At 39.6% G+C, this 144,179-nt stretch overlaps 1 protein-coding gene and 1 pseudogene across 8 annotated transcripts; one reads left to right on the top strand and one right to left on the bottom strand.

The window, feature by feature from the left end:
- The window catches only part of LOC121316548, a 5,325-nt pseudogene extending 5,075 nt beyond the window's left edge, over window positions 1–250 (top strand).
- Window positions 251–48,154: 47,904 nt separating this feature from the next.
- fbxo16 (F-box protein 16) lies at window positions 48,155–130,452 on the bottom strand. Of its 8 annotated transcripts, none has more exons than XR_005950482.1 (11): window positions 130,364–130,452; window positions 114,713–114,851; window positions 114,255–114,290; window positions 97,716–97,922; window positions 74,181–74,345; window positions 72,528–72,775; window positions 70,631–70,736; window positions 66,387–66,600; window positions 52,883–52,957; window positions 52,147–52,189; window positions 48,253–48,293 (listed from the first exon to the last, which is right to left on the bottom strand). XR_005950482.1 is itself a non-coding variant. In XM_041252794.1 (10 exons), the coding sequence occupies exons 2-9, from the start codon at window positions 114,803–114,805 to the stop codon at window positions 52,890–52,892; spliced, it is 1,137 nt and encodes a 378-aa protein (XP_041108728.1). In that variant the 5' UTR covers window positions 114,806–114,851; window positions 130,364–130,452; the 3' UTR covers window positions 48,207–48,293; window positions 52,858–52,889. The 8 variants fall into 8 exon arrangements, 5 of the variants coding, with proteins under 5 accessions (XP_041108730.1, XP_041108728.1, XP_041108729.1 ...); XR_005950483.1 differs by lacking the exon at window positions 130,364–130,452 and adding an exon at window positions 130,091–130,331; XM_041252794.1 differs by lacking the exon at window positions 52,147–52,189 and having other exon boundaries at window positions 48,207–48,293; window positions 52,858–52,957.
- Window positions 130,453–144,179: the final 13,727 nt, after the last annotated feature.

The following is a 144,179-nucleotide window of genomic DNA, read 5'->3' as shown; positions in this document are numbered from 1 at the left end:
TGAGCTGGATTTGTACTAAAGTTAGCACAGTGGTTTCAAAAAGCAATAGACATTTGGCCCCGATGGCTTGCTCTCTCAAGGATTCCTGTTTCCCAGGACTGTGCTCCGTGACTGTGCTCAATGATGTCTGTTGCACTGCCTGATAGGACATTTCCTCATTGCACTATGGACAGTTGCTTTATTGTATTTTACATGAATGAACTTGATTACTATATAAGCAGTCTGCACTGCCTGCAGTGTACGTTTCAGAATGTTCTGAGCCACAAGTACTGTCAAAATTGTGTGTTATTTTTTTTAAGCTGTAATTATTTTTGGGTTTTTTTTATGTGACACTATTTTATGATGTTTACTTTTTTATAATTTATTATTTTGTAAATATGTACAAATGCATTTCAGGTATATGTGACTTTATTTTTTTGTACATAAATGTATTTATGAATTGTTTTGCTAAATGTTATTTGAGTTCCTTGTTTTTGTTTGTTTAAGGTTTTTCTAAAATAAGTAATTTCAGGTTAACCATTACCAGTGCTGCTTTAAAGTTGGGAACAAAAAGAGTTCCTCTCTTAAGCTGGAACTTTGATTATCAAGTGACAATATTTAACTTCAGGAGTATAAACGGGATGCAAAATATTTTAGCTTCTTTAGCAGAAAATGTTTAATGTAAAATGTAGAATTAGAAGGTGTCAATCTAAGCTCAGTAATATCTGTGCCATGGCCCTTCAAGCGTAACGTGAATAATTAGCAACTGGTTTCCTGCTAGCTTCAGAGCTGTTATTGCCCAGGCCTTTCCACATGTGCTTACAGCTGCTGTATGGTGGATACTGGACTGATCTAAGACTATTCTAAGGAATCCTCACAATCCAAGTGCTTTTGAAAAGAGCTCCTGAAAAATAATGAAATGTTAAGTGACATTTTGTAAATGGATGAGTATGGCTATAGAGTTTCTAAATCTGGGGTTCCAGTCCTGTAAAAACCCATACTGAGCTGGTACCCTATAGTACACTCTCCTATGGTAATGCTAGGAATCCTGTACTTATCGTGCATATGTTTCCTATGTAATTGAATTCATGCTACAAACACTTACATGAGCTGACGTTACTCAATCCTGTACGAGTGTACTACAGTTTAGGAAGCTTAGCTTATCAAACTGAGCAAACACATGTATATTTATATAAAAATATATTTGCTAAAATCTAAGGGTGAATTCTTGGCCCTTTTACAATAGGTGTTGTCTATTGTCCTGTATTTTTTCAGTTTATTTCTGCATTTTAACATTTTTCAATTTAAATTCTATTACATTTTGTACTTGTTTACCATTTACAAAGTCAGTATATTGAAATGAAACATGTTTATAGGTTGAACTGTGTTATTTATTGTATTTTATTAATGTACACTATGCCAGTGAGTACAGTTTGACCATTATTATTCTTCAATTGTTGCATTTGTCTGCTTATCTGTTTATATTTGTGTTTATCTTTATATATCTATTTGGTGCAGTAATAGTGTTTGGAAATTGTAATCAGTAACCTTAAAAATTGATTTTCCAGACCATAAACAGCACACAATGGGAGCCACAGTTTAACAAGCTGATATATTTGTCAATATTCTGGCAACCAGCGTTGTTTGCTTTTTCTTTTTTCTTCTTCACAGAATATTTGACTATAGATGTTTAGCGCAAGTTTGTACATGTTCTGCTAAAGTATGTTGCCATTACTTATTGGTACATTATATTAAATGCACAAAAAAGTATAAAATATTTGCCATTAACTACTGTTATTTGTACACAATTTCCATTTGATAGTGTAATTTGCCAAAAATATAAGGATAAAATACTCCAATACAAAGATATGTTAACTTAAAACATCTTTAATTTGGCCATGTAAGTTTATCCTAAAAACCCAATTAAATGAGAACACTAATAAATTATGAATCTAAACATATGTCTAAAATGTTGATGTTATATTTAAATGTTGTTTTTTTGTATCTGGAACATGGACAAGTCAGAAAAAAATGAAAAAAATTGCATCCTGCTGTTAGAAACGCAACACAGTTCTATGGGACACTATACTTCCCCTTCAGTTCATTTCTTTGCAAAATCCATGTCTAATATTTTTCAACAGGCTTTGCCCTAGCGATCTGATCACATTCTTGGTGGGAGCAAAAAATGCCAGCTATACGGTTATGTAAATGGTATACTGAAATGCAAACCAAATGTAAAATGTAAAAATAAAGCAACAAGTGTTTACTGTTTTATAGGCCCAGCACTGAACTGTGCAGATGAAAACCAAACGGGGGGGGGGGGGGGGCTACTGTGCACTGAGCATGTTTAATGATGCATTAAAACCAGTGTGTGTGTGATGAGAATTACACTTGATTTCTAGGGGCAACTGTCACATGTACTTGCAAGTTTTTTTGTTTTTTTTTTACTTTGATTTGATAGGCTGATTCTGCCCTGTCACTACAATCTGGTTTATTAATACAACTTATAAACTCGCATTTAAGTTGAGTTGATACCATTAAAAAAAAGAAAAAAAAAATTCATGTACAAAAGGAACAAGTGTAAAAAAAAAAAAAAAAAAAAAATACAGACAGAGATAAGTTTAGGGCCCTGTTTTGAAACTAGTGCAAATTCAAAGGCAAACTGACTGAGGAATAAAACATTATCGTTTAAGACATATCGTCTTCCCAGCGACAGCGAGTGGAAGCGACAGCGAGTGGGAGAAGTACAGGCGTGGAAAAGTACAGAGCAGTTTCGAAGCAGAAAGGAGAAATTGCATCTTGAATTGCTTTAATCAGAAAACAGAGGACATTGGGGAAACACAGCAGCAGCTCAAAGTCAAACAGCCCCGTGTGTTTTTCTGATAACAAACAAGCTGAAACTCGGAGCAGCTGATTCAAATTCAGCGCCGTTTTGAGACACGGGCGAGGGGAGGAGCCAACAGCACAGCAGAACAACGCAGTTAAATGAGGCAGTTTTCCCAGCGACAGCGAGTGGGAGAAGTACAGGCGTGGAAAAGTACAGAGCAGTTTCGAAGCAGGTTGAAAGCAGGTTGACGGCTGCAGAAGAAACTAAACTTCAAAAAAAAAACCTCAACATGGTCTTCAAGCCAGTAATCTGTGACACCTGCTTGATGTGGGAAATCCGAGAAAACCCAGCGGAGCTAAACCAAGTGTGCGTAAAGTGCCGCGCGATCCAGGATTTGCATAAACTAGTAAGTATGCTAGAAATGGAGCTGGAAGAAGTGAGACAGCAACAGGATCTTGAGGAACTGGCACACCCACAATTCAGGGAAGTCTGCATCACCCCTAACAGACTGAAAGCCACCAGGGAGATAGAAGGTCAGAACAGCTGGGTTCAGGTAGGCAGAAGCAAGGAAAAAAAGAAACTTCGTCAAACACAACCACCAGAAATCAAAACAACCAACAAATTTGAGTCACTTCAGAATTTTGATGAGCAGAACCAACAACAAGAGAATGAAAGGAACAACATCCAGGACCCTATTGACAGTGGTGACCAGACAGCAAAAAGAAGGGAGGTCATGATTGTTGGGGACTCCATATTGAGAAACACAGCAAGTTCAATTTGCAGTTTGGACCCCCTTACTACAACAGTGTGCTGCCTTCCGGGAGCCTCGGTCAAGCACATCACTGAGAACGTGGACAGGCTCCTAGAACGAACAGGAGACGACCTGGTAGTAGTCGTCCACATCGGTACAAACAACATTGGAAGAGACAGACCAAAATCCCTGCAAAACAAATTCAGAGAGCTAGGAAGGAAATTAAAAGAGAAAACCAAAACTGTGGTATTTTCTGGTATACTACCCGCACCTTGCAAAGGACCATATGGACAGCTGGAAATAATTAATCAAAACGAATGGCTGAAGACGTGGTGCACACGGGAAGGCTTCACCTATCTTGATCATTGGACCACATTCTACAACGAGGACTATCTGTATAGACGGGATGGACTGCATTTAAATAACAAGGGAACTAGTCTACTCGGAGAAAAGATCCTCGAGCAGGTTCGGAAGCATTTAAACTAGAAAGGAAGGGGGGAGAAATCAACAAAAAAACAGAAGGGAGACCGCATCAAAACAAGAACAACAACTCAGGTAAGACAACCATTAAATGTATTTATCTAAATGCTAGAAGTATCAGAAACAAAATTCTAGAACTTGAAGCTACTGCACTAACAGGTAACTATGATGTGATAGGTGTTACAGAAACGTGGTTATCTGAGAGTGATGGGGACGAATATAATATTTGTGGGTATACACTGTATAGGAAAGACAGGCAGGACAGAAGAGGAGGAGGGGTAGCGCTATACATAAGAAACAGTCTTGAAGCCCAGGTGTTAAACCTGGACAAAGAAAATAAAACCGAATCAATATGGGTCAGAATAACAGACAAAAATTCAAAAGGCATAATAATAGGAGCATGCTATAGACCGCCAGATTCAGACGGTGAGCACAATAATCTGTTATACAATGACATTAGAAATGTGTGTAGCAAAGGAGAAGCCATACTAATGGGGGATTTCAACTTCCCCCAAATAAAATGGGAAAACCCGGTGGGTAGCGCGAAGGATGAAATAGAAATGGTGGAAATGACAAATGACTGCTTCCTAACACAATTTGTGAAGGCACCCACTAGAGGGGAGGCATGCCTTGATTTAGTCTTTTCAAATAACGAAGATAGAATAACTAAAACAGAGGTCAGAGAACCACTGGCAAACTCAGACCACAACATGGTCTCATTTGAAGTGTTTTTTAAATCCCCAAAAGTAAAGACTAAAGCTAAGGTTTACAATTTTAGAAAAGCAAACTATGAAGGTATGAAACAGAGACTAACAGAAGTAGATTGGAGTAAAATAGAGAAAACACCCACAGAAGAAGGATGGTTGTTCTTCAAAAATGTAGTACTAGAGGCGCAAAACAATTATATCCCTAAAGTAGACAAATCTAAATGTAAAACTAAATTGCCAAAATGGTTTAATAGATCAATTAAAAAAAATATTCAGCAAAAAAAGGCACTTTACAGAGCATTAAAAAAGGACCAAAAAGAAAGTACGCAGAAAGAGTACACAGAACTGCAAACGCAAGTCAAAAAGGAAGTTAGAAAGGCCAAGAGAGAAATAGAAATGAACATTGCTAAGGGAGTTAAAACCAATTCCAAAATGTTTTTCCAATATTACAACAGCAAGAGAACATTCAAAGAGGAGATTAAATGTTTAAGAGATACAAATGGCAAAATCGTAGAGGAAGAAAAAAAAATAGCAAATATGTTAAATGATTACTTTTCACAAGTTTTTACAAAGGAAGATACTGACAACATTCCCCACATGTCATCCAGTTCCTATCCAGTTTTAAATAACTTTAGCATAACTGAGGCAGAAGTGTTAAAGGGACTAGGAGCTCTTAAAATAAACAAATCCCCTGGGCCGGACGAGATCCTCCCAGTAGTACTCAAAGAAATGAAAGAAGTAATTTACAAACCGCTAACCAAGATCATGCAGCAGTCTCTTGACACAGGGGTGGTACCGACAGACTGGAAAATTGCAAACGTAATACCGATCCACAAAAAGGGAAACAAAACTGAACCAGGTAACTACAGACCAGTAAGCCTGACTTCTATTATATGCAAACTTATGGAAACTATAATAAGATCCAAAATGGAAAATTACCTATATGGTAACAGGGTACTGGGAGACAGTCAACATGGTTTTAGGAAAGGGAGATCGTGTCTAACTAACTTGCTTGATTTTTTTGAGGATGCAACATCGATAATGGATAATTGCAAAGCATATGACATGGTTTATTTAGATTTCCAGAAAGCTTTTGACAAAGTCCCGCACAAAAGATTAATTCTCAAACTGAACGCAGTTGGGATTCAAGGAAACACATGTACATGGATTAGGGAGTGGTTAACATGTAGAAAACAGAAAGTACTGATTAGAGGAAAAACCTCAGAATGGAGTGTGGTAACCAGCGGTGTACCACAGGGATCAGTATTAGGTCCTCTGCTATTCCTAATCTACATTAATGATTTAGATTCTGGTATAGTAAGCAAACTTGTTAAATTTGCAGACGACACAAAAGTAGGAGGAGTGGCAAACACTGTTGCAGCAGCAAAGGTCATTCAAAATGATCTAGACAAGATTCAGAACTGGGCAGACACATGGCAAATGACATTTAATAAAGAAAAGTGTAAGGTACTGCACGCAGGAAATAAAAATGTACATTATAAATATCATATGGGAGATATTGAAATTGGAGAAGGAATCTATGAAAAAGACCTAGGAGTTTTTGTTGACTCAGAAATGTCTTCATCTAGACAATGTGGGGAAGCTATAAAAAAGGCTAACAAGATACTCGGATACATTGTGAAAAGTGTTGAATTTAAATCAAGGGAAGTAATGTTAAAACTGTACAATGCACTAGTAAGACCTCATCTTGAATATTGTGTTCAGTTCTGGTCACCTCGCTATAAAAAAGATATTGCTGCTCTAGAAAGACTGCAAAGAAGAGCAACCAGAATTATTCCGGGCTTAAAAGGCATGTCATATGCAGAGAGGCTAAAATAATTGAATCTGTTCAGTCTTGAACAAAGAAGACTACGTGGCGACCTAATTCAAGCATTCAAAATTCTAAAAGGTATTGACAGTGTCGACCCAAGGGACTTTTTCAGCCTGAAAAAAGAAACAAGGACCAGGGGTCACAAATGGAGTTTAGAAAAAGGGGCATTCAGAACAGAAAATAGGAGACACTTTTTTACACAGAGAATTGTGAGGGTCTGGAATCAACTCCCCAGTAATGTTGTTGAAGCTGACACCCTGGGATCCTTCAAGAAGCTGCTTGATGAGATTTTGGGACCAATAAGCTACTAACAACCAAACGAGCAAGATGGGCCGAATGGCCTCCTCTCGTTTGTAAACTTTCTTATGTTCTTCTGTTCTTATTTAACAGTACAGAACTATAAAAAACAACGGCAATTTACAAGCAAAAACTGAAAAGCATGACAACAGATCTCTTCCGCTTTTATGGTCATGACAGTTCTGCTTCCACGTTTACATGAGAGTTTATTTTAGACAGAGCATTTAGTCATGCAAACGACCTCATTACTAATAACATAATGGGAAGGTTATTTAAATATCATCAAACGCGCTAAAAAGAGATGCTGCGCGATAAATGATATCGTTCAAATAATGCGTAGGGGGTTACAGGAGGTTTTACGCGCTAGGCAGAGACGAAGAGAAGGTTACCCCATCTGTCTAGAATGCAAAGGGCTTGCAGTTAAAACGGTTCATGTTGCCAAGAAGAAGAACATAATAAAATAGATTTCCGTGTTTTACAATTGCAGCATATTTTAGTTTAGAAAAGTAAATGATGGCTGGTGCAATTAATGGGGCTGGTATTTCACAGGACGTCTGGGAGGATGAGGATTCCAGCAAATGGTCCGATGCCACTGCCACTGGCCAGTCACCCATTAACCAGTGCATTTCCTCCAAGAACCGAAATTGGGACCTCGAGCTTTGACCGGAGGACTGTAGGCGTTGTCTCTCCTGTAGGTACAGATATTTCAGTTTCTTGAATTTATCTCGTACCTGCAGGAGCATTCGGTTTATATCAAGTTCATCCACTGCTGAAAATGGTGGCATTTCTTTGGCGAGGTCGATCCAGTTCATTCATAACCCCCACGTCCACAATAATTTGGAGGAGGGAACGAGTTTCCTCATCAGTCCAGCGAACCTGGTGTTGCGTGCTGTCAGAAGGGGTGGAAGCTTGAAACATCCTGCGGGAAAAAGCTACATTGTTTGTATTGTTATTATTGTTATGATAATGATGCGGGTAATAATGATCTAGTAGTTCTCATGCATCGTTCATAATTAGGGCTAGGAGTTTGCACGGAAAAGTTGGACGTAAATCACGGAGCATCACGGTCAATTCGTTCAAAATCACGGAGAAAATGACGGAGGGAGAATAAAGTCACGGTGATAAAAAATTAAATAAAATAACTGTCTTTAAAAAAAAAGCGACGTTGCGCACAGGTTCAGCAAAGGTCGAGACAAGCAAATGAAATTTTAATTTGTTGCTTTTTTATTTGATCTTCAACGGTGACTTCTAACGAACAGTAGTATTTATATGGTCTGAACTAAGCAGAGAATAAAGACGCAAACATGGGAAAGGGTGAGAAACGGCAAGCGTAACACACTGGGGGCGAGAAATACACACGAGGATCACACAAAGAGGGTGTGGGGCTGACAAGAGACATGAACATTAAATTAAGTGCAACCGTACAACAATTAAACAACAAGTGGAACAATAATTTCAGTTAAAAAGAGGAAACTGTTCAATGTATGTTCCGCAGCGAATGCTGACAGTTAGTATAGTGCACACACACACACACACACACACACACACACACACACACTCAGACACACACACACTCAGACACACACACACTGAAACACACACACACACACACACACACACACACACACACACACACACACACACACACACACACACACACACACTGAAACACACACACACACACACACACAAACAAACACACACACACACACACACACACACACACACACAACACACACACACACACACACACACACACACACACACACACACACACACACACACACACTGAAACACACACTGAATTTATGAACTGTTAACATAACTTTCAAGGAGTATTTGATCAAAGAGCTTCGTTTGATTCAGAATTTTTTTCTTCTGAAAAAAAAAAAAAAAATTAAAAAATTGAAAAAGGACAGCAAGTACAGCGTTGGAGCTAGTTCAAAATATGTAATTATTTATTAGAATAAATAAATTATAAATGCATTGTTTTTAAATGTGAAATTTAACGTTAATGAGAAACACTTTCGAATAAAATCACACACATCAGCAAAAACCACGGACACTAGCAAAAGACACGGAATCTGAGACGCCCGCAACCACAGTGACTAAATCCCAGCGCTAGTCATAATACACTGAAATGAATAAATAATATTATTAACTGCTGACATCATTACATTGGTATAAATCAACATCTATATATACAATTTATATATAATTTAACAGCGACCCTCACCAGGAGAAGCGTATTGACAATAATGGATGGATATTTAACTGATTTGTATTAGTAAGACTGGGATAAGAAAAATCTTACGCTATGGAGGAGGATAACAGGGTTCTCAGAGAAGAGCATTGTTTTATATAGGGGAAGTGGAGGAGGTGTCGTGGTATTTCATGAAAGTCTATCGTGAAGTAATTTACACGACTGTCGAGTTTGTTGCTATGAGACTAATTAGGCCAATTATCGCGCACTTTACCGTGCTTTACCAAAGTGTAATGACACTTAAGTCGCACACTTTTTTTTGCTGTGCATTTTTGGAACGAGCACAATTATGCGTCATATGTGCGTGACACGTCATGAATGCGCTATAGTGCATGTAAACCCCGCCATAGTAGCAGAATGACACAGTTAAATTATAGTAGAGAGAAGTTTTGCTATTTTTATGCAGTTCAAATTATTTTATATGTGTCCTATATGTTGCCCCTTGCACTTGCAAGAAAGCCCAATTAATTATATATTTATTAACAGGCATTGCAGCTCTGAAACAGTACCAGCAGTGAAAATGATTATATTTTTAACAGCTCTAATAGTTCGGATAGGAAACACTAATATGTGTCTGCCTATATAGCACAATAGTTGTACAGCTGTTTTCACATACTAGGCTTTAACTTAACCGTTTTCTTTCAGTTTCACAATGACTTTTCGCTGAGTTGGAAAATATCAGCAGACAGGCCTAAAGCACTTGTTTTGTTTCTTCATCCTGTGAACTCCAATTTTACTGCTCAGCATTTGAAACTAAAGATTTAATTTTTTTAGTTGAGTGTTTCACAAAGATGACTGACCAGTCCCAATATCACTTGAAATGTAAGGATACGGACTCGACCAGGTTCCGTGAGTGGTCCGATTCAAATTTTACAGTAAAAAATAGAAAAATAAAAAGATAAAAAAATAATACATCCAAAGCCAAATCATACAGAGGCTTTAGTGAGAAGTTATGACAGAGTACAACAGAAAAATAAACATATGTATTTTATATGTTGAAATGTAATAAACAGAGCCTGTGAACATGTCATATGATTGTTTAAATTTTCTTTCCAATGCAACATGGGGCAGTCTTAAACTTCAAACAATTATCTTTTCAAGTGATACAATATTTTAATTAGTTGTTCTCTGTCAAGGAATTGAACAGGATAGAATAACATTCAAAATAGCAGAATATTACAAAACAGAAACCCTGAGAGATTGGCCATGTCTCTTTTCCACATGAAAATGCAGAGGGTTAATGGCATCTGCAATTAAATGCAATTAAGGAATTGCCCCTTAACAGGTTCAATGAACTATTTTAGAACCTACTTGGAATGAAAACCTGGCTGGAACAGATCTCAAAGGCCAGATTTGACTATCACTGGACTAGAAGGAGGGAAGGAAAATTTTGTACTTTATTAGCAGAGTATAAGAGACCAATATATTTCAGTAAACCAAATGTTTGCTGTAGACAGTCAACATTTTATGGTATAGTCTTTTTTGTTTATTATTAATTCACTTTTCTGCTAGCGTCTGGAATTGCTGCTGAGACCCAGATAGCGCTTGGGGTGACCAGAAGTAAAGCCCCGATTACCTCTGGCCACGTTGGAAAAGAAGATTTTTCAGCTGTCGTTGTGTTTATTGTGTCCTTCTACGAACTTACCGTGGAAGCAAGGAACGGAACGATGTTGCTGGTCGTGAGTACTGCTTGCATTCAAAAAAACGTTTTTGAAAGTATAATTTTGTTGCTTATTTGACATAAATAAGTGAAGGGGCATTTTGTTTTTTTTATTATTGCCACTACATACCCAAGCGACGGTTCAGGCCTGCAACGTGATATTTCTTTTATATTAGTGCACTTATTCAGTACACATGAGTACAAGTGTGTGCATGTGTGTGTGGGCCCACTGTAGTGCAAGAGTCTAATTATTTTGTGTAGCAACGCATATTGTTTAAGAGTAAATATATTATTTCTAATATTGATTGTATGTTATTTATTTTAATACCTAGCCTTTGTTTATTGTGTGTTTATGTTATTGAAAATACCTTACTGTTGCGCATTTATTTGAGTAAATTGTTTACTTATTTCTATTGGTGTGTGTTGTGTGAGTGGATACTGGGGTTAGTATTTGATAATAATTCCTATTAAGGGGTGCACGTGTATTTAGATGTCCCTTATGTAGGTGGAGGCACCGCATTAAAGAAACAGTACACATATATTTCTAACAGAAAAATTATAATTTAATAAGTATTGGGAACCCAGGTCTTGTCACTTACAGTGAGTTAAGGGTTGTGTACTCCAGACACTAACAGGAGTGGGAGGGGAGTGAATGTCACTCAATTCCCAACACATGAGGAGGCTGTGATGATCCTACCCTCCCCCACTATATTATATATATATATATATATATATATATATATATATATATAATATATATATATATAATATATAATACTGTTTATATAGCACCTTTTATATAATAAAACATTCCTAGTTGCTTTAAAAAGTAATTACATCTATATTGTAGACCAGTGGAGCACAACTCTGGCCCTCAAAATCTGTTACTGTCCAGGTTTTTTCCAGTCAGGTTCTAATGTAGTTAATTTAAGCTGTTAAGAGTTATTTAACTAATTTAAGACCTGATTGGAATAAAGACCAGGATGGGAATCGAGCTCAAGAACCAGAGTTGAGTATCACTGCTGTAGACAGATAGAATAGCTTTACAACAGGGGTGCCAAACTCAGTTCCTTGAGGGCTGTTTTGTCTTCTGGCTTTTCTCAATTACTTCATTGGTCTAAATATTTGATTATTTGGACACATTTAACATTTCTCTCCCAGCCTGAAAATGTTTACTAGCTTGTGTACCTGAATCAAATGCATTTTGTAAAATAAATTTAAATATGTCCAAATTCACAAATAATTAGATCAGTTAAGTTAATTGAGAGCTTAAGTTTGAATGAAAACCAGAAGACCCTGCGGCCATCGTGGATTGGAGCTTGACACCCCTACTTTACAACAACAACAACAAAAATACAATGTAAACAATTTTGAATAGGGTACCTCCAACTCAAAACTGTGAAAAAGGCAATTGCAGATAAAAATGAAAAACTGTACTACAGTGAGTGACCAGGCCTGTTTCTTACCACATCATTTAAAACTATATTAAATACGTTATATGCATATTACAAAATCCGTTTTCAAAATGTAAATGTATTTTTGACACGAAGACGGCCGGAGTGGGTGGCGTCAGACCAGAAGCAGGAAATGAACAGAGAGGTGGAGTTTGGTTGAACTGAGCGAATGCTTTCGCTCAGCTTTAATAAATAAACAGAACAGAAAATAAATGGTAACAAACAAATGGACCCGGCACATTCGCCAAAATAAACAGACAAACAAAACGGACCAAACAAAACACGGTGAGCTTTTACTTTACGTTATTATTATTATTATACTTATTTCCTTCGTCTCCCATCCTGTTCTCCACTCACCGAACACCCAACTCGAACATGGAGAGCTGCAGGCTTTTTATACACGTGACCATCTTCCGATTAGCAATAAATTAATCACTTAATTAATTCGGGAGATGGCCACCTTCTGCACAGGTTTTAATTATTAATGTGGATGGGCTTCATCCACGCTGCAAAACAAAAACGCACGGCGGTTTGCATTCAAATACATTTTTAAAATAATAACACAAAAATGCATGGCTGTGCCGTAATACAAAATAATGAACAAATACAAAATAACAACACAGGGGTGGAGGGAGAGACCCCATTCTAAAAATAAACAAACAATATGATTCAACAGCAGGGCTTTCCTACCGCCCTGCTACAAGGTCTTATTAAGAAAGGTTTCTATTTCTGAAGAAGTGAAGTACTTGTCCACATTCGTCAACATTACTTCTTTAAAACACCTCATCACTTGGGAATCAGTGTTGGCCATTTGTAAAGCCTTGTGAATCATGACCGTGGAAGGACCCAGTAACATATGAAGCAGCACTGATCCATGTAGTAGTATCATAAAATGATTGCAGTCCCTTCTTTGAATTCTGGGAAGCATTTCTCGGACTGGGCAGCTGAGATTAATGCTCTCCGAAACACAACTTCACTGATTCCTCTGACACATAGACCATCATTAACTGCCAAGTTTAAGACATGCCCTGCACATGGTAGATGGAAAATCTTCAATATTTCAGCACAGCATTTAACATTGTTGCTTTCGTTGTCATATGTAATGGCCACTACCTTATCAAAAGGCAGTTCCCAAGAATCAAGTAGTTCTTGCACTTTGTTGGCAAGCTCCTCTGCACTGCAGACTCTGGATATGTATGACTTAAGAGACCCTGATGTCCTTATATCAAATGTTATCGAATAATATTCAATATAATTTTGAATTTGCTGCTATAGTTCTGCCTTTTTCTCACTGTAAATCCTGCAATATCTGCTTCCATCATTGTGTGTAAAGGCAAGATAAACCTGGGGTTCAGTGTAAATGAGTACTTCAGAAATCCAGGATCATTAACAATTGACACAGGCTGCAAATCTGAACTTAACATCTCTGCCAAAGCTCTTCTGCAATCTTGATACCTCACACTATCATTTTCATAGTACTCATTGCAGCCAAAGACACCAAGAAGAACTGCAGTGCCTTGAGACAAAGGAGTCTCACTATGTCTCTCTGTTCTAGTGGCAGTGGCACCACCAGCTTGTCCCAGTTGTGACTTGTAGTAGTCGAACAGTGACTTCCCCGTGTTCCCAGATTTTACCTGTAAAAAAAAATTGTTACAGTAAAGTTTTTTTGCAGCTAGATACCAACACAAGGGGATTTATAAAAAATGAATTGCATGTATCAAAGAATAAATGAACTATATGAACATTAACATATTACATTTTATGTTGCATAGAGCTTAATTAGTTTGAATAAACCTATTTTATACAGTATGCTTAATAAAATAAAATGACAATATAAATATGTGACTGTGACAGAGATAGAATGATTCTTAGCTCCCTCCTGACCTGTGGGGGTGCTGTATAAAGAGAACAGAGTACCCTGGACTAAATGGCATGACAGTTTATTCCCATGGGTAGGTGGAAGTCTGCCATCTATAAAAGGGGCAGAGATGTGGTACCCAGACTCAAGGACCCAGACTGGAAATGACATGGCATCCCTAGATTGGAGGAGCGGATGCGTTTGTTAATCAAGGGGTCATAAGGGAGGGTATAAATAAGAACATAAGAACATAAGAAAGTTTACAAACGAGAGGAGGCCATTCGGCCCATCTTGCTCGTTTGGTTGTTAGTAGCTTATTGATCCTAAAATCTCATCAAGCAGCTTCTTGAAGGATCCCAGGGTGTCAGCTTCAACAACATTACTGGGGAGTTGATTCCAGACCCTCACAATTCTCTGTGTAAAAAAGTGTCTCCTATTTTCTGTTCTGAATGCCCCTTTTTCTAAACTCCATTTGTGACCCCTGGTCCTTGTTTCTTTTTTCAGGCTGAAAAAGTCCCTTGGGTCGACACTGTCAATACCTTTTAGAATTTTGAATGCTTGAATTAGGTCGCCACGTAGTCTTCTTTGTTCAAGACTGAACAGATTCAATTCTTTTAGCCTGTCTGCATATGACATGCCTTTTAAGCCTGGAATAATTCTGGTCGCTCTTCTTTGCACTCTTTCTAGAGCAGCAATATCTTTTTTATAGTGAGGTGACCAGAACTGCACACAATATTCAAGATGAGGTCTTACAAGTGCATTGTACAGTTTTAACATTACTTCCCTTGATTTAAATTCAACACTTTTCACAATGTATCCGAGTATCTTGTTAGCCTTTTTTATAGCTTCCCCACATTGCCTAGATGAAGACATTTCTGAGTCAACAAAAACTCCTAGGTCTTTTTCATAGATTCCTTCTCCAATTTCAATATCTCCCATATGATATTTATAATGTACATTTTTATTTCCTGCGTGCAGTACCTTACACTTTTCTCTATTAAATGTCATTTGCCATGTGTCTGCCCAGTTCTGAATCTTGTCTAGATCATTTTGAATGACCTTTGCTGCTGCAACAGTGTTTGCCACTCCTCCTACTTTTGTGTCGTCTGCAAATTTAACAAGTTTGCTTACTATACCAGAATCTAAATCATTAATGTAGATTAGGAATAGCAGAGGACCTAATACTGATCCCTGTGGTACACCGCTGGTTACCACACTCCATTCTGAGGTTTTTCCTCTAATCAGTACTTTCTGTTTTCTACATGTTAACCACTCCCTAATCCATGTACATGTGTTTCCTTGAATCCCAACTGCGTTCAGTTTGAGAATTAATCTTTTGTGCGGGACTTTGTCAAAAGCTTTCTGGAAATCTAAATAAACCATGTCATATGCTTTGCAATTATCCATTATCGATGTTGCATCCTCAAAAAAATCAAGCAAGTTAGTTAGGCACGATCTCCCTTTCCTAAAACCATGTTGACTGTCTCCCAGTACCCTGTTACCATATAGGTAATTTTCCATTTTGGATCTTATTATAGTTTCCATAAGTTATATAGGGGTCGTAGTGAAAGTAATAGGGGTCGTAGTGAAAGTAATCATTTCCTTTGGTAAATGGTTAGAATCAAACCTAAAAAGGAAAAACGGTGATTACGTGAGTGTTGTGTTTTGTTCATTTGTCTTAGTAAACTGTTTGTTTTTTTTTCTAAAAACTACTGACACAATCCGGAGCTGTAGCTGTAGGCCAGCACCAAACCCGGAAACCAGCCCTTTTCACGGAGAACTGTTTTTGCACAACAGGCAGCATAAAACTGTTGTAGGACCTGTGTTGTGTTTGTGTTACATGTCGGTGTAAAAGAACAGGTCCTTTGGTTGCGGGTCAAACCCAGGGATTATCAGTAAAGTGATACACGCCTCTGTATCACTTTACAACATTTATTATTTACAGTTGTTTGCCGTCAGGCTCTGAACATTGTTAATTCAATAAACACCCTTGCACCTGGACATCATTGTCTGTCTGTTCCTTCCACACTCCTGCATTGCCTTTAACTGCACTCACTTACCCACTTTGCCACGTGTGGTTGTCAGAAGTGAGATTGACTACAGCATTGTCAGTGCTGCTGGAGCAGCTAGATAGCAGATGGAAGACTGAGTAAAGATGGTCAGAGGAGAGGTACACATCGCTGATTGAGAGGGTAGGGCTGGCGATACCTCCCACGGCATCAACAGCACCCATAGTGACTGCCCCAAAAGCAGGGATGCACAAAATGATGGCGGAGGGTGATCCAGAGGCTTATCTGGTTGCATTTGATCAGCTGGTTACCACCGCATCATGGCCCCAGCAGTTCTGGGTAAGCCAAATGGAACCTGATCAGGGGAAACACAGGCACCCTACCAGGCTATAGCTGATCAAAACACCGCTCAGTATGACCTGGTGAAGCTAGCCATTCTCAGTTGTCTTAACATTATAGAGGAAACCCACTGTGTAATGCTCCAGGAGTACAAGAGATCCCCGGATACACGCCCCAGGGTGGCTGCACAAAAGCTGTGTGACCAGACGGTACACTGGCTCAACACTGCCCAGAAAACCAGCCAGCAGATGCGATCGTGATTGAACAGTTTTGCCATATGCTCGGCACCGAGACCCAAACGTGGATACGGCGCCACAACCCTGCTACCCCGGACCAGGCAGTGAAACTTGCAGAGGACTTAGAGGACTCCCTGGTATTTACCCAGACCGGTCTACTCACCGCTCCAGTCCAACGGAGCAACCGAGTATCACCTCCTCTCTTTGCTCCCCCACCACCGGGACCGGGTCCATGACCTCCTAGACCATGGGCCCCAATGGGTAACCTTGCCTCCTCTCCATGGAGATCAAGGTTGACCCCCAGCTGGGGTAGAGGTGCTGCCCCCGCTCCGTTGCCATACTTGCAACGGGACAGATATGCAACCAATGTTACCTCCTTCCCCCCTAACTGTTCTAGAACATCAGGCCAAGTCTTGCCCATCTGCGATGGAGTGTGACGTGGCAGCATGCAATCTGGCATCATAAGTGGGTAAGGGAGAGGCCTTGTATTGTCAATGTAATTTTGGGAAATGTGAAAACCTATGCATTAGTGGACACAGGGTGTGGTCAGACCTTAATTAGAACATCTCTCTTGGGCGGTGTGTTGTGGCAGCCACAAGGTCAGATGGCTATCTCCTAAACCACATTTTCAACACTGGGGGAGGGTTGTTTCATTTTACAACCATGCAGATTTTTGCTTCATGGTGCGCCTGCTGCCTTTCAGAGACTGATGGACCAGGTTTTACATCCACATCGGGAATATGTGGCAGCATATATCAATGATGTGATTATTTACAGCTCCATCTGGCGAGATCATGGTCGTCCTTCAGTCTCAAGGGCTGACAGCTAACTTGAGAAAATGTGCATTCAAAGTAATTTATCAAAACAGAGACACAATATTTGGGGTTTATAATGGGGAATGGAAGGGTGAAACCCGTTATCACCAAGGTCCAGGCTTTGATGGACACGGTAATCCCCAAAACTAAGGCTCAGGTGAGGTCTCTACTGGGGTTAGCCAGTTATTACCGAAGGTTTATCCCCGAGTACGCCACAGTGGCCAATCTCTTAGTTCACCTCACCAGAAAGAGTGCTCCAAATTTAATTAATAGGTCAATAGAATGTCAGGGGGCATTTGATATTGTTAAGCAAAGACTGCCAGGCCCCCGCTCTCATCACTCCCGTTCATCTTCCACACCGATGCGTCGGATGTCGGTTTAGGTGCAGTCTTGTCCCAAATGGTAGACAGAGTAGAATATCCCGTCCTGTACATCTGGAGCACAACTACTCCATGGTCGGAAAGGAGTGTTTGGCTATTAAATGGGCCACTCACTCTTGTGCAGAACATGCTTGAAAAAAAGCAGCCAATGCCGTCAAGAAAGTGCCGTTATCAAATGACACGGTTTCTTGTAGAATTGAAGACATGTCTGAGAATATAGTCTCTCAAATTGTTGACAAACTTAAGAAGGTGAAAACATTTGCACTTCAACTTGATGAATGCACCTCATATTAGCGGAGAAGCTCTGCTAATTGCTTTCGCTCGATACCCTGAATCTGTACATCAGTGAGCACATATTGTTTTGCAAAAGTATGCAGACTAGCACAACAGGAGAAGAAATTTTCAAAGTAATTGATCATTTTCTTTCTCATCATGATTTGAGTTGGAATGTCTGCAAATATGAGTGCACTGATGGGGTTTCTGCAATGACAGGGAGAGTGAATGGCCTTGTTGCTAGAATTAGGAAAGAAAATCCTTCGGTGCAGTGGGTGCATGATATAATTCACAGAGAGGTGCTCGCTTCAGAAAAGATGAGGTGTGAGCTGAATGAGGTTTTAAATGAATCTGTTAAAGTTGTCAACTTAATCAAGACCAGGCCACGCAATCCTTGTCTGTTTCACGTTCTTTGTGAAGAGCTGGGGGCGGAACACCATCAACTCTTGCTACAAATGGCTTTCGAGAGGAAAAGTGCTACAGAGACTGTTTGAACTACACACAGAAGTTCACACGTTTCTCGTTGGTCGTTCGTCCACTCTTGCCTCTGTTTGACAGTCCCATGTGGTTAGCTCAACTTTCTTATCTCATAGATACATTTAGCAAGCTGAATGATCTGAATTTGTCCATGCACTGCCATGATACTAATATTCTGAATCTCTATGACAAAGTTAACGCTTTAAAAAAAAAAAAAAAAATATATATATATATATATATAATATATATATATATATATATATATATATATATATATATATATATATATATATATATATGCACCTCAAATGTGGAGACAAAGACTTTACCTGTTTTCCACTGTTTGACACGCAATAAAGTCTGCCCAGGGGGCATTGAGTAGAATAAAATGCAGGCAATAATAACAGACAATTTGTCCCACTTGTCATCTCAGTTCCACTCATACTACCCCAACATTCAAGAGCAGGCAAAACAGTATGACTGGATAGGAAGCCCATTTGTTCTGCCTGGTGTTAGCAGCTGTAACCTCTCTCTCAATCAACAAGAAAGTTTAATGACCGTACTCTAATGCAGTTCTGGTGCTTGGTGCAAAAGGAGTATACCGACCTTGGTAACTAAGATTTGGATGTCCTGTTTTCATTTTCTGCTATGACTGCCATCGAGTCAAAGGCCAGGAAGTGAATCTATATTTCACTTCTCCAACCGAATGTTGGTGAAGGCTGTAGCTAAGCACGCCCACTGTTCTCCCTTTCTCTTCTTGATAAACTAAATAATGTACATGGACATGTCTACATAAATTGTATGTAGGCCAATATACTCAAATATACTACTTTACCCAAAACACATGACCCCCACTGCACGATTAGTAGTCATCAATAAGTATGCAGATATGGTTTCAATTAATAAATCAACATATTAATGTATTTTATAGTGCAGAACTAGGTAGATATAACTATAAGCAGCTTTCCTAGAATACTGACAAAGTAACTCAACAGCACAAATATAATATAATGGAGGAAATAGAGTATTTTATTTCAAGGGAAATCAACAGTAAAAACAACACTGAAAAAAAAGATACTGGCACACTGTGAAAATGTGAAATAGTAAACAGTACCACTGTGAAATGTATCTTTTTATGACTTCTGTCCGGACACTTCATAACAATGCTCATTACGTGTTCTACTTCTGCAACTTTTCCAAATAATGCCTGTTGATACAGTGTAAGAAAACTGGTATTTCTTTCTTTTTTTCAGCACTGCTGGTCATTCAGACCCCATAGCTTCTTTAATTTCCAGTAAACTCAAAATACGTTCCTTTGTGCAGTGTGATGTTGTATGTTGAAATCTTACATAACTGCAACAGTTGCACAGATACATTGCCTTGCCGTCTGAATTATTCATTGAACAACTAATCATCTGGCTAAGGATTTTGGAATCTTCTGTGAACCTTTTTCTTTCGTGACATCTCCAGCTGCTTTTTGGCTTCTAATTTAAAATTGTATACAAGTAATATAAATAGCTTAAACAAGTCTGCTTCGCTATCCTAAACAAAATTATGTGTTCTGATCTGTTACACTGTGCGTGAGTAAACTGATCCTTTGTGCTATTTGATTGGCTATTGTACTACCTCTGTGAGCTGTGATTGGCTTAATGGGAATGTCACTCATGCAGTGCATACTACACATATTATACATATGTAATATTAAAGAGGCAGGTTGTTTTAAAGAAGAACTCCAAAATAATACAGTATATCAATGCAATTTTAGAAACTAATGGGTGGGCTGCCAAAAATGGTCCTACAGCCTGCTTAGAGTATTAACTGTTTATTTTAAACTATGCCATTCAGCTACATATTTAATAAAATGCAATTTACAACAACAATAAAAAAGACCTACTAAAGCTCATAGGGAAGTATATTAAATTCCACACAGAGGACAGGTTTACAAGATGTGTGCTATTGATTGTCCACACATAGTATTGTCATCCCGATCCATGGAGCCTGCTCTGCAGGGTGGCAATGCCGACAAGGAAGAGAATTAAGTCTACTGACCAAAAGATACGCCTGGTCATGGGTAAGTCTCTGACATTGTCGTGCACATTAAATTATCGCTCACAATACATGTAATGTGCACAGTATGGTATGTAACTGTGGAAATGATGCCCCGCCCCTATGTGTATTTCTCTGTTATATGTTGCGTGTGGTGTGTTAATGTTGGTGTATTGTAGTTGGTACACAGGATATAATATGGGTTATGCACACAAGTGTTTAAAATGTATATTTGTATTTAGGCACAAGGATTGCACAGCACTTCACGTGCAGGTAAAGTGTAATAATATGTGAGCACAGAGAATTGCACTAAGTAAATCCACGTGCAGTTGTACTGAGATTCCAATTCAATGATTGATTAGCAATCGAGTCTCGGTACAGCTGCATAAAAGCAGCATGTTTTCACTCACTCAGGGTTGTGAGTTTGAGTGGAGAACGGGTGTTGAGACGGAGAAAACAAAGAGAAGAAAAAGTAAATAATTAATTTAACTCACCGTGTTAGTCTGTTCGTCCGCTGTTTGTTAGTGTCTGTTTCGTTTAATGTTAATTCGTTTTGTTTGTCTGTTTATTTTGGCCTCAAGTGCCGTGTGCTGTTTTTATTTAAATATTTTGTTTGTTAAATAGCGCAACCAAGTGCTCAGCTTTACCAAACAATACGTCTCTGTCTGTTTGATTATTAAACTGCGCATCAGCGCCTTCACCATTTCAAAACCTGTGTTCTGTGTTGGTTGCTGTTTCTGGTCTAACGTCACCCACTACATACGTCTTTGTGACAATAACTTAGCCAAATACTTTTATTGTTTTTAGTATTTAGTATTTTAATGCGTTCTCTGTTAGTAAATGGGGCAGTACATTTAGATTTATTGCGCACAATAGACTCACTACTTTATGTGTGCACTAACTTTGCTAACTAACATTGAATGGGCACGAATGCAATTCAAGCCCACTAAATCAAGGAACATCTCTATAATTAAAGGTAAAGTAGTAGATAAAAGGTTCCACATTAACGGTGAGGCAATACCAACAGTGTCCGAGAAGCCAGTGAAAAGTCTAGGGTGATGGTACGACAGGGATGTAAAGGACACAGTTTGTGTGGGAGAAGTTAGACAATAAGCAGTGGAACGGTTGAAGATCATAGACAGCAGCACTTTACCGGGCAAACAAACTCTTTTGCTTTCAGTTTGGTCTCCTGCCAAGACTGACTGTGTACGAGATTTCCTTGACAACAGTTGAGAAGCTGGAAATGGTATGGTTGGGAGTTCCATCCTGCCTCAGCAGAGTGGGATTTTATGGTAAAGGAATACTGCAGCTACCAATCTCTGGTCTATAGTGTATGATCAATCGCCTTGTATATCAGATACTGGATGACAATAAGAAATAGTGAGGGCCAATAGCACAAAAAATATCTCACAATAGGTGTGGCAGGACAGAAGTAGCGTGTGGGGAAATGTAGGGTTGGCATGGATGGGTTAAATTGTCCATGCCAACAATCACAGGTGTGGCTATTATCCAATTAGGTAATTGAGTGCTAATTGTAGAATGGCCATCTGTATAAAAGGATGAGTGTGGAAGAAGGGAGTTTGAGCGTTTTGGACCTGTATTATGATATCTGTTTAGTTTAAGGTAGTAAAGGCAAATGACCAGCCTACTCATTCACGTTTTGTTTAAAGCTGTTATTTTGGCTGTTTATTTGTTTTCTGTTTGTTTAATAAATTTGTGCTTTAGCACTTGAACTGCAGCTTCTTGGCTCTGAGTCTCTTTCCTGCTAATAACATCTTGGGCCACAGAGTTATCCTACAATGGTTCAAACACATGCAGGTATATATCATTCTTACATCAATTTTACAAAACTTGAATTGCAAGTAAAATTGCCTATGTCGCTTATTTGAATGTTTATATGGTCCACAGAAGTTGACCATATAAGACAATAGCACTGTGTTGCAGTGCTATTGTCTGGTTGGCTGAAATAGATCAGCTCTAAAGCTTTCCTGAGTATCTAATCTGTACCAAAACTGACTTACATTAGGCAGAAATATAAAATATTGTAATGTCTTGAATTTAATTAGGATTGTCCTCAGAGCTCCAGATAAGGTTTTGGGTCATTAATGTACCCTCATTGGAAATGCCAACATAGTTATTGTATTATGGTCTCAGGTGAACTTCGTTGCCCATTATCCTCAGGACTTTGACTGGGCCACTGTAGGACATTCACCTTTTTGTTCTTGAGCCACTCCAATGTTGCTTTCGCCTTGTGCTTGAGATCAGTGTCCTGCTGAAAGGTAAATTTCCTCCCAAGCTTCAGCTTTTTAGCGGACTGATGCAGATTCCCTTGCAGAATTTTCTTGTATTTTGCTCCATCCATTCTTCCTTCAATTGTAACAAGATGCCCAGTCCCTGCTGATGAGAAGCATCCCCACAGCATGATGCTGCCACCAACATACTTCACTGTAGGTGCTATAGCGCTTTGAGTTTTGGCCAAAAAGCTCTAACTTGGCCTCATCTGACCACAAAACCTTTTCCCTCATCGCAGCTGGGTCACTCTCATGCTTTCTGGCAAACTCCAGACATGCTTTCAGATGGTACTTTTTGAGTAATGGCTTCTTTCTTGCCACCCTCCCATACAGGCCAGTGTTATGCAGAGCTCTTGATACGGTTGACTGTTGCACCATTACCCTAATCCCAGCCACTGAACTCTGTAGCTCCTTCAAAGTGATTGTCGGCCTCTCTGTGGCTTCTCTCACAAGTCTCCTTCTTGTTTGAGCGCTAAGTTTTGAGGGACGGCCTTTTCTTGGCAGTGCCTGGGTGGTGTGATGCACCTTCCACTTCCTGATTATTGATCCAACTGTGCTCACTGGGATATCCAAACACTTGGATATTATTTTGTACCCTTTCCCTAATCTATGCATTTGTATTACTTTATCTCTAACTTCTGTAGAATGCTCTTTGGTGTTCGTTTTCCTTTAGATTCACAGCCTTACCAATGATTCTTCAACAGTGGGGTTTTTATCCAGAAAATGTGACAGCAACTTTAATGGTTCACAGGTGGAGGCCAATGGTCAGGTAATTGTGTCCTCGTTAGGGCAATTTCTTTAATTGGTGAAAACTGGGAGCTTCCACAGCACAGGGGTTGAATACTTATGCAAGCAAGACATTTCAGTTTTTTTATTTTTCTTAAAAATATTTCCCAACATAAAAACAATGTCACCTTACAATAATTGATTCTGAGTTTCAGTGTTTAAAAATAAAATATCAAACAGAACAAAATTTCAATGTACCATTTGTAATTCGGTAATATGAGAGAATTGGTCAGGGGTCTGAATACTTTTGCAAGGCACTGTGTGTGTGTGTGTGTGTGTGTGTGTGTGTATATATATATATATATCCTTTGTAGTCATTTAACAGCAACCATTAAGGATTGGAATTTATTGCATACTCTGTCTTTGTTAATTTAAGAGCAAAAGTGGTTTCAATTGGATTTTCATATGTGCACCAACTGACGTCAAACACTTATTAACATAAAATGAAAATATATATTTTTTTTTTCATTTTGGGATATTGAAGTTGATATAAAGACATACTTAAATAAGAAAAAAAAAATGAAAAAATAGTGTTCACAACAATTGTCATGAAACCTGTATGTATATACTATTGAATGTGAGTACCAGATTGAAAGCAGAGTTTAAATTTGAAAATAGCATTTGAAGATTGATGCAAAAATATTGCAGAATTGTTTCAATTGGGTACATAGCTTAACTAAATTATAGGAAGGAGAAACTTACATGTAAATTGTTAGTCAGTTCACCATCATCCGCTAGGAACCCTGGATCTCCTGTTAGTGCTCATTTCTTGAGTGGTTGCTCAAAGTGTTAATCATCATTGGACACTGAACCACAGACATTTAACACTAGAAGCCCCGCAGCGGTAATTTTGGCGGTTTTTGGTTTTAAAATGTAATTTTCACCAGTCGTGTAACATATAAGGGGCTGAGCGATCATGTACCTTTCTGTCTGTATGTATTAAATATTCTCACAAAGCATGAAACACGGGAGTGCAGAAATAAAGGGGATATATTACATTATACCTAAAAGCCCGGGAGCAGTCACAGTGATGGCCACACAGAAAACAATTGTATTTTGATTATACAGAACAGTATTTTACTTTATTTGTATATATTTATTTGTTTTATTCTATTTATTTACCAGCCTGCAATGTATTTAGCTGTAATTAGATTAGTCTGTACTTTTATACCGAGTGAATAACTGACAGTCTATTGTTTTCAATCAGCATTTTGAAGGCTGGCACCTGCTTGCCAGCTACGCTGCTTTGGTAGTTGATTAGCATCAGGACTCGTGAAAATAAGAACATAAGAACAAATGAGGGGAGGCCATTCAGGCCCACATTGTCTAGATGAAGACATTTCTGAGTCAACATAAACCCCGAGGTCTTTTTCTTAGATTCCTTGTTTAATTTCAGTATCTCCCATTATGATATTTATAATGCACATTTTTATTTCCTGTGTGCAGTACATTACACTTTTCTCTATTAAATGTCATTTGCCATGTGTCTGCCCAGTTCTGAATCTTGTCTAGATCAGTTTGAATGACCTTTGCTGCTGCAACAGTGTTTGCCATGCCTCCTCTTTTTCTGTCGTCTGCGAATTTAACAAGTTTGCTTCTATACCAGAATCTAAATTATTAATGTAGATTAGGAATAGCAGAGGACCTAATACTGATCCCTGTGGTACTCCACTGGTTACCTTGCTCCATTTTGATGTTTCTCCTCTAATCAGTACTTTCTGTTTTCTACAAGTTAACCACTCCCCAATCCATGCACATGCGTTTCCTTGAATCCCAACTGCGTTCAGTTTGAGAATTAATCTTTTATGCGGGACTTTGTCAAAAGCTTTCTGGAAATCTAAATAAACCATGTCATATGCTTTGCAATTATCCTGTTGCATCCTCAAAAAAATCAAGCAAGTTAGTTAGGCACGATCTCCCTTTCCTAAAACCATGTTGACTGTCTCCCAGGATACTGTTACCGTATAGGTAATTTTCCATTTTGGATGTTATTATAGTTTCCATAAGTTTGCATGTAATAGAAGTCAGGCTTACTGGTCTGTAGTTACCTGGTTCAGTTTTGTTTCCCTTTTCGTGGATCGGTATTACGTTTGCAATTTTCCAGTCTGTCGGTACCAACCCTGTGTCAAGAGACTGCTGCATGATCTTGGTTAGCGGTTTGTAAATTACTTCTTTCATTTCTTTGAGTACTACTGGGAGGATCTCATCCGGCCCAGGGGATTTGTTTATTTTAAGCTCCTAGTCCCTTTAACACTTCTGCCTCAGTTATGCTAAAGTTATTTAAAACTGGATAGGAACCGGATGACATGTGGGGAATGTTGTCAGTATCTTCCTTTGTAAAAACTTGTGAAAAGTAATCATTTAATATATTTGCTATTTCAGGTTACTTCAGGTCTGCAAATCAGGTTTATTGTTTTCTGCATGTTAACCACTCCCTAATCCATGTAATCCCTACTGCATTCAGTTTGAGAATTAATCCTCAAAAAAATCAAGTTAGTTAGTTAGACACCATCTCCCTTTTCTAAAAATAAATACCAGGGCCCGTGGAGTTTTACTACACAACAAAATGTTTTGTTTATGTTCATGTTTTGGATCAGATGGCACGGTGATCTGTTCAGGTGTTTTACAGTGTCTTTTACAAAGAATGCACGGAGAAGAATTTACCAAGGAGAGAATATATTTTACAGTTAGCACAGGAACTTTACAAGAAGCATTTGGAACAGAAACTACAACGCGTTTACCCACAGCTGAAGTTGGCAACCCGGTTGAGAGCCGTAAGAGACACCAATGCAAGGTTGGCAAGTGCAATAAAAACAAAACTGCAGAAAGTTGGCGTGGAGAAGCGTGTTATTTGTGTTGATTGTGAACAGCCTTAGACTCAGGTAAAGGAATACCCTTTTGTCAAAAGGTTTTTTTTTTAACACTTATTGTGCTATGCGCTTCTGTAAAATGTTTTTTTTTTTCTAATTTATTTATCTACGTTATTCAGTTGCTTTTGCTCATCTGATAAAAACCAATTGCTGTTGAAAAGTAAAACAATGAACTGCTATCATTTCAGTTTTATAAATATGCACTGTATGTTGTAAACGGATGTCTGTTCACATGTTTATTTACATTTTCATGTTTTGATTTGTAAAATAAGTGTGTGTGTGTGGTGTGTGTGTGTGTGTATATATATATATATATATATATATATATATATAATCTGTGAAGACCAGAGTGCAAATAATAATTCGATTTTAATTTTCTTTCTTTTCTAAATACAATGAAAACAGTCCAAAACAAAACACAGGAGTCTTGGTGTATTCTTTGAATAACACAATCCTGATCCCATTCCAAGTTCAAATCCCTACTCCACGATCCATAGCTGTACAGTTCACCATTCTACCAGTGGGTGGTGTTCCACTGGAGAGCACGTGATGGCTGGTCCTCGCCTGTCGTCTGGATTGCAGTCCAGACAAACTCCAGTTTATCCAACAGATGGCGCTGTGCCATGTAAAGGAGTGAACTGTTCACGTCTATTGTGCCCTTGGTTGCCACCTGTTGTCTGATTACAGTTCTGCACTGGTGATTGTCCCAGAGAAAGCTTTGAAACAGAACAACCGCAACGTTGCTGCACAGGTAAATACTTTTATATAAACCAGTTAAATATCCTTCTTTATTTTTGTAATCCACACTCATTCCTTTGCCGTGTTAACAAACCTGTTGATTTCCACCTGGTTGCCTTCCTTGAGATTATGTGTATTTTTCACACAGGTCACAAACCTCTACGCATTCATATTTACACTTGCTGCAGCTGCTGTACTTCGTTGCCCTTTTATTCACAGTCTTGTACGTCATAAATTCCGTGAGCACAACTTTCCCCAAATGTATGTACTCAGTGTGGCCGAACAGTGCACCCAGCTGCGTTGCTTCAGTGGCAGTTCTTACTCGGGAGTCCGTCCCCCTGTGTGAGTTCCCTCCAAGCAGTCTTTCTCCGCACCCGTACACCCACTTTGTTGATTTATAATTCCACTCGAAAAACAGGCAAATAATTCCTCTTCATATTATAGTAACAGTAGTCTCCTTCGTTCTACTCGCTGCTAGTTTCAAATGTGTTTGTATATGCTCCACTCTATCACTGTGTCTTTCTCTGTCACTCCCCTCTCCGTCTCGGATTCTGGCAGCTTTTTAAAATCCCCGCTGGTGTTCAGCTGAGACTGATTATTTTTGGTAGTCTTTCTGGGAAATGTGGTCTTTTGTGGTTCATGCTTCCAACTTGTATGTTGTCGACTACAGATGAGGTGCGAGTCTATTTCTAAATTTGTTGATTTTATTCCTTCTATACCCTAGTTTGTATTAATACTCCCATTTCCACCAGCAGAGAAAGAATGCCTGTTGTCCCCATTTCCCCCAGCAGAGGAAGAATGCCTGTTGGTTTCGCCTCCAGCGCCAGAGGGCGAGGTCCCACCACTGTCTCTGGAGCGAGAGGGAGAAGCTCTGCTCTTCCCTGCAAATGAAGGAGAGCCGCACCAGTCCCCTGCAAGTGAGGGAGAGCAGCACCAGTCCCCTGTAACAAGGGTGGACTACACGCTGCTCCCATCTCCGTCACCAGGAGACTACTCCCAGCTCCCACCTCTGTCGCCAGGAGACTACATGCTGCTCCCACCTCCCTCGAACTGTGCAGGGGGCAGATGTATGTCCTCCCTCTATGTTGCGACAATGGTAGAGCTCTCCAGTTGTCCAGCTGAATTCCTCGTCGTTCAGAGGGTAATCCCGGTCCCACCTGATGTACCACAGGGTACGAGGCTGCTGTCCTCTACTGAGGGTACGGGACCCGTCCGCCTGCACGGGAGGGTGGAGCCACGGTAGCGAAGGGTGTCCCACCTGCTCCCGTCTCATCGTCCCTCCGATGTAGACGGAATGCTTGTGGATATGGCCGTACCTCGCCTCTCGTGTCGTCCTCCACGGAGACGGAGGCGGTAACTGAGTGGTTCCGTCTCACACCCTGAGGTCGACCCGATGGGCACCGTCGGTCCCCAACTTTAAGGACATCACCAGGCATAGGGTGGAATCTGCTCGTCTCCCAACTTAGGAGAGGTGAATGCCTGCTGGGTCCCTTTCCACCAGCAGAGGGTGAATGCCTGCTGGGTCCCTTTCCACCATCAGAGGAGAAATGCTGCTGGATCCCTTTCCACCAGCAGAGGGAGAATGCCTGCTGGTATCACTTCCCCCACCATCACGAGGAGAGAAACTGGAGCTGCCTCTGCCTCCATCACCACCAGGGGAGAGGAGCAGGAACTGCCACTCCCTTCGCCAGAAGAAAGACCAGGACGTGATGCTGGCATTCCTCAACAGCCACTGCATAGTCTACTGAGGGGAGCATGGCGGAAAACAGCCTTGCTGCAGCGGCCACGAAGAGGGCTAGCACCGCCACAGCCACTGCCACTGCCACAGTGGCCAACCACAGCACCACAACTGGTCCTGACTCATCGCTCAGGGATGCCTGCACGACACCACCCAAGGATGCCGCTCAAGTCATCACTCGGGGATGCTTGCACGATACTGTCCAAGGATTTCTTCATGTCATCGCTTGGGGATGCTTGCCTTGCTTCGCCCAAGGATACCTGCTTAACTTCGCCCAAGGATGCTTGCCTGGGGTTGCCTGCTGCTCTGCATCGCCTGGGGTTGCCTGCTGCTCTGCATCGCCTGGGGTTGCCTGCTGCTCTGCATCGCCTGGGGTTGCCTGCTGCTCCGCATCTCCTGGGGTTGCCTGCTGCTCCGCATCGCCTGTGGAGCAATTTGTTGCAGGGTACGAGGGATAAATGGAGCTCCCGCTGCTGCCTCTATGACCAGGGACTCACCTCCCGAGTTCGCCTCCCGAGGGTCCGCTGCTGCCTTCGTCTGGGGTTGCCGGCTCTGCTTCGCCTAGGGTTGCCGGAACTGCCTTTCAGCCTTTCCTCTGTCAGCTAGGGAGCTGCTGGTTGTGAAGAGGGTGGGGAGGAGGTTCAGAGACCACCAACCCCAGCAGCAGTTTCATTGCTGGAGATCTTCGGGGAGGTCAGAAGACCTGCTCTCACAACAGCATTTTTGCTGCAGGAAGTACCCACAAGAGGGAGCTGCTGACTACGAAGAGGAGGGGGGGGGGGGGGGATCTTGAGACCACCAACCCCAGCCGCCTTTCAGCTGTGCACAATGCGGGGAGGGGGGGTATGTGGCAATGTGGCAATGTGCTCCGCCCCTGTGTGTATTTGTGTGTTATATGTTGCGTGCGGTGTGTTAGTGTTGGTGTATAGGTATTGATACACGGGATAATAAGAGAGGGGTCTGCGTAAAACAAGGGTTTTAAAATGTATATTTGTATTTAAACACAAGGATTGCACATCACTCCACGTGCAGATTAAAAAGTATATAGTGTGTGGACCCAGGTGTGCACTAATTTAATTCACGTGCAGTTGTACCGAGATTCCTAATAAAATTGCTAATAAATTATTCAATTTGAATTAATTAATATGTGTTATATACACAACCTACTCCACACATTCAAAGCAAAAACAAAAAGAATTAAATAGATAATTAATATGAAATAAAAATGGAAAAGCCATGATTGCATAACTATTCAAACCCTTTGCTGTGGTAATCCTAAATTAATTCAGGTGCACAAAATGACCTTAATGAGCCACACAATTAGTTGAATGGCCTCTGTCTGTGTGAAATAGTAGTGGTTCTTAGGATTTCAGAATGAAAACACCTGTCTGTGAGATTTCTTTGTCAAGTATTGAATTTCAGGCAAAGACTCAACCATGAAGACAAAGGAGCTTTCAAAGCAAGTCAGGGATAAAGTCATTGAACAGCACAGATCAAGAGAAGGGTACAAACAAATAATGAAGTCTCTGAATATCCCTGTGAGCACAGTCTACTCAATCATCAAGAAATGGAAGGTGCATTGTACCACCCAGGCACTGCCTAGATCAGGCCGTCCCTCCAAACTGAGCAGCTGGGCACGGAGGAAACTGGTGAGGGATGCCACTGTGAGACAACTTTGAAAGAGATACAAAGTTTAATGGCTGAGATGGGAGAAAATGTGCATCAGTCATCAAGATCCAGAACACTTCACAAAAGTAGCCTGTATGGCAGGGTGGCAAGAAGGAAGCCATTAGTAAAAATAAGACATCTCAAAGCCAGCATGGAGTTTGCAACCAAGCAACTGAGTGATCCTGCAAAAATGTGGCAAAAGGTGTTGTGCTCCAGTGAGGCCAAATTTGAAATTTTTGATCTAAATGCCAATCGTTACGTTTGACGCAGACCAAACACAGCACATCTCCCAGTCAACACCATCCCTACAGTCAAGCATGTGGTGGCAGCATCATGCTGCATGGATCCTTCTCCTCAGGGGGGACTGGAAAGCTTGACAGGATTGAAGGAGAAATGGATGGAGCAAAGTACAGGCAAATACTAAAGGAAAACCTGTTTCAGTCTGCTAAACACTTAAAACTGGTCGAAAATTCACCTTTCAGCAGGACAATGATCCAAAGCACAAAGCCTAAGCTACACAGGAGTGGCTTAAGAATAAGAAAGTGAATGTCAAAGTCCTGACTTGAATCCTATTGAGAATCTATGGAAAGACTTACATGATGAGACCAGAATAGAGCTTTTTTGGCCTCAACGCTAAGCTGTTTGGTGCAAGCCTAACACCGCACATCATCCTGAGAACACCATCCCTACCGTGAAGCATGGTGGTGACAGCATCATGCTATGGAGATGTTTCTCTGTGTCTGGGCCTGGGAAACTAGTGAAGATAGAGGGCAAAATGAATGCAGCAAAGTACAGAGAAATCCTGGTGGAAAACCTGCTGAAGAGACCTGGGACTTGGCAGAAGATTTATCTTCCAGCAGGACAATGACCCGAAACATACAGCCAAAGCCACACTTGAGTGGCTTAAAAACAAAAATGTCCTAGCCCAGTCCTCATCCAATTGAGACGATGTGGAAAGAGTTGAAAACTGCTGTTCACCAAAGGTCCCCATCCAACTTGACAGATCTTGAGCAATTTTGCAAAGAATAATGGGCAAAAATTATAGTGTCCAGATGTGCAAAGCTGGTAGAGACTTATCCAAATAGACTCATGGCTGTAATTGCTGCCAAAGGTGCCTCTACCAAATATTGACCCAAGGGGGTGAATACTTATGCAATCAATTATTTTGTTTTATATTTGTAATTAATTTAGAACAATTTGTAGATTTTATTTTTCACTTTGACATTATGGACTTGATCATGTTGATCAGTGGCAAAAACTCCTAATTAAATCAATTTTGATTCCATGTTGTAAAACAATATGGGCATATACATACCACTTGGGCATTGGTGCTGGGCAGTGTGCCACAAGAGGTCAGTAATGAATTTATATGTACTGTATTAAATTCAGTGTAGATCCTGGTGAAAATCAAGTTATGGGGCCGACATATCTTGTAGTGGAAAGTACTGCTGACGTGGATCCACAGAAAATACCCCCCGAAGTTGGCATTGAGGGTGAAGTCGGTCCCTGGGTCGTGATTCCAGTCCGAGATCTGTCCACCATGGAAACCCCGGCAGAAGAGCCTATTGATTTTCAAGCCAAGCTACTGTTGCAATTACAGCAGGAAGGCAAGACCTTGGAAAATGTGAAGGCCATGGTCAATCTAAACCGCACTCCAGCTGTGGACTTGAACAAGGATCTAGTTGCTGCTATTGGACAGTTAGTAGGTCGATGTAACAAAGTTTCTACAGAAAACTACAGCTACAGGAAACTTACACTTGCTGTCCGGACTGAAACCCACCCCTTCAGGAGAGGAAGAACATGACACTTGGATGGACCAAACAACACAAATGCTGCATGAATGGCAATGTGCTGATTCAACCAATCGGCAACGTTTAGTTGAGAGCCTGAAAGGACCACCTGCTGATGTTATCAGATTCTTGGAGGTTGGAGATTCATCTGCTACTGCTCGAGATTACCTGATAGCGCTTGAAAACGTATATGGCACTACTGAGAGTTGCCAAGTTTTTATGTTAAAGTTCAGAAGCACCTACAAGAGGAAGGAGAGAAACTGTCTCTATATCTCTGTTGGTTGGATAAGTTTCTGCATTGAGTGTTTTGAAGGGAGGCATTGTTCATGAAGAGATGGATTGACTTGGATAACACTATGTAACACAATTTTTGTTCCTGGGTAGTAAGTGTTATTTCCTAATTGCTTATGCCTCAAAAGTATAGAAAATGGCTATTATTCCCCACAAACTTTGCTTTTGTGATCAGGATAGTGATATTTCAAAATATCACTATTTCCAATGGGAAAATGGGCGAACCTTGGGTGGTAGAGGCCTATGGGAAGTTGTGTCAGAGTGAAAATGAATGTCATAGGTCACATGGCTTGGCAGCCATATTGAATTTTTGTGAACATTTTAGCCAATTTTTCATTATTGTTAGTATTCTTTTGCCAAATGTAGAAAAATATCTGTAAAATCAACACTGTTCCACAGAAAGTCACGAAACTTGGTAGGGTAGTAGATGCCTATGAGAAATGTATCAGAGGTCTTATGGTTCGGCAGCCATGATGGATTTTTTGGCCAATTTTTAAGTCTTTTTCTCTGAAACTGCTAATGACAGAGTGTGAAATGTTGTGCACAGACTACCATATGCCCTACATTTAGATTTGTTCGGTAAGATAAGTTTTTCGGTCACATAGTTCAGCAGCCATATTAGATTGTGCATGATTTTTGGAAGATTTTTGGAACTTCTTCTCATGAATGGAAAATAGTACAGCTGTGAAACTTTGTTTACATAGTCCTCTCGTGTCCATGATTGATTCTATTTAAAAAAAAATTGATAGGTCACATGATGCCGTGGGCATGTTAGATTTTGTGTAAAATGCTTAAATGACAACTCCTCAGAAACCCTTTGGCTGATTGATGTGAATTTTGCTATACTGTAACTTTGTATTGTCCTCTATCAGTGCTATTAAGAAAAAGTTGCTGCATAAAAAAAACATGTCCACCATGAGCCAATCAAATTGCAGCTTTTCTAAATGTGCATATATTGGCCTTTTTCGCTCTATTTTTCTGTGGTAGAGTATTATATTCTTATATTTCAGGATGTTAGAGAATTTTGGAATGTTGTGTCTGTGAAAATAAGGGCAATAGGCTACATGATTTGTTGGCCATAGTGTGTTTTTCAAAAATGCACCAATGTCTTGTTCTCTGACACAATTTTGACCAATTATCGTGAAACTTTGGAATCATAAAATTAGTAACACTCTTTGTCAGTGTTGCTTTTGGCATGTCGCTGCATAAAACAGCATGGCTGCCACAAGCCAATCAAATTTCAGTTGTATTCAATATGCATTTTTTTTTCAAATATATAATAATCTATAACTAAAACAATGTCAAATGTATTGTCAATGTGAAAAAAAAAAACAAGTTAGAAAAACGCAACAGCCATTTAGTGGTGATATCAAATACAAAAGCCCAAGTTACGAGAAGCAATTGGGACAACCTTATCAAGCAAATAAGCAAAATTAGAACGGTGCTGGGGCCCAACATTCACACAATTGTTGCTTCTAACTTGGCTTCTTTTTTTGATCACTCCACTTTACATTGAAATGCTCATTCCCTTATTAGCTGAGATGTAACCAGAATAAAAATGCTGAGACAATATGCCCAAGGAAAGTGCTCATTATTCTTGTTCTTGATTATTCTTACAAGCACTACTACAGAGAAAAAGACAGGGAATGGGAGAGGCTTCATCACAAGTGCAATACAAGTATGCTTGGGGAAGACGCACGAGCACCATCAGGTAATGCACAGGTAGATGAGGGCACATATGGACAGCAATTTAGCCCATACATACAAGAATACGTGAAAGAGCATCAAGCAATATATATCCAACAATGAAGACCAATAATGGCAACGAGTGAAAGCTATTGTCCTTGTGACGTTTTCCTAAGAGGCTTTTTCCTTGGCATGAGACCATTGAGACCTTCACTATGCAATACTCGACCTATGGTTGAAATGGAAACCCCAGTCCCTAGCGAATTCACTTTGAATATCTGCGGCAGTCAATCTCAGATTGTTATTAACTTTCACAATTCTTCTACTTGGTGAAAGAACCTTCTTACTTTCAGTGTTGTGCGTACCATGAGTCTTGTACTTCTTGATAATAGAAACAATATTTGAAATTGGGATACTCAAATGCTTGGAAATCTTCTTGTATCCTTCTCCAGCTTTATGACAATAAATAATATTCTGCCTAAGGTCTTCAGATAGCTCTTTACTTTTTCCCATATTGACTTATTGTTAATGACAGCACTCATCTTATGCCTAACCCTTTTATACTCTCTGTGACAGGATGGCCGAGGGTGGTGACGTCAGGCCAGAAGCAGGAACTGAAACACAGGCAGTACTTGGGTGTAGAGCGCACTGATTTATTTTAACACATTTTATGTTTATTTTAACAAAAATGAATATTTTAACACAAAAAAAAAAAAAAAAAACACTGTTCACAGACCAAAAATAAAAACAAATCACAAACCCTAAATAATACCTCGGTCAGGCTGGGCAATCATCTTCACTGATCCTATAGTATTTGTATTTTTAGTTTTGTTTTGTTTCTCCATTCTCTTGTTTGCTGTTGTTGCCTACTCCGAACACCCACCCCGAATAGGAGAAGCTGCAGGCTTTCATCCCTGTGACCATCTCCAAATGAACAATTAGTGAATTCCGAGTTTTTGTTTGCATGGTCGACAGTCTATAATCACAGACTGCCGACATTCACACAAGCTATCTGGCAGAGACGAGGTGTTAACACCGCCTCTGCCAGAATACATTCAAACAATAACATAACACAAAATATCCTATTTAAAATAATACACCATACATTTGAAATAATAATAATAATAATAATAATAATAATAATAATAATAATAATAATAATAATAAACAAATACAAAATAATACAAATGCACAGGGGCTGAGAGTACCCCATTCTAAAATAAACAATATATTTCAACAGCAGGGCTTTGCCCTGCTCCCTTTATATGTGCACTGCTACCCTCTCTAAGAATGTTCACCTTCTAACTTTTTTCGCCTGCCACAAAAACAAAACTTTTGCTACAAAAGATTTTTCCTAAAATTCTTTCTAACTTTTTTAAAAAAGTTTCCGTTGGGGTATCCACAAAGAACATAAGAACATAAGAACATAAGAAATTTTACAAACGAGAGGAGGCCATTCGGCCCATCTTGCTCGTTTTTGTTAGTAGCTTATTGATCCCAAAATTCATCAAGCAGCTTCTTGAAGGATCCCAGGGTGTCAGCTTCAACAACATTACTGGGGAGTTGATTCCAGACCCTCACAATTCTCTGTGTAAAAAAGTGTCTCCTATTTTCTGTTCTGAATGCCCCTTTTTCTAAACTCCATTTGTGACCCCTGGTCCTTGTTTCCAAGTTAAGAGAAGCAATTGGGGCAACCTTGTCAAGTATCAAACAAATAGGCACAATTGGAAAGGTGCTGGGGCCCAACATTCACACAATTGTTGCTTCTAACTTGACTTCTTTTTTTTGATCACTCCACTTTACATTGAAATGCTCATTCCCTTATCATCTGGGATGTAACCAGAATAAAGATGCTGAGACACATGTGCCAAGGAAAGTGCTCAACACAGACTGAAGTTTTCTTGGTTATCCTTACAAGCACTACTACAGAGAGAAAGACAGACAGGGAATGGGAGAGGTGTCATGACAGGCACAGACAAGTATGTTTTGGGAAGACACACGGACAACATGCAGGTAAGGCACAGGTAGATCAGGGCACACATGAACCGACATTTAGCCCATACATACAAGAATACATTAAACAGTGAAGATGATGAACAAGACCAATAATGGCAACAAGCCCAAGGGATAATGAGAATGCAAGGTAAGTGACAGTTGATGGGGCAGGCATTGCAGAGCCAGGGCTGTGGTGTTGGAGCTTTTTTTTTTTTTGGTTGTGCATTGTTAATGTTTTTTTGTTGCAGATGTGACTTTTGAGCTGATAAGAGAATGGTCACAATCCCCTTGAAGTTGTGCAAAGAGCATTTCAGTGCAAAGTGGAATGATCAAAAAAAGAAGCCAAGTTAGAAGCAACAACTGGGTGAATGTTGGGCCCCAGCACCTTTCCAATTGTGGCTATTTACTTGATGCTTGACAAGGTTGCCCCAATTGCATCTCCTAACTTGGGCTTTTGTGTTTGATATCGATACTTTAAACAGCTGTTGCGATATATAATACTCCATTCAGCATGCAGCATATACAGTATGATGAAGATGAGAAATAAATGTAGCCTATAGCTTAAATATTACAATTGAGTGCAAATGTTAAACTTATTTAAGTATTTGAACCCAAAGGACCGCTATTAGAATATGGATGGTTAAAAAATAAAAACTAATTTTTATCCTGATTTTATGAAGAACTAGTTTGTGTTGCTAAGCGTTTACATGAGTAATGCGGTTTTCTCAGAAAACATCGCTGGTCGTTCAGATTTATCCGGTTTAATCCAAGTGGACCCTGTAGTCTACTTCCAGTTGCGACGTAAAGAGCAACTTCATACAGTACTGTATTTAAATATTCTATTGATGTGCAGCTGTTCGTGCCCTGTTTTGTGAAGGGTTTGTTATCTTTAACTTTTTTCTTTTTTTTAATAGGGTTTGAGTGCATATTTATGCAGCCAGCTAAATTTTAGTATGTTACGCTCCTTTTTAAAAAAAGTGTTTTTGGTAATAAGAACATAAGAAAGTTTACAAACGAGAGGAGGCCATTCGGCCCATCTTGCTCGTTTGGTTGTTAGTAGCTTATTGATCCCAAAATCTCATCAAGCAGCTTCTTGAAGGATCCCAGGGTGTCAGCTTCAACAACATTACTGGGGAGTTGATTCCAGACCCTCACAATTCTCTGTGTAAAAAAGTGTCTCCTATTTTCTGTTCTCAATGCCCCTTTTTCTAAACTCCATTTGTGACCCCTGGTCTTTGTTTCTTTTTTCAGGCTGAAAAAGTCCCTTGGGTCGACACTGTCAATACCTTTTAGAATTTTGAATGCTTGAATTAGGTCGCCACGTAGTCTTCTTTGTTCAAGACTGAACAGATTCAATTCTTTTAGCCTGTCTGCATATGACATGCCTTTTAAGCCCGGAATAATTCTGGTCGCTCTTCTTTGCACTCTTTCTAGAGCAGCAATATCTTTTTTATAGCGAGGTGACCAGAACTGAACACAATATTCAAGATGAGGTCTTACTAGTGCATTGTACAGTTTTAACATTACTTCCCTTGATTTAAATTCAACACTTTTCACAATGTATCCGAGTATCTTGTTAGCCTTTTTTATAGCTTCCCCACATTGTCTAGATGAAGACATTTCTGAGTCAACAAAAACTCCTAGGTCTTTTTCATAGATTCCTTCTCCAATTTCAATATCTCCCATATGATATTTATAATGTACATTTTTATTTCCTGCGTGCAGTACCTTACACTTTTCTCTATTAAATGTCATTTGCCATGTGTCTGCCCAGTTCTGAATCTTGTCTAGATCATTTTGAATGACCTTTGCTGCTGCAACAGTGTTTGCCACTCCTCCTACTTTTGTGTCGTCTGCAAATTTAACAAGTTTGCTTACTATACCAGAATCTAAATCATTAATGTAGATTAGGAATAGCAGAGGACCTAATACTGATCCCTGTGGTACACCGCTGGTTACCACACTCCATTCTGAGGTTTTTCCTCTAATCAGTACTTTCTGTTTTCTACATGTTAACCACTCCCTAATCCATGTACATGTGTTTCCTTGAATCCCAACTGCGTTCAGTTTGAGAATTAATCTTTTGTGTGGGACTTTGTCAAAAGCTTTCTGGAAATCTAAATAAACCATGTCATATGCTTTGCAATTATCCATTATCGATGTTGCATCCTCAAAAAAATCAAGCAAGTTAGTTAGGCACGATCTCCCTTTCCTAAAACCATGTTGACTGTCTCCCAGGACCCTGTTACCATATAGGTAATTTTCCATTTTGGATCTTATTATAGTTTCCATAAGTTTGCATATAATAGAAGTCAGGCTTACTGGTCTGTAGTTACCTGGTTCAGTTTTGTTTCCCTTTTTGTGGATCGGTATTACGTTTGCAATTTTCCAGTCTGTCGGTACCACCCCTGTGTCAAGAGACTGCTGCATGATCTTGGTTAGCGGTTTGTAAATTACTTCTTTCATTTCTTTGAGTACTACTGGGAGGATCTCATCCGGCCCAGGGGATTTGTTTATTTTAAGAGCTCCTAGTCCCTTTAACACTTCTGCCTCAGTTATGCTAAAGTTATTTAAAACTGGATAGGAACTGGATGACATGTGGGGCATGTTGTCAGTATCTTCCTTTGTAAAAACTTGTGAAAAGTAATCATTTAACATATTTGCTATTTTTTTTTTCTTCCTCTACGATTTTGCCATTTGTATCTCTTAAACATTTAATCTCCTCTTTGAATGTTCTCTTGCTGTTGTAATATTGGAAAAACATTTTGGAATTGGTTTTAGCTCCCTTAGCAATGTTCATTTCTATTTCTCTCTTGGCCTTTCTAACTTCCTTTTTGACTTGCGTTTGCAGTTCTGTGTACTCTTTCTGCGTACTTTCTTTTTGGTCCTTTTTTAATGCTCTGTAAAGTGCCTTTTTTCGCTGAATATTGTTTTTAATTGATCTATTAAACCATTTTGGCAATTTAGTTTTACATTTAGATTTGTCTACTTTAGGGATATAATTGTTTTGCGCCTCTAGTACTACATTTTTGAAGAACAACCATCCTTCTTCTGTGGGTGTTTTCTCTATTTTACTCCAATCTACTTCTGTTAGTCTCTGTTTCATACCTTCATAGTTTGCTTTTCTAAAATTGTAAACCTTAGCTTTAGTCATTACTTTTGGGGATTCAAAAAACACTTCAAATGAGACCATATTGTGGTCTGAGTTTGCCAGTGGTTCTCTGACCTCTGTTTTAGTTATTCTATCTTCGTTATTTGAAAAGACTAAATCAAGGCATGCCTCCCCTCTAGTGGGTGCCTTCACAAATTGTGTTAGGAAGCAGTCATTTGTCATTTCCACCATTTCTATTTCATCCTTCGCGCTACCCACCGGGTTTTCCCATTTTATTTGGGGGAAGTTGAAATCCCCCATTAGTATGGCTTCTCCTTTGCTACACACATTTCTAATGTCATTGTATAACAGATTATTGTGCTCACCGTCTGAATCTGGCGGTCTATAGCATGCTCCTATTATTATGCCTTTTGAATTTTTGTCTGTTATTCTGACCCATATTGATTCGGTTTTATTTTCTTTATCCAGGTTTATCACCTGGGCTTCAAGACTGTTTCTTATGTATAGCGCTACCCCTCCTCCTCTTCTGTCCTGCCTGTCTTTTCTATACAGTGTATACCCACAAATATTATATTCGTCCCCATCACTCTCAGATAACCACGTTTCTGTATCACCTATCACATCATAGTTACCTGTTAGTGCAGTAGCTTCAAGTTCTAAAATTTTGTTTCTGATACTTCTAGCATTTAGATATATACATTTAATGGTTGTCTTACTAGAGTTGTTGTCCTTGTTTTGATGCGGTCTCCCTTCTGTTTTTTTGTTGATTTCTCCCCCCTTCCTTTCTAGTTTAAATGCTTCTGAACCTGCTCGAGGATCTTTTCTCCGAGTAGACTAGTTCCCTTGTCATTTAAATGCAGTCTTCCCAGCAACAGCGAGTGGAAGAAACAGCGTGGGCGAAGTACAGGCGTGGAAAAGTGCAGAGCAGTTTAGAAGCAGTAAGAAAGCAGGTTGACGGCTGCAGAAGAAACTACTTCAAAAAAGAAACCCAATCAACATGGTCTTCAAGCCAGTAATCTGTGACACCTGCATGATGTGGGAAATCCGAGAAAACCCAGCAGAGCTAAAACAAGTGTGTGTAAAGTGCCGAGCGATCCAGGACTAGCATAAACTAGTAAGTATGCTAGAAATGAAGCTGGTAGAAATGAGACAGCAACAGGATCTTGAGGACCTGACACATCCACAGTTCATGGAAGTCTGCACCACCCCTAACAGAATGAAAGCCACTAGGGAGATAGAAGGTCAGAACAGCTGGGTTCAGGTAGGCAGAAGCAAGGATAAAAAGAAACTTTGTCAGACACAACCACCAGAAATCAAAACAACCAACACATTTGAGTCATTTCAGAATTTTGATGAGCAAAACCAACATCGAGAATGAAAGGAACATCAAGGACCCTATTAACAGTGGTGACCAGACAGCAAAAAGAAGGGAGGTCATGATTGTTGGAGACTCCATTTTGAGAAACACAGCAAGTTCAGTTCGCAGTTTGGACCCCCTTACTACAACAGTGTGCTGCCTTCCGAGAGCCTCTGTCAAGCACATCACTGAGAACGTGGACAGGCTCCTAACGAACAGGAGAAGAGGCGGAAGTAGTCGTTCACATCGGTACAAACAACATTGGAAGAGACAGACCAAAATCCCTGCAAAACAAATTCAGAGAGCTAGGAACGAAATGAAAAGACAAGACAAAAACTGTGGTATTTTCTGGTATACTACCGGCACCTTGAAAAGGACAATCATGACCTCCCTTCTTTTTGCTGTCTGGTCACCACTGTTAATAGGGTCCTTGATGTTCCTTTCATTCTCAATGTTGGTTTTGCTCATCGATTAGGGAGTGGTTAACATGTAGAAAACAGAAAGTACTTATTAGAGGAAAAACCTCAGAATGGAGTGTGGTAACCAGTGGTGTACCACAGGGATCAGTATTAGGTCCTCTGCTATTCCTAATCAACATTAATGATTTAGATTCTGGTATAGTAAGCAAACTTGTTAAATTTGCAGACGACACAAAAGTAGGAGGAGTGGCAAACACTGTTGCAGCAGCAAAGGTCATTCAAAATGATCTAGACAAGATTCAGAACTGGGCAGACACATGGCAAATGACATTTAATAGAGAAAAGTGTAAGGTACTGCACGCAGGAAATAAAAATGTACATTATAAATATCATATGGGAGATACTGAAATTGGAGAAGGAATCTATGAAAAAGACCTAGGAGTTTTTGTTGACTCAGAAATGTCTTCATCTAGACAATCAAGGGAAGTAATGTTAAAACTGTACAATGCACTAGTAAGACCTCATCTTGAATATTGTGTGTAGTTCTGGTCACCTCGCTATAAAAAAGATATTGCTGCTCTAGAAAGAGTGCAAAGAAGAGCGACCAGAATTATTCTGGGCTTAAAATGCATGTCATATGCAGACAGGCTAAAAGAATTGAATCTGTTCAGTCTTGAACAAAGAAGACTACGTGGCAACCTAATTCAAGCATTCAAAATTCTCAAATGTGTTGACAATTTCGACCCAAGGGACTTTTTTGACATGAAAAAAAAAACAAGGTCCAGGGGTCACAAATGGAGATTAGATAAAGGGGCATTCAGAGCAGAAAATAGGAGGCACTTTTTTACACAGAGAATCGTGAGGGTTTGGAACAACTCCTCAGTAATGTTGTTGAAGCTGACACTCAGGGATCCTTCAAGAAGCTGCTTTATGAAATTGTGGGATCAATAAGCTACTAACAAGCAAACAAGCAAGATGGGCCGAATGGCCTCCTGTCGTTTGTAAACTTTCTTATGTTCTATGTTCTTATATCCCACTTGTCTCTGAAACCAGTGTGGCTGCGGCGTGTAGTGGGTTTCAGTGAGAAGAAAGGAAACACTTCTAAATTTCTTTGGTGCCAGAAAGGCCATTTATTGTAGAATTGCAATGGTGCTATAAGTGCCGTTGGTTTAGAGAAATGGGTTGGTCCTTAAGTGCCATTGCTTCAGCTCGAAAATGGTCTAGCTCTTGCTGCTGTTACTCTCTCAGCACCCTCTCTCCGTCAGCGCACAGGTTGCAGATTTATAAGGTTCGCAGGCGGGAAAGGCCGACCTGATCGAGACCTGATGCTACATTTATGTTCATGATACTGTATATGCGGTATGCTGTATGGAGTATATAGGTTTCACAAATTGATAACTAGCATGTTTTTGCAATTTGAACATTTTGCATACAAAAAAAGCTGTTCTCATTACTGTGTTGCTGTGTAATAAAGTCATGTCATGTGTAACAAAGTCATTTTTTTCATAAAGTCTATGCTGACATTTTTATGTCCCTGACCCTGGGTGAAAAACAGAAAAATGTGTTGCGATGCAGTGTTTTACTTAGATCTCCAGTTTGTTTTACCTGCATTATACCAGGTTTGTTGCCTTTTTTTGTGTGGTCTCCACTTCATGGGTTGCTGTACAACACATTTCCTTCCACATGTGTAGTAGATTCAGATAAAAAAAATAAAACTATGGAAATTCAGTAGAAAAAAAACTTTATTAAAATAACATTAAGGTTGCAGTTCAAAGTAAAAAAAGTCAGGAAATGGGACATTAAGAAGGCATGCAACCTTAACTCGCCGCTATTGTACCTATGTGTCACATCAGATACTATGTCATACATGACATCGGTAATGACATCAGCAATGGCCAATCACATGACAAAACTCCACCAAGACTACCCAGAATAACATTACCTGGGTGTGTTTGTTGGTCTGCAGAATATTGTGTCTTCACCTATTCTTAGGAACTCATGTGACAATAATGAGACAAACCACAGAGTTTGGTCTTCATTCTCCATGGCACTGTTCTTGAAAAATAAAATCATTTTACTGAGTGAGATGCATATTGAAATGCATTTTGGAAACCAATGGTCTTGGATAAATGTGGCAACGCCATATTGCAGTTCATAATTTCCACAGTGGCAAGTGTGCCTAGTTTTGCATTGGAAGCAACAGCAGTAATTATGCAACATCTATATCACATCTATGACAATAGTGCAAAGAGTGACCCCGAGTGACAGTGATTGCAATGAAAGGGTCTTGTTCTGTCTATGATTGTGTCCATGCTGGCAGAATGATTTTCATAGGAAGGATGATATCTACAGTCCAGCACAGATAAATTGCTTACTAGTATAATGTTCTTCTAAAGCATTTGTCCTGTGATTAAATATGCCATCATTCATGTCATTACTGATGTCATGTATGGCGTCATATCTGATGTGATGCATAGGCATAACAGGGGCACGTTAAGGTTGCATACCTTAACGTCCCATTTCTTGACTTTTGTGATTTTGAACTGCAACCTTAACAATATTTTAACAAAGTTTTTGTTACTGAATACCTTATAGGTATTCAAAAGAATACCTTCAATTTGGCGTTGCAGCATTTACTTTAAATTGAAAAAAATGACTGTGGTCCTCAAACAAGGGCAGTGATTATACAAGGGTGGCCTTTATTAATAATACTATGCTTTACAAACGCTGCAATATTTTATTTCAAGGCATTTTAGAAGCGGCGCAGTGAGAGGCTCAGATCAGCAGCTCTATACTCTTGTGTTTTTAGCACATTTACTGACGAGAGCCTATTAGGTGGGAGTTGGGAGGTCAGGGGAGTACTGTACCAGCGAATCTGGAGTGTGTATTGGTTGGTTATGGGGCAGGACAATAAGGCAGAGAGAACGGTAGTTGACAGTGATGCAGTTGTTTTTCTTAATGAAAAATATTGCATCTGAATATCTGTTTGATTTCTTTTAAAACTAAAATATATCCTACTTGTTTTTTTTCTTACAGTAATTTCCCTGCTTGAAACCAAAACTAAATCTTCTCATAGATAGTAAGCACACACATATATATATATATATATATATATATATATATATATATATATATATATATATATACAGTGCCTTGCAAAAGTATTCAGACCCCTGACCAATTCTCTCATATTATTACAAATGGTACATTGAAATTCTGTTCTGTTCGGTATTTTTTTTTTTTAAAACACTTAAACTCAAAATCAATTATTGTAAGGTGACATTTGTTTTATGTTGGGAAATATTTTTATGAAAAATAAAAAACTGAAAATATCTTTGCAACGATGAAAAAAATTGCCCTAACGAGGACACAATTACCTTACCATTGGCCTCCACCTGTGAACCATTAAAGTTGCTGTCACATTTTCTGGATAAAAACCCCACTGTTGAAGGATCATTGGTAAGGCTGTGAATCTGAAGGAAAATGAAGACCAAAGAGCATTCTACAGAAGTTAGAGATAAAGTAATACAAATGCATAGATTAGGGAAAGGGTACAAAATAATATCCAAGTGTTTGGATATCCCAGTGAGCACAGTTGGATCAATAATCAGGAAGTGGAAGCTGCATCACACCACCAAACACTGCCAAGAAAAGGCCATCCCGCAAAACTCAGCACTCAAACAAGAAGGAGACTTGTGAGAGATGCCACAGAGAGGCCAACAATCACTTTGTAGGAGCTACAGAGTTGAATGGCTGGGAGTGGAGTAATGGTGCACCGGTCAACCATATCAAGAGCTCTGCATAACACTGGCCTGTATGGGAGGGTGGCAAGAAAGAAGCCGTTACTCAAAAAGTACCATCTGAAAGCACGTCTGGAGTTTGCCAGAAAGCATGAGAGTGACCCAGATGCGATGTGGGAAAAGGTTTTGTGGTCAGATGAGACCAAGATAGAGCTTTTTGGCCAAAACTCAAAGCGCTATCTGTGGTGCAAACCCAACATAGCCCATGCCTCAAGACACACCATCCCTAGGTTGAAGTATGGTGGTGGCAGCATCATGCTGTTGGGATGCTTCTCATCAGCAGGGACTGGGCACCTTGTTACAATTGAAGGAAGAATGGGTGTAGCAAAATACAAGAAAATACTGCAAGAAATCTGGTTCAGTCCGCTAAAAAACTGAAGCTTGGGAGGAAATTCACCTTTCAGCAGGACAATGATCCCAAGCACAAGGCCAAAGCAACACTGGAGTGGCTCAAGAACAAAAAGGTGAATGTTGTTGAAAGGCACAGATCAGGGGGTGGGTATGAAAAAAACTATCAAAGGCCTTGAATATCCCTTGGCGCACGATCAAGACTATTAAGAAGTGGAAGGTGTATGGCACCACCAAGACAGGCTTTCCCTCCAAACTGGATGACCAAGCAAGAAGGAGACTGATCAAAGAGGCTACCAAGAGAGGGAGGAGTGGTGCTTTAGTTGTGGGGAGCTCTAGCACATATTCCCTGGCACCTTCCCCATATGGCAGGAGGAAGAAACCCAAGGAGAGGAGAAGGCGGCAGAGAGGAGGGAAGGCACAGGAGGAAGAGGAGTGGTGCATCAACTGCATGTGCTACAGGCATCAGGAGCACGACTGCCTGAAGATCTTCCAGGACATGGACCTGGAGTGGGAGGAGCCCGACCGTCCTGCACCTGAGTGGGAGGAGCCAAATGTCCTGCACCAGAGTGGGAGGAGCCCGAACATCCTACACCTGAGTGGGAGGAGCCTGAATGTCCACAGTCCAAGAGGGGGGAGTCGGTGCGTCCACAGTCCAGGTACCCACCAGCAGAGGGAGAATACCTGTTGGTTCCACCTATGTGGGAGGACTGCTTATCACTCCCACCGCCACCAGAGAGGGAGAATAACTGCTGGTTCCACCTCCGTGGGAGGACTGTGTGCAGCTCCTACCTTCACTTCCAGCACGGGGGCTGCGAAGAGGGCCAACCCAAGCTCCACAGCTAGGCCTGCCTCGCACTGCCCAAGGATGCCATGTCTGCATTGTCTGTGGCAGCCCTTGTCCCTCTTATATCCCATGGGGTGGCCGAGGGTCCTGCATCGCCTGGGGTTGCAATTCACATGCTCCATAAAGTGGGTGTAAGTTTCACCCACCTGTCCCTTTTATTAGGGTCAGTAGCCTGGCCAGGTTAAAACTCAATTTCCCATAGTTCCTTGCTATCACCCTCTGTTCATCCTCTCCCCCCATTGGCTCATTAAGATATCCACTCCTCCAATCTCAGAGCTCCTTGGAAGCCAAAACCTGTTTAAAGCTATCTGGCTAGGCCAAAAGAGCACTCCCTTTTCTCTTGAGGAATCCATTTTACAAACAGTACATTACTTAATTACTGTGTACTTTATTTTAGATAAATACAGGTGCATCCATTTACTCTTTTGTTAAAATCTTGTATTTTGTCTATACCTTTCCTTTTGTTTACATTGTTACTTGTTCAAGTTTAGTTGATGTTCAAGGTCTGTTTATGGTTGTTTTTGTTAGCGTGTTCAGTCACCATTTTGTTCCTGATTCTCCTGATATTTGGCTGTTCACCATTCAGCCTGGTACTACTCGACAGACTCACCATTTTCTACAATTGCTATTTTTTCATCAATCTTCATCCATCATCATCAGTACAGGACTTCATTATTTATTGGTGAGATTATTCCTTTTCTATTTGTTGGTTTTTCCTACTTTACTTTGATTCCTGTCATTTTGGTTTTGTTCTTTTGTTACATTGGATTACCTGTGCATTGCATCACTGGACTTTTTAGGCCTAAATTTCATTTATCATCCATTGCCATCAAGACTGTCTTTGTAATTGGTTTCCCCGTATAATTATTCATTCACCTTTGTCTTTTTTTGCCATCGGTGTGTTGGTTTTGTATTGGTGTGGTGTTTCTCTGTGCGTGTGGGTTTATTGGAGGCCCACCAGACACTGCATTCATTTCGCTTTAGTGTTATTTTGTTTGGATGTTTGTTTAGTTCTCTTTACTTTCTTACTCGCCTGTACCTTCCACTTTAACTGTTCTCTGTAATAAGTTGTTGTCCTTATATTTAATTTATTACATTATAGTTCACAACAATAAACCATTTGTTTGTGAAATTGACACCTCTGACATCCTTGCTTTTGCTGTCTGTCACTCTTGCTGACTTAGTTATAGATATTGGGCCATTAGTATCTCCTTAGGGAGGACAGTACAACTGCTTCTCAGTTGTGCAGAGTGATCGTTACAGCCTGTCTCTCCTCTGCTTCGCCTGGGGTCACTGAGGGCTCTGCTTCGCCTGGGGCCACTACTAGTCCTGCAGGATCGTAGGAAGCACTGGGGCCTGTGCCTCAGAAAAGGGGGCTGCCGGCTACAAATAAGGGGGAATGGCGGTCAGGAGACCAGCTCCCCCAGCCGCACTTTTGCGGCAGGAAGTACGATGGCTGGAACCCCACAAAGGGGAGCTGCCATCCTTGAACAAGGGTGGGGGGGAGGTAAGAAGACCAGATCCCTCCGCTACAGTTCAGCTGGAGCCCTGGAAGAGGGAGCCAGGAAGACATGACACTGAATGTTATCAGATCTTCAACCAAAATCTAATATTAGATAAAAGGGACCCTGAGTGAACAAATAACACAAAAGTTCGATACTTATTTCATTTATTTATTAAAGAAAGTTATGCAACACCCAGTGCCCACATGTGAAAAAGTATGCTGACAAGTTCACTCTGATAGTCAGATTTATATTGAACAGGGTTGGGCCAAATCAGGCCTGCTTTGAACACGATGACATCATTAACGCAGACAGCATCATGAAGGGGGGGCCCAGGTGGCCAGAGGTGGGGCAGAGAGGGGTTCAGAGATCCCTGAGAAGAGAAAGCTGCTTTCAGTATGGATCCTCAGTCATACTGACCTACAGTTCTGGCCCAATGTTCAGCATCACCCTCTATATAGAATGAACTCATTTTTTGCTTCATGAAGTAGAGTGAAACCTGCTGAATAATGTTACGCTAACATACTGAATTATATGCCGCTATGCAGTTTTCCATATACTTCACGAAAAACTGACAAATGTACTACTATTATGGCTATGGTAGACTTTAACGATATAATTTTGTAATTTCTTTTGATGACATGATGTTAAATAAAAGATCTAGATTATTTTCATATATTGTTATCCTACGATTCTAGTTAATGCTAAAATTTTGGCCACAGCTGTACCGGCACCATTAGGCATATTGATCAAACTGCGCCTTCAGTTAAGATGCAGTTGAAATTACCTACCTGTTGTCAGGTATTAGTTGAAATAAACTTCTCATGAAACCCCTGGGGACTGGGACACAGTGGAGGCTGCAGTACGTACATATACTGTGTGTCGCACTTTACACTGTTCCATACATCTAGAAAACCCAAAACCGCTCAGCCAAGTGTGATTAAACTTTATATTAACACAATTTAGCTTGATCAGATTGTGGGGATATTTGGCAGTGTCTGCCTCCTCTGCCTGCCTGCCTGTCTGTACATCTGTCACACTTCCATGTATGCCTGTGTCTTGAACAGAGCACACGCAGCATGTCTCAGTGCTGCTGACAATGCTGTTGTGTTCTTTTTTTTTGTTCATGTATGTGTTGTTTTAATTCCAGGTTTTGGAAGAAGTTGACGATAGTTGGCAAGATGTCCAAACCCACTGGAGAGGGTTTTACAGAAGGTTAGTAGAAGTGAAATAAAAAAGGTTGTCGACACCACTCTTATAAAAGATGACCATAATTAAATCTTTCAGGAGATGCTGTGGTTCTATAAATACACGGGAAGCTGTCTCATCTGATCCTGTAAGATACCGTGGCCTGTATGATTCACACACACTGCTACCTACTGAACCATACTGATGGAAACTGATCAATGCATATTTTATTATGGGTCTTATATACAAGTAGAGCTCCAGACTCGGGTGTGACTTCCTCATGCTGTAATTAAATCAGTTCAAATTTACCAGGGCTCTAACTGTTCCAACTCCTAACTCCCGGTCATTTCAATAATATACCTGAACAAGGGCAGTTCTGAAACCCAAGCAAATTCAAATGTAATTAGAGAGAGTGTGGGTTGCTTGTAGTTCTCAGGGTGTGGGTGTGGTGGGGGTGGGGTTGTGTTTATCTTGTCCCCACAAAAATAGTAACTTCCTGAAAACATGACATTGTGGTGACATTCCCACTTTGTAAAACACCTTTTTAACAACGAAATATGCCTTTCAAAAAAAAATAGGTGCCAAAATATTTAGTTTGTTGCCAACTTGGAGTTTTGTCTGACTGGAGTTAGAAATAGTAAATAAAAAAATATAGTGAGTCAATGAGAAGTCCCCACAAGTATAGGAATACAAACGTGTGTGTGCGTGTGAGAGAGAGAGTTTTCTTTCAAACTCACGTCCGTGTTTTTCAATATTTTACACAATAAAAATAAAAGCAGATAATTATTATTATCTTTATATACAGTGGCTTGCGCAAGTATTGACCCCCCTTGGCATTTTTCTTATTTTGTTGCCTTACAACCTGGAATTAAAATGGATTTTTATTTGGATTTATGTAATGGACATACACAGAATAGTCCAAATTGGTGAAGTGAAATGAAAAAAATAACTTGTTTCAAAAAATTCAAAAAAATAAATAACGGAAAAGTGGTGCGTGCATATGTATTCACCCCCTTTGCTATTAAGCCTCTAAATAAGATCTGATGCAACCAATTACCTTCAGAAGTCACATAATTAGTTAAAGTCCACCTGTGTGCAATCTAAGTGTCACATGATCTCAGTATATATACACCTGTTCTGAAAGGCCCCAGAGTCTGCAACACCACTAAGTAAGGGACACCACCAAGCAAGCGGCACCATGAAGACCAAGGAGCTCTCCAAACAGGTCAGGGACAAAGTTGTGGAGAAGTACAGATCGGGGTTGGGCTATAAAAAATTATCCAAAACTTTGAACATCCCACGGAGCACCATTAAAGCCATTATTGGCAAAAAATGGCAAGAAAGGGCTGCCCACCAAAACTCACAGACCAGGCAAGGAGGGCATTAATCAGAGAGGCAACAAAGAGACCAAAGATAACCCTGAAGGAGCTGCAAAGCTCCACAGCGGAGATTGGACTATCTGTCCATAGGACCACTTTAAGCTGTGCACTCCACAGAGCTGGGCTTTATGGAAGAGTGGCCAGAAAAAAGCCATTGCTTAAAGAAAAAAATAAGCAAACACGTTTGGTGTTCGCCAAAAGGTATGTGGGAGACTCCCCAAACATATGGAAGAAGGTACTCTGGTCAGATGAGACTAAAACTGAGTTTTTTGGCCATCAAGGAAAACGCTATGTCTGGTGCAAACCCAACACCTCTCATCACCCCAAGAACACCATCCCCACAGTGAAGCATGGTGGTGGCAGCATCATGCTGTGGGGATGTTTTTCATCGGCAGGGACTGGGAAACTGGTCAGAATTGAAGGAATGATGGATGGTGCTAAATACAGGGAAATTCTTGAGGGGAAACCTGTTTCAGTCTTTCAGAGATTTGAGACTGGGACGGAGGTTCACCTTCCAGCAGGACAATGACCCTAAGCATACTGCTAAAGCAACACTCGAGTGGTTTAAGGGGAAACATTTAAATGTCTTGGAATGGCCTAGTCAAAGCCCAGACCTCAATCCAATTGAGAATCTGTGGTATGACTTAATGATTGCTGTACACCAGCGGAACCCATCCAACTTGAAGGAGCTGGAGCAGTTTTGCCTTGAAGAATGGGCAAAAATCCCAGTGGCTAGATGTGCCAAGCTTATAGATACATACCCCAAGAGACTTGCAGCTGTAACTGCTGCAAAAGGTGGCTCTACAAAGTATTGACTTTGGGGGGGTGAATACTTATGCATGCTCAAGTTTTCTGTTTTTTTGTCTTATTTCTTGTTTGTTTCACAATAAAAAACATTTTGCATCTTCAAAGTGGTAGGCATGTTGTGTAAATCAAATGATACAAACCCCCAAAAAATCAATTTTAATTCCAGGCTGTAAGGCAACAAAATGGGAAAAATGCCAAGAGGGGGTCAATACTTTTGCAAGCCACTGTAGCACCTTTCATAGCGGACCACCATCGCACAGTGCTTTACAAGATATGAGACTAGGGTGTGTGAACTATTTATCAGCTGCAGAGTCATTTATAACAACATCTCACCTGAAAGATGGAGCACAAGAAGGTTAAGTGACTTGCTTGGGGTCACACAATGCGTCAGTGGCTGAGCTGGGATTTGAACAGGGGACTTTCTGGTTGCAAGCCTGTTTCTTTAACCACTGGACCACACAGCCTCAATTATTATTACTAGTGTTATTTATTATTATTATTATTGCTGTTAGTATTATACATATTTTTATTATTATTAGTACTAGTAGTAGTTGTATGTAATAATACTCATTCACTGATATTCAAACGAAACAGTAGTATTTTAGTCCGGCCCTTATTAGTCCATATATATGGATTAGTAAAAAAAAAAAAAAAAAAAAAAAAAAAAATATATGCTGTAATTTTATCCTCTTGATAAAGTTAACTGTTAAAACTGATATGAAAGGGTTTGACTGTATTTATGCTTACTCAAATGAAAAGTATAAATCTATTTGTGCTACAATTGTAAATTCTTGGGTTAAACTGATACAACTGTGTTTTTTTTAAAGTGTATTAAAGTAAACAAATAATGACCTGCAGACACATCACACAGCATAACAGAGCTTCAGCAACACATCTGAAACACAAACAGAATTTCCTAATAGCAAAAAAAAAAAAAAAAAAAAAAAAGATTCCATGGCTACTTTATTGTATTAAGTGATTACACTTTACATATTTCCATTTTCCCGTCCCATTACACAAGTTGTCTGTTTCCAGATTTAATAAGGTTTTGTTGATGTGCAAAAGCTTTATATCAAGAGCTCACAATTATTAAGAAACAACCCAGCTTTACATTAATAACAGAATGTATGTATAAGCACATTATTTTGTATGTTTTAATAACAACTGGTGCAAAGGTTGCACAGGAGTTTGTGAACATGGTGATGGAATATTTGTTAACAATTAAATTAACACATTTTTAAGTATATAGTGTTCTGTATAGTTTACTAATCAGGGATACTTTTTGGTCTGGAGAGAAGTATCCACTAGCTACTGTGTGTTTTACAGAATATACAGTGGTTCCAAAATATGTTTTAACAATTCACATTGATATTATTACCCCTTGAAAATATGCATATGTAGGCCCAATGTACTATATATTAAAATAATTCTCAATACAAGTGTTTTACCACGCTAAGAAATATTGTCTACCTGATGAATGTCAAGAAAAGAAAAATATGTAAATACTGGGTACCTCTGTAGCCACATTATTATTGGCATTTTAATTATAGTCCTCAAGCCTACCAGGAGGGAAAACTCTTCTACGTGCCTGGTTGTTATTCTTGATCTGATCCATGTTCTGAGTGAAGTACTTGCCATGGCTTGCTCTCAAACAGCGGTGCTGCTACAAAAGCATAAAAAACAAACAATCATTTAAATATAATACAGGCTAGTCATAAGAGAAAATAATTAAATACAAATATAATCCAAAATGTTACCAGGTTTCTAATTTCCTCATGATTTGTTTAACTGTATTATTAATTAAAAGTGTGTCTTATTACTAGGGCTACGTTCGAAGGTTCGTTTGCTAGGTATTTTTTCGAAGGTAGTTTTAAACCTTCACAGGTTCGTCAGGCAGCATCCACATGCTGTATGTTTTTTTTTTTTTTTTTCTTAACAGAAACCATTTGACAATGTGTGAATACTATAAATCACACATTAAATGTCACTCGTATGCAAAATTCGATGTTTTGATTTGTATAACGCATATTAACTTAAACAAAAGTTAAGTTATTAAAATCCACTAATAAATCGTTATACGCAGTGACTCTATATGGCACTGCTGCCAAGTATTGGAGCAGAGTACAATGGGGGGGGGTTCACTGTTCGTCCTTCACCCCTCCACCATGTGTTATCCAGAAGCAAACCATTAATTTCTAAATTCGCCATCTCGACAGCTAAAATAGCGTAAGCTGTATTGAAAGAAATGTCTCAAAATCTCTCTGCTGTTTGGAGTTGAATGCAAACTGAGTATGCGGCTGTTGATGTATCATGGAGGCACAACCACTCTCCGGGGTCACTTGACAAGCGTATGTTCATATTATTACGCTTCCAAGCCAAAGGCTGGGAAGCCTGTTATTATTGCTGTTTATTATTATTATTATTATTATTATTATTATTATTATTATTATTATTATTCTGCCAAAAGTTTGTTGCAGACTCATGAAAACGCATAGGTAAGTAGATGCCTATGTGTGGACAACCAGACTGGCGTCCCGAGTGGAAAAAGTTCACAGTTTGGCCACTAGGCTACATCTCATGAAAATATTGGACAATTTTCAAAACTCTTGTTGACAAAAACGACTTAAGATGGAGATCTGACAATGTCCGCATATAGCGCATGAATGGCCTATAAAAAGAAAACGTTGAAAGTAAATCAATTGGACGGTTGGTTTGCTCGCTGTGTTGGATTTGCACAAAATATTCGAAGATCTTCTTGTCTTAAACCGCAAGGTTGATCAGCACCAAAATTGTCATGACATGGTCCTTTCTATGTTTTGTAAAATACCCGCTTTTTCGTTAAAAAACATGGATGCAGCAAGCAAAATAACAATTTCATGAAAACTATATTTACAAATATTAAAGTATAAATCCATACTGCAATGATCCATACTAAATCCATACTAGAGACATGAAACAGAGTATGGTAGTAGACGGTAATGTGAAGTACTGTCGATTTCAAAATGGCGTGTTTTGGTCACATGGTTTGGCGGCCATATTGATAATTGAAAACCAACTTTTATAACCCATAACAAGAACAATGTTGCAGGTATGCTCTTCAATGTTGGTACAGTTGTGCGTCCCATAATAAAATAACAACTGCTAAAATCGAAAGCAGATTGGTCACATAGATTGGCGGCCATATTAGAATTAACGTTTAAGTTTTATCTCGGGTGTGCCGATGGGGTCATAGTTATAATGGAACACGTATAGGAAGACATATGTGCTCTATGAAAAAGATCATCACCCGCGACCTTTGACTTCTCCAAAACGTCAAGCAAAAATCTGGCTCCTTGCGCCTCACAGGTAGTCGTGGTTCATATGGAACACATATAAGAAGTCATACGTGCTGTATAAAAAAGTCATTAACTATGACCTTTGACCTCTGCTAAGGTTCAAAACCCACAAATTGACCTATAGCTCCGCAGCTGTATCTAACACAGATCAGTGCACTTAAACTTATGCTCTGTACATGGTACAACTTAAGTTGCCCATTAATTATAGGAAAAGTAGCGAGCTGTATAAGCGATTATTTGTGATGATTGAACCGTGTTTTCTTGGAAGCCTTTATAGTTGCTAGCAACTCTAGTTATTTTTAGTAGTAGTAAAATGTGACTGACAAGCTGCTTGGGACTGTGACTGTTAAATAAAGCTTTGTTTTGCCTAAGTCTGCTGCAGTCGGTGCTGCTGCAATGCAAGCTTACTGTATATAGTATGTCGCAAGCAGCATCAACTACGTGTACATAAACATGTATTTTTATTTTAATTATAAAAACATGATTAATGTTCTATATAACGCATGTCAATCAATGTTTTAAACTGCATGTCAATCAATGTTTTATTACATTTATATGGATTACCTATAATTAAAAAACAATTCAATCAAATATAAATAACTATGATGACATCACCAGTAAATTATGCAAATTATGTACCACTGAAGGTTCGAACCTTACTTCAGTAATGTGTTCCGAACCTTTAAAGGTCAAAATGTACCCTTCGTTGCAGCCCTACTTATTGCATGAATATCTTTATGCCTTGGCCTTTTACCATGTCAAAAAGATGCTTTTATAACCTTTGGTAAATTCTAATCTTATTTTACTAGCAGTTATTAATTAGCAATATAGGTTTTTCTTGGTTCACATTTTAAAAATGGCATTTATATATTATAAATAAGTATTCATAATACTAATATAGATTTTATATATTATATATATATAATATATGATATATATTATATATATATATACAAACCCCCTTGTTTTTATGGACACCTGTGTAACATTGGATTAACCCTTTACAACGAAATGTTTGCTTAATAACAAATTACTTTGTTTGCTGTAACATTTATTATTTCTGCATGGTGTTAAAAAAAAAATATTTAAACAAGTAAAAAAAAAAAATAAATAATAAAATAATAATAATAAAAAAAAAAAAATGAAGTCAACTACATTTCGCTTCCCCTGGCCTAGCATGTTCTTGGCTGGGCGTACTCTCGTTTTAACTAGCTTCAGGTATTTGAGGCAAGTAGCTGGACAGGGCTACAATTAATTATTTTGATCCCAGCTGGGATAAAATGGTATTCTATTATTGTATTTATTGCTAGAAATGTTGAAAACCTTCAGTTTAACCGTGTCTGATGGAATATTTTTTTCTCCAAAGTGGAAGAATATACAATAAAATTGGCTTTAAAACGGCTTTGTTGGTATGAAGGCACTCCATGTTAATGCAACACAGCCCACGCCCTGTCGTGTGTTATCCCTTACGTATACCAGCTCTGCCACAGGAAATATGTAAAGAAAATGATTTTGTTTGTTGTCTAAATCACTTTTAATTTTCTAGATGGCTGCAGTGTGTGTCGTACACTCCTCCCAGCTTTGTCACAATTTTTACAAGCTTGCTATTCACTTCCCATTTAAACAGTTATGTCTCTGTGACAAGGTTAGCAGACCATGCCCCTCTTCAAGCGTACAGTTGGCTAATTTTTGTTATTTATTTGTTAATTGCCAAAAGATGCTGGATGGTTTTGGAGGAGCTGCCTATTCCTCCACAGGTAAAATCAGGGGTTACTTAATTAACAGGGAGCTAATGGCTTCCCATATAGTAGTCAGGTCTGTGCGAGATCTGCCAGGTACAGAATGTCAATAAGCACAACTGACAATTTTGATTGACACTAGTTAGGTCTGTCACAGACATAAAAGGGAGCACTGAAGCACTCGTGCAAAGAGGTAGGCTGGAGTTCAGTGTGATGCTAATACAAGCTATCACAGCAAGCTGTGTAAAGGGCTGGTTTGCCCTTATTGCTGTATATATATAATGGCTGATGAGTCTGGGTTTTTGTTTATTTTTCAAAACTGTTCTTAAACTTTATTTTGCCTGTTCTTCCTGCCAGTCTGGACTTCAAATAAAGAGTGGTTAAAAAGCATATTTTGGTTTTGTTTGATCCTGCCTGCCTGCTATACTGACACTTCCTGTTCCGGTGGCATCACATCCTGCTCAGTCCAGTCATACTTTTCCACTGGCACATTTGAGCTTGGAGGGCCTGGGGCCAGGTGGTTTTCCACTGGCTATTTGTTGAACTGAGTTAGAACCAAACTGTGACGCTCACAACACATCTGAATCTGACTCAGAGTATAATCGTAAATCTCGAAAAACTACTCACTTCTAAATCTTTTGTAGTCATTTTTGTATTACTTTAGTATAAATACATGTTAATTTGGATTCATATGTTGTGTTTTTTACTGACTTTATGTGAACGAAAAGACACACATTTGCCCGTTTTCCCATTGGAAATAGTGATATTTTGAAATATCACTGTCCTGGTCACAAAAGCAAAGTTTGTGGGGAATAATAGCCATTTTCTATACTTTTGAGGCATAAGCAATTAGGAAATAACACTTACTACCCAGGAACAAAAAAAAAATTAAAAAAAAATTGTTACACGGTGTAATCTTAGCATAACTTCTCTAGACTTGTATTCCACACTTTTTGCAATATAACCTAACACTTTATTTGCTTTTTTAATTGCTTCACCATATTGGCAAGATACTTTTGATGATGACTCCACCATATCCCCAACATCCTTTCAAAGTCTTCATCCCCTATTTCCATTTTTATACTTGTAGTGTAGATTTTTTTCAAAGGCCGAGATGCAGCTGTTCCCATCTTCGCCAGCAGAGGAAAAATGTCTGCTGTGCCCATCTCCACCAGCAGAGAAAGAATGCCTGTTGCCTCCACCTCCACCAGCAGAGGAAGAATGCCTGCTGTCCCCATCTCTACCAGCAGCAGAAGAATACTTGCTGGTTTTGCCTCCAGAGCCAGAGGGAGAGGTTCCACCACAGTCCCCAGAGCGAGAGGGAGAGCTGCACCAGTCCCCTGCAAGTGAAGGAGAGCCCGACAGCAGTTGAACAATGAATTACCCGGGATTTAAATGTACAGTCCACAGTCTTTGTAGATACTGGCAGATTCACCTCAAAAAGAATGTCAAGATGATCAGAAATAGTAAGCTCTAGGGTTATGATGTTCTTGACAACTAAACCACGAGAAATGACCAGATCTAAAGTATGGCCGCAATTATGCGTAGGACAGTTGACATACAGGATATAATGTAAGGAATCCAGTAGCCTCTAATCAATGTCAACATGAAGGTTAAAACCACCCAATAAAAGAACCCTGTCATTTTTAATTGTCAATATAGATAGCATATCCCCAAACTCAGTCAGAAATAGCAGGTTTGACTTAGGTGGTTGATAAATAATTACAATATTAACAGCTAATAGACTCTTTAATGTCAAGGTTAAAACTTCAAAAGATGAATAACCTCCAACAATTTCCTGTTTCATTCTAAGTTCACTACAAAAAACAGTAGCAAGTCCATCTCCCCGCTCAGTAGAGCAAGATTTCTGGAAAAAAAAGAATAGTTTGAATATATCACATTTACAAAATATAATTACTTTTTCACAATGGCAAATTACTGTACATTTGTGAGGCAACTTTACAAAAATCAAACTAAGATTTGCAATAAAAAGCAATGTTCATCTTTGAATAGCTTTTGTGGTAAATTAATTAACTTTTCTGTACAGCAATATTTGTTTTGCTGGTTTATATACAATATCCTTCTAAATATTTGTTTTTCATTGATTGCTTACATATGTTTATATAATATGCCTATGTAACAGGGCGAGGAGCCCTGTACATTTGTTTATTTATTTTTGGAACGGGGTACCCCTCCGCCCTTGTGCAATTTATTATTTTGTATTTGTTTGTTGTGATTTATTATGTATTTAAATGATGGCAAAAGCTGTAGTTATTGCTTATTTGTATTTATCTATTGTTCCCAGCGACAGCGAGTGGAATCGACAGCGTGGGAGAAGTACAGGCGTGGAAAAGTGCAGAGCAGTTTAGAAGCAGTAAGGAGAAATTGCATCTTTAATTGCTTTAATCAGAAAACAGGACATTGGGGAAACACTGTAGCTGAAAGTCAAATAGCCGTGTGTGTTTTTCTGATAACAAACAAGCAAGTAGAAGAAGCGACAGCGAGTAGAAGCGACAGCGTGGGAGAAGTACAGGCGTGGAAAAGTGCAGAGCAGTTTAGAAGCAGTAAGAAACCAGGTTGACGGCTGCACTAAACTTCCAAAAAAAAAAAAAAAAAAAAAAAAAAAACATCAACATGGTCTTCAAGCCAGTAATCTGTGACACCTGCATGATGTGGGAAATCCGAGAAAACCCAGCAGAGCTAAACCAAGTGTGCATAAAGTGCTGCGCGATCCAGGACTTGCATAAACTAGTAAGTATGCTAGAAATGAAGTTGGAAGAAATGAGACAGCAACAGGATCTTAAGGAGCTGGCACACCCACAATTCATGGAAGTCTGCACCACCCCTAACAGAATGAAAGCCACCAGGGAGACAGAAGGTGGTGGTCAGAACAGCTAGGTTCAGGTAGGCAGAAGCAGGGAAAAAAATAAACTTCATCAAATACAACCACCAGAAATCAAAACAACCAACAAATTTGAGTCACTTCAAAATTTTGATGAGTAAAACCAACAAGAGAACGAAAGGAACAACATCCAAGACCCCATTGACAGTGGTGACCAGACAGCAAAAAGAAGGGAGGTCATGATTGTTGGGGACTCCATATTGAGAAACACAGCAAGTTCAATTCGCAGTTTGGACCCCCTTACTACAACAGTGTGCTGCCTTCCGGGAGCCTCTGTCAAGCACATCACTGAGAACGTGGACAGGCTCCTAGAACGAACAGGAGACGAACCGGTAGTAGTCGTCCACACCGGTACAAACAACATTAGAAGAGACAGACCAAAATCCCTGCAAAACAAATTCAGAGAGCTAGGAAGGAAATTAAAAGCAAGACCAAAACTAGTATTTTCTGGTATACTACCGGCACCTTGCAAAGGACCATATGGACAGCTGGAAATAATTAATCAAAACGCATGTCTGAAGACGTGGTGCACACGGGAAGGCTTCACCTATCTTGATCATTGGACCACATTCTACAACGAGGACTAGCTGTATAAACGGGAAGGACTGCACTTAAATAAAAAGGGAACCAGTCTACTTGGAGAAAAGATCCTCAAGCAGGTTCAGAAGCATTTAAACTAGAAAGGAAGGGGGGAGAAATCAACAAAAAAACAGAAGGGAGACCGCATCAAAACAAGGACAACAACTCTAGTAAGACAACCATTAAATGTATATATCTAAATGCTAGAAGTATCAGAAACAAAATTTTAGAACTTGAAGCTACTGCGCTAACAAGTAACTATGATGTGATCCGTGTTACAGAAACTTGGTTGTCTGAGAGTGTTGGGGACGAATATAATATTTGTGGGTATAAACTGTATAGGAAAGACAGGCAGGACAGAAAAGGAGGAGGGGTCGCGCTATACATAAGAAACAGTCTTGAAGCCCAGTTGTTAAACCTGGACAAAGAAAATAAAGCCAAATCAATATGGGTCAGAATAACAGATAAAAATTCAAAGGGCATAATAATAGGAGCATGCTATAGATCGCCAGATTCAGAGGGTGAACAAAATAGTCTGTTAATAATCTGTTGACATGGCCTTTTATCAAGAGATTGAATGCTTTACAACTGCCTTACATTGGCCTAACTTCATAATACCTCTATAACAAGGAGAATAATGGTTTTTTTCAGCATTAAAATGTGTTAATATACTACCCTTTAGCAGTGACATGCATCTGTACCTTTTTAACCATTCAAAACACTGTTGTTTAGTACGTATGTAAATATCAATATCTGTTTTCACCACTCGTGGATGTACATTTGCAACTAAAACAATACAAGGTTTACACATTCAATATTGTCCAAAAGTCCCTTCTACTCAAAGTCCAAGTTAGCTGAAGCAATTAATCCAATCTTGTCAAGCATCAAGCAAATAGGCACAATTGGAAAGGTGCTGGGGCCCAAGAGTCACACAATTCTTGCTTCTAACTTGGTGCCTTTTTTGATCGCTTCGCTCCACTTTATCGCTCCACTTGAAATGCTCTTTGTATGACTTGAAGTGACTGATACACACAGTCACACACAGTCGCACACAGAGACACACACACATGCACTGAGACTGTGTGTTGCAGTGTGTGTGTCAGTTTGTGTATTTGAAGAAGAGGAGGGGGGGGGGGGGGGGTAGCGCTATACACAAGAAACAGTCTTGAAGCCCAGGTCTTAAACCTGGACAAAGAAAATAAAGCCGAATCAATATGGGCCAGAATAACGGACAAAAATTCAAAGGGCAGAATAATAGCAGCATGCTATAGACCGCCAGATTCAGACGGTTAGCACAATAATCTGTTATACAATTACATTAGAAATGCGAGTACCAAAGGAGAAGCCACACTAATGGGGGATTTCAACTTCCCCCATATAAAATGGGAAAACCTGGTGGGGAGCACGACGGATGAAATTGAAATGGTGGAAATGACAAATGACCGCTACCTAACACAATCTGTCAAGGCACCGACTAGAGGCATGCCTTGATTTAGTCTTTTCAAATAATGAAGACAGAATAACTAAAACAGAGGTCAGACAACCACTAGCAAACCAGACCACAACATGGTCTCATTTGAAGTGTTTTTTAAATCCCCAAAAGTAATGACTAAACCTAAGGTTTACAATTTTAGAAAAGCAAACTATGAAGGTATGAAACAGAGACTAACAGAAGTAGATTGGAGTAAAATAGAGAAAACATCCACAGAAAAAGGATGGCTGTTCTTCAAAAATGTAGTATTAGAGGCGCAAAACAATTACATTCCTAAAGTAGACAAATCTAAATGTAAAACTAAATTGCCAAAATGGTTTAATAGATCAATTAAAAAAAATATTCAGCGAAAAAAGACACTTCATAGAGCATTTAAAAGGAACTAAAAAGAAAGCACACAGAAAGAGAACATGGAACTGCAAACGCAAGTCAAAAAGGAAGTTAGAAAGGCCAAGAGAGAAATAGAAATGAACATTGCTAAGGGGGCTAAAAACAATTCCAAAATGTTTTTCAATATTACAACAGCAAGAGAACATTGAAAGAGGAGGTTAAATGTCTAAGAGATACAAATGGCAAAATCATAGATGAAGAAAAAAAATAGCAAATATATTAAATTATTACTTTTCACAAGTTTTTACAAAGGAGGATACGGACAACATGCCCCACATTTTATTCAGTTCCTGTCCAGTTTTAAATAACTTTAGCATAATCGAGGCAGAAGTGTTAAAGGGACTAGAAGCTCTTAAAATAAACAAATCCCCTGGGCCGGATGAAATCCTCCCAATAGTACTCAAAGAAATTAAAGAAGTTATTTACAAACCGCTAACCAAGATCATGCAACAGTCTCTTGACACAGGGATGGTACTGACAGACTGGAAAATTGCAAACGTAATACCGATCCACAAAAAGGGAAACAAAACTGAACCAGGTAACTACAGACCAGTAAGCCTGACTTCTATTATATGCAAACTTATGGAAACTATAATAAGATCCAAAATGGAAAATTACCTATGTGGTAATAGTATCCTGGCAGACAGTCAACTTGGTTTTAGGAAAGGGAGATCGTGTCTGACTAACTTGCTTGATTTTTTTGAGGATGCAACATCGATAATGGATAATTGCAAAGCATATGACATAGTTTATTTAGATTTCCAGAAAGCTTTTGACAAAGTCCCGCACAAAAGATTAATTCTCAAACCGAACGCAGTAGGGATTCAAGGAAACACATGTACATGGATTAGGGAGTGGTTAACATGTAGAAAACAGAAAGTACTGATTAGAGGAAAAACCTCAGAATGGAGTGTGGTAACCAGTGGAGTACCACAGGGATCAGTATTAGGTCCTCTGCTATTCCTAATCTACATTAATGATTTAGATTATGGTATAGTAAGCAAACTTGTTAAATTCGCAGACGACACAAAAGTAGGAGGAGTGGCAAACACTGTTGCAGCAGCAAAGGTCATTCAAAATGATCTAGACAAGATTCAGAACTGGGCAGACACATGGCAAGTCACATTTAATAGAGAAAAGTGTAAGGTACTGCATACTTTAAATAAAAATGTGCATTATAAATATCATATGGGAGATACTGAAATTGGAGAAGGAATCTATGAAAAAGACCTAGCAGTTTTTGTTGACTCAGAAATGTCTTCATCTAGACAATGTGGGGAAGCTATAAAAAAAGGCCAACAAGATGCTCTGATACATTGTGAAAAGTGTTGAATTTAAATCAAGGGAAGTAATGTTAAAACTGTAGAATGTATTAGTAAGAACTCATCTTGAATATTGTGTTCAGTTCTGGTCACCTCGCTATAAAAAAAGAATGCTGCTCTAGAAAGAGTGCGAAGAAGAGCGACCAGAATTATTCTGGGCTTGAAAGGCATGTCATATGCAGACAGGCTAAAAGAATTGAATCTGTTCAGTCTTGAACAAAGAAGATTATGCGGCGACCTAATTCAAGCATTCAAAATTCTAAAAGGTATTGACATTGTCGACCCAAGGGACTTTTTCAACCTGAAAAAAGAAACAAGGACCAGGGGTCACAAATGCAGATTAGACAAAGGGGCATTCAGAGTAGAAAATAGGAGGCACTTTTTTACACAGAGAATCGTGAGGGTCTGGAATCAACTCCCCAGTAATGTTGTTGAAGCTGACACCCTGGGATCCTTCAAGAAGCTGCTTGATGAGATTATGGGATCAATAAGCTACTAACAACCAAACAAGCAAGATGGGCCGAATGGCCTCCTCTCTTTTGTAAACTTTCTTATTCGTCTCTGTGTGTTTCTCCGTGTGTGTGTGCGAGTCTCAGTGTATGTCAGTTTGTGTGTATGTCTCTGCATGTGTGTGTGTGTGTCTAAGTGTGTGTGTCAGTGTGTGCCTCAGTCTGTGTATCTCAGAGTGTGTGTCTCAGTCACTTCAAGTCATACAAAGAGCATTTCAAGTGGAGCACTAAAGTCGAGCGAAGCTATTAAAAAATGGCGCCATGTTAGAAGCAAGAATTGTGTGAATCTTGGGCCCCAGCACCTTTCCAATTGTGCTTATTTGTTTGATACTTGACTTGTGGCCCAAGAGCAAGAAAGCTGTTTGCAGGTTCTGGAGTCTCCTCTACTCTCCTCCTGCACTCAGTTCTACCTTATTCCCCCTTTTTTTCCCTTTAACTACTGTCCACTCCTTGTCTGGTTCACCATCCTCCTCCTAGTGGGGCCACATGCAACTCCACCTGAGAGTCTACAACTGCTCTTATATTTCTACTGGTTTTAACCAAAATTAGCCTGGTACAGAATCCCTTTTAGGTTTTAAATTTTGCGTATGCATGTTCCTGGTCCTTTTACAAACTCTACCCAACAATAATGAGGAAAAATTACTTAATTACTAAATTATTATTTATTTAAAGAAAACTTCTCTCCCCAAAGGAACACACAAAATACAGCCCTTCCATATCTCCCAAAATTTTGGTAATGGTACTTGCCCTTTGGGCAGTCCATTGTAGACATTTGGGTGTCCAAAAATGTCAAGTTGCCCATAATTGACCTATGGACTGTGATTTCTACAAATTACACTGTACTCAAAATAGGTACAATATCTCAGGGTTGATACACTTTTTCCAGACTTCCATTTGTTTTTCCCAGACTTGTGTTTTAGTTAGTTTCTACTAGTTTTTCGATAGTTATCCACATTGGCGGGCAGCCGCAGAGCATTATAACTTTTTGATCCAGAGCAGAATCTGTCAGCATCTGGAGGTGCATATCTAGCAAGAGGCAATGCAAGAATATACAAAAGTTGTATACTGCAAGTATCCTTGTGCCAAAATAGGATCGTATAGTGGTACAAATAGTATACTAAAACCAGAGAATTTTGGCATAAGTATACTTGCAGTATATTACTTTTTTGTAAGGGACGATATTGGATTCTGAGCCAAACTTCTTTATACTCTCTTAAATGTTGAACACTATGGGAGGTGAAAAATAACAAAAATTAAATAACAAATGTGCACACATTATATATTAAAATATGCAAGTGTCGTATCTTAAGCATATAAGTCAAATACTAAATACAGTACACCCTCGCTATAACAACCCTGTTGTGGTCCAAAGCCTTTTGTTCGCTATAGCAAAAAAAAAGAACATAAGCTGCTGGAATAAATTAAGGAAGTCATGTGGATAAAGGCATTAGCTAAATTATTAATATTAGTACTGTTTTATTATTTGATTTTCTTTTATTACAGTAGTTGTCATTACTAGTAATAATAATAATAATAATAATGCGATTGTGACTAAAAGTAGAATTTTAATCAGTATTTAATCAAACAATGAAGGCCATATAGCGAGATTGTAAATAATATATCTACACTCTGCTGACAGTTTGGACCCGAGACTGTTGCTGAACTCGCTACTGTAAATTACAAGCAAGCACCATACATTTAAAATAAAATTACCGGTACACTTTATTAATCACATTAAAGAAATGAAAAAAAGCGATGTCAACATGCTACGTGCCAAATCTGAGTCGGTGATAATAACTATCGTGTTCAATTTTTTTTTTTCCTGGGTTGGTAAATAACATTAACGATTTAATGAAGGTAACAACAAGCCAACAACATGTGAATCCTGGTGAGCAGAGTACTGTAGCTTTGTTTAAAAAAAAATCATAGCCTTCAATATAAAAGTATATACTTTGGCTGTCGTAGTGTCCATTTTACCCTTCGTTTCACTGGAGCAGACAATCATGTAACATATACCAGTGCGCTGACTAGATAGGATTGCTTGAGTTGTCAGGGGTGTTTCACGGGGCAATCCTCGTAGGATTTGGTCACAAGCAATGTTTAAGTGTACGTCACCCCGGAAATCACTCAAGCATTACCAATGAAAAACATTGATCCCTCTAAACATGTTTTACACAGAGCAACACTTGGCTGTATATAGTAACATATGAAGAACGAAAATGCAGAAAAACACAACCCTAACCTCTAGATCCAGCATTCTCAAATCAAATACAGCGAGCGCATCTTAACACTGCATCATTAAATGCGACTCGACGCGTTCATTGCATGTGACATCAGTTTCATGGCTTGGGCTCTGAAGTGGAAAAATAACCTGAGCTGCACTGGGCTGGCTCGGCGTGGCTTGGATGTACACGGGAAAAGAGGTATGCAACCTCTGAACACTACTGAAAATAGTAATATTATTCTTAGTAGAATTGGAAACTTATGTTCCTGCCATGGCAGAATGAGTAGTTAGAAAGTATAGAAATATATGATCTAGTGTGCTGAAAATCAGCATTTTCATTATTGCATTGCTACACTATGCATACCCTGGGGTAAAGCAAGGGACAGAAAAATGACTGTTTCTATTCTACTGATGAAGAAGCAATCTTATCCACTGACCAAAGAAACTACAAGATGCAGAGCCATGCAGAGTCTATGTACCAAAATCTTTTCTGCTCATGAACCCAACTAAAGCAGCTTCCTGTAATCTGTCTGTTTACATTAGGATAATTAATTTTTTGTTCAATCATCACATTTAGCTGTTGAATGGAAGATAATGTACAGGGAAAACTTCTCTGTGTGTCCTGTGAGGCCTTCTTTTCCTTCTTGCTCATCTTGAGGACTGGAGGTCGAAAAGGCCCTGGTCGTATTCCAGCATTCCACTCAGTGGTCTGTGCAAGAGTCTTTACAGTTGCCTTGGTTACAGGGTATGCTGTGGATTCATTTGTTGCCCATGTGGGACGGCTTGGCATTTGCGGACTAGAATTCAGTAACATCTAGAAGTTAAAAAAACAAAAAAATAATAATAATAATAATAATAATAATAATAATAATAATAATAATAATAATAATAATAACACCCACTTGAACTTTTTTCACATTTTCTTGTGTCAGTGCCTCAGAGTTTCATGCATTTGAATTAGGATTTTTTCCACTTATCTACACACCATACTCCACACTGTTCAGGGGAAAAAAGTTTTTTATTGAGAAAAAAATTATATATTAAATGCAAAACTGAAAAATCATAATTGGAGAAGTCTCTAGCCTCCTGAGTTAATACTTCATTCTTGCCACCCTGCCATACTTGCCACCCTGCCATACACTCGATTTGTGGAGTGTTTGGGATATTGTTGTCACATACACACTTTGACCAGTCTTGGCCATAAAAGCCTGTAGCTCTTGCAAAGTTGCCATTGGCCTCTTGGTAGCCTCTCTGATCAGTCCCCTTCTTGCTCAGTCATCCAGTTTGAGGGACTGCCTGATCTGGGCAGGGTCTTGGTGGCGCCATACACCTCCCACTTCTTAATAATAGTCTTGAGCATGCTCCAAGGGATATTCAAGGCCTTTGATACTTTTTTATACTCATCCCCTGATCTGTGCCTTTCAACAACTTTGTCCCGGAGTTCTTTTAAAAGTGCCTTGGTGCTCATAGTTGAGTCTTTGCTTTGAAATGCACTACCCAGCAGAGGGAATCTACAAGAACTGTTGAATTTATCCTGAAATCATGTGAATCACTACAATTTAACACAGGTGGAGGCCACTTAACTTGGTGTGTGATTTTAAAGGCGACTGGTTACACCTGAGCTAATTTAGGATTGCTATTACAGGGGATGGACACTTATCCAACCAAGCTATTTCAGTTTTTATTTTTTAATTAATTTTCTACAAATTTCTAGAATATTTTCACTTGGTCTCAGTCTTCCCACATGGTTTCTGGCAAACTCTAGCTGAGATTTGATGTGAGTTTTTTTCAGCAATGGCTTTCTTTTTGCCACTCTCTCATAAAGGCCAGTTTTGTGAAGCACCTGGGCTATTGTTGCCGTATGCACACTGTCTCCCAGCTCAGCCATGGAAGACTGTAACTCCTTTAGAGTTGCCATAGGCCTCTTGGTGGCCTCCCTGACTAGTGCCCTTTGCACCCGGATACTCAGTTTTTGAGGTCGGCCTGTTCTAGACAGATTCACAGTTGTGCCATATTCTCTCCATTTCTTAATAATGGACTTTACTGTGCTCCGGGGAATATTCAGTGCCTTGGAAATGTTCTTATATCCTACACCTGATTGGTGCTTTTGAAGAACCTTATTCTGGATTTGCTTTGAATGTTCCTTCGTCTTCATGATGTAATTTTTGTTAAGAAATGTACCAACCAACCGTGGACCTCCCAGAGACAGGTATATTTAACCTGAAATCATGTGAAACACTTTGATTGCACACTAATTATGTGACTTCTAAAGTCAATTGATTTCATCAGAGCTTATTTAGGTGTGTCACAGCAAAAGGGGTGAATACTTATGCAATCAATTATTTTCTGTTTTATATTTTTTATTAATTTAGAACAATCTGGAGATTTTATTTTTCACTTTGACATTATGGATTTTTTTGTGTTGATCAGTGGCAAAAACTCATAATTAAATCAATTTTGATTCCATGCTGTAACACAATAAAATGTGGAAAAGTCAAATGGGGTAAATACTTTTGAGAGCCACTGTGTGTGTGTATATATGTATATGTATATGTGTGTGTGTGTGTGTGTCATATATATATATATACACACACACACACACACACACACACAAACACGGAGTGTACAAAACATTAGGAACACCTGCTTTTTCTATGAAATAGACTGACGAGTTGAATCCAGGTGAAAGTTATGCTCCCTTATTGATGTAACCTGTTAAATCCACTTCAATCAGTGTAGATGAAGGGGAGACATGTTAAAGAAGGATTTTTAAGCTTTGACACAATTAAGACATGGATTGTGTATGTGTGCCATTCAGAGGGTAAATGGGCAAGACAAAAGATTTAAGTGTTGGAATTTTCACGCTCAGCAGTTTCCCGTGTGTATCAAGGATTGTCCACCACCCAAAGGACATCCAGCCAATGGCAGGCCAGTGGTCGAAAATGACTCACTGATGAAAGAGGCCAAAGGTGGCTGACACGAATTGTGCAGAGCAACAGACGGGCTGCAGTTAGTCAACTGGCAGTCCAGTACAACACTGGTGCCGAAAGATCCATAAAATAATGCACAACTCATCGTACCTTGACACGAATGGGGTATGGCAGGCGACAACCTAACAGAGTTCCACTTCTTTCAGCAAAACACAAGAAACTGTGGTTGCAGCGGGCTAAGGAACAAAAACACTGGAGGATTGGAAAAACATTGCCTGGTCTGATAAATCCCGGTTCCTGCTGATGGGAGGACTAGGGTATGGAGAAAATCACATGAGTACATGCATCCATCATGCCGCGTGTCAACATTGCAGGCTGGTGGTGGTGGTGTGATGGTGTGGGGTGTGTTTTCATTGCACACATTGGGCCCATTGATAAAAGTGGAGCAATTTTGAATGCCACAGGATATCTGAACATTATTGACAATTAGGTGCTTCCCTTCATGCCAGCAGTGTATCCATCTGCTAATGGATTTTTTCAGCAGGATAATGCCACGAGGCTAGGATTGTCCAGGAATGATCCCATGAACATGACAGTGAATTCAGCTTACTGCAGTGGCCTGCCCAGTCACCAGATCTCAATCCAATTGAGCATCTGTGGGATGAGATGGCACATTAGTTATTAGTCCAACAGGCAAAGTATAAATGATAAAACTTGCTGTCCCGGGCGTCCAGCGATATGAATTCCACACCCCTGGAGGCACAGTGCTTGTAGTTTAAAAAAATAAAAATAAAAAAGTGTTATGTTCTCAAGTTTCTTAGGATTCATTTCAGACCTACTGTATAACAACAGCCCCCTTAAGAGACTCAACTGATATCATGAAGAAGCCGTAGCCCCCCCCCCCCCCCCCCCCCCCGAACAGATATCATAAGAAAGAACATAAGGAAGTTTACAAACGAGAGGAGGCCATTCGGCCCATCTTGCTCGTTTGGTTGTTAGTAACTTAATGATTCCAGAATCTCATCAATCAGCTTCTTGAAGGATCCCAGGGTGTCAGCTTCAACAACAATACTGGGGAGTTGGTTCCAGACCTTCACGATTCTCTGTGTAAAAAAGTGCCTCCTATTTTCTGTTCTGAATGCCCCTTTGTCTAATCTCCTTGTGTGACCCCTGGTCCTTGTTTCCTTTTTCAGGTCGAAAAAGTCCCTTGGGTCGACACTGTCAATACCTTTTAGAATTTTGAATGCTTGAATTAGGTCGCTACGCAGTCTTCTTTGTTCAAAACGGAATAGATTCAATTCTTTCTGGCTGCATATGACATGCCCTTTAAACCCGGAATAATTCTGGTCGCTCTTCTTTGCACTCTTTCTAGAGCATTAATATCTTTTTTATAGCGAGGTGACCAGAAATGAACACAATATTCATGATGAGGTCTTACTAATGCATTGTACAGTTTTAACATTACTTCCCTTGATTTAAATTCAACACTTTTCACAATGTAGCCGAGCATCTTGTTGGCCTTTTTTATAGCTTGCCCACATTGTCTAGATGAAGACATTTCTGAGTCAACAAAAACTCCTAGGTCTTTTTCATAGATTCCGTCTCCAATTTCAGTATCTCCCATGATATTTCTAATGCACATTTTTATTTCCTGCATGCAATACCTTACACTTTTCTCAATTAAATGTCATTTGCCATGTGTCTGCCCAGTTCTGAATCTTGTCTAGATCATTTTGAATGACCTTTGCTGCTGCAACAGTGTTTGCCACTCCTCCTATTTTTGTGTTGTCTGCAAATTTAACAATTTTGCTTACTATACCAGAATCAAAATCATTAATGTAGATTAGGAATAGCAGATGACCTAATACTGATCCCTGTGGATCACTGAAACATGCTTGATTAATTTGCTCTTACAAGTGACTTTGCTCTGCGTAGTTTGTAGGTTATGGTGGAGGGTGGCTTCTTCCTTTCATGTTCCATTTTGCTGAGATCGGGATTAATCCCCTTGCCTTTGTTTTGTCTGCAGGGAAACGTAAAAAAAAACAAAACAAAAAACTGTAAAATGATGTATCCTACAATATGTGCAATATATGTTATTGATGTAAGCCACTAATAAAATGTTTGTGTTGTGTACTTCAGAGAAAAGCACTATAAACTAATCAAAATTATTGTAAACATAATAAACAGTATTAACAACAGGCGTTTTGATAAAGGCGAGCTTGATGAGGTAAGTGGTCTGTGATAGTGTACACCCCATCCTGTGTGTATTTTGTATTGTTTACTATTTAAAATGTATGGTTTAGTGTTTAAAACACATTGTTTTATTTTACAGCATGGATGGGGTTAAAATTCTCCATCCATGTTATCGTGCAGAAGGTGACCCTCTCCAGATTGACTAGTTATTGCTATTTGGAGACTGTCTGTATAAAAACCTGCAGCTTTGACTGAACAAGGTGGAATGTGAGTAAAGAGAACTGAAATAGAGAAATAACAATTGCTATATGTGCTGGTTATACACCAGCATGATACTTGTTTGTTTTGTTCCGTGTCTATTTTGTCTGACTCTTTTGGCCACCGTGCCGTTTTGTTTAACTCTTTGCAGTCCACTTATTAAGCTCGTCAGGCGCTTCAGGTCCAATTTATTTTCACACACACTGTTTATTTTACAAGTGCTGTTGAAAATGTTTTTTTTTCAGAGTAAAACAGGGGTTTAAAAGGCATTGAATCGCAAAAGGACACTCAGTACTGTAGCTACAGACAAGCCATACCCCTTGTTCGCTGTATTTTTCACACACCTCTTTATAGATACTGATAAGTCCTCTCCTAATCACTCGTTTTATCACCAAACTCCTCAATAATGCGATCCAAGTCATTATTTTATTACTATAACATCTCAAAAAGGTCTGCAAATGTCTGTGATATTCTTTGAGCACTGGATGTAGAAGCAGCTACCTCCTTTGTTATATCAGTGTTATCTTTGTAGTGGATGGGTCTGAGATACACCCTTTTTTCAGTTTCAGTCTGCTCCTATCAATCTCACTCGGCCATTGAAAGGTTTTCTCTGCTTTTTCCGGAGAAAAAATAACTAGAAACCTGTGCTTTACGTCTTTCTGATGATGTTGGACAGGGTCCGACATCAGACTGCAAAGGGTTAAACCTTTTCTTTTATAATTAAAACACGCCTCATAAATTCATCCCCAGTGCTGTGTCAATATATTTCCTGGTGTGACGTCACCACAAGTCTATCCGTGACATGGTCATATTATGCTGTGTTTCTCCCGTTAAAAAGCATGTGACGGCAATGTATGCTTTAAACCAACAATAAAGTTCACATTTCAGATTAAAATACTCCTCCTTTTTCAGATGATTCCTGCCTGCCTGAGAGTATCACGTCTGCTACTGAAGGGAGTTATGCCAATGACAATGTTGGGGGACACTCCTCAAGTTTTTATAACAGGGAGGTTCTACAGTAAGTGGAAGCTTTCTATCTGTGATGAGATTTGCTAAGGGCATTCTGTAGCACACATTATTTGTATTATAATCTAGGGGTATACTGAGGTGCCCTCTCTGTCAGTGTAATTCCTTTAACTTGCCAATATGTTATCTGTTTGACAGTGTGCTGTGATTTATTTATCTTGGACTGCTACCTTCTTGGCCAGGTCTCGTCTGTAAATGAGATTTTATCAATTCCTGGATAAATATACGTAAGTTCTAAACAGTTGAAACATTCAAGACAAATGTTACCCAAGGTATACAGTATCAACTCAGAGGTTTTCATTACTACAATCTTGTAGTAGAAAGCTATCCTTACCCTTGGTGCGCCTGTTCGAGGGGGTCGAAGTTGTCAAGGTAGTTGAAACGCAGGGTGTCAGTCGGGTGCTTGTCAGAGGACTTCCATGGTGGAAGCCCTTTCCCCAGCATCCTATATGCTTTCCCAAAAGTTCCCCTCTGGGATAAGGGCACCAACTGGGACAGAGAGGAGTGACTCAGCTTCAAGTCAAAGACATCCTTTCGGATTGGCTCGACTTCTGGAACAATAAACTCTGTCTTTTGGGGAGTCTGATGAGAAAACAAGCCAAAAACACATTTTTGTATCATTTCAGTGAGCTACCAGTTTTGTTGTCCAACTAATGTATTGGTAGCTAACCTGTACCTACTCATGTTTTAGTTTCCACAGTTTACTTAATTTTGATAACACATTTGCTCTGTCAAAAAACAGAGCATAATTTGATACAACATGACTTTTGTGCAGTTACGATATAGATCCACCTTTGTAACAGAACAGACACACAGAGAATTAGCTCAGCTCAGCTGTGACTTACTGCATTATCCCCCAACAGGAATTTGCATAAAGTGTAGGTGGGTGTATGTACCCATGTAAAAGTTCTAGAGAAGTGCTTGTCCATTTGTCAAGAAATGTGCTTATCCAATTCTTATAATAAATACTACATTTTAGTTTTTTCAACATTTATGTATGTGATTAAATATCTATACAGAAGACTCATTTATGTATGGAAAATTTAACAAAACGTTTTACTAAATGCTGTTAAAACAGTAACGCTGTTAACTTTTAAATCGAATGTCTGTTGTTGTTCAGATTAATGTTTTATTTTTACATTTTTTTTTGTAAAAAAAACATTACAAATATCAGAATCCAAGGGTATATTTGGCTCAGTTTGTCTGCCTGTCTCTCTGTCCATATGCCACACAGTTTTATGTATCTGGAGAAACACTTAACTTATGACAAACACTGATCTGGACATTAGCACAAGCTATTCAGATCAACAGAATCTGGAGTTAGTAGGAAGGCATCTGTCTATCTGCCTGTATGTGAAACTTACATTTTTTAATGTACATACAGTGGATATGGCATATGTATTGTGAAAAGGATCGCGCAACTCTCACGGTTCGTTGCCCCTTTTAAAACAGACCCAAACACGGAAATGGAGTTTAAAGCGCTTGCGTGCACTATTAATAAACTGAAATACACAAAACACAAAATAAACACCTACTCCTATTCGGAGCACTAACTACACACAAGCTGGAACCTAACTGATACAGGACAGCTAAGCCGTTTACCTGTCACAAAACAAATCACACAGGTTTAACTCAACACTTACTTTAGACTGCTCGGAACCAGAGCACACTTTCTGCTTTCTACCTCTCAGCAGCCCCGAACAGACTGGCTGCATTCTTTAAATACCCTGCACCTGGATCTAATTTGCAATTAACACCAGGTGCAGGGGATTACTAAACAATAAAACAATTAAGCCATTAACACCCAAATGTGCATTCTCACACGTTTTCTGCAGGGAAGGATTTTAACCCCCTCTCTGCCGTATTACAGTATCTACTTTTTCATGTTACTGATGGCTCTAATTTTGAATTTACAGCTGTGGCTGGGGATGAATGTCACTGACATGCATGCTTGAATATAAGGGATTATTTTCATAAAGCTTGGTACCTTTGGTCTGGTGACATGCAGCTCCCGAACCATTTCAATGTAGTGCCTCTTCCAGACTCCCTGCTCGAAAGAAGTAGGTGAGAAGGTTATCCACCACCCAAACCGCAGGCACTTGGGCATCCACAGCTGATCCAATTCTATCAGGTACCTCCAGTGCCAGCTCACCTGCAAAGAGGACAAACACAAGCTTCTATATATTCTAATTGGCCATTGGCCAGGGGATATAGTGAAGTGTTCAGGTGTTAGGGTTAGGGTTACTTTAGAGTTTTTATATTAGTATCAGAATCTGTTGCTGTCGATCTGTCTGTATGTCAAACTGTTATACCAAATTTGTTGTCTCAAGCACTCATTTGCCTGTTAGATTACTTTCACATGCACAGTTTTGCTTATATCGCATATTCAAAAAATCAAATAAAAAAAAAAAATTACAAGGAAAATGTCTCATACAAAGCTCACTGCAGAATATGAAGAAAACTGTGTGATCCTAGAGGTTAACAAAAAGGCAAATACCTACATTAGTGTGTTACACTAAATCCAATTTTGGCAAGCACTATATTCAAAGGCTTCTGTAACTGAACAAAGTAAATAAACAAAAAAATGTCCTTGGACAGGAGCAAATGCTGCTGCTCCTAAGTGTCACTTCTTAAATGCTGTTCCACAAGTCATTTTTTGGGAGGGGTTTAAGGTTAGTTTAGCAGTGCTCCAGGAATACATTCTAATTTAACGTAAAAGGCTGAGTACATTTCTCATGTTGATAAAGCCTTGCAAATTGACCAAAAAAAAAAAGAGATTTGCATGGACAAAGCCATACCTTATATTCCAGGAATTTCAGCAGTGAAGATTGTGACATAAACTCGCTCAAATTTCTACTACAGTCAGCAAAATTAAATAAAATAAATCTAATATCAAAAATACATAGCTGAAAGAACTGTAGGCTTCCATTTAGGTGTACTGTATTGGTTTTGTTGGTATAGTACTATATTTTCAACAGAATAAGTATTTAAATTCAGAACAATATCATTCTGAAAATAACCCTTGCCAAAACTAAAGCGATGACACGCTACAGCAATACAGTACCGGTACTGTGACAAAGATAATGATTCTTATTGGTAAATCTCCCTCCCGACTTGTGAGGGTGCTAAATAGCAAGGACCGAGTACCTTGGACTTTTTGCCTGACAATTCATTCCACAGGTTAAAAGGAAGTCAGTCATCTAGGAAGAGGGCAGAGCTTTGATACATGAATGCATTGACCCGCAAGGGAAATTAAGTGACAATCACGGACTGGAGGAGTGGCTGCAATCGTTTACCGAGGGGTCATTTATGACAGTATATTAAGAGGACGAAGCGACGTCATTGGTTCCTTGCTTTGGTTAAACAATAAATAACCCTGAAGGACAGAAAGCCCCTGTGATTGCTGTTCGCGAGTGTTTATTTGTTTTTGGTTTACTAAATATTGTGGGGTTTTTTATTATTAGACTACTAAATAAGTTTCGGAGCTGTCGGCAATGCCCAACAAAAACCCGGAACATCGCTGCACGAATTGACATCTAATAAATTGTCTCACCCAGGTGATACTGGAGAAAGCGTTGTGTAACTGCATAATCAATGTAAGGTAGACAGATTTGGCATTAGAGTTTTTTTTTTTTTTTTTTAAAAACACAGGCTGTGACGGATATTCAGATAAATTGTAATACTGAATACATGGGGGGGGTTGCGATACCATTTACTCAACTTTTTCAAATTATTGTCATTTGACTCATAAAATGATAGTGATTTGTATTTCAGTTGTTTTATAAACAAGGTTATAAAAATATTGAAGCTACTACAAATTTTAAAAAATGCAGCACTCTGCAATGAATATATAAATAAAGCCCTTTGCAAAGCACTGTAAGATATTTTTTTCATCCTTTACACCTTTGTTATCTTCATGTTTGGTTATCGGATAGCTGATTGCTTTAAGTCAACAATTTTCTGTCCCTTAGTAATATGATACAATTCATTGTACACTACCCTAAAGTAGCATATTTCATTGGTACCTACCACGGACAAAATCAGCCACGTTTGTACCCCAAAATGTATTAAATTAGCATAGCTGGGAATTCGCATCAGTGGTCTTCTATATTAATTCTCTGGGCTACCCACAGCAACACCTCTATCTATCTTGAGCTGGAAGTTGAGTATTTTGGTAAATCTGACTACCCTTGTGCAAATTGAGACCTGGAGACAGACCTTCAATTAATTTATCAGGTAAGCTTTATTTATAATTTCACACACAATTTATTGCAATTTGAAAATAATGGAAAAGAAAACAAAAACCTAACCCAATTTCAGGTATTAACTAAACTTGCTTTATTTCCCTCAGTATACTATTCACTTATAAATATAAGAAAATGAAACAAGTAACGCAAGTTAAAAATTGGGGAAATCTTTCCCCTTTCTTCAGGTACGTATAGTACAACAGTGTTTGATTTATTTAATTCACCACTTTTAACAGGTTTCTTCATTCCAAACTGCATTACTCCGTCAATAAAGGTCTCAGCCTATGCTGATGATATTGTTGGGTTTGTCTGCAATCAAGAGGATGTACAGGTTTTAACTGAAAGGTTTTAATTATTTAGGAGATGAGGCGGTGCTGCAGAAAGAGTTTTAGAAAAAGTGATAGGCCAGTTACAGAGGTGATGGTGCCTTCTTCCTCAGATGTCCTTTATAGGATGAGTGCTGGTTATCCAGGGCAGCTGTTCAGGGGAATATAACTTTCTGTAAAGAGTGGAGCCTAAAAGCAGCTGTCCTGCACTCAATATCCATCAGCCCCTATCCTCCCTCCCCCAGGGGCAGATACAACACACACTGCCTTAGCCAGTGGCACCCTTCCCAAAAAACCTCTAAAAGCAGGCATTTAATCAGTTTAAACCGGAGCTGTGGGTTCTCTACATAGACTAATTTATGCATAGAATAGAGGTGACCAAATTATTAATAAACCAGCACTCGTCCTCTCAAGGACATCTGAGGAAGAAGCCACTGCCACCTCTGTAAATGTCCTTTCACTTTTTCTAAAACTCCTTAATAACATAAGAAGAAAGAGCATAAGAAAGTTTACAAATGAGAGAAGGCCAATCGGCCCATCTTGCTGGTTTGGTTGTTATTAGCTTATGTATCCCAGAATTTGATCAAGCAGCTTCTTGAAGGATCCCAGGGTGCCAGCTTCAACAACAATACTGGGGAGTTGATTCCAGACCTTCACGATTCTCTGTGTAAAAAAGTGCCTCCTATTTTCTGATCTGATTACCCCTTTGTCTAATCTCCATTTGTGATCTCTGGTCTTTGTTTCTTTTTTCAGGTCGAAAATGTCCCTTGGGTCGACATTGTCAATGCCTTTTAGAATTTTGAATGCTTGAATTAGGTCAGCGTGTAGTCTTCTTTGTTCAAGACTGAATAGATTAAATTCTTTTAGTCTGTCTGCGTATGACATGCCTTTTAAACCCGGAATAATTCTGGTCGCTCTTCTTTGCACTCTTTCTAGAGCAGCAATGTCCTTTTTGTAGCGAGGTAACCAGAACAACACAATATTCAAGATGAGGTCTTACTGATGCATTGTACAGTTTTAACATTACTTCCCTTGATTTAAATTCAACACTTTTCACAATGTAGCCGAGCATCTTGTTGGCCTTTTTTATAGCTTGCCCACATTGTCTAGATGAAGACATATGAGTCAACAAAAACTCCTAGGTCTTTTTCATAGATTCCTTCTTTAATTTCAGTATCTCCCATATGATATTTATAATGCAAATTTTTATTTACTGCGTGCAGTACCTTACACTTTTCTCTATTAAATGCCATTTGCCATGTGTCTGCCCAGTTCTGAATCTTGTCTAGATCATTTTGAATGACCTCTGCTGCTTCAACAGTGTTTGCCACTCCTCCTAGTTTTGTGTCGTCTGCAAATTTAACAAGTTTGCTTACTATACCAGAATCTAAATCATTTATGTAGATTAGGAATAGCAGAGGACCTAACACAGATTCCCGAGATACTCCACTGGCTACCACATTCCATTCTGAGGTTTCTCCTCTAATCAGTACTTTCTGTTTTCTACATGTTAACCACTCCCTAATCATGTACATGTGTTTCCTTGAATCCCAACTGTGTGCAGTTTGAGAATTCATCTTTTGTGCGGGACTTTGTCAAAAGCTTTCTGGAAATCTAAATAAACCATGTCATATGCTTTGCAATTATCCATTATCGATGTTGCATCCTCAAAAAAAATCAAGCAGGTTAGTTAGACACGATCTCCCTTTCCTAAAACCATGTTGACTGTCCCAGGATACTGTTACCATATAGGTAATTTTCCATTTTGGATCTTATTATAGTTTCCATAAGTTTGCATATAATAGAAGTCAGAATTATTGGTTTGTAGTTACCTGGTTCAGTTTTGATTCCCTTTTTGTGGATCGGCATTACGTTTGCAATTTTCCAGTCTGTCGGTACAACCCCTGTGTCAAGATACTGTTGCATGATCGTGGTTAGAGGTTTGTAAATAACTTCTTTCATTTCTTTGAGTACTATTGGGAGGATCTCATCTGGCCCAGGAGATTTGTTTATTTTAAGAGCTCCTAGTCCCTTTAACACTTCTGCCTCAGTTATGCTAAAGTTATTTAAAACTGGATAGGAACTGGTTGACATGTGGGGCATGTTGTCCATATCATCCTTTGTAAAAATTTGTGAAAAGTAATCATTTAATATATTTGCTATTTTTTTTTTCTTCATCTATGATTTTGCCATTTGTATCTCATAGACATTTAACCTCTTTTATATTAGAACATTTAATATTCTATTGCCGTTGTAATATTGGGAAAACATTTTGGAATTGGTTTTATCCCCCTTAGCAATGTTCATTTCTATTTCTCTCGGCCTTTCTAACTTCCTTTTTGACTTGCGTTTGCAGTTCCGTGAACTCTTTCTGTGTACTTTGTTTTTGGTCCCTTTTTAACGCTCTATAAAGTGCCTTTTTTTGCTGAATATTCTTTTTAATTGATCTATTAAATCATTTTGGCAATTTAGTTTTACATTTAGATTTGTCTACTTTGGGGATGTAATTGTTTTGCGCCTCTAGTACTACATTTTTGACACCTGGGCTTCAAGACTGTTTCTTACGTATAGCGCTACCCCTCCATCTCTTCTGTCCCCCCTGTCTTTCCTATACATTGTATACCCACAAATATTATATTCATCCCCATCACTCTGACAACCAAGTTTCTGTAACACCTATCACATCATAGTTACTTGTTAGTGCAGTAGCTTCTAGTTCTAAAATTGTGTGTGATACTTCCAGCATTTAGATAAATAAATTTTGATGCGATCTCCCTTCTGTGTTTTTGTTGATTTCTCCCCCTTTCTAGTTTAAATGCTTCTGAACCTGCTTGAGGATCTTTTCTCCAAGTAGATTGGTTCCTTTTTTATTTAAGTGCAGTCTGTCCCGTCTATAAAGTTTCTTTTTTTCCCTGCTTCTGCCTACCTGAGCCCAGCTGTTCTGACCTTCTATCTCCCTGGTGGCTTTCAGTCTGTTAGGGGTGATTCAGACTTCCATGAATTGTGGGTCTGCCAGCTCCTCAAGATCCTCTTGCTGTCTCACTTCTTCCAGCTCCATTTCTAGCATACTTACTAGTTTATGCAAGTCCTGGATCGCGCGGCACTTTACGCACACTTGGTTTAGCTCTGCTGGGTTTTTTCGGATTTCCCACATCATGCAGGTGTCACAGATTACTGGCTTGAACACCATGTTAATTTTTTTTATTTTTTTTTTTAAGTTTAGTTTCTGCTGCAGCTGTCAACCTGCTTTCAAACTGCTTCTAAATTGCTCTGCACTTTTCCACACCTGTACTTCTCCCACGCTGTCGCTTCTACTAGCTGTCGCTGGGAAGACTGCCTTCTGCATCACCTTCTCATCTCACAAGTAACCCCCCAAATATTTAAAACATGTCTGACTCTACTGTAGTCTTTCCACTAATGTCAGAGACCTGCACAACTGTCCCTCCCCAATAAGCCCAGGACTGCTGTTACACCAGTTCACACACAAAGATAAGATCTTTTCAAACTCTTTCTGGCTTTCAATTAAAACCTGTACATCCTCTTGATTGCAGACTAACCAAATAATATCATCAGCCTAGGCTGATACCTTTATTGACTGAGTAATGCAGTTTGGAATGAAGAAACCTGTTAAAAGTGGTGAATTAAATAAATGAAGGACTGTTGTACTATACGTACCTGAAGAAAGGGGAAAGATTTCCCCAATTAACTTGTGTTAAAGTCCTTGTTTCTTTTTCTTATTTTTATAAATGAATAGTATACTGAGGGAAATAAAGCAAGTTTAGTTAATACCTGAAATTGGGTTAGGTTTTTGTTTTCTTTTCCATTATTTTCAAATTGCAATAAATTGTGTGTGAAATTATAAATAAAGCTTACCTGATAAATTAATTGAAGGTCTGTCTCCAGGTCTCAATTTGCACAAGGGTAGTCAGATTTACCAAAATACTGAGCTTCCAGCTCAAGATAGATAGATAGATCTTATTGGGCATCCAGTATACCAGTAGTCCTTATAAGTTCAACACATTTCTCAGCAGATAAGAACATAAGAAGAACATAAGAAAGTTTACAAACGAGAGGAGGCCATTCGGCCCATCTTGCTCGTTTGGTTGTTAGTAGCTTATTGATCCCAAAATCTCATCAAGCAGCTTCTTGAAGGATCCCAGGGTGTCAGCTTCAACAACATTACTGGGGAGTTGATTCCAGACCCTCACAATTCTCTGTGTAAAAAAGTGTCTCCTATTTTCTGTTCTGAATGCCCCTTTTTCTAAACTCCATTTGTGACCCCTGGTCCTTGTTTCTTTTTTCAGGCTGAAAAAGTCCCTTGGGTCGACACTGTCAATACCTTTTAGAATTCTGAATGCTTGAATTAGGTCGCCACGTAGTCTTCTTTGTTCAAGACTGAACAGATTCAATTCTTTTAGCCTGTCTGCATATGACATGCCTTTTAAACCTAGAATAATTCTGGTCGCTCTTCTTTGCACTCTTTCTAGAGCAGCAATATCTTTTTTATAGTGAGGTGACCAGAACTGAACACAATATTCAAGATGAGGTCTTACTAGTGCATTGTACAGTTTTAACATTACTTCCCTTGATTTAAATTCAACACTTTTCACAATGTATCCGAGCATCTTGTTAGCCTTTTTTATAGCTTCCCCACATTGTCTAGATGAAGACATTTCTGAGTCAACAAAAACTCCTAGGTCTTTTTCATAGATTCCTTCTCCAATTTCAGTATCTCCCATATGATATTTATAATGTACATTTTTATTTCCTGCGTGCAGTACCTTACACTTTTCTCTATTAAATGCCATTTGCCATGTGTCTGCCCAGTTCTGAATCTTGTCTAGATCATTTTGAATGACCTTTGCTGCTGCAACAGCGTTTGCCACTCCTCCTACTTTTGTGTCGTCTGCAAATTTAACAAGTTTGCTTACTATACCAGAATCTAAATCATTAATGTAGATTAGGAATAGCAGAGGACCTAATACTGATCCCTGTGGTACACCGCTGGTTACCACACTCCATTCTGAGGTTTTTCCTCTAATCAGTACTTTCTGTTTTCTACATGTTAACCACTCCACAGGTTAGTTGCTAATCCACAGGAATTTTTGTAATTTTCTGGAACTTTTGTAAGTCTTGCAGCAAGCTGATGTTAAGTGTTTGTCTTTTTGAACAAATTTGTGGAATAAACCATTTTTTTTAAGGGTTCATTCTTAGAATCACTTAACTTAGAATCGTTTGACATTTTAACCTTGACATTAAACAGTCCATTACCTGTTCATATTGTAATTATTTATCGACCGCCTAAGTCAAATGCACTATTTCTGACTGAATTATGGCGATCTGCCTTCTATATTGACAGTCAAATATGATAGGATTCTTTTATTGGGTGAATTTAACCTTCACATTGACACTGATTCTGATTCTAACTCCTTGGAATTTTTTAGGCTACTGGATTCCTTAGATTATATCCTGCATGTCAAAGGTCCTATGCATAAATGTGGCCATACTTTAGATCTGGTAATTTCTCATGGCTTAGCTGTTAAGAACATCATAACTTTCCTTATTGTTTCTTTGAATCATATGTAAAGTTTGAAATGTACGCATGTTTTCTTTAGTAAGCAATAATAATGAGAAAGTGTCTTCGAATTCAATTAGATAACTTCTCTGAGCACTTTGTCAGTTTTTTTTTTTTTATAGCTGGGTTTTTTTTTGTTTTTTTTTAGGTTTTTTTCTTACTTGGGTCAAGGTATGCGATTAATAAGAACAATTAAATGATATTCCTTTCTGAATGTAAATTACATCTTTTCATTTTCAATCGGCAACACGATGGGGGAAAAACAGCTAGTTTATTTACTTAGTATATATCTTTTTTAATAAAATTGTCTGCAGCAAGGGAAACGGAGCAAGAATCACAAGGAGTGAAGCGGAAAGAAAGAGCGGAGGATATTACGAGTAGTGGAATTGTCACTGCTTCACTCTGCTCACGTTCTCTGAACACAGACTTTCGCCGTTAAAATACATTGTCTTTAACATAGGATTTGCACATCACAGGAGAGTAGAAGTGAGTAAAAACTGTATCCCTTATATGAGAAGAGTGTAAACGATATATTGCCCAAATTCAAAGTGGGTAAAAGCCGTTGACCTGTGTTTACCCTCGACTACACAACACTGAGTAAAACTCCAAAGAAAAGTTTAAAGTATTATCTTTTTTACATACAGTTACTCATTTATACAGTAGGCTTTTTTACTGTATCAATCTAGGTAAAGCAGCAGTGTGTTCCCCACCTGGGATGGAATTTGTGACCTTCCAGTCAAGAGCACAGTGCTCTAACCACTACTCCATATGTGCTACAAGTAAAGAAGCACTAATGTCTCGTTGTATAACTTTTTAGTTATTTTTCTGGGTATGAAAACTTTTTTTTTTTTTTAGGTATACAAATGTCAATTGCTCTGGATAAAAGAATCAATTAATATGACATTTTTCTGGCTTGCTATTTATTAATTTATTTATACATTTATAACATAAACATTAATTTCTAGATTAGTCCTTTATTTAAAATAGTTATTTATACATATATTTATTCCTCTATGCATTTTTTTAAAACAATTTATTTATTTCTACCTGATAAATTCTTTCTGTATTTTTAATTAAATGAGGAACTACAGGATATTTATATATTTATTTATTTATTTTTTAAACATTTTTTAAAGTATTTTTTTATTCTTGTATGTTCTGCTTAGAACACATTTTTTACACATGTATCTCTATGACCTGAAGGACCACACAATACTTCCTGAAAGTTTTTGTTGAAAAATATTGATGTTTGGGCAAATTATTGTTTCACCTGAGTGATTGCAATGACATAGTACATGTTTATTCTCAGGGGGGGCCTTATTACTGAGGAAAAAAAAAAAAAATGTACCCGATTTCATGTAGTTCACAAAATGTAGTCTGTTTGTATCCACTCAGCCAACTTAGAATTTTGACTTTTTTTTTTTAACATACAATTACTCACGTATACAGTGGGGTTTTTTACTGGACCAATCTAGGTAAAGCAGCAGTGTGTCCCCCACCTGGGGTGGAACTTGTGACATTCCACAGAGCACAGTGCTCTAACTACTAATCCACATATGGTACAAGTGAAGAAGCACTAATGTCTCGTTGTATAACATTTTTTTTTTCATGAAAATGTGCTTTTTGTATAGGTCTACAAATAGCAATTGGTCTGGATAAAAGCATCAAAAGTATACGGCAATGCAAAAGTTCAAAATTCTTTCAGCCAAACTTTCAATTTAAATGGTTTACCAAAAGAGTTTCCGTAAAACATTCATGGTCGCACTCTTGTTATCTTGCTTTAAACAGATCAATTACATAACTCCTGCTTGTTTATTTTCTTCAAAAAAAAATCTCTTTTAGTTAAAACATGACTAGAAAAACAAACAAACAAACAAACAATGCATTTTGTCTGTGTCAATTAAATAAATTAATCAATAAACATTTAATAATCATTGCTTCTAAAACATTTTAAATCTAAAGCAAATCAACAATTTCAATGTTAATAATTAATTGTACTTGAACCACCGAACAACAAGTTCTCTCTAATCATTTAAATAGTTCCAGATTCTACAAATAGGCAAGCAAACACTTCTTGTGTATTTTCATGAAACATTAATAACCCTTATAAAAAATGTGTGTAATGTTAACAAGCTATGTATCCTAAACTTCAAGGAGATAACTTGCACAATCTATTAAAATCATGTATAGCCTAAAACCATCAATATGAACAGAATAATGTCAATAGCAAAAGGTTACAAAATACATTAACAATTCACATTATCAGAAATCATGCACACCAGAATCTTCATTTATGCATTAATCAATTGCAAATAAGTAACGATTATACCTTAAACGCTCCTATACTTAAACACCATCAGCTATATTTTATTTAATCTTTAACCTAATTCAATTCTTAATTAATAAGGACAGAATATGCAGTTTCTATCAGAGATAAGAACTGAGATCAAGGGTTTAATTTAACCCATGTGGTTCCATTGTTTTCAAAGTGAAAATCCAAAAAGACTCTTCTCAAAAGCTGTTTGATTATATTACCTCCTCTTTCAGGGATTGTTACTTTTTCCAGTTGCTATATATTTTAAGCTTGATGCAGAGCCACGATTCAATTAAATTCAATGTAACTAATTAATTGGTATAAATGTAACGACTACTTTCATCACAATTAATGTGAACTTGATGAAGACATGGTGGTGTCGAAACACGTTGTTTGTTTCTCTAATCGTGTTTTAACTAAAAGAGATTTTTTTGAAGAAAATAAAGTTATGTAATCGATTCCTTTGAAGCAAGATAACGAGAGTGCGACAAGGAATGTCTTTACAGAAACTCTTTTGGTAAGCCATCTAAATTGAAAGTTTGGCTGAAAGAATTTTGAACTTTTGCACTGCCATAGAGACTTGACTTTTACTGAGTGTAATTACCTATACTGGTCAACACCTCGTTAATATCAACCATTGTAGTGCACAAATGACCTTATATATATATATATATATATATATATATATATATATATATATATATATATATATATATATATATACACACACACACACAGTGACAGACTGGGGTGTTTTGTCACTGTCCTTTCGGGTCTTGAACACAATCTGTTGGGAACCAAGCACTCGGGACCACAGTATTTTGTTTTAATATGTTTATTTCAGGCGGGTGCTCTCTTTATCCAGAGTTCCAGATTCAAACAAATCAAATTCCAACAATGCAAACAAAACAAAACCTAGCTCTTTATTACCGAGCGCTACCTAAACCTTATAGCTGTCTTTTAACTCTCCTTTCTACAGACAGCTAAGCTGTTTACTGACTAACCAAAACATGCCTTAAACTAGGCAATAAATGTTTCCCCCTTAGGTAGAACACCAACCTTTTAATCTATTTTGGCCTTTCTGTCTGTCATCTCCTCTACACTCCTCGCTTTTGGAAAAACCATGCTCTTTTATGGCTGCCTAATTGGAAACAGGTGACAACCCTTGTCTCAAAATGGTCACCCCTGTGGAAGTCTGGGAATTGTAGTCTTTTCTGACTTGGCAGTCAAAGACTTCAATTTACTTGTGTGACCCAAATTCAGTGGAGAGGATACAGGCTCATTGTCACTCTTGGACCAATATACACACCCACTACCACTTTTCCATATATTTTATAGTTCACTTTGTCACACATCCTTCCCCCCAGCTCAGACCTACTGAGACGAGCGACCTTGGTGAACAAACAGTGAACACATGACAACCCATCCGCATTTCCTTGAAAAAGGCCAGCCCTGTGTTCAATTGTAAAATTGAATGCCTGTAGGCTTAAAAATCACCTGGTTATCCTAGCATTTTTCTCTTTATTGTTCTTCATCCAAGTTAAGGGAGCATGGTCAGTAATTTGTTTAAACCATCTGCCCAGTAAGTAATATTTAAGTGCTTGCAGTGCCCATTTGATTGCTAAACATTCTTTTTCCACTATAGCGTAGTTTTTCTCTTGTGGAGTGAGTTTCCTACTTAAAAACATTATAGGGTGCTCTTTGCCCTGTACCTGTTGGGAAAGCACTGCCCCTATCCCTACTTCAGAAGCATCAGTTTGTACCATGAATTCTTTATCAAAATGTGGTGTAACTAATACTGGCTGTGTGCATAGAGCCGCTTTCAACCTCTGAAAGGCAGCCTCCGTTTCTGCAGTCCATTTTACCATTAGGTTTTTTCCACGTTTGGTAAGATCTGTCAGGTGTGCAGCTATTGAGGCAAAGTCAGGAATGAATCGACTGTAGTAACCAGTTAATCCTAAGAATGCCCTGACCTGTTTTTTGCTAACTGGACATGGCCATTTTTCTATTGCCTCCAGTTTATCAATTTGTGGTTTTACAACACCTCTTCCTACATTAAAACCCAAATATTTGGCTTCCTCCAGCCCTATTGTGCATTTAGTGGGGTTAGCAGTTAAACCAGCGCTTTTTATAGAATTAAGTACTGCTTGTACTCTCACCAAGTAGGTGTCCCAGTCAGTACTGTATATGACCACATCTAAATATGCGGCTGAAATATTCCCTATGTGGTCTTAAGATCCTATCCATCATGCGCTGAAATGTAGCATGCAAACCAAAAGGCAAAACTGTGTACTGGAATAAGCCCTCGGGTGTGGAAAACGCTGTCTTTTCTTTGGCCTCGCTAGTTAGAGGGACCTGCCAATACCCTTTTGTTAGGTCGATGGTTGTTAAATAACGCGCTGGACCCAATCGCTCAATCAACTCATCAACTCTAGGCATTGGGTACGCATCAAATTTGGACACTTCATTCACCTTCCGATAATCATTACAAAAGCGAAGTGTCCTGTCACGTTTTGGAACTAGCACTATAGGGGAGGAACATTCGTTATGTGACTCCTCGATCACCCCGAGCTTAAGCATTTTCCTTACTTCTGCCTTAATGGCTTCCCTTCTAGCCTCAGGTATTCTGTAAGGTTTTACTTTTATTTTTTCTCCCGGTTTGGTCAATATTTCATGGTGTACTATGTCGGTTTTGCCAGGTATGGCGGAGAACACATCCCTATTTCTTCGTACAAAGTCTCGTACCTCCTGCTTCTGTAGCTCTGATAAAGTATTGGCTATTCTAACTTGTGGCTCAGGCTGAACTTCTTTAGAGTCTTCCAACGCACTATTGTCCATAGCCAATAGACATTCCCTGTCTCTCCATGCTTTTAAGAGGCCGATATGGTATATTTGCTCCACCTTTCTTCTCCCCGGCTGTCTCACTTTGTAATTTACCTCACCAACCTTTTCAATGATCTCATATGGGCCATGCCAGGTAGCCAAAAATTTACTCTCTACCGTCGGAACTAACACCAGAACCCTGTCTCCGGGCTGAAAAACCCTGACCCTTGCCTGTCGGTTATAACTGTGCTTCTGCTGGGCTTGAGCCTGCAGCATATGTTCCTTCACAATAGGAATTACAGCAGCTATCTGGTCCTGCATCTGAGAGACATATTCAATAACGCTACGACACGGGGTGGGTTCTTGCTCCCAGACCTCTTTCGCTAAGTCCAGAAGGCCCCGGGGATGTCTGCCATATAAAAGCTCAAAAGGTGAGAATCCTGTAGAAGCTTGGGGCACTTCTCTTACAGCGAACATTAAGTAAGGTAGCAAGAAATCCCAATTTTTACCGTCCCTACCGACCTACTAAATCCATGGCTATGCGCTCAAATGGAGCCTCTATTATTGGCAGTGGCACTAATGGGCTGCGGAACGTTTTAAAAGGGGCTGTACGCTGGCACTCAGGACAGGAGGTACAGTGTCGGGCTATATCAGCATGTATCCCAAGCCAGTAAAACCTACGAACAATACGTTCTGTGGTTTTCTCTGCCCCTAAATGTCCCCCTAGGGGATGTCCATGGGCTAAATCTAGCACCACCCTCCTAAATTGTTGGGGCACAATTAGCTGCTCCACAATCTCTTCCCCCCTCTGTCTATGCGATATAACAAATCATTCTGCATAGAAAAGTGAGGATAGGTGAGAGGGATCTTAGGATTTGTTTGAACCTCATTTACCACTTTTACACTCTCCCTGACAGAAACTAAAGTGGGATCGCGTAATTGGGCGGTCCCAAAATTTTCCGCATTTGTTCCCAAATCAGGTAAGTTTTGTTCTAGGTCTGGGACCTTACCCAAGAGGCTAGGACCTTCACGATCCCCATCCTCTCCTATCATTACACCCATTGGAAACTCTGGTTTACACTCCGTAACAATGTCACTCTCTAACACTGGAAGTAAGGGTTCTGGGCAGTTACTCTGTGGCTCCCTTCCTGCCACCTCAATTTCATCGGGCATATCCAATGCACCCTGTTTTCCCCACAGTTTTGTAAAACTGGGAAAGTCCCGACCCAATATTACTTGATACGGCAACGTCGGTACTACTCCCACTCTATAGTTAAGAGACCCAGCACTCGTTGTAATACATATAATTGCCGTTGGGTAGTTGCACGTATCCCCGTGTATGCAAGTAATATTAAGGTCCTGGTCCTTGTCTAATTTTTGCGGGTCCACTAATTGCACGGACACCAGGGTTACCATGCTTCCTGAATCAAGTAATGCTTTACCCTTAATTCCCTCTACAACCACTGGGCACATGTGTTTATGGCCATTTGGGTTCCCCATGGCTACAGACACTATAGTACAGGTATATAGAGAGCTGGGATTAGGGTGTTCTCCCATGTTACACTGCATCGGCTCCTCATTTTCAGGACAGTTAGCCGCTATATGACCATATTCAGTGCACCTAAAGCACCTTAAGGGCCTGCTAAATGACCGAACATTAAACCTTGAAACTCCCTTTTGTTTAAGCCCCAGGTCATGTTTACCCTTAGATACCCCACTATCAAAATGTCCCTTCGCAGACCTAGTCTGCTCTTCGGTTCCCCTTTCCCCAGGAACAGTCTTACCAGTTCCGCTATAGTTCCGGACTTTCGGGATCGGGGAACGTTCTGGTCCGGTGGGTTGAAGCAACGCTCCTGCTGCCATGTAGCGTTCGACCAGTGCTACTAGCTGATCTCCGTTAGATGGGTCTCCCTGTCCAACCCATTTGCGCAGACCTGGTGGCAATCCTCGTAGGTATCTATCCATCACAACTCGCTTTACTATCTGGCCGTTGGTTAAAGCCTCAGGTTGGAGCCATTTCCTGGCTAGATGAATGAGGTCGAACATTTGGGACCTGGGTGCTTTATCCTCCTGGTACTTCCAGCCAAGGAAGTTTTGGGCTCGAACTGCTGTAGTGACGCCAAGTTGGGCAAGGATCTCCACCTTTAGTTTGCCGTAATCGGCAGCCTCATCTTGTTCCAGGTCAAAGTACACTTTTTGGGCATCCCCGGAAAGAAAAGGAGTGACCAGTCCAGCCCACTGGTCAATGGGCCACTTCTCTCTCTCGGCGGTGCGCTTGAAAGTTTTCAAATAAGCCTCAACATCATCGTTACTAGTCATTTTCTGTAAACAGTGACCAGCAGGTATGGGTTGAGAGCTAGGCAAAACCCTGTTAGCCAAATCATTGATTCGCTCTACCAAGGTCTGTATCTCCTTTTGCAAAGTTACACTGGCTCTCAGCTGTTCCTCTCGCAGTAACTGATTGGTGTACTGTTAGAACATAAGAACATAAGAAAGTTTACAAACGAGAGGAGGCCATTCGGCCCATCTTGCTCGTTTGGTTGTTAGTAGCTTATTGATCCCAAAATCTCATCAAGCAGCTTCTTGAAGGATCCCAGGGTGTCAGCTTCAACAACATTACTGGGGAGTTGATTCCAGACCCTCACAATTCTCTGTGTAAAAAAGTGTCTCCTATTTTCTGTTCTGAATGCCCCTTTTTCTAAACTCCATTTGTGACCCCTGGTCCTTGTTTCTTTTTTCAGGCTGAAAAAGTCCCTTGGGTCGACACTGTCAATACCTTTTAGAATTTTGAATGCTTGAATTAGGTCGCCACGTAGTCTTCTTTGTTCAAGACTGAACAGATTCAATTCTTTTAGCCTGTCTGCATATGACATGCCTTTTAAGCCCGGAATAATTCTGGTCGCTCTTCTTTGCACTCTTTCTAGAGCAGCAATATCTTTTTTATAGCGAGGTGACCAGAACTGCACACAATATTCAAGATGAGGTCTTACAAGTGCATTGTACAGTTTTAACATTACTTCCCTTGATTTAAATTCAACACTTTTCACAATGTATCCGAGCATCTTGTTAGCCTTTTTTATAGCTTCCCCACATTGCCTAGATGAAGACATTTCTGAGTCAACAAAAACTCCTAGGTCTTTTTCATAGATTCCTTCTCCAATTTCAATATCTCCCATATGATATTTATAATGTACATTTTTATTTCCTGCGTGCAGTACCTTACACTTTTCTCTATTAAATGTCATTTGCCATGTGTCTGCCCAGTTCTGAATCTTGTCTAGATCATTTTGAATGACCTTTGCTGCTGCAACAGTGTTTGCCACTCCTCCTACTTTTGTGTCGTCTGCAAATTTAACAAGTTTGCTTACTATACCAGAATCTAAATCATTAATGTAGATTAGGAATAGCAGAGGACCTAATACTGATCCCTGTGGTACACCGCTGGTTACCACACTCCATTCTGAGGTTTTTCCTCTAATCAGTACTTTCTGTTTTCTACATGTTAACCACTCCCTAATCCATGTACATGTGTTTCCTTGAATCCCAACTGCGTTCAGTTTGAGAATTAATCTTTTGTGCGGGACTTTGTCAAAAGCTTTCTGGAAATCTAAATAAACCATGTCATATGCTTTGCAATTATCCATTATCGATGTTGCATCCTCAAAAAAATCAAGCAAGTTAGTTAGGCACGATCTCCCTTTCCTAAAACCATGTTGACTGTCTCCCAGTACCCTGTTACCATATAGGTAATTTTCCATTTTGGATCTTATTATAGTTTCCATAAGTTTGCATATAATAGAAGTCAGGCTTACTGGTCTGTAGTTACCTGGTTCAGTTTTGTTTCCCTTTTTGTGGATCGGTATTACGTTTGCAATTTTCCAGTCTGTCGGTACCACCCCTGTGTCAAGAGACTGCTGCATGATCTTGGTTAGCGGTTTGTAAATTACTTCTTTCATTTCTTTGAGTACTACTGGGAGGATCTCGTCCGGCCCAGGGGATTTGTTTATTTTAAGAGCTCCTAGTCCCTTTAACACTTCTGCCTCAGTTATGCTAAAGTTATTTAAAACTGGATAGGAACTGGATGACATGTGGGGCATGTTGTCAGTATCTTCCTTTGTAAAAACTTGTGAAAAGTAATCATTTAACATATTTGCTATTTTTTTTTCTTCCTCTACGATTTTGCCATTTGTATCTCTTAAACATTTAATCTCCTCTTTGAATGTTCTCTTGCTGTTGTAATATTGGAAAAACATTTTGGAATTGGTTTTAGCTCCCTTAGCAATGTTCATTTCTATTTCTCTCTTGGCCTTTCTAACTTCCTTTTTGACTTGCGTTTGCAGTTCCGTGTACTCTTTCTGTGTACTTTCTTTTTGGTCCTTTTTTAATGCTCTGTAAAGTGCCTTTTTTCGCTGAATATTTTTTTTAATTGATCTATTAAACCATTTTGGCAATTTAGTTTTACATTTAGATTTGTCTACTTTAGGGATGTAATTGTTTTGCGCCTCTAGTACTACATTTTTGAAGAACAACCATCCTTCTTCTGTGGGTGTTTTCTCTATTTTACTCCAATCTACTTCTGTTAGTCTCTGTTTCATGCCTTCATAGTTTGCTTTTCTAAAATTGTAAACCTTAACTTTAGTCTTTACTTTTGGGGATTTAAAAAACACTTCAAATGAGACCATGTTGTGGTCTGAGTTTGCCAGTGGTTCTCTGACCTCTGTTTTAGTTATTCTATCTTCGTTATTTGAAAAGACTAAATCAAGGCATGCCTCCCCTCTAGTGGGTGCCTTCACAAATTGTGTTAGGAAGCAGTCATTTGTCATTTCCACCATTTCTATTTCATCCTTCGCGCTACCCACCGGGTTTTCCCATTTTATTTGGGGGAAGTTGAAATCCCCCATTAGTATGGCTTCTCCTTTGCTACACACATTTCTAATGTCATTGTATAACAGATTATTGTGCTCACCGTCTGAATCTGGCGGTCTATAGCATGCTCCTATTATTATGCCTTTTGAATTTTTGTCTGTTATTCTGACCCATATTGATTCGGTTTTATTTTCTTTGTCCAGGTTTAACACCTGGGCTTCAAGACTGTTTCTTATGTACAGCGCTACCCCTCCTCCTCTTCTGTCCTGCCTGTCTTTCCTATACAGTGTATACCCACAAATATTATATTCGTCCCCATCACTCTCAGACAACCAAGTTTCTGTAACACCTATCACATCATAGTTACCTGTTAGTGCAGTAGCTTCAAGTTCTAGAATTTTGTTTCTGATACTTCTAGCATTTAGATAAATACATTTAATGGTTGTCTTACCTGAGTTGTTGTTCTTGTTTTGATGCGGTCTCCCTTCTGTTTTTTTGTTGATTTCTCCCCCCTTCCTTTCTAGTTGGTCAACCAAAGGACAACCTGAAAACAACGTTTTTAGAACATAAGAACATAAGAAAGTTTACAAACGAGAGGAGGCCATTCGGCCCATCTTGCTCGTTTGGTTGTTAGTAGCTTATTGATCCCAAAATCTCATCAAGCAGCTTCTTGAAGGATCCCAGGGTGTCAGCTTCAAACAACATTACTGGGGAGTTGATTCCAGACCCTCACAATTCTCTGTGTAAAAAAGTGCCTCCTATTTTCTGTTCTGAATGCCCCTTTTTCTAAACTCCATTTGTGACCCCTGGTCCTTGTTTCTTTTTTCAGGCTGAAAAAGTCCCTTGCGTCCACACTGTCAATACCTTTTAGAATTTTGAATGCTTGAATTAGGTCGCCACGTAGTCTTCTTTGTTCAAGACTGAATAGATTCAATTCTTTTAGCCTGTCTGCATATGACATGCCTTTTAAGCCCGGAATAATTCTGGTCGCTCTTCTTTGCACTCTTTCTAGAGCAGCAATATCCTTTTTATAGCGAGGTGACCAGAACTGCACACAATATTCAAGATGAGGTCTTACTAGTGCATTGTACAGTTTTAACATTACTTCCCTTGATTTAAATTCAACACTTTTCACAATGTATCCGAGTATCTTGTTAGCCTTTTTTATAGCTTCCCCACATTGCCTAGATGAAGACATTTCTGAGTCAACAAAAACTCCTAGGTCTTTTTCATAGATTCCTTCTCCAATTTCAATATCTCCCATATGATATTTATAATGTACATTTTTATTTCCTGCGTGCAGTACCTTACACTTTTCTCTATTAAATGTCATTTGCCATGTGTCTGCCCAGTTCTGAATCTTGTCTAGATCATTTTGAATGACCTTTGCTGCTGCAACAGTGTTTGCCACTCCTCCTACTTTTGTGTCGTCTGCAAATTTAACAAGTTTGTTGCTTCTTGATGTGCTGAAGCGACTTGTAATAACCCCTGTACTACTAACTTTTTTTTGTCTTTGTTCCCCTTCACAGACTTTACTTATTTATTTATTTTTCCTTTTCCAGTGTTGCCCGCATTCTCCACCACATGTGACAGACTGGGGTGTTTTGCCACTGTCCTTTCGGGTCTTGAACACAATCTGTTGGGAACCAAGCACTCGGGACCACAGTATTTTGTTTTAAACAGGGCGCGGCCTGTATGTTTATTTCAGGCGGGTGCTCTCTTTATCCAGAGTCAAACAAATCAAATTCCAACAATGTAAACAAAATAAACAAAACAAAACCTAGCTCTTTATTACCGAGCGCTACCTAAACCTTATAGCTATCTTTTAACTCTCCTTTCTACAAGTCAGACAGCTAAGCTGTTTACTGACTAACCAAAACATGCCTTAAACTAGGCAATAAATGTTTCCCCCTTAGGTAGAACACCAACCTTTTAATCTATTTTGGCCTTTCCGTCTGTCATCTCCTCTACACTCCTCACGTTTGGAAAAACCATGCTCTTTTATGGCTGCCTAATTGGAGACAGGTGAAAACCCTCGTCTCAAAATGGTCGCCCCTGTGGAACTCTGGGAATTGTAGTCTTTTCTGACTTGGCAGTCAAAGACTGCAATTTACTTGTATGACCCAAATTCAGTGGAGAGGATACAGGCTCATTGTCACTCTTGGACCAATACACACCCTCCACCACTTTCCCATATATTTTATAGTTATATATATATATATATATATATATATATATATATATATATATATTATATATAGCTCTGGAAAAAATTAAGAGACCACTGCAACATTAAGTTTCTCTGGTTTTACTATTTATAGGTATGTGTTTGGGTAAAATGAAAATTTTTGTTTTATTCTATAAAACTACTGACAACATTTCTCACAAATTCCAAATAAAAATAATGTCATTTAGAGCATTTATTTGCAGAAAATGACAACTGATCAAAATGACAAAAAAGGTGCAGTGTTGTCAGACCTCGAATAATGCAAAGAAAATAAGTTCAGATTCATTTTTAAACAACACAATACTAATGTTTTAACTTAGGAAGAGTTCAGAAATCAGTATTTGGTGGAATAACCCTGATTTTCAAGCACAGCTTTCATGCGTCTTGGCATGATCTCCACCAGTCTTTCACATTGATGTTGTCTAAAATGACAATATTTTTATTTGGAATTTGGGAGAAATGTTGTCAGTAGTTTATAGAATAAAACAAAAATGTTCATTTTACCCAAACACATACCTATAAATAGTAAAACCAGAGAAACTGAATTTTGCAGTGGTCTCTCTATTTTTTCCAGAGCTGTGTGTGTGTGTGTGTGTGTGTGTGTATCTATCTATCTATCTATCTATATATATATATATATATATATATATATACACACACACACACACACACACACACACACACACAGAGCCAAGAAAGTTTGTGAACACCTTTGGATTTTCACTTATTTCAAACCTAAAATGTTATTAGCTCTTAATCTACGTCCTAATAATAGATAAAGATAACCTGATTAAACAAATGACACAACAACATGATACTTTTTCTACATTTATTTATCCACAAATGATTCAACATTCAATATCCATGTGTGAAAAAGTATGTGAACCTTTAAAATTCAGTAAATTCTGGCACCCCCTGAGCAGCAATGACTTCAACTAAGCGTTTCCTGTAACTGTTGGTCAGTCTCTCGCACCGGTTTTGAGGAATTTCAGCCCATTCCTTCTTACAGAACTGCCACAAGATTTCGAAGGGGTTTAGGTCTGGACTTTGACTAGGCCAGTCTAAAACGCAGAATTATTTCTTATGCAGCCATTCTTTTGTAGATCTGCTTGTATGTTTCAGATCAGTGTCTTGCTGCATGACCCACTTTCGGTTCAGCTTCAGCTCATGGACGGATGGCCTGACATTCACCTCTAGAATCTTCCGATACAATGCAGAATTCATGGTTGTGTCAATGACGGCAAACCGTCCTGGTCCTGAGGCAGCAAGGCAGCCCCAAACCATCACACTCCCATCGCCATGCTTGACGGTTGGGATGAGGTTCTTCTGTTCGAATGCAACGTTTGGTTTTCGCCAAACATAACGTTTCTCATTGAGGCCAAAAAGTTCTACCTTTGACTCGTCTGTCCAGAGAACATTGTTCCAGAAGTCTTGTTGATCATCTATGTGCTCTTTGGCAAACTTAAGATGGGCAGCAATGTTCTTTTTAGAGAACAGTGGTTTCTTCTTAGCTGTCCTTCCATGAACACCATTCTTGTTCAGTGTTTTTCTGATAGTTGAGTCATGAACATTCACATTAGCTAAGGCGAGAGTGGCCTGCAGATCCTTGGATGTTACTCTGGGGTTCTTTGTGACTTCCTTGATGATTTTCCAGTTTGTTCTTGGAGAGATTTTGGTAGAACGACCGCTCCTGGGTACAGTGTCTGTGGTCTTGAACTTTCTCCATTTGTAGATACTATTTGTATCTGTCTGACAGTGAATTTGTGGAGCCCCAGATTCTTAGAAATGGTTTTGTAACCCTTTCTAGACTTAGGAGCATCAATAACCGTTTTTCTGCGGTCCTCAAAGATTTCTTTTGATCATGGCATGACGTGTTTCCACAAACCTGTATGGTGAAGACCAAACTCACAAAGTGTCTGATCTAGATAAGATGGGGCCTCCCAAATCCACCCCTGAAGATCTACTTAATTATTTAAAACACCTGATTCTAATTATCCCCTTATTTGAGCTGATAAAACCAGGAGTTCACTTACTTTTTCACATACCCTGAATCTTAATTACTTATTGTTTGTCTAATTCATACATCACTTTGTTTCAGAAGACATGGAGTTGGTTAATAAAAACCCTACTGGATATTTAGAAAAGACTGGTTTTGATTCAAGCAGGCTATCATGGTAAAACTATGGAATTTCCATAATTATCATTGGGGTTCACAAACTTTCTCTTTATATATATTATATATATATATATATATATATATATATATATATATATATATATATATATATATATATATAAATAAAAAACATGGCCCCTCATTAGATATTCATATATTCATAGATGCACAAAGTCCCTTAAAAAGGTCAAAGGTCTCAATCAAACTTTTGACTGAAAGTATCGTAAACTCAGTTAAAGAAAACAGCACAATATCAGAAGTCATACAAGGCCAAATTGGAATGCAGACAGAACCATTTAAATATACTTTCCCCATATTTTAATATTGATTTGGTAATTTGCCTTTGGAAGGAGAATTTCTCTCCCTAAAAACTGCATGGAAATCCAAATTTCCCAAAATTTACTACCAAAACAGTGTGAGAAAGGTGACATTTATTATTTTCCTTGTAAATCATGAATTTGTGATCATCCAACATTGGCATTTCTGTTATATTGTGGATATAGGGCATGGTCATCTCTAATAATACAAGTACTTTAAGAATATTTTTGTCTTTAAAAGTAAAATTACCTAATTTAATACACAGGCTGTATTATGATCTACCGCTGTTTCGATCGACTATCTAAGCCTGATAATCTGTTTTGAAAATACAGAATTGAATAAGGAAATAATGTAAGAAAAAAAAGAATATTCTTCTAAACTAATCAGTGAAAATTTGGGTTACAAAACTTGATTGAGACAATAGACTAATTGATTATATTTTTGATTTTATGTTTTTAAACAGAGGAGAGTAACCCTTCAATAAACTTTTCAGACTTTTTGACCATCTGCAAAGACAGAAAATAAAACGCAGAAAAACAAAACTAATTTTATTTATTTAGAAAGAGTAATGTGAGAGTGACACAATAACGTAATTACGCTTTTCTGGGTTCCTTGAAAGCATAAAAGAGAGTTTGTTTGTCACTTCTTACCTGAGCACACCTGCAGAGGCTGCGGGGATCAAGAAAGGAGAATATATAGAGTGCCAGCACTCTGGGCAGTACAGTGGTGAAATCAAGAGCCACTTCTGGGACTCGACTCTGGAGGTTCCTGCAGACAAAGCGCAGTTGAGCTGTTGAACACCTTCCAAGGAGATCTAGCAGGATCTGTTTCCGCTGTGAGTCTGTCCACTTATCAAACTGAAATAAAAAATAAGAACAAAAAAAAAAAACATTCATAAATTACCTGGCACTGTAAAAAGTTGACAACACAAACCTGGTGGAGTGGCAGACAAATATGCAGCAGCCCATGAAATACATGCAATTGGACAGAAAGGTGGTCACAAAAACGTAGGATTCAAATACAAAACTAGAACAAACCTGATATGAGAAAGACCTTGGTTTTGAAGTATTTGTCACCATCACGTTATAGTTTGAAGAATATTAACAAATTGTAATACCATCCAAAAATGTTTTGGCATACATTGTATATATATCTTTTGTTGCATAACCACCGTCATGAAATGACAGCAAATCCTAGAAAGTGAAGCTTAGTAGGCTTGTTTAATTACTCTTATTTTTTTTTTTTTTTTTAACAATTTTAAAAGTTGCAGCCTTAACCCCTTTGCAGCCTCCATCAGCTAAATTCAATTCCCTTCGTTGTCTTTGGGTAGCCGCCATCATCCGTGTTCGAGTGCAGCTGTCACTCTCTCATTCCCTGTTTACACAAGCCACTTTTAAGCTGGCTTTGAGGCGATTTAGGTCTTTTTGGTTTTTTAGTGCGTCTACACTTACGACTCAGAACTGGCTTGGGGTCGATCAGATTAAATGTTTCTTGTCATTTGAGTGACACACTTGAGCACAGACCTAACTTCGTTCTGGCCCCGTATGCGCACGCGTAGTCCCTGAACTGTAGCGTGTTCCCAATGACATCACATCGACCACCCCTCAGTGTTTAAATCAACAAGTCTGTCATTTGTGTCACTTGCAGGGGCAACCAGGATTTTCCTTGGGGGGGCTCAGGTTACCTGCCAAGTGGCGGAGGTACAGAAAATACACCACACACTCGCATATCGCACGCGTGGGGTCCAATATAAAACCACAATATATCGAGACTTACAGAAGAAAAGAAAATCACAAATACTATACAATCTAACTTATTTTATCTTCGGCCTGAGATATTATAAACAGGGCAGCAATACATCCAGAAACACATAGAAATAGGAGGCTAATAATAGACTACATCATAGTGTAAACTTAATATAAGCTTATCCAGTCTTGCTATATGAGAACGGACAATCACTGTTTACATTAGGGTAAAAGTAACAGATTGCACACAATACAAGTAACAGTAACGTTACCTATTATCAGTGCTTAATTTGTGCCGGGGCACAGGCCCGGAACCTCTGGCCGAACCTCTAGTTAATCTCATTAAATGCTTTCTTTTTAAATTCTCAACACAGTTGCATCAAGTCTGCAAGTTCTTGAGTGCGCGCTAAAGAGAGACATATTTTACAAAACTTATTTTACGATTTCAGCTTGAGTGCCTTTAAGTAAGTAAGGCTAATTATATTGGTGTTTATCGTCATATTTAATTTCAACTAGACACAAACAGTGTAATTTTCTAAATTGGAAAACGTTGCATCAATGAGTAGAAGCGACAGTGGGAGAAGTACAGGCGTGGAAAAGTACAGAGCAGTCAGAAGCAGTTTGCCAGCTGCAGAAGCTAAATTAAACTTCCAAAAAAAAAGAAAAAAAATTTAACTTGGTCTTCAAGCCAGTAATCTGTGACACCTGCATGATGAGAAATGAGACAGCAACAGGATCTTGAGGAGCTGGCACACCCACAATGCATGGAAGTCTGCTAACTAACAGACTGAAAGCCACCAGGGAGATAGAAGGTCAAAAAACAGCTGGGTTCAGGTAGCCAGATGCAGGGAAAAAGAGAAATTTCGTCCAACACAACCACCAAAAATCAAAACATCCAACAAACTTAAGCCACTTCAACAATCATCAAGAGAACACCCAGGACCCAAGGAACAATTAACAGTGGTGGCCTGCAAAATAAATTCAAATAGCTAGGAATGAAATAAAAATAAAAATGACAAGACAAAAATGGTGGTATTTTCTGGGATACTGCCGGCACCTTGCAAAGGAGCATACGGACAGCTGGAAATAATTAATCTAAATGCATGGCTGAAAACGTGGTGCACACAGGAAGGCTTCATCTATCTTGAACATTGGACCACATTCTACAACAAGGACTAAGGGTAGCACTATACATAAGAAACAGTCTTGAAGCCCAGGTGTTAAATCTTGATGAAGAAAACAACACCGAATCAGGATGGGTCAGAATAATGGACAAAAACTCACAATAGGAGCATGCCATAGACCACCAAATTCAGATGCCGAGCAAAATAATCTGTACAATGACATTAGAAATGCATGTAGCAAAGGAGAAGCCATACTAAATGGGGACAACTGCTACTTTTGGCTTGGCTTTCGGGACCCGGATCGGAGAGCCTCCCAAAAGTATTTACCAGTTTGACCAGTTAAATAGGTTTCTCTTCCCACAAACCCCTGTTGTTTCTTTGTTTGGTATGCTTACCTGACACTATGGATTCGACTCCTCGATCTGGTAGTCATGTTTCAGCTCCTGAGAGCCCAGCTACTCCAGTTCAACCTAACCGCAAGAGAACGATGCCTCTCGGATGCCTCTTCAACGTGATGCTCCAATTAAAAAAAAAAAAAATACCAGTCATAGAAAATTCCTCGGCTTCTCAGTACTCCTTACTCCAGGAATATTTCTTACACAGCTGGAGCTTCCCGTGAGGACCTCATCTCCTTGCTAAATCAATCCGAGCCATCAATCTCCAAGTCTGCGGTCCCGTCTCCATTCGGCGAGACCTCCATCGTTCAAGCCACCCAGTCCAGGTCCAATTCCCCTGGCATCAGCCTTAAGTCCCCCACGCATGCCAGCTCCGTCTCTAACGTGGATATCCTTCAAGCCCTGCAAACAATGCAAGCTACAATTTCTGGGCTGGAGACTTAACTCTCCCACCTTGAATGGCATCCTGTACCTCTCTGTTCTTCTTCATTGGCTTTCCTTGCCACTCCATCTCCACTTCCAGCTGTGGCTTCCTGTTCAAGCCCACTCAATTTTGGCCCTTCTTTTAATCTTTCCACAGCAGTAGCCAGCTCTGATTCCCAAAAACCAGTTTCCCTGCTGCCCAGACGAGCCTTGGTATCCAGCAAACTCCATACTCAAATCCAAGAAGGTAGGGACATAAATCTAGTCCTTTTGCTTATCTGTTCCCTCGAGGTGCATGACACAAGAGAGTTAGACTGCAGGGAAGTATCCATCGCTTTGAAATTCAAAGACCCCTGGTTGTTCAAAAAACATACTTTTTGTTCTCTTTTGTGGCGGGAGACAAATATGCAATAACTTTAATGAGAACGTCTGTGCATATTCCCCGTGTACCTTCACATCTGTAGTTCTGTGGCGATAACCACAGCAAAAGGCCGAACTACGTCTACGCAGAAATGACTAAGCCTTCTGTCTACTCCTGTTAATACACTACCGATGGCGGTAGCTCTCACAGATCAACCTGATAGTTTTTGTTAGTTATATCATTTCTGTTCTGAATGATGGGTTCCCCACTGGTATTTTAACTCCTCCCACTGTTTCCCGCGTTTGCAGTAATCCAAGATCTGCACTAAACGATCCCAATTCTGTTGACAGTTTGCTTAAGAAATACATTTCCAAAGGTTTTGTAATTGGCTTATTACAGAACCCACCTTCCCGTCATTCTGTATCAGTCCACTGGGGGTCGTAACTCGCAAATATTCAGGAAAGAAAAGGTTAACCACTGATCTGTCCTCACCCCATTCAGGTTCTGTTTCCAGCATTAACGATCTAATTCCCCCTGATCAGTTTTCTCTACACTATACCAGAATTGACGATGCTATCCATTTTACCAAAACAGCAGGTCAAGGGGCCTAGCTCTCCAAGGCTGATATCACAGATGCATTCAAAGTCATGCCCATTCATCCTTCCCAATAGCAACTATTAGGAGTTCAATGGAAACAACAATTCTATTTCTCAGTTTGCCTCACGTTTGGTTGCAGGAGCAGTCCTCACGTCTTCAAATCACAATCTGAAGCATTGTTTTGGATTCTACTTAATTTCAAATTGCCCTTCATGCTCCATCTATTAGACAACTATCTATTAGTGGACTTTAGGGATCAGCCCCCTGCTTGTTCTATTAGTATTTTAAGAACCTTATTTTCCAAACTCTGAGTTCCTCTATCAGAGTAGAAAACCTTGGGACCTACCACCTGCCTGGAATTTCTCAGGATTTAACTGGACTCCAAGGAAAAGGAGGCACGTCACCCCCAAGACAAATTACGTTTTATTTCAGACATTTTAAAATCCTTTCAGGAGAGAAAATCCTGTACTAAACGTGAACTCCTCTCTATTGGGTCATCTTAATTTTGCTACAAGGACCATCCCAAAAAGAAGTTAATTGGTTTCTTTTCTGTTAAAACTAGCATCTTCTGTTGTCAAAGTGCAACACCACGTCAACATCAATGCAGGGTGCTGGGCAGATATCAAACTATGGTACCTCCTCCTCTCCAACTGGAATGGCATTTCCCTGTTTTACAATGACCTACTTCTGCAGACTCTCTTGGTCTCTATACCGATGCTTTTTCAGGAGACCCCCTACAGCATCCATGTCCAAAGTTCAAGGACCTCATTGTACTAATCTCCCAACATCCAGGTATCTGAATCTGCAGTCAATCTTATGAATCAGTCTCACAAAACACCAGAGCTGCTTATAACACAGGGTGGCAGTCTTACACCAAATAATGCTCTATGTCACATTCATGCCTCACTTCCGAATCTTCCATTATAGAATTCATCACTTCTTGTTTTTTAAAATCGCAATCTCTCCCTTTCCACCATACGCCAACTACAGTTTCACTCTCGCTTTCTCTGAATCACTATCCCTCCCCCATCTCATCTTCCTCGGATACAAATGCTGCTCCGTGGGATTCAATTAACTGTTTCCAAACCTTCATCCTCCAAGTTGCCGATCACTAAGGGAGTCCATAATCAACACTCTACGCTCAGGTTGCTTTTCTCCTTACAAAGATGCCCTCCTTGAAGCAATGTTTGCTTCGGCCTTCTGCAGATTTCTACGATGTGGCTAGATCACATGCCTTAGTCAGTCATTCAACCCATCCTCTGACCTCTGCATAGGAGATAATCGCCAATCCCAGGTCACGTACTCCTTACTTTTAAAACATTCAAAATCAGACAGAGAAAAGAAAGGTGAGCATGTTTATTTATCCAAAACATTATATTAATTGTCCTGTTTCTGCTCTTTCCAGCCCTGCAGCCAGCAACCAAGAGCCCTTGTTTCTCACTCCAGCGGGGATAGTCATGTCCAGGAACTGGTTCTGCAACCACCTTCATCGGTGTCTCCTTCGCGCTGGGCTTCCTCCCGGAAACACTACTCCGGACATTCGCAACTTCTGCTGCTACCAAGAACATTGCTCCTCACCTAATCAAGGCTATGGGGAGATGGACTTCCAGTGCATACGACCTATACATTCGGAAGAACGTCGCACTTATTATCGGCACAAAAAATGTTAGGTGGCTAACTGAATTAGTGGAGTCATTATTTTAGAATTCGAAGGAAGGTAACCCTCTACCATGGATTCTCTACTGTTTCCCCCTATTTCTGGTGAGTAGGGGGTTTTTCCTTACCTGAGCGTTACCACTTGTCCTGCCACTGACATCCACATTCATCACGCAAATATATCATACCTGTCAGTATTGGGCAGCGTTTAGCTCCTTGAACTAGGCAGGACCAAAAGTAATAATCATTACCTTATTCAAAAGATATCATTCTATCCTGCATTTGTCATTCTGGGCTATTGCTTGGTTGTATAATTAATTTTACACATTATCAACGGATATTACCCACGTTCCTCAAATATGGGTGATAGTTAACTACGCAAACAATTGGCGGCACCCTTATTTATTTTGGGGGAAGGTAGCCCGATGTGCCACTTGTTCTGCCCGCTGGCTGAGCCATTCTTAAATCACTGTATTGCATTCATCTCAGCTCAGACAACATAGGGGCGGCTATCAAGCTCCAATTGAAGGTATGAAACAGAGACTAACAGAAGTAGATTGGAGTAAAATAGAGAAAACACCCACAGAAGGATGGTTGTTCTTCAGAAATGTAGTACTGAAGGCTTAAAACAATTACATCCCTAAAGTAGACAAATCTAAATGTAAAACTAAATTGCCAAAATGGTTTAATAGATCAATTAAAAAAAACATTCAGCGAAAAAAGGCACTTTACAGAGCATTAAAAAAGGACCAAAAAGAAAGTACGCAGAAAGAGTACACGGAACTGCAAACGCAAGTCAAAAAGGAAGTTAGAAAGGCCAAGAGAGAAATAGAAATGAACATTGCTAAGGGAGCTAAAACCAATTCCAAAATGTTTTTCCAATATTAGAACAGCAAGCGAACATTCAAAGAGGAGATTAAATGTTTAGAGATACAAATGGCAAAATCGTAGATGAAGAAAAAAAAAGCAAATATATAAAATGATTACTTTTCACAAGTTTTTACAAAGGAAGATACGGACAACATGCCCCACATGTCATCCAGTTCCTATCCAGTTTTAAATAACTTTAGCATAACTGAGGCAGATGTGTTAAAGGGACTAGGAGCTCTTAAAATAAACAAACCCCCTGGGCCGGATGAGATCCTCCCAGTAGTACTCAAAGAAATGAAAGAAGTAATTTACAAACCGCTAACCAAGATCATGCAGCAGTCTCTTGACACAGGGGTGGTACCGACAGACTGGAAAATTGCAAACGTAATACCGATCCACAAAAAGGGAAACAAAACTGAACCAGGTAACTACAGACCAGTAAGCCTGACTTCTATTATATGCAAACTTATGGAAACTATAAGAAGATCCAAAATGGAAAATTACCTATATGGTAACAGGGTCCTGGGAGACAGTCAACATGGTTTTAGGAAAGGGAGATCGTGTCTAACTAACTTGCTTGATTTTTTTGAGGATGCAACATTGATAATGGATAATTGCAAAGCATATAAGAACATAAGAAAGTTTACAAACGAGAGGAGGCCATTCGGCCCATCTTGCTCGTTTGGTTGTTAGTAGCTTATTGATCCCAAAATCTCATCAAGCAGCTTCTTGAAGGATCCCAGGGTGTCAGCTTCAACAACATTACTGGGGAGTTGATTCCAGACCCTCACAATTCTCTGTGTAAAAAAGTGCCTCCTATTTTCTGTTCTGAATGCCCCTTTGTCTAATCTCCATTTGTGACCCCTGGTCCTTGTTTCTTTTTTCAGGCTGAAAAAGTCCCTTGGGTCGACACTGTCAATACCTTTTAGAATTTTGACATGGTTTATTTAGATTTCCAGAAAGCTTTTGACAAAGTCCCGCACAAAAGATTAATTCTCAAACTGAACGCAGTTGGGATTCAAGGAAACACATGTACATGGATTAGGGAGTGGTTAACATGTAGAAAACAGAAAGTACTGATTAGAGGAAAAACTTCAGAATGGAGTGTGATAACCAGCGGTGTACCACAGGGATCAGTATTAGGTCCTCTGCTATTCCTAATCTACACTAATGATTTAGATTCTGGTATAGTAAGCAAAGTTGTTAAATTTGCAGACGACACAAAAGTAGGAGGAGTGGCAAACACTGTTGCAGCAGCAAAGGTCATTCAAAATGATCTAGACAAGATTCAGAACTGGGCAGACACATGGGAAATGACATTTAATAGAGAAAAGTGTAAGGTACTGCACGCAGAAAATAAAAATGTACATTATAAATATCATATGGGAGATACTGAAAATCTCGTTTGTATACTTTATGTTCTTATGATCTAATTGATAAAGCCATGGGCCAAATTGTAATGTGAATTACAATTGTATAACATTGAAATTAGAAAGGTCATTTAACGTTATGATGAATATAAAGACACACTAAATGTTAAGCACAACAACGCAGTGACTATAAGAAAAGGCAAGATACTTGGAGTTGGAAAGGAGTTATTTTTTTTTAACTCTGGACTGTAGTTCAATATAAAACATCTACAGCTGACTTTCTGTGAATGGATGGAGTAACGGCAACATTTGCACTGACCATTAAAAGTACAACCAGGTAGCCTTGTTTTGAATTATTTACAGGTTATTGAATAAACAAAGTAACTCGACTTAGATTCATCTGATGTCAGTACTTGATTGGTAGTTGTTATTAGTAATGTTAAACTATTGTAATGTTGGAATGTATTTTCTGTTGTTTTGGCCAGGTTAGAATATTTACACTAAGATTTTTACTTGTTAACTATTACTATTACTTGTTAGAATTAATGTAGAATATTTAGGCTGCTATATGATATGTGTTATTTTATTCTGAATACACTACAGCAAAAATTATTATTTGGTGGTTTGCGCAACATTATGCTACTATTGCTTTAATTGGAAGAGATACGCACTGTGACATTGCTGCTCATTCAGTTCTGTACTTTAATTCAGTAAACAAAAGGAAAAACTTGTGCCTAAGGAAATAGGGAATAGAGTGAAGAAATTTCGTCTTGGACATTGTTTGTTCATTTTGTGAACCCAGATAAACTTTACCTGCTTGCACTGTTATGCTGTCTGCTTGTGCTCACGCATTTGCCTTTTATTCTTGGTAAGGGACCAGAGTTCGGGTAATTGAATACACAAAAATGTTGCACCTGTGTATTCAAATAGGAAACTATTTGAAATTCCCATCCCTAATCCTAATAATAAACACTATTAAAACAATATTCATAATACAAAATAATAACAATCCTACTTAGAGCTTACTTGTGCAGCCTCTCCCAAGTCAGCGCCATTCTGGCATTTTTGACCTGAACACATCGGATCCCAAATCAAAAAGTTAGACAATTCGATCGCGTATCTGGGTATCCATCGGTACACCTTACTGTGAGACTGGATATGATGTAAACAAAATGTTGAATTCAGAACAAATAAAGCTGCTGTTTTAGTGCAAGTCTGAGAAACTGACGCCAAACAAGGCAAAACGTTACTTTGTTTTCTCTGTCATAATGAAGCCTCCACTCTAAATGTTTGTCTTCGTCTTTTTTATTACAATCTTTATGATTTATTGATTTCAGCACTTTCCCTTGGGCTTATTGGTTGCTTAGTTGTAGAAAACTCGATATGTAAAAGATCTGCCACAGGAACGAGAACCAACATAGCACTTCGGTGGTTCTTAAACCATGTTTTTAAAAAATGGTTTGTAAATTAATTTTCAGCTTTTTGGACACACTGGCCAATCTTCCTGGATTCATGAAACGGAAGCCTTGTGCACTATATATTACACTAGTTAAATGTAACAGGTCCATTTGGGCCTGTGGTGCTTCATAACTACCAGCCAAACTGCACTCTCTACCGGCCCGGGGCCACCAGGCCATGGTTAATGTCGAACCCTGGTTATCATGTTCATGTCGGGCATAACTGTTTGTCAATTGTTCACGTGCCAAGGCACATCTTTCACAACCAATAAACTGTTATTTTTACTAAGTGGATGTCTTCTTTCTGAATGTTTGGGTGGCTTGCAGGTGGTGCATTAAGCAGCACCAAGACATTTTCTTTCCGATTATTCAAGTTGCATAAAAATAGGTTTATTAATAAGCACAAATAAACTGGGCCATACATGAAGTCTGCATATCAAGCATTTAAATGAAGCATGTGCACTTTTGCTGGCTTTTAAAAAAAAAGACACAAAAGAAGGTCCCGCATTCACACAACATGAACATGAGACCTAATTTTAAGCTATGGTTTTTTTGGTTTATTTGTTTGTCTGTTTTTATGATAAATAACATTTTGTCCACTAAATTGTTCTGAGGCACAAATCCGCAACAAGAAGTTCTTTACATACACAAAGTTTTGTGGAGATTCACCAAACAGACAAAAATTAGAGGTCCTAGTATTCTATAAGTTGTAAAACAAAGTCAGCAACACTTTTGTACTGTGACACATCCCAATATCACCAAGCTCATACATAGTTTTTAATATTATGAGCCTGTAACGGGGAGATCTATGCTGACTGTCTGGTGCATGCATGGTTCTGCAGGAAGAGGGCAGGAGCTTCGTAAGATCCGCCTGTCAGTCATGGCAATGACACAGAGAGGTGAGGAAAAGTGTGTTGACTTTCCCTCTCTCAGAGTGGCTGAGAGGCGGACCTTGGGGGATTGCGCAGCCCATAAGTACTGCGCTTGGTTATGCATTCTGGTGGCCGTGACTGAGAATACCCAGAGATTTGGTGGAGAAGGCCAGTGTAAACATAGATCAGGCAGGAATGCCAGTGGTTGGAGTGAGCAACCAAAATAGGCAAGCACAGCTGAAAAGACAGTCAGCCTAGAGAAAGAAGACACATAAAAAAAAAAAAATGTTACGTATCGGAGGGAACGTGTAAAAGTACAAGTGGAATTTGTAAAACAAACACAATTGAGATTGCATTAAGTTGTATATATAAATGTGTAACAATAAAATAAATTGTTGAAAATATCAGTTCAACTATAATGCTATTGTCCAGCTCTCCTCTGACAATTATTGATAGCTTCAATAATTTTAAATTGTTAAATTGTGAAGAAAAAAATTCCTTTAGTACCTAAGGTAACATAATTAATTTAAAAAATGTCCTACTGTGTTACTATTGGAAAAAAAAAATCCTAAAAAGGTAGACTATAATAATAATAATAATAATAATAATAATAATAATAATAATAATAATAATAATAATAATTAGAACTACCAGACAGATTTACGGATCCAAAGCCCCAGTATCAGTACCCGTCTAAGCGTGTTTAGTTCTCAATGTGCCAAGTTTAAAATCAGCAACTTCAACAGTTCCACAGAAGATGACTTTGAAAGTTTTTTTTTTTTCAAAAATGCATCACGCGGCCATCTTGTTTAACGCACAAATGCCATTTTTGAAAATGTATATTTCACCGACACAGGCACAATGGTTTTCAAGTTTGGAGTTAATCAATTTAACTGTTTTTAAACTGAAGCAGTTTTAAATAAGAATAAAATGTAGGTGTGGCAGCCATGTTTTTTCATGAAACATAACCATTTTGACATATTTGTATTCCGCTGTCCCTGGAACGATGCCTACCAAGTTTGGAGTTTGTTGGTCAGACGGTTTTCAAATAAAAGCAGTCTGCTGTTAAGGGCGCGTTTCAGTGAAATTTGTGGCAGCCATTTTACTGTTGAATTGCATCACAGCAACTTCTGCTTTACAAGCCGGTTTGGATGGCAACGATATATGCCAAGTGTCAGATCAATCAGTTCAATGGTTCCAAAGAAGAAGATTTTGTGAGGTTTCAAGAAGAAATACATCACACAGCCATTTCGGTTTAATAAGAGTTTCTTAAAAGTCAGCTGTATTGCTACAGTGAAAAGGATGATGCTTGTGAAGTTTCGAGTTAGTCAAGTAAATAGTTTGTCAACTGACGCAACTTGATGCGAGTTTGGATGCTGATGATATATGCCAAGTGTCAGATCATTCGCTTCACTGGTTCCCAAGAAGAAGATTTTGAAAAGTTTTATCGAAAAATGTGTCACGGTGCCAATTGCAAGGACGCAGCAGCAAAATGTTTTCAGCATCAGACAGCCAATGTATCCAGCTTGTTAGCTGCCAAGTCAGTCACACAGCTTCGAAGCAGCAGCAGTTTAAAGTTTTGGGAAGAAAAAAATAATAATAATAAAAAATAAAAATAAAAATCTTAACAATAGACATCCCAAGACTTTGGCTTGGAAGCCTAATAACTAAAGTTGCTAGCAACTATAAAGGCTTCCAAAGAAAACATGGTTCAATCATCACAAATAATTACTGATACAGCACTTTGAAAGCAATGGATGAAACAAGGCTGACATGGTTTAAAGGTTACTGTTATAAACAATTACTGATTCAGTATTTACTTTATAGTGCACAATGTAATGGTGACGTAAAGAACATTGATCTGTTGCTAGCCATTACTTTCTATAGGGATGCATCACAACAAACAATTGAAAGTAATGGGGCTATCATTTTTATAGCGCATGTATGACTTCCTATACGTGTTCAATATGAACAATGATCCTAACTGCATTCCCTGAGGAGCTATAGGCCAATTTGTGGGTTTTGAACCTTAGCAGAGGTCAAAGGTTACAGGTGAAGACTTTTTTTTTTTTTATACCGCATGTATGATTTCCTGTACATGTTCCATTATAACTATGACCCCATCGGCACATCCTAGGAGATAAAATTTAAATGTTAATTCCAATATGACCACCAAACTATGTGACCAAAACACCCCATTTTGAAATCGACAGTACTTCACATTACCCTCTACTGTCATATTCAGTTTCATGACTCTAGTCTATTGCAGTATGGATTAATACTTTAATATATGTCAATATAGCATTCATGAAATTATTTTGCTCACTGCATCCATATTTTGTTTGTGCGCTATATGCTGACCTTGTCAGATCTCCATCTTAAGTCGTTTTTGTTGACAAGAGTTTTGAAAATTGTCCAATATTTTCACGAGATATAGCCTAGTGGCCAAACTGTGAACTTTTTCCTCTCGGGATGTCAGTCTGGTTGTCCACACATAGGCATCTACTTATGTGTGCGTTTTCATGACTCTGCGACAAACTTTTGGCAGAATAATAATAATAAACACAGCAATAACAATAGGCTTCCCAGCCAAAGGAAATAATAGCCATAATGTTAACACTTTATATTAAGGTACTGCTTATTAATGTTATATTATATTATATATATATACAGCTCTGGAAAAAATTAAGAGACCACTGCAAATTTTTCTTAAATCAGCATCTCTACATGTATGGCAGCTATTCCATTCCAGTGTCTGTTGAATTCCAACACAGGCATACCTCATTCTACTGAATGAGGTACTGATTAGGGGATCACCTGAACCAAATCTTATTTAACGAGGAAAAGTGTAAAAACCACTCCTGTGGTCATCACTATCCTCTTGCAATAGGACCAGCTGGATAGCAAAACAGTGCTAGTAGTACCTCAAAAGTAACTGGAATCAAAAAATAACTATTGACCATGCCCAAAGAGTTGAAAAGGAAAGTTGTGTGCGGAAAAGAAGGGTTCAATTCTGGCTTTGCTGGCAGAGGGATACAGTGAGCGTCGGGTTGCTTCCATCCTTAAAATTTCAAAGACGGCGGTTCATAAGAACAAGGTCAAGCAGCACACATTGGGGACAACAAAGCTACAGACCGGCGGAGGGCGAAAACGACTCTCCACTAACCGGGATGACCGCCAACTCATTCGAATATCACTCAGCAACCATAGGATGACATCAAGTGACCTACAGAAAGAATGGCAAACGGCAGCTGGGGTGAAGTGCACGGCGAGAACAGTTCGAAACAGGCTCCTAGGGGCAGGGCTGAAGTCGTGCAAAGCTAGAAAAAAGCCTTTCATCAATGAGAAGCAAAGAAGAGCCAGGCTGGGGTTTGCAAAAGACCATAAGGATTGGACCATAGAGGACTGGAGTAAGGTCATCTTCTCTGATGAGTCCAATTTTCAGCTTTGCCCAACACCTGGTCGTCTAATGGTTAGACGCAGACCTGGAGAGGCCTACAAGCCACAGTGTCTCGCACCCACTGTGAAATGTGGTGGAGGATCGGTGATGACCTGGGGGTGCTTCAGCAAGGCTGGAATCGGGCAGATTTGTCTTTGTGAAGGGCACATGAATCAAGCCAAGTACAAGGTTGTCCTGGAAGAAAACTTGCTTCCTTCTGCTCTGACAATGTTCCCCAACTCTGAGGATTGGTTTTTCCAGCAGGACAATGCTCCATGCCACACAGCCAGGTCAATCAAGGTGTGGATGGAGGACCACCAGATCAAGATCCTGTCATGGCCAGCCCAATCTCCAGACCTGAACCCCATTGAAAACCTCTAGAATGTGATCAAGAGGAAGATGGATGGTCACAAGCCATCAAACAAAGCCGAGCTGCTTGAATTTTTGAGCCAGGAGTGACATGAAGTCACCCAACATCAATGTGAAAGACTGGTGGAGAGCATGCCAAGACGCATGAGCTGTGCTTGAAAATCAGGGTTATTCCACCAAATATTGATTTCTGAACTAAGTTCAGAATATTAGTATTGTGTTGTTTAAAAATTAATCTGAACTTATTTTCTTTTCATTATTCGAGGTCTGACAACACTGCATCTTTTTTGTTATTTGACCAGTTGTCAGTTTCTGCAAATAAATGCTCTAAATGACAATATTTTTATTTGGAATTTGGGAGAAATGTTGTCAGTAGTTTATTGAATAAAACAAAAATGTTCATTTTACCCAAACACATACCTATAAATAGTAAAACCAGAGAAACTGATAATTTTGCAGTGGTCTCTTAATTTTTTCCAGAGCTGTATATACAGTGCCTTGCAAAAGTATTCAGACCCCTGACCAATTCTCTCACATTACTGAATTACAAATGGTACACTGAAATTTCGTTCTGTTCGATATTTTATTTTAAAACACTGAAAATCAGAATCAATTATTGTGAGGTGACATTGATTTTATGTTGGGAAATATTTTTAAGAAAAATAAAAATGGAAATGTCTTGCTTGCATAAGTGTTTAACCCCTGTGCTGTGGAAGCTCCCAGTTTACACCGATGAAAGAAATTGCCCTAACGACGACACAATTACCTTACCATTGGCCTCCACCTGTAAACCATTAAAGTTGCTGTCACATTTTCTGGATAAAACCCCCACTGTTGAAGGATCATTGGTAAGGCTGTGAATCTGAAGGAAAATGAAGACCAAAGAGCATTCTACAGAAGTTAGAGATAAAGTAATACAAATGCATAGATTAGGGAAAGAAGGTCCAAAAAAATATCCAAGTGTTTGGATGTCCCAGTGAGCACAGTTGCATCAATAATCAGGAAGTGGAAGCTGCATCACACCACCCAGGCACTGCCAAGAAAAGGCCGTCCCTCAAAACTCAGCGCTCAAACAAGAAGGAGACTTGTGAGAGAAGCCACAGAGAGGCCAACAATCATTCTGAAGGAGCTAGAGTTCAGTGGCTGGGAGTGGAGTAATGGTGCACCAGTCAACCATATCAAGAGCTCTGCATAACACTGGCCTGTATGGGAGGGTGGCAAGAAAGAAGCCGTTACTCAAAAAGTACCATCTGAAAGCATGTATGGAGTTTGCCAGAAAGCATGAGAGTGACCCAGCTGTGATGTGGGAAAAGGTTTTGTGGTCAGATGAGACCAAGATAGAGCTTTTTGGCCAAAACTCAAAGCGCTGTGTGTGGCGCAAACCTAACACTGCCAAGGCCTGAAGACACACCATCCCTACAGTGAAGTAAGGTGGTGGCAGCATCATGCTGTGGGGATGCTTCTCATCAGCAGGGACTCGGCATCTTGTTACAATTGAAGGAAGAATGGATGGAGCAAAATATAGGAAAATACTGCAACAGAATCTGCTTCAGTCCACTAAAAAACTGAAGCTTGGGAGGAAATTCACCTTTCAGCAGGACAATGATCCCAAGCACAAGGCCAAAGCAACATTGAAGTGGCTCAAGAACAAAAAGGTGAATGTCCTACAGTGGCCCAGTCAAAGTCCTGATCTCAATCCCATTGAGAATCTGTGGCTCTATTTGAAAACTGCGGTCCACAAGCGTCGTCCAACCAACCTGAACAACCTGGAGCAAATCTGCCAAGGAGAATGGGCCAAAATCACTCCGACACTGTGTGCAAAGCTGGTACATACTTACCCCAAAAGACTTAAAGCTGTTATTGCAGCGAAAGGTGGCTCTACCAAATATTAATGTGTGGGGGTTAAATACTTATGCAAGCAAGATATTTCAGTTTTTTATTTTTCTTAAAAATATTTCCCAACATAAAATCAATGTCACCTTACAATAATTGATTTTGAGTTTAAGTGTTTTAAAATAAAATATCGAACAAATCGAAATTTCAACATACCATTTGTAATTCAGTAATATGAGAGACTTGGTCAGGGGTCTGAATACTTTTGCAAGGCACTGTATATATATATATATATATATATATATATATATATATATATATATATATATATATATATATATATATATATATATATATATATATATATATATATATATATATATATATATATAAATAAATAAAAATGTAGTAGTGTGTTCTGCCAAGGGACTGGAAATAAAGTTTATTTTTCATGCTACTGCCCCAAATATGTTTTTATAGCACTTTAAAAGACAGTATGGTAAAACTATCATTGAGTGCTTGCTGGAAGGTGACATCTATGACAAAAACGCTTGGCTGTAAGGGGTTAATGACGGTCATCACTCACTGTTATACCACATTTGTTCCTGTGACAACGTCTTCTCTACTGTACATAACAACAGTGGTCTAAGGCAAAAGTGATGTTTCCCATTCTCTTACCCATTTGCCAAGCAGATTCTTCCTTTCGTCAAAAACCTGATGGAAAAAAAGGTAGCAGAGCATGTGTAAAGGAACTATCCCCTCTAGTCAAAAGTTCTGATCAACTAAGCAGTAAGATAAAAAGGTTTGAGAACATTTAAGATGCAAATGTATTTGCATGATCATCCAAGGTACAGTAGTACATTATGAAATCCAGTCAACCTAACAATTGCACTCAGCCCAGTGCAATAAATATAATACTTTTTAAACATTCTCAACATCATATTTTTACATTTTCCATGACAATCTGAAGTGATATATTTAATGTCACTATAATGTGTTAATGTTAACATTCACAGCTTAAAACTAGCATCACAAGAGAGAACTTTGAGAGATCACTCCTTTGGCAAACTGCCTTGTCTTAAACAATATACAATTTAGGTTTTGTTTGTTAGTAGTTAAAATGTCACTTCCTTTACCTGATCATTGGACTGCTGGTGGTTTAAGGGTGTCCAAGTGCTCATCTTTGTCTGCATCTTTGATCCATTTGTGGTCCTCGGGGCAAAGGCCATTTTATTTCCCAATAGGGGGACTTGTGTTTCAAGAATGAAACAGGAGCTGCAAATAAAGAAATACATTATTAAATGAATAAGAAACTTAATTAAGCCTTCTCTGTACTTGTGACAGAGAACAAATGAATCCTAGTCAACAATCTCCCTCCCGATCTGGGAGCGCTCTATAACAGGAACAGTGTGCCCTGTACTGGATAGTTTGGCAGTTGGTCAGTCGGAAGGCAGCATTCCGGGAAGGGGGTGGAGTCACAGTGGCAAAAGTATCGCCCTAATGCGGTAGGTGATGCGTCAGTCATGGATTGGAGGGTACGGGATTGGACTACCTATAGCAAGAGATGTAACTAAGGGTATTTTAGGGGATGTGACAATGAAATCTGTTCCTTTTGTTATTGTTACTGTAAGGACCCATAAGGAAACTGAAGTAAAAACGGATCGTGTTTAGCATTTTGTTTGTTTGTCTGTCTGTTACTGTTTGTTCTTCTTAGATGGCTAATACGTACCGGGAGCTGTCGCTACAGGACAGCATAAGCTTGGACTACAGTGCACTGCTGTCTCTCACCACACCTACACGAGAGCATGCATTGTCTGGAGACGTGGCAGTGGCCGAGTCCATCTTGAGTGCTATTGTTATTGTATTATTATTATTTCAGGACTGAACCCCGTAGTTTATTACTGGTGATACACATTACTTTGTAAAGCCAGTATTATTATTTAATGGTGCCAAACTGTGCTACGGAAAATTAAAGAACTGTTTGGACCGTGAACTCTGTTGTCTGTCGTTGTTTGAGCACTGCATCACCTACACACCTGTGCACTACAAATTACTTTGCCACAATACTCCTCAATCTTTTTTAGTAATCTAAAGTGATGTCAACCTTTGTGTTTTATTGCTCTTGTCACTTCCTTAGAAGCTGTTTTTGTTAAATGCAAGTCAAAATCTAATTCATAATGACTTCCCCAAAAAATATTCTATCAATTAAAATGTTATATTTTATTTTATTTAAAAGTTTATATTTTTAAATCACTACCTTTGTCATCTAAAAACAGCCATTAGACTGCACTCGCTCAGCACAGTGTTCAGGAATTACAGCATGTACCTTTTATTTTACTTTTTTATATGGAAAGTGAATTGACTGGTTTAGGATCCCTTGTAGCTTTGTCAGGATCTCCCAGCACTCCACGAAGGTTCCCAGTTGCTTCCCCATAGTCCCAAGGCTTGGCCCTGAGGTCATCTGAAGCTCCCCTTTGTTTCCATTCATGGGGTCCCCAGACGATGCAGCTGCAACCCCAGACATCGCTCCTAGGTTCCCCCGAATTGCAACGGGGTCCCCTGCTCTGGAGAGATGATGTTGCCACCAACCCTGCTATTTTGTTTACTACTACTTTATGAATACATACTACTGTAACTCATTAAATTTGTCTTGACAAAACAGTCAACAAAATGCATCAGGATCATCGTAAGTATCGTCATACATATCATTGAGACCTGCAAATCATGATATATATCATATCGTGACATTATAGTATCCTTACATTCCTAATGACCAGTAAATTACACTTGTGTGCGTTTACACTTACTACTTGGACCCAAGTTGGCTCAGAGTCGATTACATTAAAAGGTTACTATCATTTGAGCCATCCGTTTACACCTGAGCACAGACCTGAGCCAGTTTTGGCCCTGTATGTTCATGCATAGCCTCTGAACTGTAGTGTGTGCCGACATAGCAGTATATAACACAATAAGAATTAAAAAAATAAGCATTGGACATACTTATGGTGGATCATAAATTGTTGTTTTCTTTCTATTGTCACCTAATCCAAATATATCAAAATGTACAGAAAGCCAGCTTAAAAAAAAATAGATCAGCTATTGCGATTTAAAACATTTGATATACACGTAAATCACAACTATTAAAACACAACGCACAATACTGTTTATTATATTTCGAATGGCGTTAACAAAAAGTAATAAATTACTCCTCTGTTAACTTGATGAGCACACCAGCAAGTTAACAGCGGAGTAAAAAAAAAAAAAAGAATACAATAGCAAAACCGTGACGATTTAACAATTTACTGTTTCTGACCAGGATAAAAAAATAAAGGCTGTAAACATTAGGTTATTATCATAACCCTGGTTCCCTGAAATAGAAATGTAACCATGAGTATTTATCCTTAAAGACTCTGTGACCTGAATAGATATAACAAATACTGCTATAACAGAGCCTGTGATGTAATCATGCCCACCCCTTTGGCCATAAATAGACTGTACGCACAGATCAACATAATTTTTCCATCAAGATTGCTGCAATCATAGACGCAGCAACCTTGAAGGTTAATGGTTACATTTCTATTTCAGGGAGCCAGGGTTATGATAGGTTCCCTATCAAGTACGAAATGTAATAATTCTCTAGAGCAGAAATACCAAAGCTGTTGCATGACAATTATTGCAGACTGGAATGCCACAAGGCTTGGCCAAGGCCACCTTGCACGTTACCATGAGGAACACCAGTACTAGCAGCTAGTAGGGAGAACTCCCTTGGTAAAAGCAAAACAACAAAGCACAGCGCATCTCTTCCATGTTTTCAGTTCAAGACAGGGAGACCGAATGACAAAACCATGCTGCCTAAATACTGCCAAGTCCCGCCACTGCAATCAATGCGCTGCCCCACGTCAGCCAATCTGAGAACAGCACAGCTGATTGCAATGATGGGACTCGGCGGGCACATGATTCCACCTTGGGCCAAGATGGCCGCCCGACCCGGAACTTCCTGTCTTGTCAGAGTTCAGCCTCCTGTCCCAATCACGGTCAAGCGACAGCGAGTGGGAGAAGTACAGGCGTGGAAAAGTACAGAGCAGTTTCGAAGCAGAAAGGAGAAATTGCATCTTGAATTGCTTTAATCAGAAAACAGAGGACATTGGGGAAACACAGCAGCAGCTCAAAGTCAAACAGCCGCGTGTGTTTTTCTGATAACAAACAAGCTGAAACTCGGAGCAGCTGATTCAAATTCAGCGCCGTTTTGAGACACGGGCGAGGGGAGGAGCCGACAGCACAGCAGAACAACGCAGTTAAACGAGGCAGTCTTCCCAGCGACAGCGAGTGGGAGAAGTACAGGTGTGGAAAAGTACAGAGCAGTTTCGAAGCAGTTTGAAAGCAGGTTGACAGTTGCAGAAGAAACTAAACTTAAAAAAAAAAAAAAAACCTCAACATGGTCTTCAAGCCTGTAATCTGTGACACCTGCTTGATGTGGGAAATCTGAGAAAACCCAGCGGAGCTAAACCAAGTGTGCGTAAAGTGCCGCGCGATCCAGGATTTGCATAAACTAGTAAGTATGCTAGAAATGGAGCTGGAGGAAGTGAGACAGCAACAGGATCTTGAGGAACTGGCACACCCACAATTCATGGAAGTCTGCATCACCCCTAACAGACTGAAAGCCACCAGGGAGATAGAAGGTCAGAACAGCTGGGTTCAGGTAGGCAGAAGCAGGGAAAAAAAGAAACTTCGTCAAACACAACCACCAGAAATCAAAACAACCAACAGATTTGAGTCACTTCAGAATTTTGATGAGCAGAACCAACAACAAGAGAATGAAAGGAACAACATCCAGGACCCCATTGACAGTGGTGACCAGACAGCAAAAAGAAGGGAGGTCATGATTGTTGGGGACTCCATATTGAGAAACACAGCAAGTTCAGTTCGCAGTTTGGACCCCCTTACTACAACAGTGTGCTGCCTTCCGGGAGCCTCGGTCAAGCACATCACTGAAAACGTGGACAGGCTCCTAGAACGAACAGGAGACGACCCGGTAGTAGTCGTCCACATCGGTACAAACAACATTGGAAGAGACAGACCAAAATCCCTGCAAAACAAATTCAGAGAGCTAGGAAGGAAATTAAAAGAGAAAACCAAAACTGTGGTATTTTCTGGTATACTACCCGCACCTTGCAAAGGACCATATGGACAGCTGGAAATAATTAATCAAAACGCATGGCTGAAGACGTGGTGCACACGGGAAGGCTTCACCTATCTTGATCATTGGACCACATTCTACAACGAGGACTATCTGTATAGACGGGATGGACTGCATTTAAATAACAAGGGAACCAGTCTACTCGGAGAAAAGATCCTCGAGCAGGTTCGGAAGCATTTAAACTAGAAAGGAAGGGGGGAGAAATCAACAACAAAAAAACAGAAGGGAGACCGCATCAAAACAAGAACAACAACTCAGGTAAGACAACCATTAAATGTATTTATCTAAATGCTAGAAGTATCAGAAACAAAATTCTAGAACTTGAAGCTACTGCACTAACAGGTAACTATGATGTGATAGGTGTTACAGAAACGTGGTTGTCTGAGAGTGATGGGGACGAATATAATATTTGTGGGTATACACTGTATAGGAAAGACAGGCAGGACAGAAGAGGAGGAGGGGTAGCGCTATACATAAGAAACAGTCTTGAAGCCCAGGTGTTAAACCTGGACAAAGAAAATAAAACCGAATCAATATGGGTCAGAATAACAGACAAAAATTCAAAAGGCATAATAATAGGAGCATGCTATAGACCGCCAGATTCAGACGGTGAGCACAATAATCTGTTATACAATGACATTAGAAATGTGTGTAGCAAAGGAGAAGCCATACTAATGGGGGATTTCAACTTCCCCCAAATAAAATGGGAAAACCCGGTGGGTAGCGCGAAGGATGAAATAGAAATGGTGGAAATGACAAATGACTGCTTCCTAACACAATTTGTCAAGGCACCGACTAGAGGGGAGGCATGCCTTGATTTAGTCTTTTCAAATAACGAAGATAGAATAACTAAAACAGAGGTCAGAGAACCACTGGCAAACTCAGACCACAACATGGTCTCATTTGAAGTGTTTTTTAAAACCCCAAAAGAAATGACTAAAGCTAAGGTTTACAATTTTAGAAAAGCAAACTATGAAGGTATGAAACAGAGACTAACAGAAGTAGATTGGAGTAAAATAGAGAAAACACCCACAGAAGAAGGATGGTTGTTCTTCAAAAATGTAGTACTAGAGGCGCAAAACAATTATATCCCTAAAGTAGACAAATCTAAATGTAAAACTAAATTGCCAAAATGGTTTAATAGATCAATTAAAAAAAATATTCAGCGAAAAAAGGCACTTTACAGAGCATTAAAAAAGGACCAAAAAGAAAGTACGCAGAAAGAGTACACAGAACTGCAAACACAAGTCAAAAAGGAAGTTAGAAAGGCCAAGAGAGAAATAGAAATGAACATTGCTAAGGGAGCTAAAACCAATTCCAAAATGTTTTTCCAATATTACAACAGCAAGAGAACATTCAAAGAGGAGATTAAATGTTTAAGAGATACAAATGGCAAAATCGTAGAGGAAGAAAAAAAAATAGCAAATATGTTAAATGATTACTTTTCACAAGTTTTTACAAAGGAAGATACTGACAACATGCCCCACATGTCATCCAGTTCCTATCCAGTTTTAAATAACTTTAGCATAACTGAGGCAGAAGTGTTAAAGGGACTAGGAGCTCTTAAAATAAACAAATCCCCTGGGCCGGATGAGATCCTCCCAGTAGTACTCAAAGAAATGAAAGAAGTAATTTACAAACCGCTAACCAAGATCATGCAGCAGTCTCTTGACACAGGGGTGGTACCGACAGACTGGAAAATTGCAAACGTAATACCGATCCACAAAAAGGGAAACAAAACTGAACCAGGTAACTACAGACCAGTAAGCCTGACTTCTATTATATGCAAACTTATGGAAACTATAATAAGATCCAAAATGGAAAATTACCTATATGGTAACAGGGTACTGGGAGACAGTCAACATGGTTTTAGGAAAGGGAGATCGTGTCTAACTAACTTGCTTGATTTTTTTGAGGATGCAACATCGATAATGGATAATTGCAAAGCATATGACATGGTTTATTTAGATTTCCAGAAAGCTTTTGACAAAGTCCCACACAAAAGATTAATTCTCAAACTGAATGCAGTTGGGATTCAAGGAAACACATGTACATGGATTAGGGAGTGGTTAACATGTAGAAAACAGAAAGTACTGATTAGAGGAAAAACCTCAGAATGGAGTGTGGTAACCAGCGGTGTACCACAGGGATCAGTATTAGGTCCTCTGCTATTCCTAATCTACATTAATGATTTAGATTCTGGTATAGTAAGCAAACTTGTTAAATTTGCAGACGACACAAAAGTAGGAGGAGTGGCAAACACTGTTGCAGCAGCAAAGGTCATTCAAAATGATCTAGACAAGATTCAGAACTGGGCAGACACATGGCAAATGACATTTAATAGAGAAAAGTGTAAGGTACTGCACGCAGGAAATAAAAATGTACATTATAAATATCATATGGGAGATATTGAAATTGGAGAAGGAATCTATGAAAAAGACCTAGGAGTTTTTGTTGACTCAGAAATGTCTTCATCTAGACAATGTGGGGAAGCTATAAAAAAGGCTAACAAGATGCTCGGATACATTGTGAAAAGTGTTGAATTTAAATCAAGGGAAGTAATGTTAAAACTGTACAATGCACTAGTAAGACCTCATCTTGAATATTGTGTTCAGTTCTGGTCACCTCGCTATAAAAAAGATATTGCTGCTCTAGAAAGAGTGCAAAGAAGAGCGACCAGAATTATTCCGGGCTTAAAAGGCATGTCATATGCAGACAGGCTAAAAGAATTGAATCTGTTCAGTCTTGAACAAAGAAGACTACGTGGCGACCTAATTCAAGCATTCAAAATTCTAAAAGGTATTGACAGTGTCGACCCAAGGGACTTTTTCAGCCTGAAAAAAGAAACAAGGACCAGGGGTCACAAATGGAGTTTAGAAAAAGGGGCATTCAGAACAGAAAATAGGAGACACTTTTTTACACAGAGAATTGTGAGGGTCTGGAATCAACTCCCCAGTAATGTTGTTGAAGCTGACACCCTGGGATCCTTCAAGAAGCTGCTTGATGAGATTTTGGGATCAATAAGCTACTAACAACCAAACGAGCAAGATGGGCCGAATGGCCTCCTCTCGTTTGTAAACTTTCTTATGTTCTTATGTTAGCCAGATCGGCACGTACATTAGACTCTCCATAGGGGTTGCCCAGGGTGATTGAACCCAGAAAGAGAAGAAAGAAGGGTGGGGCTGAGGTCAGTGTCTACTTAATCAAGGTAAGAATCAAGGTAAGAACGCGGCTGTGTTTCCCCAATGTCCTCTGTTTTCTGATTAAAGCAATTCAAGATGCAATTTCTCCTTTCTGCTTCGAAACTGCTCTGTACTTTTCCACGCTGTACTTCTCCCACTTGCTGTCGCTTCCACTCGCTGTCGCTGGGAAGACTGCCTCGTTTAACTGCGTTGTTCTGCTGTGCTGTCGGCTCCTCCCCTCGCCCGTGTCTCAAAACGGCGCTGAATTTGAATCAGCTGCTCCGAGTTTCAGCTTGTTTGTTATCAGAAAAACACACGCGGCTGTGTTTCCCCAATGTCCTCTGTTTTCTGATTAAAGCAATTCAAGATGCAATTTCTCCTTTCTGCTTCGAAACTGCTCTGTACTTTTCCACGCTGTACTTCTCCCACTCGCTGTCGCTTCCACTCGCTGTCGCTGGGAAGACTGCCTCGTTTAACTGCGTTGTTCTGCTGTGCTGTCGGCTCCTCCCCTCGCCCGTGTCTCAAAACGGCGCTGAATTTGAATCAGCTGCTCCGAGTTTCAGCTTGTTTGTTATCAGAAAAACACACGCGGCTGTGTTTCCCCAATGTCCTCTGTTTTCTGATTAAAGCAATTCAAGATGCAATTTCTCCTTTCTGCTTCGAAACTGCTCTGTACTTTTCCACGCTGTACTTCTCCCACTCGCTGTCGCTTCCACTCGCTGTCGCTGGGAAGACCAGCGACCAGCGACCAGCGACTGGGAAGACCAGCGACAGCTCAGCTCAGCTCACTTCTCTCTTTCATTAAGACTATTATTGGAAACTTCGTGATCGAGAACGTCCCGGAGGATCAAACCTACAGTATTGCATTGTATTATTTTGTTCTGTTATGTTTTGAACTTAAGTTTGCATATGAAAGTGTGATCTGTACTGTTTTGCTTTGAGCTTTCTTTTTGTTTCCAGAAATAAACCTATATATATATATATATTGAATAAACCAAACTTACAGCTGAAAGAAACAACTGCTCACTACTTTTAAAAAACCATTATGCTATTCTTGAAAGAAGAATAAAAACATCACTAATTATATCCACATGATCGTAGTCAATTTTAATGTTTTGAAAGGTAAAAACAGGTTTCTCAGTCTGACAAAGGATAACACTATGGCAAAAACAGTTTCCCCTCCATGGAATGGCGTACATGCTAGGGAGTACATCAACCTGTGACGCAGACTCTGCATCTACCAACTTACAACCATAGATATAGAATATTATCCTGACAACTACTTCCACAAAGCGTAAGCATGCGCATGACTAATCGTGGCTCGCATGCAGGGGGTTTGCGAGGATTTCCCCGACCAGCCCCGCCCACACTCCCATCACCCGCTCCTCCCACTCCCCATGCTGTGAAAAATTCCTGGTGAGAACAATGAAAGCTATAACCAAAAATGAAGCATTTTGCTGGACACACTATTACAATCGTTATGACAAGTAATTGTATTTAAAATAATGAAGGAGAGTCACTTCGGCATTTAAATGAAAGACTTACGATTTAAAAGCCAATTTAATGGTTTCAAAGAAGAAAAAAAAGTAAATTAAACCATTTTTACCATTAACACGTTTCTCAGTTGTGATTGAGATACACAAATGGATTAACAAGTATCAATTGCACTTAAGGATAGTAGAAAAGCCAATGTGAACTTAAAATGTGTTTAACACTGCCATAGACATGAATGGGGATGAACATCAGAACATTTTTTCGCAAAGAATTGCTACAAAACTGGGACTGTTACATTCAGGCTGATCCCCTGAATCTAGAACCATTTGAGGGGTTGCATGGTGGATGTATACATGCAGGGGTTGCGTGTTGATGTGTGTGGGGGGGCAGGTTTGGCACAAATGAGGGGATGGGAGGCGAGGGAATACAAGGGGGTGCAGGGAAAAGACTTGGAAGGATAGGGTAAAAGGGTAAATTATTTTCACTTTCAACTCCCAGTCCCCTTTCTCACTTTGATTTTATTTTGTGATTATAAGCAAATGAGATGGAAAAATCCAAACTTTTTTTGGAATACCATGTTCCTTCTCAAAAATGTGTTTTAATTCCTTTAATAAAGGAAAATTATTGCTTTAATGAATTTTCATGTATCTATTTCAGTGCAATGTAGTTTCTTCAACGTAATAAGAAATACATTTTTTTAACATTTACATTTTATTTAAGTTTTTTCATTTAAAAAAAAAAAAATGTTTTCTGGGGCAAGTAAAAAAAACATTAACTTTGATTCATGTACTAAGGGTTACTCTTAAATTAATTCATGATCCAGTTTATGGTAAACTGTGCATGCATGTCTGTCAGCCGAGTCCAAAAAACGGGGCTGAATTCAAAAATTATCTAAAAATCAAAGCTGCCCAGAATTTGGGACGTAAATGAAAACGGGGGCAGTCTATATTTAAAACTGAGATTACATTAGAGATAAACTAATGTATCCTGTAACAAAACTGCAATAGTGTATATATTTGATATTAAAATACATCACGTAAATGATTACAGATATATGCTATTTCAAAGAAAAAAGTATACCACTACAGAAAAAAAACTATTCTTACATTTGTGCATAACATAACTCATATAAAGTAACAACCCATAGTTTGTTATATTAGTACAGCAAAACACGTTATATTTTAATTGAAATGTCGTGGAAAGCAGATCTCTCGCTCTCTTTCTCTATGATCGCAATCTTAAAAATGCCTGCAAGCTTTTCCACTCGTGTGACAATATATTCATGTGACAGACATGGACCAATCAAAACGCGAGACTTATGAGGTTCCATCCTAAAATCTGGGCCTGTGTCACACCTTCACTTTAGTGCTGGAAATACTGGTACATTTTCCTTCTAATATGTTTGAAAATCTTGAAGTGTGCAAGAGAAAAAAAAGATGTAAATGCAGGATTCAATCTGTATTCAGTCCTCTCTGAATTTTGATGTGCACAATCCACCCCTAAGGTACATGTACTTGTGTGTGATACTGGAACTCACAAGTAAGCGTCTTTCTTTCCAACGAGCTGTCAGAACGTTTATATAAAAAAAAAAAAAAAAAAACTCCCATTCATTTTTAGTGAATGGTTTCACCTGGTTCAGTGGCTAGCTTTCTATTTAAACAATAACTACACTCAGACACTAAATCCAATGTTGCTGCGGCTGGGATTGAAGTACGCTGTGCTTAAAGTTCAAGACCCAGCAGAAATTAACTGTGATTAACTGACAGCCCTAATTGAAAGTCTTAAATACTGTACACAATTTGCATTAATAACACTAAGTGGTGGTACTTTAATTTAATACAAACTCAAGCTAGCTGTGTACTGCAGTGTTTTGTGGCAGACTGCAACCACCAGCCAAAAAGGGAAGCTTCTCATGCTAATCTCCTAAAGAAGTGGGTCCCCTTTCAATTCGAATGACAACCATTATCGAAGGGGAAGAGCCTCTCTGGCCATCAATCTCTGGGCAAATATACAAAAGCTGCCCTTTCAGGGCCCTGCTGTGAGGGGAAAGTCCCTCCCACCTCCTATTGAAGAGGGAAGTTCTCACAGTAGCACATCGCCATTTTCTCTCTCTTCTCTCCGAGACAGGCCAGATTGCTTTTGCTTTCTTGAACCGAAACTGGCTGATTTGCTGGTTTTATCCACAAATTTAAAAAAAAAATAAAAAAAGGTTTCCATGGTAAAATCGCGCTTCGAGTGTGTCTAAGAGTGCTCTCGCTTTATTCTCATGTCAGGTTTTCTGACTAGAGCTGGTTTCGACCCCTCTTAAGAAATTAGAGAACGGCCATTGCTCTTTCACTACACAAGGCCTCATGTAGTTGATACACCGTGTGGAGAGCTGTTGTGTTGCTGTAAGGAGACCCCACAGGTCACAGCAACCAAAAAAAAAAAAAAAACACAGCTCGGGACTAGTGCCCCTCTCAATCCTTGGGCTTTCCTAGCGCAGCTGTGCTTGCCCTCGGCGACCATGTCGATTGAATCGGCCAAGAGAGACCACCCCTGAAGGCCCCCAGCTGCCACCAAACCGCCCCACAACCGGACTGACCCATGGCAAGGCTGCACTCAGGAATACTGGGTGCTATCAACAAAGACATGGATACGCTCTACATTTCCGCATAGGTCCTCCACCCTTCAAGGGTGTGCTCCCCACCACTGTCGAACCAGCAAGGGCGATACTCCTTCAACTTCCTTCGCCAAGGAAGAACGCTGTACGCTTGGTAAGATCAAGCGACGCCCTCAGCGGCTTTTACTTCAGGTACTTCATGGTGCCCAAAAGGGACGGTGATTTCAGACCAATTATGGACCTCAGGGTCCTGAAATTCTTCCTCAAACAGAAGAAGTTCAACATGTTGACAGCACAGCGTATCATCCAGTCCGTCCAACTGATTCATATCGATCGACCTGCAAGATGCCTACTTTCAAGTCCCCATCAAACTGAACTATGCGAGCATGCTTGCCTCACTGTCGGAAGACAGGATTCGGTCGTTGGAGGCCACACTCTCTCTATTCAGGACGCTCTCCTACAGGTCAGAATATATCAAAGGTTGTTGGGGCTGATGGCAGCTGCCTCAAGAATCCTTCCACTAGGGTTGCTGAGAATGTGCCCACTTCAAGTCTGGGTGAATACGCTCAAGGTGCACCCGGTCCGAGATCGGTAGCGGCTGGTGCGAATGTCCAGACAATGCCAGCAGACACTGGAGTGGTGGCTTCGTCCCGGCAATCTACACCTCTGGGCTTCCCTCGGATCCCCTCACAGAAGGGAAGTGATCACTACAGATGCTTCCAGCCTGGGCTGAGAAGCGGTCTGAAATGGGAGAAGAATAAGAGGTCAATGGAAGGGGCATTGGCAGCAAGCGCACATAAATGCGCAAGAGCTGCAAGCAATGAACCTGCCGTTACCTCATTTTCACAAGCAGTTAGTGCACAAACATGTGCTGGTCCGGACGGACAATACCACAGTGGTAACCTACATAAACCACCAAGGCAGCCTGTGCTCACCAGGCCTTCACCACACAGCCCACAGACGCCTGTCCTGGACGCACAGAAACTTGCATTCCATCAGGGCGGTTCACCCCCTTGGTGTGGACAACAAAGCAGCAGACCTCCTGTCCAGAATAGCTCCAGACAGCTTGGAATGGAGACAGCATCCTCAAGTGGCGAAACAGATTTGGGAGAGGTTTACACCAGCACGAGTCGACCTCTTTGCCACAGCCGAGTCCACTCATTGCCCCCTATGGTTCTCCATGGAGAGAGACGCGGGCCCCCTGTGAGTAGACACGCTATCTCACCCCTGGCCACAGGGGCTATTGTATGCGTTCCCTCCAGTACCATTATTACCTCTGACACTAGAGAGGATCAGGGTTGAGAGAGCACAGGTTTTGCAGGTTGCACCCAGATGGCCGAGGCGCCCCTAGTTTGCTCTCCTCTGACATGTTGTCGGGTCAACGGTGGCAGCTCCTGCTGCGCAAGGACCTCCTGAGCCAAGCGGAGGGGCTATTATGGCACCCAAACCCAGCCCAGCTCCAAATCTGGGTCTGGCCGTTGAACGGAGCCATCTATTTAGACAAGGTTTGCCAGATGCAGTAGTAGAGACACTACAGTCTGCTAGGGCGCCGAGCACTAGAGCTCAGTACTCATAAATGGAAAGTTTTCCAAGACTGGTGCCTTGCCGAAGGTCACAATCCTGTAACTTCCCCTATTGAGACAATATTAACCTTCTTACAACACTTGTTTGACGCAGGAAAATCAGTGTCCACTTTGAAGGTATACCTGGCAGCAATATCAGTGTGCCATGACAAAATTGAAAGTGTCATTTTTAATAACCATTACGTCTGCCAGACGAGTAAATGAGCACAATGCACTGTCCATCAATGACACATGTATGGCTTTCACTGGGAATGACTTGCAGGTAACATTAAGAACAAATCCATCCTTTTCGTCAAAGGTGGTATCCTCATTGCTGCTACATGGACAGGTAGTCAGACATTTCTGCATTTTTACCTCCTTGATGTAACAAATTGAATGAGATCCTCTTTGGGCTCTAGAGTTTTGCAGGCGGCATGCCCTTAAGCGTCAGGTGGGCTCTGTTGCGATTACCGTGGGGCTGTACTCTCGGTAATCTGGAGCAACGACAGCTTTGGTACAGTTGAAAACCCAGGTGTAAAATATGAACATTTTATTTTCTCATTAGGAAATTTCGTATATGTGGCTGCTGTACTGCCTCACGGTGCAACAGCATACTCTACTGGTTTAGGGGCGTGTTGAAACAATTTGCATCTATGCGGCTATCCAATCACGTTAACCTGCAATCATATGAGGTAGTATGCGTCATGTGTTTTACTTGGTGCGTCTGGTTTTACTGGCAAAGTGTCATGGTGGCTGGTGTTGTTGACTAGCCTTTCACTAAAAAGCAAAAAAGAGACCTAACGCAGTGGGGGAAAAAAAAACTGGATTCAATCATATGACTGTGTTACAAAGGCATTTTATAAATTGTGTAAAAAGAGAGTGTGGCATCACACAGCGGTGAGTTGGATGTGAAGCATCACGCCAGTGGGATACAACATTATTATTATGACTGTGAATTGAAGCTTGTGAGAGTAATCAAAGCTAAAAAGGAGATCTACAGTTATGTCATTGGCAAAAAGGATGTTATGCACATTGCCAAGTCATGCAGTTAGGATTAGGGCTATAATTAGGAATTTGCAGACCTAAACATGAAATACACCTAAATAATAGTTTATAGCACTATAAAAACCTAAAAATTGTGGTATTTGCTTCCTTACTAAAACAGAGTGCTGTCATTTGTTAAAATGTAAGCATGCAACATCTACCAACAGTTGCTGCGGACATTCTCTGGTGTGGATTTGCCCACACATTCAAACTGCACGTTTGCATCCACTGAATTGGTTGGAAGTGTAAGGCAAAGCTTTGCCAAGTTATACAGATATGGAAATCTATTAGAAACTCGGCTACCCAAAGGTATCTGGCATTCTTTAATAAAGTCTATATATGCAGCACGTTCGTTGTCAAGGTATCTGTCCCATCCAGGAATTTATTTTTATCAGTACCGAGACAAAAGTAAAATTTGATCTTTCAGGTTTTTGGGTTTTTTTTTTTTTTTTGCTGATTTCTATTATATTATTTTTTTCCCTTGGAGGTCACAGGTGAAAAACCTATTATTTATTTATTTATTTTTGTATGTTTGTAGTATCATTTTTCGATACCACATGCAATCTCCAATAAAAAAGACCCTTACCACAACTCTCTAGTTCAAACAGTCTAAAAGATTAAGATTAAACAGTTTAAAAGATTAAACAGTCTAAAACAGTAAAAGATCGATTAAAAAACGTACGGGGGTCCAAAATCAACCCCATCAGACTGAAAACAAGAATATTACCCCGAACAACCATTGTAGTAAAAACTGCAGGAAAAGCATAGTAAAGCACTAGTAAGCACTCTAAAGACCAAAGGCATGGCGAAATCCAGTCAACCAAACAGTTACATTAAGTCCAGCAAACACCAATTACTATTATACGTTTTATTTAACCTCTTAGTGGACATTTTTACGTGACAATCGTCATTACGGTGTTGTAAATAAGCAAGCATATAATTTCATGGCGAGGTATGGTTAAAGCATATTAAAAAACGAAAAACTGTACTAAATGCATAGTATAACCAAGGAAACAGCAGGGCAAAATGACCATGGTTTGCCGTTGTAAACTTTTAGGTTCAAAGTAAAATCTTACTGGTCGTAACATTAGCGTAACTATAAATAAATAAAATAAATAAATAAAAAGGTAAACGTACTCAAAATCCAATTTTAAATGTTTTTAACATGTGTGGAAGGTAGTGCAGATATCAAACATATATTATTGCAATTCTGTGACAGAAAAAAAAAAAAAAAAAAAAAAAAAAACTATTGACACTATTTTCACATTTGCATTAACAAAAAATAAAGTTTTAAGAATGCATTTTCATGTCTGGGAAATTGCTAATATATTTAGTTAACCATGTACAAAACTGGTTACTCAACAACGATTCAGACCATCATTCATGCAGAACAAGAAAAAAAAAAAAAAAAAAAAAAAAAAAAAAACACCTACCTGAACCACACGGGAACCAGGCGCTTTAACCTTTACACAATGTATTATAGAATGTGTAAATTAATGCAAATGTGACCAGTTACTGAAAAGTGTTTGCGGAGTCTACAACAGTAATGTGTGTGAATCTAGTTTTCCAGCACAAAAAAGTGTTAATATAACGTGCCGTAGAAAGTAGTTTTTTGTTTTGGAGTTTTTTTGTACGCTGGTAAACCAATATTTGTTCTCAAATTAAAATCAAAACAACAAACTTATTATCGTTGCTATACAACATACCTTATTTTAGTACTGTCGCCACCCAGCAAACCAATTCCAACTGTGCGTATCCATGGACGACGAAAACGACGCCCTTTCGCTTTGTTGATGAGTTTGGCCAAACCCCTTTGCCTCCCGAGTCCCACAGGAAGTGAAAAGTGAGCTATGGGATTTATAACCATATGAAAAGAATGAAGCTTTAAACGGCAAAACTGCATGGAGAATACTGGTGTTATGGCCAAGGGACCAGTTACATTCTAATGTCAGCAGTGCACACTACCAATGTAAAATAAAGAGAAGATAAACTGCCCTCTTTACTCACTCTGCGCGGTGCCTTAGTTGTAGCGCAGTTTCTGGGCACGAGTCATCCGAGTTTGGAAATATTAGTCAATCATTCGTAATTTATTATTGTAATTAACAAAAATAAATTTATCAATTTAATAATTTTGGTGACAGACACTGTATCTAATGAGAGCAAAACAAATACAAAAGAAAAACAAAGGAAACATAGATCTTTTCAAGAAAGCTGGGAGTCTTTGTATAAATTAATTTAATATTTTTAAACTGCAATACCAGTTCTGCTTGTGAAGCATCCACACTATAATTTGACAGAATAGGTGATTTATTTGTACTGTGCAGGACCTTATTTTTTCCCATTGGTTCTTGAGCCCCACAGCACTCAAGGAATCATCACCTGTGCACCTATTATCAGTGATTAAAGGCTGGTTTTGAAATAATTGATTATCGCTTACCAATGCTGTATTGGTAAAAGAAAAGAGTGTTTTTAAAAAAAGTAATTTCCGCTTTCAATCACTTAAAATATGCTGAAGATAATGTAAACAACACCAAGCTACAGACAGGGAGTCCCAAGCTTTAAACATGTTACTGTTTATAATTAAGAACCCAATGTTATTATGAATATTGTGTTATTGTGTTTTAAGCAACATTCTACAACAGTGTTCATTATGGTCATTGTTTGTTTATTAGTTTTAAAATGTTTAGTAAAACGTGATCTACTGTTTGACCTCATTAGTACAACCGGCTCCCTTTGCTATTGACAGCTACAGTCTGGGTCATAACCAAGTATAAATCTACACATTTCTGTAAAATGACTTTACACTTATTTCTAAAGATGCAACGCATTTCAGTAAATTCAAATGATAAACTTCACATCCCACGCAGAAGAAGAACACAAACGGAAAACACCATTAAGTGGGTTTGGCATTGCAAGGGAGATGAAGGGAGGTTTCACAGTTCCGATGGAGTGACAGTTTTCTAAGCTTTATTTGTGAATGCTTATTCACCATTGCTACACCCTGTTAGAAAATGGACTTCCCTGCATTTTAAAAAAATTAATTATGTTTAATCATAAAATCACAATTTACAAGATTAAATACGCTCCTATACTCTTCCTGGGCTCTGCCATAATAGGGTCACACGATTGCGATAATGTACGCCGATTGGCTCAGTGGATATGTCGGATTTTTCTAAATTAGAAGTTTTGGTGCAAATAGTGGATATTTATATATATATATATTTCCAATTGTGGAGCTGCATTTGTGCTGTATAAAAATGTGAGAAATGTCATCCGTGTGTGTGTCTATCTGTCAGCAGTTATTGTTCTTATACAGTTATGCACCATACAGCGCTGTGAACACAGTTTATATTTTCTGCACTCTTAAGGATAGTTCATACACTAGTACAGCCAGGGTGGTCCATCATCAGCCCTGTCAACTCGCTCAAGTGGAAAAAATTATCATTAAATATATGAAACTGAGGCACTGACACAAGAAAATGTAAAAAAAAAGTTCAAGGGGGAGTTGACTTTCTATAGGCACTGTATATATGTAAGGTATAAACCACTACAGGCCGTGCGGTTCCCATGATATCTACCACGCCTGGAAGTGGTATATATCATCTGAACCTTACGGCCCGAAGTGGTTTATACCGCTGTGACAGGAAAAGGCCGAGTGGTGATGTCAGGCTAGAAGCCGGAAGAACAACACAGCAGCAAATGAATATCTTAATTCGGAAGATGGCCACCTTCTGCAGAAGGTTTTTAATCATTCCTGGCAGAGGACGAGTTTACTAACCTTGTCTCTGCCACAACAAATTGCAACAAATAAAACAACAAAACACACAGCGATTCGCCGTCATATATAGAAATAACATTAACAAAATCATAACAAACAAAACATATGGCTCTCGTCGTCATTTATATAAACACTAAATAAATAAACAAACACAAAATAACACGGGCAGAGGGGGAGACCCCGTACTAAAAATAAATAAATACATTTAAAACAGCAGGGCTTTCCTGCCACCCTGCTACAACCGTTTATAACACGGCTGCCTGTCATTTGTGTGAAGAAAAATAGAAAATAATAAAAACACATTTAAATTTAGACAAACCAGAAACTTTTGTTGTGTATACATCCGCAGTGTAATATAGTCCCAAATTAAATTAAATTAAATTAAATTAATTGTTCGCTTATTAAAAATAAATAGCACATGTTCGTTTACTGTGAATTTCTGCATCGAAAGTGCCATCTCACTAGAAACTAGAAGGCTGAGCACAAACTGTGATGATAGGCGGAGTTTCAAATGACATTAAGGAAGTAAGGAGAGCAGCTGCGATGGAGAGTGAAGCCAGATCTTGAAGCGAGTTTGTTAACTCTTATATGCGAGGCACACATATTCTAGTACGTTTTCAGCCTTTTGGATCTCGAAATATGTTTTTCGCATCCAAGTCGCACCAGATTAAGTTGACGATTGAACCAGACTTTACACACCAAAATAACCGCAGTGTCGGGACAGTACCTCAGTTTTCCGCAGATGTTTCACATTACACACATAAATATGTAATTTACAGTCAAGCTATTCGTTACCACTGAAACTGCGCTGAAACTACTGACAAAAACAAACATCTTTGCAGTTTTCGTGATGCTTTCGTCCAACATGGATATTCTCCAAAACAGATTGACAGAGAAATGGAACGTACCATCCGAATACCAAGAGAAAAATCGTTGGAATACAAAGTAAAACCGTTAGAGTTGTTACGTACAATCCATCCCTACGACCTCTCCGCAAAATCATCCGTGAATTACACCCAATTTTAGCTGAAGATTTCACCCTCTCCAGTATTTTCTTGGAAACACCCCTTTTATCCTACAGACAACCACCTAACCTGTCCCAGCTTATTATCCAGAGCAAACTAACAACTGACCTAAACAATGCTCACAATGGAACTAAACCCTGCAACACCAACAGATGCAAAACCGGTCCCCATATCTCTACGCAGAATACCATTCTCACAGCACAAGGAAACTGGAGATAAAAGGATAATTTACGTACAGATCAAAAAATGTAATCTACATGATTAAATGTAGCGAATTTTTTTTTTTTAATTAAAAAATAATTAAACACAAAATTTTTATTATATATATATATATATATATATATATATATATATATATATATATATATATATATATATATATATATATATATATATATGTGTGTGTGTGTGTCTGTATGACATGCAGCTTTTTTCCTTACATTAGAATTGTAGTGATTCAAAATGGGTTATTTTTGTTCAAGTTCTCATGCAACCTTTGAATGTAAACATCAATCTCTCTTTCCTACTTTCACCTGAAGAAGAGACCTTTGAGGTCTTGAAAGCTTGTGAATAATTATTATTTAGTCCAATAAAAGGTATCACTTCTCCTTCTCTTTGTCTATCATCTGTGGACTAATACGGCTACCATTTCATCTATCCCCATCTATCTCTTTCATCTATGTTTAAAATCCAGGCCGGTAATTCAGGGGGTCGTGTCTGGCCTTGTCGTTACCTGGTTTTCTAAGAGTTTTCCTGACTGACATGAATACATTATTGCTGGTTTTAAACTCGCTGTCAGCAGAGATGTTAACTTCTAGTGTTAAAATATGTATTTAGTCCAGCTTAGCATTATAAAACTGGAGACTGAATACTGGTCATCAGTTTAGGTTATTGCACTGGCATAAAATTCCCTTAACCAGCCCATGCTGTAGTTTTTTTTTAATTCGTGTTTTTTTCAAATCTTTGTTCTATTTCGTTTAGCTGTTCCTCATCAACTGTGTCTATTCTTGCTGCTGCACTGGCAGTTTGTTGTGGAATTTAGAATGTAGTGGTGCGTAGAGATTTATTTAGTGTGAAGTGGTTCATTAGTATGCAAGCCATGGTATACGCTATATATATATATATATATATATATACATACACACACACACACACACACACACACACACACACACACACACACACACACACATGGTCATGTGATGCTGTTTAACCAATCAGAGGTGGTTATTTTTTCCAAGCCGTATTATATATCTACAACAAAAACATTGTCCATGTAAAATAACAAGTTAGAAAAACATAATAGCCCTTTAAAGGGGTGATATCAAACACAAAAGTCCAAGTTAGGAGAAGCAAATAGGCCAATCTTGTCAAGCATCAAGCAAATAGGCACAATTCGAAAGGTGCAGGGGCCTAAGATTCACACAATTCTTCCTTGGCGCCTTTTTTTGATCACTTCACTCCACTTTATCGCTCCACTTGAAATGCTCTTTGTATGACTAAGTGACAGACATACACACACTGACACACATACGCTGAGAAACACACAGTCTCAGTTTAGCCTGGTTTTCAAACAAACTGATTATCGCTTACTAATACTGTACTGGTATAAGAAAAGTGTGTTTTTAAAAAAAAGTAATTTCAGCTTTCAATCACTTAAAATATGCTGAAGATAATGTAAACACCAAGCTACAGACAGGGAGTCACAAGCTTTAAATGTGTTAATGTTTATAAATAGGAACTCAACTTGATTATGAATATTGTATTATGTTTTAAGCAACATACTATGATATTGTTCCTGTGGCAAAGTGCCCTGCCCCTGTGCTATTTATTTGTGTTTTATGTTGTATGTAGTGTGTTAATGTTGGTATTTATAGTCATTGGTACACGGGATATAAATGGGTCTGTGTAACACGAGTGATTTAAAATATATTTGTATTTAGGCAAGAGGATTGCACATCACTCCACGTGCAGATGAAAAAGTATCTAGTGTGCGGACACGAGAGTGCACTAATTTAATACACGTGCAGTTGTACTGAGATTCCAATTGAATGATTGATTAGCAATCGAGTCTCGGTACAGCTGCATAATAGCATGCATGTTTCACTCACTCAGGGTTGTGCATTCGACGAGTGGAGAACGGGTAGGGAGGAGAAGGAGAAAACAAAAAGAGAAGTAAAAAGTAAATAATTAGTTAGTACCCCCTCAGACAGCGACCCCAACTGTGCCCCATCTGTGGAGGTGAGCACTACGTGGCCCACTGCCCTGTCCATCAGGAGAGGGAGGAGCAAGGGTCGCCTCAGTCTCCACGACCAGCAGGGGGTGGGAGACTGCTGCTCCCACCACCACTGCAGCAACAGCCACAGCGGCCAGAGGAGCCAGAGAAATGCAAGCTGGCATAGGGACCACGAGAGTCCAGCGCCCAGATGGGGGGGACCGTGGGAATCCAAAGCCCGGGAGGCAGCTGTTACCATATCCACCAGCAGAGGAAGAAAGCCTGCTGGTTTCACTTCCACATACTGTGTAGAAGGAGCCTGAACGTCCACAGCCCACAAAGGGTGGACCATTTCTTCTCTGGTCGGTCCAAGTCTCCACCAGCAGAGGAAGAATTCCTGCTGTCCCCATCTCCACCAGCAGAGGATAAATGCCTGCTGGTATCACTTCCCCCACTGTCACCACCCAAAAGAGGGGAGCAGGAGCTGCCTCTGCCTCGATCACCTACCCCTGCAAGTGAGGGAGAGCCGCACCAGTCCCCTGCAAGTGAGGGAGAGCCGCACCAGTCCCCTGTAACAAGGGTAGACTACACGCTGCTCCCACCTCCACCGCCAGGAGCAGAGAAACAGGAGCTGCCTCTGCCTCCACCACTTCCACTAGCAGAGGGTGAATGTCTGCTGGATCCCCGTTCACCAGCAGAGGGGGAATTCCTGCTGGTATCACTTCCCCACCATCATGACCAGAGGAGCTGCAGCTGCCTCTCCCTTCGCCAGAAGAAGGACCAGGACGTGATGCTAGCGGTCCCCAGCAGCCCTTCCATAGGCTGCTGAGGGAAGCACGGGGAAGAACTGCCCGGCTGCAGTAGCAGAGAAGAGGGCTAAAACCCGCACCCCAACTTGTCTTGACTCGGGGATGCCTACATGACACCGCCCAAGGATGGCTTCACGTCATCGACTGGGGTCGCCTGCTGCTCTGCATCGCCTGGGGTTGCCTGCTGCTCCGCATCACCTGGGGTCGACGAAACTGCTTCATCTGGGGTCACCGCCAGATCTGGGGATATGCTGGGGCTGGAGGAACCAGCCCAGAAGCCATAAATGGCTCTGCTGCCAATCGGTAAGCCAACAGCTTTTCTGCTGTCAGGTAGGGAACTGCTGGTTGTGAAGAGGGGGAAAGAGGTCTGGAGACCACCAACCCCAGCAGCAGTTTCGCTGCAGGAGATCATGGGAGAGGTCAGGAGACCTGCTTTCATGGCAGCATTCTTGCTGCAGGAAGTACTGTGGCTGGAGCCCCACAAGAGGGAGCTGCCGGCCAAGAAGAAGGGGGAGACAGTCGGGAGACCACAAACCCCAGCAGCCTTCCCGCTGCCAGTACTACCCCGGCTGAATGAGTGAGCCTGGAAGCTGTCAGCAATTCCGTGAGCACAACTTCCCCCAAATGTATGTATTCACTGTGGCCGAACGGTGCACCCAGCTGCGTTACTTCGGTGGCAATTATCCTTACTCGGGAGTCCGTCCCCGTGTGCGAGTTCCTTCCAAGCAGTCTTTCTCCGCACCCATACACCTACTTTGTTGATTTGTAATTCCACTCGAAAAACAGGCAAATAATTCCGATAGTATAATAACACCCGTGAGTAGACTCCTTCGTTCCACTCCTTGCTAGTTTCAAATGTGTTTGTATATGCTCCACTCTATCACTGTCTTTCTCTGCCACTCTCCCCCTCTCTCTGATTCTGGCAGCTTTTTAAAGCCCCTGCTGGTCTTCAGCTGAGGCTGATTACTTTCGCTAGGCTTTCTGGGATATGTGGTCTTTTGTGGTTCATGCTTTCAGCTTGTACGTTGTCAACTACTTCCTGACTACAGAGGAAGTCCGAGTCGATTTCTAAATTTGTTGATTTTATTCCTTCTATACCCTCATCTGTATTCCAGTAGTCGTTGGTACACGGGATATAAAAGTGTCCCGCCCCTATATAAGAACATAAGAACATAAGAAAGTTTACAAACGAGAGGAGGCCATTTGGCCCATCTTGCTCATTTGGTTGTTAGTAGCTTATTGATCCCAAAATCTCATCAAGCAGCTTCTTGAAGGATCCCAGGGTGTCAGCTCCAACAACATTTTGGGGGAATTGATTCCAGACCCTCACAATTCTCTGTGTAAAAAAGTGCCTCCTATTTTCTGTTCTGAATGCCCCTTTGTCTAACCTGCATTTCTGACCCCTGGTCCTTGTTTCTTTTTTCAGGCTGAAAAAGTCCCTTGGGTCGACACTGTCAATACCTTTTAGAATTTTGAATGCTTGAATTAGGTTGCCACGTAGTCTTCTTTGTTCAAGACTGAACAGATTCAATTCTTTTAGCCTGTCTGCATATGGCATGCCTTTTAAGCCCGGAATAATTCTGGTCGCTCTTTTTTGCACTCTTTCTAGAGCAGCAATATCTTTTTTATAGCGAGGTGACCAGAACTGCACACAATATTCAAGATGAGGTCTTACTAGTGCATTGTACAGTTTTAACATTACTTCCCTTGATTTAAATTCAACACTTTTCACAATGTATCCGAGCATCTTGTTAGCCTTTTTTATAGCTTCCCCACATTGTCTAGATGAAGACATTTCTGAGTCAACAAAAACTCCTAGGTCTTTTTCATAGATTCCTTCTCCAATTTCAGTATCTCCCATATGATATTTATAATGCACATTTTTATTTCCTGTGTGCAGTACCTTACACTTTTCTCTATTAAATGTGATTTGCCATGTGTCTGCCCAGTTCTGAATCTTGTCTAGATCATTTTGAATGACCTTTGCTGCTGCAACAGTGTTTGCCACTCCTCCTACTTTTGTGTCGTCTGCAAATTTAACAAGTTTGCTTACTATACCAGAATCTAAATCATTAATGTAGATTAGGAATAGCAGAGGACCTAATACTGATCCCTGTGGTACACCACTGGTTACCACACTCCATTCTGAGGTTTTTCCTCTAATCAGTACTTTTTGTTTTCTACATGTTAACCACTCCCTAATCCATGTACATGTGTTTCCTTGAATCCCAACTGCGTTCAGTTTGAGAATTAATCTTTTGTGCGGGACTTTGTCAAAAGCTTTCTGGAAATCTAAATAAACCATGTCATATGCTTTGCAATTATTCATTATCGATGTTGCATCCTCAAAAAAATCAAGCAAGTTAGTTAGACACGATCTCCCTTTCCTAAAACCATGTTGACTGTCTCCCAGGACCCTGTTACCATATAGGTAATTTTCCATTTTGGATCTTATTATAGTTTCCATAAGTTTGCATATAATAGAAGTCAGGCTTACTGGTCTGTAGTTACCTGGTTCAGTTTTGTTTCCCTTTTTGTGGATCGGTATTACGTTTGCAATTTTCCAGTCTGTCGGTACCACCCCTGTGTCAAGAGACTGCTTGGTTAGCTGTTTGTAAATTACTTCTTTCATTTCTTTGAGTACTACTGGGAGGATCTCATCCGGCCCAGGGGATTTGTTTATTTTAAGAGCTGCTAGTCCCTTTAACACTTCTGCCTCAGTTATGCTAAAGTTATTTAAAACTGGATAGGAACTGGATGACATGTGGGGCATGTTGTCAGTATCTTCCTTTGTAAAAACTTGTGAAAAGTAATCATTTAATATATTTGCTATTTTTTTCTTCATCTACGATTTTGCCATTTGTATCCCTTAAACATTTAATCTCCTCTTTGAATGTTCGCTTGCTGTTGTAATATTGGAAAAACATTTTGGAATTGGTTTTAGCTCCCTTAGCAATGTTCATTTCTATTTCTCTCTTGGCCTTTCTAACTTCCTTTTTGACTTGTGTTTGCAGTTCTGTGTACTCTTTCTGCGTACTTTCTTTTTGGTCCTTTTTTAATGCTCTGTAAAGTGCCTTTTTTCGCTGAATATTTTTTTTAATTGATCTATTAAACCATTTTGGCAATTTAGTTTTACATTTAGATTTGTCTACTTTAGGGATATAATTGTTTTGCGCCTCTAGTACTACATTTCTGAAGAACAACCATCCTTCTTCTGTGGGTGTTTTCTCTATTTTACTCCAATCTACTTCTGTTAGTCTCTGTTTCATACCTTCATAAGAAAGTTTACAAATAGTTTGCTTTTCTGAAATTGTAAACCTTAGCTTTAGTCATTACTTTTGGGGTTTTAAAAAACACTTCAAATGAGACCATGTTGTGGTCTGAGTTTGCCAGTGGTTCTCTGACCTCTGTTTTAGGTATTCTATCTTCGTTATTTGAAAAGACTAAATCAAGGCATGCCTCCCCTCTAGTCGGTGCCTTAACAAATTGTGTTAGGAAGCAGTCATTTGTCATTTCCACCATTTCTATTTCATCCTTCGTGCTACCCACCGGGTTTTCCCATTTTATTTGGGGGAAGTTGAAATCCCTCATTAGTATGGCTTCTCCTTTGCTTTATGCATTTCTAATGTCATTGTATAACAGATTATTGTGCTCACCGTCTGAATCTGGCGGTCTATAGCATGCTCCTATTATTATGCGCTTTGAATTTTTGTCCGTTATTCTGACCCATATTGATTTGGTTTTATTTTCTTTGTCCAGGTTTAACACCTGGACTTCAAGACTGTTTCCTATGTATAGTGCTACCCCTCCTCCTCTTCTGTCCTGCCTGTCTTTCCTATACAGTGTATACCCACTAATATTATATTCGTCCCCATCACTCTCACACAACCACGTTTCTGTAACACCTATCACATCATAGTTACCTGTTAGTGCAGTAGCTTCAAGTTCTAGATTTTTGTTTCTGATACTTCTAGCATTTAGATAAATACATTTAATGGTTGTCTTACCTGAGTTGTTGTTCTTGTTTTGATGCGGTCTCCCTTCTGTTTTTTTGTTGATTTCTCCCCCCCTTCCTTTCTAATTTAAATGCTTCTGAACCTGCTCGAGGATCTTTTCTCCAAGTAGACTGGTTCCCTTGTTATTTAAATGCAGTCCATCCCGTCTATACAGATAGTCCTCGTTGTAGAATGTGGTCCAATGATCAAGATAGGTGAAGCCTTCCCGTGTGCACCACGTCTTCAGCCATGCGTTTTGATTAATTATTTCCAGCTGTCCATATGGTCCTTTGCAAGGTGCCGGTAGTATACCAGAAAATACCACAGTTTTGGTTTTCTCTTTTAATTTCCTTCCTAGCTCTCTGAATTTGTTTTGCAGGATTGATTTTGGTCTGTCTCTTCCAATGTTGTTTGTACCGATGTGGACGACTACTACCAGGTCATCTCCTGTTCGTTCTAGGAGCCTGTCCACGTTCTCAGTGATGTGCTTGACCGAGGCTCCCGGAAGGCAGCACACTGTTGTAGTAAGGGGGTCCAAACTGCGAATTGAACTTGCTGTGTTTCTCAATATGGAATCCCCAACAATCATGACCTCCCTTCTTTTTGCTGTCTGGTCACCACTGTCAGTGGGATCCTGGATGTTGTTCCTTTCATTCTCTTGTTGTTGGTTCTGCTCATCAAAATTCTGAAGTGACTCAAATCTGTTGGTTGTTTTGATTTCTGGTGGTTGTGTTTGACGAAGTTTCTTTTTTTCCCTGCTTCTGCCTACATGTGTGCGCTGTTTTTTAATTTTTATTATTATTATTATTATTATTATTTTTTTATTATTATATTATTATTTATTATTATTATTATTATTATTATTATTATTTTATATTGTGTTTTGGGCAGACAGGCGAAAGCCGTCCGTCACTGTTTCCGCTGGTCTAAAACAGCAAAGCCGGTCTCAAAGTGTGGATGGGGTTGAATCCCCATCCCTGTAAAGCTCATGGGAATGTGGCTAGAGCCTTAATAAGGTAATGTTCCCTTTCAAGTCGAAAATAACCATCAAGGTATGGGGTATTGCCGTCAGGCAGTAGGATTGGTTGAGCTTTATAGCAAAGCTGCCGCTAGGCCTCCGTGCAAGCTGACGTGTAAGCTCGCCCCCCTGGGAGTTTACTATATGCAGCACGCGGAGACTCTCTTCCTCTTTTGCCTTCAGCTTTTGTAGGACTTTGAATTGGTAAGTTCTCTCTGAGAGATTTAATTCCACTGATTGTACTCAACAGCCTTTGAGCTTGAGAAGCTGGCTACCGCCCCTTCTCTGAGTTTATTTCAGTGTTCACTCCTTTGAGCATTATATATATATTCTTCTTTCACTTTCACGCTTTGCTTCGGCATTGTACTTTTTTTCCCATACAACACATTAGGAAGACTACTGCCAACGACACTTTCAGTTGCCCCTTACCAAACAGGCAAGTATAGCACAACACCATTGTCTTTGACTAGACACTGTACTAGCACTTAGCGTCTCTGCTCTACGGGTCAGCTGACGCTTCAGCGTTTTCAATGTCAGCGCCTTGGCGCTTTGGTGTAGCACTTCGGTGCATTGTGCTTAGTGCCTCGGCACTTGGAGCTCGAAGCACGTACCTCTATGCTCGGCGCTTCGGTGCTCGGCGCTTCGACGCACGCACCTCAACGCTCGACTCTTCGGCATTCGACGCTCGGCACTTCGATGCCTCTACGCTCAGCGCACGCACCTTGACGCTTCCGCGTTCGACGCTCGGTGCATCGACATCTTGACACTCGGTGCACGCACCTCGACGCTTGGCGCTTCGACTCTCGTCGCACGCTCCTCGACGATCAATGCTTCCTCGCTCGACGCTCAGTGCATTAACGCCTCAACGCTCGGCGCCTCGACACTCGGCGCTTAGGCGCACGCCGCTTCGAAGCCTCAACACTCAGTACACATACCTCGACGCTCGGCGCATTGATCAGGGCACATAGCTTGACGCCCATGATGCATCCCATCATTAAGATGTCTGGGTTCCACCGTTGCGTCAGCTGGCAGGCAAAATTGACCGTGACCAGAGCATGCCGCGTCTGCCTTGGCAGCAGCGCGCGGTTAGCCTCCATTTTCAGGACCGCCGCGCAGAGGGTGGCGCCCTAAGGGAGGTGGCAGGCCATGTCCTCGTGGTTCTGGCCAGTCTCCTCGCGAACCAGCGCAGCCAAAACAGCCCTGAAATCTTCAGGTAACTGTTAACCCACCCCTACACTGTCCCACAGCTCCATTTCTGGCAACAATGCACCAGCGACATCTGGGTGCGCAAGACTATATCCACTGGGTACACCCTTCAGGGGTGTGGTCGTAACTGGAGTGAAGGACTTGGTTCAGTCCTCAGCTTTGAATATGGAAATACATGCATTGCTCAGGAAGCGTGCCATTCAACAAGTAGACCCTGCTCTGTTCGACCAGGGGTTCTTGTGGCAGAGCAAAGCTCTGCCCTTTTTAAATTGGCAGGGATGGGGTTAATTTCCCCTAACTGCCTGGGTTTATTATGTTCAGGTGGCTGGGGTTGATTAGGTTAATTAACGATCAATCAATGCCCCGCCACCTGACATAAAAGGAGGCCTCTGCTTCTCATTGAAGAGGAGGGAGCTGAGGAAGCAGGTTGGTGTTTGTTTTGTGATTTTTGAATGATAAATCCAGTGAAGGCATTGCCCAGCCTGGAAACCTTATTTTTGTAAGTTTGTTATCTTTCTATTTGTGTTTAAAGATCTTTATTTTGCCCTTGTGCACTTTATTTTTGTGTTTACTTTAATAAAATTGTTACTTTTTTGAACTGTAGACTGTCTCTGGGCCTCTATCCACTCACCAGCCTGCCACAGTTCTATTCCAAATACTTCCTAGTGGCCAAGTAGGACGGTGGGTTCAGCCCTATTTTAGATCTGCGAGTACTGAACAAATACCTGCGGGTGTTATCGTTCAGGATGCTTATGCACAAACACGTCATCCAGTCTGTCCGACACGACGACTGGTTCACCACCGTGGACCTGACAGATGCATACTTTCACGTTCCCATCTGCCCGGATCACAGGAAGTATCTGCACTTTGCATTTCAGAGCAGGGTGTACGAGTTTTGTGTCCTCCCGTTCGGCCTGTCACTAGCTCCTCAAACCTTTTCGAAGTATATGGATGCTAGTCTAGCTCCTTTGCGGGCTCAAGGCGTCCAACTGCTGAACCATCTAGACGACTGGCTTGTCTGCGCGCAGTCGAAGGAGCAGTTGGCACAGCACACAGTGATGGTTACAGACTGTCTTCAGCAGCTAGGTCTGAAGATCAATTCAGAAAAGAGCCGCCTCGTGCCAAGCCAACAGTTTTTGGGTCTGCATCTGGACTCAGTGTCCATGGAAGCGACCCTGACACAAAGAGTTGCCTCCCTGGAGCGGTGTCTCTCCCTATTCAGTTTGAGAGAAACAGTCAGCATGGAGCTGTACCAGAGCATGCTGGGGTTGATGGCTGCCGCCTCGCAAGCCCTTCCCTTGGGCTTATTACACCAGAGACCTCTACAGGCCTGGTTCAAAGTCTTTGCGTTGCATCCGCGGAGAGACAAACACTGCAGGTTGACGGTATCCCGAACCTGCTTGAAGGCACTACGCTGGTGGAAAGTTCCATTGAACGTCCGCCAGGGCGTGCGCTTGGGTCCCATCTTCCAAAGGT

The sequence above is a fragment of the Polyodon spathula genome, chromosome 6, assembly GCF_017654505.1.
Source record: "Polyodon spathula isolate WHYD16114869_AA chromosome 6, ASM1765450v1, whole genome shotgun sequence".
Taxonomy (NCBI): Eukaryota; Metazoa; Chordata; class Actinopteri; order Acipenseriformes; family Polyodontidae; genus Polyodon; species Polyodon spathula.
The sequence above is the reverse complement of the archived record's forward strand: the minus strand, read 5'-3'. Positions and strand labels throughout refer to the sequence as shown.

What these genes read in the sequence shown, in the direction of transcription:
- fbxo16 (XM_041252794.1), bottom strand. Translation starts at nt 114,805, where the DNA reads ATGGCCTTTGCCCCGAGGACCACAAATGGATCAAAGATGCAGACAAAG. An exon ending in CTCGAACAGGCGCACCAAGG is followed by an intron (nt 70,737 to 72,527) that starts GTAAGGATAGCT and finishes GTTTCCCTGCAG; the next exon opens with ACAAAACAAAGGCAAGGGGA. An exon ending in CACACAGAGAAGTTTTCCCT is followed by an intron (nt 52,958 to 66,386) that starts GTACATTATCTT and finishes ATGCTTTTGTAG; the next exon opens with CAGCACCGCTGTTTGAGAGC.